Source organism: Phyllobates terribilis, unplaced genomic scaffold, assembly GCF_046119375.1.
Source record: "Phyllobates terribilis strain yellow unplaced genomic scaffold, ASM4611937v1 Scaffold_7__3_contigs__length_470593459, whole genome shotgun sequence".
Lineage (NCBI taxonomy): Eukaryota > Metazoa > Chordata > Amphibia > Anura > Dendrobatidae > Phyllobates > Phyllobates terribilis.
The window spans coordinates 127,934,949-128,079,127 of record NW_027362767.1 but is presented as its reverse complement, the minus strand read 5'-3'; the positions used below and the strand labels follow the sequence as shown (position 1 = coordinate 128,079,127).

At 47.7% G+C, this 144,179-nt stretch overlaps 1 protein-coding gene and 1 long non-coding RNA gene across 2 annotated transcripts; both read right to left on the bottom strand.

Annotated features, from left to right (window-relative positions):
• Positions 1-42,076: 42,076 nt before the first annotated feature.
• Positions 42,077-112,463, bottom strand: LOC141152935 (prolactin-releasing peptide receptor-like). Its single transcript, XM_073637575.1, has 2 exons — positions 112,051-112,463; positions 42,077-43,372 (listed from the first exon to the last, which is right to left on the bottom strand). Exon 2 carries the CDS (start codon positions 43,336-43,338, stop codon positions 42,247-42,249), a length of 1,092 nt encoding a protein of 363 aa, XP_073493676.1. The 5' UTR covers positions 43,339-43,372; positions 112,051-112,463; the 3' UTR covers positions 42,077-42,246.
• Positions 112,464-114,730: 2,267 nt separating this feature from the next.
• LOC141152934 (uncharacterized) lies at positions 114,731-115,300 on the bottom strand. Its single transcript, XR_012247202.1, has 3 exons — positions 115,209-115,300; positions 115,081-115,135; positions 114,731-115,000 (listed from the first exon to the last, which is right to left on the bottom strand). It is a non-coding gene; the product is annotated as an uncharacterized lncRNA (long non-coding RNA).
• Positions 115,301-144,179: the final 28,879 nt, after the last annotated feature.

Genomic DNA, 144,179 nt, shown 5'->3' with positions numbered 1-144,179 from the left:
TTTATGAAAAAAAAAAATTGTATGTTTTGGATGTTTTTTATATCTTACAGCCCGAGGACGTGCTGTGATTTACCAGGGGGGAATGTAGCACCCTGAGGATTCGGCTGCTACAGGGGTATTACACCTCAAGCCAGAGGTGTGATATTCCACTCCCGGGTAAGGATGGAGTGTGGAACTGAGCTCAGTAGGCTGCATGCACTACATACATCCCATTTCCGGGGGACAGACCAATGGTACTCCCACTAGAGAAATGTGCAGGTACGACAGCGTCTGTCCCTGGCTGGAGTGGGAGGGGGGTGGAACATCCCAGTAGTGTAGGGGCAGATAGGGGGAGCAGTCTGGGTAATGCTAGGAGCTCATTGGGTGCTGGTCACCTGAGCTCACACATAGAGGGAGTATATAAGGTGGGAACCATCTTAAGACAGGGTCAGTCTTTTGTAGAGGTTTGGTCCGACAAGCAGAGCAGCTCAGCCAGCTCCAAGGCCAAGAGAGTGAGAGAGAGGAGAGAAGAAGGACCCAGAGGGGGAGAAGAGGGAACTCCAAGAACCCAAAATTAGACCAGAGGGTGAAGAGTTGGCACAAGGGTACCGGATCCCAAGCTGGTGGAGGGCACTAATCCTTAGCCAGAGACCGGAGGTCGTGGGCAGGATCTGCCACGACCACCCACTAAATCCACCCGGAAGGCAAACCAAGAATAGGGTCAGGGAACCCAGAGACAAGGGTTTTACCAACAAGAGGCCCGAGGGAGCCGGACTTAGGTGGATCCCTGGTGGGGAAGGCCAGAGAGAAGGACAAGTCAGAAAGGGAGCTCAGGAACACGCTCCAGAATCACCTGGGGGTTGGCCGAGTCCAGGACCTGGTGGACGCAGCACGGCTCGGGTGGTCACTCAAGGCCGGAGTGACCAACACAAAAGCAGTAAGTAAAAACCCTGAACTGCACAGCCCGACCCTGAGTTTCATTACCATCCTCACTGCACCTCCACAACCACCATCCTCTGCAACTGACCCCCTGAGGCTATACCCCTCCCGTTGGGGGTTATACTACCTGAGCTGCACACACACCACCAGCCTCAGCGGACCCTGCTGCAGCGGCGGCCGTAGTGACCGCAAATCAACGGGTGGCGTAGTCGACACTAAAGAACATCCAGTAACATCTGTAGGACTGCCACACACTGAGCTTGACACCCTGGGCACGGACCGGGTCACCGCCACTCGGAGACTACAACCCCCATCTGATCCGGCTCCGGGTATCCCCCAAACAACACTGGCCCAGGGGGCGCGTCAACTTTGGCGTAGTCGGCAGGATTACGTGCCCGCAACAACCGGGTACTGCGTGCCTGAAGAAAAGTTCACCGTTACCTTAAAAAGAAGTCTCCCGCCGGTTCCGGAGGGTCCCCGCCAACAGACCCCATCACAGGTCGTTTCCCGCCGGTTGTCCGCCATTTGCAGCTTTTTCCCGCCATCCATGGAGTTTCCCGCCACTGGGAGACGATTCCCGCCATTTCCAAAGATTTCCCGCCTTGGAAGAGCGGACGCCATTATGGGCGTGCCAGAGGGTGGCAAGAGGCCACCTCCCATCGTGGGCCAGGTCGAAGAATGGCGCCAAAAGCGGAAACCGCCCCCACCAACAGAGACTGTGATGCTGGAAGTGTCCATCAGCGTGAGAGAACTGCCCCTGGAACTGACAATCACTAAGTTGCCCCGGGACCACCCTCAATGTTGGCGGAGACAGAACAAGAGAGCAAAGATGGGTGTCGCCTGGAGCAGTCTGGAGAGAGCGCACCCGGAGACAAGAAGTCTGGAGAGGAGTCCAGAGAAAGCCTACCGGAAGATGGAGGGAGAGTCAGGCAGCACCGACCCAGTGGTCAGGAGCCTGCTACAAGCCACAACCCCACTAGGCCTAGTGGAGGTCCTGGCACAGCTCCCCCGAGACCGGGAGTGTGCACAGACTGCGCTGGAGGGCCTCGCACGGAGGATGGCCCGGGTGCAGCGAGAGACGTTGGCGGAGTGGAGCCGAGAGATGGCCCAGTGGACCGAAACCCGTCAGCGGAGCACGCCACCCGAGATGAGGAGACAGACCGCCTCTGAGGATGGTGCAGGAGGAGTGAAGGCCGGAGACGGCGCCGAGAAGGGAGCTGAACGAATGGAGGCAGGTAAAGGGGACGTCTCTACCCCGAGCCGGGAAACCGCGTGCCTGCCCCAGCTCCCCGTCGCAGAGCCCGAAATTCCCCCTGCCGTGCCCGTCGCTGCATCGTCACCGCCGCAGACTAGGCCTCAACCGGAAACCGCGGCCGCGACCCCTGTGACGTCACGCGCTTCGACCCTGAGCGCGGCAAAGCAGGAAATACCATCGGCCTGGTCGCAAGGCCTAGTACACCCGGGCGCCGCCATTCCAACAGCGCCCCCTACCTCCGCGGAGCCACCAGCCTGGTCGCAGGGCCGAGTAACCACGGGAACCGCCGTTCTTACGGTGCCCTTTTCCTTTAGCGTGCCCCAAGCCTGGTCGCAAGGCCTGGTCAACCCGGGCGCCGCTACCACCACAGCGCCCATAACACCTAAAGTACCGCACCTGGGTGAGGACCTGTTCGCCCAGCATACGTGCCCGGATGGGCAGCCCTTCATATGGCCCCAGGAGTACTACCAACTGGAACTCCAAAGGGCGAGGCCCCTGTGTGAGCCCCTGATTCCGGCTCCGAAGCCCGTCAGGAGGACCCAGCCCTCGCTAGAGGAGGCACAGTTTGAGTGGGACCCCACCGGAGGAGACCTCATGGGGTTCACTCAGGAGACTCGGGCGGCCGCAGCGGAGCGTGCAGAGTGCTGCCGCCAGCAGCTCGAGGTCTTCGAGAAGGAGCGGAGAGAGAGGCGGGTCCGGGAACAGCAAGCACAGATAAGGAGCGCGGAGCAGAAGAGCCGGACCAGGAGGAACCCCGTGCAGCTCATGGTCCCCGTACCACCGGGACTGTGATTAAATTCAACCTGCAGCATGGGTGGGGCTTCATAAAAGACCATCATACCCCCGGCGACGTCTTTGTCACACGCAGAGACGTAGAAAGCCATCTGCCGGAGGGACACAGAGGTCGTGACCTGTATGTAGGGGACGAGGTCACCTTCACCCGGCACAAGTGTGCCAAAGGACCCTACGCCCTCCATGTACATCGCCTGACGGAGGAGGAGCTGCGGTGTGAGGAGGAGCAGGAGGACCCGGATGGGTCTAAATCCAAAGAAGGAGCAGGAGGACGCCGTCGTTAAAGTACGGTAAAGAGACTGTAAATAGTTACCCATCGGGGTACAGTGAACTGTTGCTGCTTTAAATATGTCCCCGTTGGGACAAGAGTGAACTGTTAACCCGTGTGTCCCTATTCCCATTACCTGGCCGAGGACTGAGAGCGGCCATGTCCCCTTGTATATAGTTGCGCTTCCTAAGGCGCCCCCTACCGGTTTTATAGGAAACTGTTGTTTTTCTTGAAGAGACTGTCGCACTTTTCCCGGTCACAAGTTGCACCGTGGCCGGAGGAGCAAGAGTGTTTACAAGGATGTTATTTATGAAGAGTTTTATATGAAAAGTTTTATTGCTGATAATATATGTGATGTTTTATATGTTTATGTTTATGAAAAAAAAAAATTGTATGTTTTGGATGTTTTTTATATCTTACAGCCCGAGGACGTGCTGTGATTTACCAGGGGGGAATGTAGCACCCTGAGGATTCGGCTGCTACAGGGGTATTACACCTCAAGCCAGAGGTGTGATATTCCACTCCCGGGTAAGGATGGAGTGTGGAACTGAGCTCAGTAGGCTGCATGCACTACATACATCCCATTTCCGGGGGACAGACCAATGGTACTCCCACTAGAGAAATGTGCAGGTACGACAGCGTCTGTCCCTGGCTGGAGTGGGAGGGGGGTGGAACATCCCAGTAGTGTAGGGGCAGATAGGGGGAGCAGTCTGGGTAATGCTAGGAGCTCATTGGGTGCTGGTCACCTGAGCTCACACATAGAGGGAGTATATAAGGTGGGAACCATCTTAAGACAGGGTCAGTCTTTTGTAGAGGTTTGGTCCGACAAGCAGAGCAGCTCAGCCAGCTCCAAGGCCAAGAGAGTGAGAGAGAGGAGAGAAGAAGGACCCAGAGGGGGAGAAGAGGGAACTCCAAGAACCCAAAATTAGACCAGAGGATGAAGAGTTGGCACAAGGGTACCGGATCCCAAGCTGGTGGAGGGCACTAATCCTTAGCCAGAGACCGGAGGTCGTGGGCAGGATCTGCCACGACCACCCACTAAATCCACCCGGAAGGCAAACCAAGAATAGGGTCAGGGAACCCAGAGACAAGGGTTTTACCAACAAGAGGCCCGAGGGAGCCGGACTTAGGTGGATCCCTGGTGGGGAAGGCCAGAGAGAAGGACAAGTCAGAAAGGGAGCTCAGGAACACGCTCCAGAATCACCTGGGGGTTGGCCGAGTCCAGGACCTGGTGGACGCAGCACGGCTCGGGTGGTCACTCAAGGCCGGAGTGACCAACACAAAAGCAGTAAGTAAAAACCCTGAACTGCACAGCCCGACTCTGAGTTTCATTACCATCCTCACTGCACCTCCACAACCACCATCCTCTGCAACTGACCCCCTGAGGCTATACCCCTCCCGTTGGGGGTTATACTACCTGAGCTGCACACACACCACCAGCCTCAGCGGAGCCTGCTGCAGCGGCGGCCGTAGTGACCGCAAATCAACGGGTGGCGTAGTCGACACTAAAGAACATCCAGTAACATCTGTAGGACTGCCACACACTGAGCTTGACACCCTGGGCACGGACCGGGTCACCGCCACTCGGAGACTACAACCCCCATCTGATCCGGCTCCGGGTATCCCCCAAACAACACTGGCCCAGGGGGCGCGTCATAGACATTTTAGTTTGGCTGGAAGATGGTCTTTCTTCTGCAGATGTTACTGTTGCTTTAACACCTACCCCACGGACACAACCTTTTTTCCCCTTCCCAACACGCCTATTCCCCTTTCCACCAGCAGCAGGCCTTTTTCCACTCATTTTGGTGGTTAACTAATTCACAACTCTGGAGTTGTTTGCACAAAAAAACAATGGATGGGAACCGAGCAGAGCTGAGTGGCCAAACTGTGGTATTAGGCCAAAACTATTGGCTGGGTTAGATGCAGAAAAAAATTATATTCAATTTGCAACCTGATGGAGGGCAGTATACATGGACTAATAGAACAAGTCCCACACACAGCTAGAAGCCCAAATATTTTTTCAGAGGTAGATGCAAAAAAAAATTATATTCAGTTTGCAACCTGATGGAGGTCAGTATAGATGGACTAATAGAACAAGTCCCACACACTGCTAGAAGGCCAAATATTTTTTCAGAGCTAGATGCAGAAAAATATTATATTCAATTTGCAACCTGATGGAGGTCAGTATAGATGGACTAATAGACGAAGTCCCACACACTGCTAGAAGCCCAAATATTTTTTCAGAGCTAGATGCAGAAAAAAATTATATTCAGTTTGCAACCTGATGGAGGTCAGTATAGATGGACTAATAGAACAAGTCCCACACACAGCTAGAAGCCCAAATATTTTTTCAGAGGTAGATGCAGAAAAAAATTATATTCAGTTTGCAACCTGATGGAGGTCAGTATAGATGGACTAATAGAACAAGTCCCACACACTGCTAGAAGGCCAAATATTTTTTCAGAGCTAGATGCAGACAAAAAATTATTTTGAATTTGCAATCTGATGGAGGTCAGTATAGATGGACTAGTAGAACAAGTCCCACACACTGCTATAAGGACAAATATTTTTTCAGAGCTAGATGCAGACAAAAAATTATTTTGAATTTGCAACCTGATGGAGGTCAGTATAGATGGACTAGTAGAACAAGTCCCACACACTGCTAGAAGGACTAATATTTTTTCAGAGCTAGATACAGAAAAAAATTATATTCAATTTGCAACCTGATGGAGGTCAGTATAGATGGACTAATAGACCAAGTCCCACACACTGCTAGAAGGCCAAGTATTTTTTCAGAGCTAGATGCAGACAAAAAAATATTTTTAATTTGCAACCTGATGGAGGTCAGTATAGATGGACTAATAGAACAAGTCCCACACACTGCTAGAAGCCCAAATATTTTTTCAGAGGTAGATGCAGAAAAAAATTATATTCAGTTTGCAACCTGATGGAGGTCAGTATAGATGGACTAATAGAACAAGTCCCACACACTGCTAGAAGGCCAAATATTTTTCAGAGCTAGATGCAGATAAAAATTATTTTTAATTTGCAACCTGATGGAGGTCAGTATAGATGGACTAGTAGAACAAGTCCCACACACTGCTAGAAGGACAAATATTTTTTCAGAGCTAGATGCATAAAAAAAATTATTTTGAATTTGCAACCCGATGGAGGTCAGTATAGATGGACTAATAGAACAAGTCCCACACACTGCTAGAAGCCCAAATATTTTTTCAGAGGTAGATGCAGAAAAAAATTATATTCAGTTTGCAACCTGATGGAGGTCAGTATAGATGGACTAATAGAACAAGTCCCACACACTGCTAGAAGGCCAAATATTTTTTCAGAGCTAGATGCAGAAAAATATTATATTCAATTTGCTACCTGATGGAGGTCAGTATAGATGGACTAATAGACGAAGTCCCACACACTGCTAGAAGCCCAAATATTTTTTCAGAGCTAGATGCAGAAAAAAATTATATTCAGTTTGCAACCTGATGGAGGTCAGTATAAATGGACTAATAGAACAAGTCCCACACACTGCTAGAAGCCCAAATATTTTTTCAGAGGTAGATGCAGAAAAAAATTATATTCAGTTTGCAACCTGATGGAGGTCAGTATAGATGGACTAATAGAACAAGTCCCACACACTGCTAGAAGGCCAAATATTTTTTCAGAGCTAGATGCAGACAAAAAATTATTTTGAATTTGCAACCTGATGGAGGTCAGTATAGATGGACTAGTAGAACAAGTCCCACACACTGCTAGAAGGACAAATATTTTTTCAGAGCTAGATGCAGACAAAAAATTATTTTGAATTTGCAACCTGATGGAGGTCAGTATAGATGGACTAGTAGAACAAGTCCCACACACTGCTAGAGGGACAAATATTTTTTCAGAGCTAGATGCAGAAAAAAATTATATTCAAATTGCAACCTGATGGAGGTCAGTATAGATGGACTAATAGACCAAGTCCCACACACTGCTAGAAGGCCAAGTATTTTTTCAGAGCTAGATGCAGACAAAAAAATATTTTTAATTTGCAACCTGATGGAGGTCAGTATAGATGGACTAATAGAACAAGTCCCACACACTGCTAGAAGCCCAAATATTTTTTCAGAGGTAGATGCAGAAAAAAATTATATTCAGTTTGCAACCTGATGGAGGTCAGTATAGATGGACTAATAGAACAAGTCCCACACACTGCTAGAAGGCCAAATATTTTTTCAGAGCTAGATGCAGATAAAAATTATTTTGAATTTGCAACCTGATGGAGGTCAGTATAGATGGACTAGTAGAACAAGTCCCACACACTGCTAGAAGGACAAATATTTTTTCAGAGCTAGATGCAGAAAAAAAATTATTTTGAATTCGCAACCTGATGGAGGTCAGTATAGATGGACTAATAGAACAAGTCCCACACACTGCTAGAAGGCCAAATATTTTTTCAGAGCTAGATGCAGATAAAAATTATTTTGAATTTGCAACCTGATGGAGGTCAGTATAGATAGACTAATAGAACAAGTCCCACACACTGCTAGAAGGCCAAATATTTTTTCAGAGCTAGATGCAGACAAAAAAATATTCTTAATTTGCAACCTGATGGAGGTCAGTATAGATGGACTAAAAGAACAAGTCCCACACACTGCTAGAAGCCCAAATATTTTTTCAGAGCTAGATGCAGACAAAAAATTATTTTGAATTTGCAACCTGATGGAGGTCAGTATAGATGGACTAGTAGAACAAGTCCCACACACTGCTAGAAGGCCAAATATTTTTTCAGAGCTAGATGCAGAAAAAAATTATATTCAATTTGCAACCTTATGGAGGTCAGTATAGATGGACTAATAAAATGATGCTATGCCCAAAAGGTTTTACTTCACTAGGTGCAGTAAAAAAATTGGTATTCTATACACAGGTGGTGTATCTTGCAACACAGATAGGCTACTCCACTGACTAACACACTCTGCAATAGGTCAAAAAGGATTAGCTTTGCTAGATTCAGCCAAATGCTGTGAAAAAAACTTGCACAGCACTGGCACAGACCTGCCTGGCAAAAACTGATAGGAACTGATGTAACTTAGTCCTGAAAAGGACTGCAATTACAATTAGTCTTTACTCCCACAACCTATCTATTTAAGAGCACCGACCAGCCTGATAAAAGTCGTAGGAAATGCTGTAACCTAGTCCTTAAAAGGACTACAATCACAACTATTCCCTACTCCCAAGCTATCTGTAGATTTGTGCGAAAATTGGCTTGAAATTAACAAGGTATAGCGCACACAGCAACAGCGGTGCCGTCTAACACGCAGCTGTAGCAGTGAGAAAATGGTGGCGACGGGGAAAATGGCTGGGTCTTATAGGGCAAGAACATGTGACATACACTGCCAATGACACATGCCCTTGCTTGTGTGAAAAAAAGCACTTCGCTCCGTGTGTGCGCTACTGATAGGCTGACAGATTGCACCTCCCCACTGTAAATGCGGGAAAGAGAAAAAACAATGGAGATCTTCATTATTCCTGCAGAGATCCATCCCCTGCCCCTCCCCCCACCCCGCTGTACACTCAAACTGCGTATTAACATTAATTTTCATCATTACTGAGAAAAAATCCAGTTATGATTTTGGTGCACGAACAGTTATCGAACATAACCTCGAACAGCCGAATTTTTCTCAAATCGTCCGTGTTCGCCGAACGGCTCGAACACCGCCCAAAACAGCTCGAATTTGAGATTGGCGAACAGTTCGAGTCGAACAACGCTCATCTCTAGTAATAATTACAGATATTTCTAGACATATTTCCTTAAAAAGCAATCCAGAGTACACCATTTTTCTGCTAACTGCAGAATAAAGCCAGAACTGTTCCATATTTCAGCGTTAAAAATCCAGAAATTTGAACTGAATGTGAAAAATACAGGCCTCCTTTCCATTCTGTTGCAGTGTGTCGGTGAAGCCATTCACACTAGGTCTCCGTGTAGAATAATATTAGTATATGACAGGCCTACAATTTAAAGGCGTGGTTCTCTGTCAGACATATCACTGACAAGACTTCAAAAATCATACATTTCTTCCATTTTCATTTAGTTGCAGTGTGTCGGTGAAGCTATTCACACTAGGTCTCCGTGTAGAATAATATTAGTAAATTACAGGCCTACAATTTAAAGCTGTGGTTCTCTGTCAGACATATCACCAAAAAGACTTAAAAAATCATACATTTGTTCCATTTTCATTCCGTTGCAGTGTGTTATTGAAGCTATTCACACTAGGTCTCCGTGTAGAATAATATTAGTAAATTACAGGCCTGCTATTTAAAAACGTGGTTCTCTGTTAAATGTGGCACCCCAGGGGTCTGGTTTTCCACAGTAACAGCAATGTTATGTCTGAGAGCAGGTGGGAGGTCTCTTGGTCAGGGATCCTATGCATGCCACACCTCCTGCCCAGTCCTGGGAGGGGAAGAACTTCCCCTATATAAACCTAGGGCTGAGGCAGGGTGAGTAGTAGAGAAGAAGCAGAGAAAAGAAGCAAATATAGGAAGAAACAACAGGAGCTCTGTGGGAGCAGTGTTACAAAGAGTCAGGGGCTGGCAGCTGCAGAGCTCGCCCTGACTGAGAAGTTATCACCGGACCAGGAGTCCGAGGCTGTGGGGACTAACTCCTATCCAGCAGCAGAAACCGACCGGCAGGGGATTGCAGGTCCTCTGGCCCAGAAACCCGAACGCCCCGAGTCACCGGCCATACGGGTGAGCACCACACGGTACACTCAGGGACGTGGGCTACTTATATCCGCCTCTAGCAAGGTAGCCAGAAGAGTACAGTTAGTTTGGGAGGCCTACAACTCCGCCTGGCCAGGGGAGATCCCATCTGCTCAAGGACTGACCAGGCCCCAATCGCTAGCCAGTACTCCGGGAGGGTCTATCTTTGTCACCAGTAAAGACCCTGAACTACACCGCATCGTCTCTGAGTGGTTTCTGCTACCCCCATCATCCACGTCGGCTGCCCTGAGGCCATACCCCTCCCGTTGGGGGTTATACCATCCACGCTGCACCATCCTTCCACCGGCCTCAGCGGTCTGCCCTGCAGCGGCAGCTCCATAGCTGCATTCAACGGGTGGCGTAGTCGTCCATCATCTACCGCTGATACAGCGCCACTTAGTCTGACTCCCTGGGCACGGACCGGATCACCGCCACGAGACTACAACCCTCAAGAGATCCGGCTCCGGGTAAGCTCCCGCGTGCGCAACGCAGCGCGACACAGGCCCAGGGGCGCGTCAACTTTTGGCGTAGTCGGCAGGATCTCGTGCCCGCAACCACCGGGTACTGCGTGCCTGAAAAAGACTGTGAAAACTTACCCGTGGTGAAGATTCCCGCCATCCGGCGCCATCTTCCGCTTTCTTCCCGCCATCGGTGGAGTTTTCCCGCCATCCGGCGTCATCTTCGGCCTTCTTCCCGCCATCCGTGGAGTTTTCCCGCCATTGGACGCCATCTTGAGGACGCCGCGCGGGAAGAAGAGGGGCGTGGACTCCGAAAACGCGCGAGAACTGAAGCCCCGCCTCACGTCCGGACGTTGCGTAAGGTCCTGGAAGGAGCCCAGCAGACGCCGACGTCACAGGAGCGCGACGGAAGGTCCTCAACCCTGACGATCCACTGCGGAGCCGCGGCCTACGGAAGAGGATCATCGCAAGGTAGGCCACGGTCCACTAGGGGGGAGAAGGATGTCGGATACGGAGGAGAGCTTCACCGCTCCAACCCCCGCCAGCGCCACCGCTGTTGCGGTCATGCCTTTCACCATGCCCTATATCCCGGGGGCAGCCTGGCTACCCCAGTACTCAGGGGAGTCACATACCCTGCAGGACTTTAGAGAAAAACTGGATAGCCTCTTCCAGGTGTACCCCCTCACAGAAGAGCAAAAAGTAAGCATCCTGGTGGCCCAATTAACCGGGGCAGCCCAAAGGGAGGTAAAGTCCTGGCCACCTGGGGGGAGGACTGTCGCAGGGATACTAACCTGGCTGAGGACACCTTTGATACCCGCACCTCAGCCGAGATCAAGCTTAGATTATACGGGTGCAAACAGCGGGCACATGAGAGTATAAGGGACTATGCCCTGAACCTACAAGAGGCCCTGAGAGCCATTAAGCAGACCGACCCTGACGGCGTGGGAGACGAGGACAGGCTGTTAACTGAACAATTTATAGAGGGTTTATATTGCAATGCCCACCGAACCCAGTTGCGGGCAATGGCCTTACAGGACCCTCATCTGGGATTTGCACAGTTCAAGGACAGAGCCATCCGGGTGCTCCGAGAACCGGCACCAGGTGGCGTTGTGACCCACAGACGCCCCACTACCACCTACCACCAGGAGGCGGCGCCCTTGTCGGCAGGGCCTGTGGGAGCTGATGCGCAGGCTTTGAACAATGACTCGGCTCCAGACCTGCACCATCAGGTCCAAGAGCTAGCTAAAAGTGTTGCTGCGCTAACCCGAACTGTGCAGTCTTTACAGGTTTCCACTCCAGGGAAGATCCAGCTGGCATCCGGACCGGAGGACATCCCGTGGCGTCGACCAAGGAGGACCCCACCGGCCAGAGGAAGACCCAGCGACCGATACAACGAGGACGGACGACCCATCTGCCGCCGCTGTAATCAACCCGGACATATGGCAAGGTACTGTCCTTTAAACTGGCACAACCTAGGGTAGAGGGCCAACCCCTAGGAAAAAGATCATCAGGCCCATCAAACTGGCGCGACAAATATGTGGGAGGACGTCCAGTCTTGCCTGTGGTACTGGATGGCATTCCTATGAGTGCCCTACTGGACACCGGGTCACAGGTCACCACCATCCCGTACGTGCTCTTCAAGCAGTACTGGAATGACTCGGATATTACCCGCTACCCTGACGACGACTTGAGTATCATCGCCAGCAATGGTCAGCCCGTGCCACAGATCGGATTTAAAGAGGTGACCATTAAAATTGGTAGAGTTGAACTGGCAGCACAGGGACTGATCATTGTAGACATTGACAAACACGAGAGTCACCCAAAGATAACTCTAGGAACTAATGTAATTGAAAATTGTCTTGCAGAGGTGATTTTCCTTTTACAGCAGGTTGCCAAGAACGCCAGCTCCAGCGAGCAGCGAGTGCTCCAAAAAGAGATCCGGGCACTGATGCGACGGCAACAGGTGGAACTCTCCGGCGGTGAGATTGGTAGCGTGAGAATGTGTGACCCTTTCCCTATTGCCATGCCCCCAAAAAGTGAAATGATGATTTGGTGCCGGGCAGCTATTGGTCTGAGAGGTAGAGATTACCAGGCAATGGTAGAACCAGTTTACTCAGACAGTAGGCCCACCATCTTGACAGCACGGGGGGTGGTTAATGTACGCCATGGGAGGGTGCCCGTTCGCATAATCAATATCGGGAAGAGGGAAGTGTACCTGCCCCGGTATGCCACGCTAGCCAAATTATATACCATTAACCAAAATGCTATACAATCTGTGGAACCCTTGCCTCCATCTCACCCGGAGGAAGGTAACGGCTCTAAGAAAACAATGGAGGACTGGTGTCAGCAACTACATTTGGGTACTGACTCCACTCCCTCACATCAGAAACAGGGAGTCTATCGGGTGGTTCAAGAGTACGAGAGAGTGTTTAGTAAACACCCGTTAGACTTCGGGCGAGTCAAGGGGGTAGAACACCACATCCCCACGGGAGACCATCCTCCCATAAAAGAGAGGTATCGACCCGTACCCCCTGCACACTACCAACACGCCAAGGGGATGCTTAGAGACATGAAGGAGGCTGGGGTGATCAGGGATAGCTGTAGCCCCTGGGCAGCTCCACTAGTCTTAGTCAAAAAGAAAGACAACACCATGAGGATGTGTGTAGATTACCGGAAAATCAACCGTATCACACACAAGGATGCGTACCCCTTACCAAGGATAGAGGAGTCTTTGGCTGCTTTAAGATCTGCTAACTTCTTCTCTACCTTGGATCTCACTAGTGGGTACTGGCAGGTTCCTGTAGCAGAGGCGGACCGGGAGAAGACCGCATTCACCACCCCGATGGGACTTAGCGAGTTTACCTGCATGCCGTTCGGACTCTGCAACGCACCAGGAACCTTCCAACGATTAATGGAGTGCTGTCTGGGCCATAGAAACTTCGAGACGGTCCTGTTGTACCTGGACGATGTCATCGTATATTCTAAGACTTATGAGGACCACCTGAAACACCTGGCGGAAGTGTTCGAAGCTCTGGCAAGCTACGGCCTAAAGGTGAAACCCTCCAAGTGTCACCTCCTGAAACCAAAGGTGCAGTACCTGGGACACGTGGTGAGCGCTGACGGAGTGGCTCCCGACCCTGATAAGATCACCGCAATTAAGGAATGGCCAAGTCCCTCCAGTGTAAAGGAAGTGCGGCAGTTCCTCGGGTTGGTAGGCTACTACCGCATGTTCATCCCCGGTTTCACCAAAAAGGCAGCTCCTATGCAGGACCTCCTGATAGGCCAGTCCCGGAAGGCCAAGAACCAGAAGCCGCCCTTCAGATGGGAGAAGTTGGAAGAGGAGTCCTTCCGCCAGCTGAAGATGGCCCTCACGGGGGATGAAATCCTGGCGTACCCGGATTACAGCCAGCCCTTTATCCTCTACACCGACGCAAGTAACATCGGGCTAGGAGCCGTGCTGTCCCAGATCCAGCAGGGGAAAGAACGAGTAATCGCTTACGCCAGCCGAAAACTGCGACCCACCGAGAGAAACCCTGAGAATTACAGCTCATTTAAGCTAGAGTTCCTGGCAGTGGTGTGGGCAGTCACCGAACGCTTTAAGCACTACCTCGCTTCTTCCCGGTTCGTCGTGTACACGGATAACAACCCGTTGACACACCTGGACACAGCAAGACTCGGTGCCCTAGAGCAGAGATGGATGGCCCGTCTGTCCAACTACGAGTTCACAATCAAATACCGGGCAGGACGCTCCAATACCAACGCGGACGCCCTGTCCAGGATGCCAAACCTACCGGACGTAGGAGAAGATCCAGAGGGACTGGAAGAAGTCGAACTCCCTGCGTTCCACCGGCATGGGACTATCCAGTATTCCCACCGGGTAAGGAGTAAGCAAGCCGCTACGTTTAACCCCTTGCCTCACTACAACTGGGAGGAAACGCAAGACAGTGACCCTGCCGTCCGACTGGTGAAGGAGATGCTGACTCGGCCAGAGGCTCGCCTTGACCCAGACGCTCCGGAGGAAGCCAAGCAACTGTGGGCTGAGAAGAGTCGACTGTTCCTTTATAAGGGGAAGTTGTGCCGCAAAATGGTTAACTCCCGGACGCATGAACTAATCTGGCAAGTAGTGGTGCCACGAAGAGACGCAGCCATGGTGATGGAGGCATACCACGACGGGGCTGGACACTTCGGATGGAAGAAGCTGGAGTTCCTGCTGCGCGAGCGGTTCCACTGGGTAGGCATGAGGGGAACCATCGAGAGGTGGTGCAGAGACTGTGGCCCGTGCAACCTAAGGAGGAAGGACCGTGCCAGCCAGAAGACTCCTCTGCAGTCCATCGTCACCCGGCAGCCGTTGGAACTGGTAGCCTTGGATCATGTAAAACTGACCCCAAGCAGAAGTGGCTACGTCTACGCACTAACCATCGTGGATCACTACTCCCGGTTCTTGGTTGTCGTCCCCGTCAAGGACTTAACAGCTCGAACAGCAGCGAGAGCCTTCCAGCAGCATTTCTGCCGTCCACACGGGTACCCGGACCAAGTGTTGACAGACCAGGGACCTGCCTTTGAAGCGGAGGTCTTCCAAGAATTCTGCACTCTGTATGGCTGCCGGAAGATAAGGACGACACCCTATCATCCGCAAACTAATGGACTTTGTGAGAAAATGAACCAGGTGGTAATGGATCTTCTGAAAACGTTGCCCCTGGAAGAACGCAGTCTGTGGCCTGAGAAGCTGCCCGATCTGGTGGACCTATACAACCACATCCCGGTAGGTTCCACCAACTGTACCCCGGCTTACCTAATGAGGGCGAGACCTGGTAAGTTACCTGTTGACCTGGAAATGGGAGTCCTGACACCTGAGGACACTTCACCAGAAGCAGACTGGGACACAGAGAGGCAGCAGCAGTACCGGAGAGTACAGGAGAGCGTGGAGCGAAGTCTCTGTCAGGCTAGGGAAAGACAAGAGAAAACTTACAACCAGTATGCTCCCGCTGTTCCCCTGGTACCCGGAGAGCAGGTCTTGAAGAGAAAAAGACGGCTCCACAAGTTGGACGACCAGTGGGAGAAGGACCCGTACACCGTACTGCCCTCAAGCCACGACAACCCAAAGGTCTGTACCATCAGTAAAGACGGAGGGGAAACCACAACCATTGTATCCCGGGATCACCTTAAGAAGTGTCCCGAACAGCTACGGAACCCTGAAGAGGAACAAGAAGACCCTCGACCCATAGAGGAAAGGGAAGACATGGTTAATACTGTGCTCGGAGACTTCCCTCGGTCTTGGACTCAAGTCAATGGTGCAGTTGTGGTACCCGTACTCACCTTCCTCCAACCAGCATCCCAAGCACCTACGGAGCAACAGGTAGAGCTGGAAGAACAGCCGGTCCAGGAGGCAGAAGACCCCACACCAGCAGACCAGGAGGATCAACCCTCTGCTTGCAGTGAGCCTGCCATATCCCTAGTGAGCCAAAGGGCCCGTAGACCGCTGCCCAGTTTACCCTTAACAGCTCCTACACCCTGTAGTTCAGGGCCAGACAGTCAGCTCCGTAGGTCCACTAGGGCCACTAGGGGCCAGTTACCCGCACGTTGGAGGATTTGAAGTGTATAAATTGTTTTATTTGTGGTTACCTGTTTATTGTTGCTTGTGTATAATTATGTGTTTCTAGTTATTTTTAGGAGTCCTTGGTGGATTTACCGGGAATCCTTTGTACATAGTTGGAGCGTAACCCAGGACGGACTAAAGACTGTTAAGGACTCGGGGCAGGACAGACCCCTACCTGGTTACGTCTCCCTGTTTTGGTGAAATGGACACCTTGCTTTCTTCAAAGACTGCACCCGGTTACGGACATGCCGTGACCACCTTTATGTGTTTCTTTATTGTTATTGTTATATCTTGTTATGTTTTTCTAAAATATGTTTAGTCCCGGAGTACTAAATTTCACTAGGGGGGAATGTGGCACCCCAGGGGTCTGGTTTTCCACAGTAACAGCAATGTTATGTCTGAGAGCAGGTGGGAGGTCTCTTGGTCAGGGATCCTATGCATGCCACACCTCCTGCCCAGTCCTGGGAGGGGAAGAACTTCCCCTATATAAACCTAGGGCTGAGGCAGGGTGAGTAGTAGAGAAGAAGCAGAGAAAAGAAGCAAATATAGGAAGAAACAACAGGAGCTCTGTGGGAGCAGTGTTACAAAGAGTCAGGGGCTGGCAGCTGCAGAGCTCGCCCTGACTGAGAAGTTATCACCGGACCAGGAGTCCGAGGCTGTGGGGACTAACTCCTATCCAGCAGCAGAAACCGACCGGCAGGGGATTGCAGGTCCTCTGGCCCAGAAACCCGAAGGCCCCGAGTCACCGGCCATACGGGTGAGCACCACACGGTACACTCAGGGACGTGGGCTACTTATATCCGCCTCTAGCAAGGTAGCCAGAAGAGTACAGTTAGTTTGGGAGGCCTACAACTCCGTCTGGCCAGGGGAGATCCCATCTGCTCAAGGACTGACCAGGCCCCAATCGCTAGCCAGTACTCCGGGAGGGTCTATCTTTGTCACCAGTAAAGACCCTGAACTACACCGCATCGTCTCTGAGTGGTTCCTGCTACCCCCATCATCCACGTCGGCTGCCCTGAGGCCATACCCCTCCCGTTGGGGGTTATACCATCCACGCTGCACCATCCTTCCACCGGCCTCAGCGGTCTGCCCTGCAGCGGCAGCTCCATAGTTGCATTCAACGGGTGGCGTAGTCGTCCATCATCTACCGCTGATACAGCGCCACTTAGTCTGACTCCCTGGGCACGGACCGGATCACCGCCACGAGACTAAAACCCTCAAGAGATCCGGCTCCGTTTAAGCTCCCGCGTGCGCAACGCAGCGCGACACAGGCCCAGGGGCGCGTCATAGACGTATCACATATAACTGCGTTTCAAAATCAGCCATTTCTCGTGAACGTGGGAAATATTGTCCTCCATTAAAAATGGGCAAAGTGCGTGGCAAGGGACGGGGAAGTGGACGTGATGGTGATGGTGCATGCAGAGGCCGAGGACAAGGCCATGGGCAAGGTGAAATTGTGCCACAACAAACATCCACATCTTGTCGCTCGACCTTCCTGTCCCAATTACTAGGGGACCGCAGAATACCTTTATTGAACACAGAGCCGTGTGAAAAGGTTATTGGTTGGATAGCAGATAATGCTTCCAGTCACTTGGCCACCACCACCTCCACTCTGTCTTCCACATGATCAAGTCTCAGTAGCCGTGAGTCTGAACCGCATATTCCTCACCCTGATCCTCCTTCCTCCCACCATGCTGAGAGCCCGGAGACAACTGATCCTACACTTGGACATTCAGAAAAGCTGTTCACTTTTCCATTTGTATATTCGGGCCTTTTGCCTGGCCAGCTTCAAGCAAGTCAAGAGAAAGCGTGTAGCGATGACCAAATAAATGAGCAGCCATGGTCACACGAAGGCGACGGTGGGAAACTGCAATTACTGTCGTAAGAGGTGGATGATGATGATGAGATACAATTGCCAGAAAGTCAGGAGGAGGACCAGTGTGCGGAAGTGGAAGACGAGGTGGTGGATGATATAGTAACTGATCCAACCTGGCAGGGGGACACACAGAGCGAGGACAGCAGCACACAGGGGGAGGGAGGCATAGCACCACAACAGGCAGGAAGAAGCAGTGAGGTTGTCGCAGGCACAAGGGAAAGCGTTCCCCGTAACGCCAACATGACGGAAGTTGCCATTGCAACTGTTAGGTCTTCCCGAGTCTGGTTATTTTTTAAAGACTCTACAGATAACCCCAAAAAGGCCATTTGCACCACCTGCCAGGCCAGCATCAGCAGGGGTAGCAAAACTAGCAGTCTGATCACCACCAACATGATCAGGAACATGGCAGCAAAGCACCTGACTAAGTGGACCGAACCCCAGGGTCCAGCAGCAGGGTCTGCGGGTGACACCACTGTTTGTTCCGCTGTTGTGCGTGCATGTCAATCCCATGTCCATGGCGCATGCCAAGATGCCTCCCGCCCTGCACCTGTCATTGAACACTCTCAACTAGCACCATCAGCAAGCACGTCCACGTCCTTGTCCCAGCACAGCATTCAGTTGTCCCTACCCCAGTCCTTGGAACGCAAGCGCAAATACGCAGCCAACACCCCACAGGCCACACTACTAAATTCACACATTTCGCGAATGCTTGTGCTCGCAGTGTTGCCTTTTAGGCTCGTGGAGACGATAGCTTTCTGCAACCTGATGGCGGCGGCCGTCTCTCGGTACTCGGTCCCCAGCCGCCACTATTTCTCCCAGTGTGCCGTCCCCGCATTACACGAGCACATGTCCCACAACATTAGACGTGCCCTCAACAACATACACAGAAAGGCCTTCATCTTTTAGAGTCGTGGCGGGAAGACAACTAGAAAATACATAGCTTCTAATGGCCACAAGCCTACTCAATATTAAATATGAATATAACAGGAGAAACAGAGTTTATATAGGCATAAAACCAGTATAGCTTTATTAGATACAAAATAGTAAAAAAGCCACCATAGAGGCGACACAGAGTAAATAACAAATTACAAAATACAGTACATGGTAACATATGTAGAGAGTATATGTGGCAAAACCCCCCCAAAAAAAGGGGAGTGGTAAGCAGAGAGCATATAAAATATACCATAAGTAGAGTATCCGCACAAGTGTGCAGGTATGCATCAAATGTCGAGAAAAATTTAAATGCCGCTTACCAGTCACAAATAAGGGAGGGCCAGCAGAAGAAAGGTGACAGGCAGACCAGGAACAGGATAAACTCAAGGCACCAAGTGACCAGAAGAGAGCCTCGACCCGCGTTTCGCCCCGATACTACTAGCTTTCTCAAGAGGCCCTCAACAACGCAGTTACTGGGAAAATCCACCTAACCACGGACAAGTGCTTGTGTGCAGGAACGGTACATCTCCCTGCACCTCCTCCTCCTCTTCAGCATCCATCTCCAAAATGACCACATCAGTCGCAAGCTGGAAGCACTGCAATATTGCCTCGGCCAAGTGGCAACAGGCTGTGCTGAAGCTGATATGCTTAGGTGACAAACCACACAACGCTGAAGAGTTGTGAACAGCTCTGAAAGAGCAGGCAGACCTATGGCTGACAACGCTGACCCTACAGCCAGGCATGGTCGTGTGTGACAATGGCCGGAATCTGGTCGCGGCTCTGAGGCGAGCTCACACACGTACCATGCCTGGGCCATGAGCTTAAGCTCGTGGTTCAGCGATTTCTCAAAACCTACCCGGATCTGTCGGATCTGCTTGTCAAAGTACGCCGCCTGTGTGCCCATTTTAGAAAGCCAGCTTCAGCTTCCGCCGCCTTTGCCGTGCTTCAGCAGTGTTTGCAGCTTCTAGCTAACCGACTGATCTGTGATGTCTCCACGCATTAGAACTCTACATTGCATATGTTGGGAAGGATTTGTGGTCAGAAGAGGGCAGTTGTTGACTACCAGCATCAACAAGGCCGTCTGTATTCAGGTCAGACTCCACACATAAAACCTCAGGAGTGGACATGGATGTCAGACATCTGTACCATCCTCCAAAATTTTGAGGACTCCTCCAACATGGTGAGTGGCGATGACACCATAATTAGCTTCCCCATTCCGCTTCTCTGTCTTCTGAAATGCTCTCTGCTCGCAATTAAAGAGGATGCATTGCAGGCGGAGCACAATGAGATGGAGCAAGGAACCATACAGGGTGATTACACACAGCCCAGCCTCACCTCATCCCAATGTGGATTGGGTGACAATAAGGAAGAGGAGGAGGAGAAAGAACAGGAGCTAGTTTCCTGCGCTATAGATGGTACTACCTGTACAACTGTCATACCTTCTGTTCAGCGTAGATGTCCTGAGGACAGGGAGAAGGAGGAAGAGAAGGAGGATGCGGAGGAGAGCAAGGTCAGTTGTCCTCTTGGTGAGGACACAGAAGTCTTGACTCTTTGCAGTCTGGCACACATGGCTGAGTTTATGTTACGCTGCCTTTCCCGTTACTCTCGCGTTGTCCAAATTTTGGGTGACAGTTGTAGAGATGAGCGTTGTTCTACTCGAACTGTTCGCCAATCTCAAATTCGAGCTGTTTTGGGCGTTGTTCGAGCCGTTCGGCGAACACGAACAATTTGAGAAAAATTCGGCTGTTCGAGGTTATGTTCGATAACTGTTCGTGCACCAAAATCATAACTGGATTTTTTCTCAGTAATGATGAAAATTAATGTTAATACGCAGTTTGAGTGTACAGCGGGGTGGGGGGAGGGGCAGGGGATGGATCTCTGCAGGAACAATCAAGATCTCCATTTTTTTTTTCTCTTTCCCGCATTTACAGTGGGGAGGTGCAATCTGTCAGCCTATCAGCAGCGCACACACGGAGCGAAGTGCTTTTTTTCACACAAGCAAGGGCATGTGTCATTGGCAGTGTATGTCACATGTCCTTGCCCTATAAGACCAAGCCATTTTCCCCGTCGCCACCATTTTCTCACTGCTGCAGCTGCGTGTTAGACGGCACCGCTGTTGCTGTGTGCGCTATACCTTGTTAATTTCAAGCCAATTTTCGCACAAATCTACAGATAGCTTGGGAGTAGGGAATAGTTGTGATTGCAGTCCTTTTAAGGACTAGGTTACAGCATTTCCTACGACTTTTATCAGGCAGGTCTGTGCTCTTAAATAGATAGATTGTGGGAGTAAAGACTAATTGTAATTGGAGTCCTTTTCAGGACTAGGTTACATCAGTTCCTATCAGTTTTTGCCAGGCAGGTCTGTGCCAGTGCTGTGCAAGTTTTTTTCACAGCATTTGGCTGAATCTAGCAAAGCTAATCCTTTTTGGCCTATTGCAGAGTGTGTTAGTCAGTGGAGTAGCCTATCTGTGTTGCAAGATATACCACCTGTGTATAGAATACCAATTTTTTTACTGCACCTAGTGAAGTAAAATCTTTTGGGCATAGCATCATTCTATTAGTCCATCTATACTGACCTCCATCAGGTTGCAAATTGAATATAATTTTTTTCTGCATATACCTCTGAAAAAATATTGGGCTTCTAGCTGTGTGTGGGACTTGTTGTATTAGTCCATCTATACTGACCTCCATCAGGTTGCAAACTGAATATATTTTTTTCTGCATCTACCTCTGAAAAAATATTGGGCTTCTAGCTGTGTGTGGGACTTGTTGTATTAGTCCATCTATACAGACCTCCATCAGGTTGCAAACTGAATATATTTTTTTCTGCATCTACCTCTGAAAAAATATTGGGCTTCTAGCTGTGTGTGGGACTTGTTGTATTAATCCATCTATACAGACCTCCATCAGGTTGCAAACTGAATATATTTTTTTCTGCATCTACCTCTGAAAAAATATTGGGCTTCTAGCTGTGTGTGGGACTTGTTGTATTAGTCCATCTATACTGACCTCCATCAGGTTGCAAACTGAATATATTTTTTTCTGCATCTACCTCTGAAAAAATATTGGGCTTCTAGCTGTGTGTGGGACTTGTTCTATTAATCCATCTATACAGACCTCCATCAGGTTGCAAACTGAATATATTTTTTTCTGCATCTACCTCTGAAAAAATATTGGGCTTCTAGCTGTGTGTGGGACTTGTTGTATTAATCCATCTATACAGACCTCCATCAGGTTGCAAACTGAATATATTTTTTTCTGCATCTAGCTCTGAAAAAATATTTGGCCTTCTAGCAGTGTGTGGGACTTTCTCTATTAGTCCATCTATACTGACCTCCATCAGGTTGCAAATTGAATATAATTTTTTTCTGCATCTAACCCAGCCAATAGTTTTGGCCTAATACCACAGTTTGGCCACTCAGCTCTGCTCGGTTCCCATCCATTGTTTTTTTGTGCAAACAACTCCAGAGTTGTTAATTAGTTAACCACCAAAATGAGTGGAAAAAGGCCTGCTGCTGGTGGAAAAGGGAATAGGCGTGTTGGGAAGGGGAAAAAAGGTTGTGTCCGTGGGGTAGGTGTTAAAGCAACAGTAACATCTGCAGAAGAAAGACCATCTTCCAGCCAAACTAAAATGTCTACTTCTTTTAGCGGACAATGTGATAAGATCCCTTTCTTACGGCCACGCCAATCGCTACAAATTCCAGATGAGGCACAAAAACAGCAGGTGCTTCAACGGATATCAAGTGCTCCTTTAAGTGGGCTCTCCTCCACATCAACTTCAACATCACAAATACTCCAGTCCTCAAAGGTGTCACCCCAATCGCACTTGCTTCCTCACAGCTCCCAAATCTCCAGCTGCCCGTCTGAGTATGAGGTAGAACAGATGGTTGAGTCTGCAGAGCTGTTTACTCATACTATAGCCTGGGAATCAGAGGTCGACTCCAGCGCTTCTGTGAATCCAGACGAGGAAATGATCTGCACTGATGCCCAGAATCTTTATGAGTCGGATCCAGGACCAGACGCAGAAGGTTCTGACCATAATGTAGACCCTCATTCCCAAACTGTAACTCCTGTTGGTGGAGACAATGAGGAAGACGATGATAAGACTCAAATACCTGATTGGAGCGACAACTTTAGTTTTTTGTCAGGGCAGGAACAGGTTGGCTATGAGGACGACGGGTGTGATAACGCACAGGGTGATGATGATGAGGTTGGAGATCCCACTTACTGTCAACCCACAGTCAGCCAAGAGATGAGGTCAGCAGAGGAGGTGGAGGAAGATGCTAGTGATGACGAGGTCAGGTTGCGCCTTCCTGGACAGAGACGTAGTACTGGAAGCACGTCAACAACTGCATCCTCAAACACAACTCTGCCTCTCACCACAAGTCGTGGTGGCTCTTCAGGTCGCATGGGTGCTAAGCCTTGCATAGCCTGGGCATTTTTTCAGATCGATAAAGATGACCCAACTCGTGTTATCTGTAACATTTGTCAGCAAAAGCTAAGTAGAGGCCAAAAAATACATAGTTTGAGTACTTCATGCATGAACCGGCACATGGACATGAAGCATAAGTTGCAGTGGGAAGCTCAGTGTGCTACAATGCGGCCTAGCCGGCCGGGCCAACCACCGTCTGCCATATCTTGTGCATCCGCGGCCTCTTCATCCTCTTTGACTGGGGGGACAGCAGTCACACCTGTTTTGGGGCGCAGACCTGACACCTCTTTACCCGCAACAGCCAGCGTGATTGGCAGGTCATCATTTTCTTTGGAGGTGGTAACACCAGCTGGTGTTGAGCGCTGTCCGACATCCATAGCACCACCTTTGGATCAAGGCAACCTAACATGTCCGCCTGCATCTTCCTCACAGACCGGCAGTTTGCCGGGGACACCCTTATCAACCCCGTCTAAGCACAATAGCCAGCCCTTGGTCCCTCAGATGTGGACAAGTAAAAGACCATTTCCTCCTAGCCATGAGAAAGCTAAGAGGTTGAATTTCACCATCTGCAAGTTCTTGGCTACAGAAATGCTGCCTTTCCGCCTGGTGGACACAGAGGATTTTCGAGACCTTATGTCCGTCGCAGTGCCCCAGTACCAGATGCCCAGTCGGCACTACTTCTCAAAGAAAGGTGTGCCTGCGCTCCACCAGCATGTCGCACACAACATCACCGCTTCTTTGAGAAACTCTGTGTGTGACAGGGTGCATTTCACCACAGACACTTGGACGAGTAGGCATGGACAGGGGCGTTACATATCGCTGACTGGGCACTGGGTAACTATGGTGACAGCAGGACAAGGGGCTGCTGTCCAAGTCTTGCCGTCCCCACGAGTTGTGCGTCAATCCTCTTTATGTCAAAGTTCCTCCACTGCTTCTGCCTCCTCAACCTCCTCTCGGTCTTCCACCTGCACCCAAAGCCTGTCTGGTCATGCCACAAGCTTTCTAACTGCGCAGAAGGGATCCTGCACACCTCCTTACTATGCTGGCAGTAGGGCTCAACGTCATCAGGCGGTTTTTACATTGAAATGTCTGGGAAATGTGAGTCACACAGCTGAGGAGTTGTGGTCAGCTCTGGAGAACCAATTTCATGAATGGTTGTCTCAACTGGACCTGAAACCAGGGAAGGCCGTGTGCGACAATGCTGCAAACCTGGGTGCGGCCCTTCGCCGGGGCAATGTCACACACGTGCCTTGTATGGCTCACGTGTTGAACCTGGTTGTCCAGCAATTTTTAGCCCACTATCCCAGACTAGATGGCCTTCTGCAGAGGGCACGGTCGCTGTGTGCTCACTTTCGCCGTTCGCATCCCGCAGCTCAGCGACTTACATCTCTACAGAAGTCGTTGGGCCTGCCACTTCACCGGCTAAAATGCGATGTGCCTACCCAGTGGAATTCAACTCTGCACATGTTGCAGCGACTGTGGCAGCACCGACAAGTCCTGGTGCAATACGTTCTGACGTATAGCCTGGGCCAACGAGATCCAGAGGTGGGGCAAATCACGCTGGAGGAGTGGTCTCAGATCAGGGACCTATGCACCCTTCTGCACAGTTTTCAAATGGCGACGAAGATGTTTAGTGCTGACGATGCCATTATCAGCATGACTATTCCGGTGATTTACATGCTGGAGCACATGTTAAACAGAATTCGGAGTCAGGTGGTGGCACAAGAGGAGGTGGAGGAAGTAGAGGAGGAGGAGTTGTATGCGGAAGGGCTAACATCTGCAAGGTCCAGACGGTCGGCAGCACCAAGGCGGCAGGCATGTGAGGGTGGGGGAGATGGTTTTACCAGGGCGCATGGTAGCAGCCAAACTAGTGAGGAAGGTGCAGGAGCCCAGGAAGAAGTGGAGGACGAACTGATGGAAGACTCATCAGATGAGGGAGACCTTGATCACATTTCTGTTGTGCGAGGTTGGGGGGAGAGGACAGAGGAAGGAAGCATGATTGTTACCTCGCCACCAACACAACAGGGACTTGGTGCTCCTGGATGCGCAACACACATGAGTGCCTTCTTGCTGCACTACCTGCAACATGACCCTCGAATTGTGAGAATTAGAAATAATCCTGACTACTGGGTTGCCACACTGTTAGATCCCCGGTACAAAAGTAAATTTGCAGAAATTATTCCTGCCATAGAAAGGGATGCACGCATGCAGGAGTATCAGCAGAGACTGTTGCAGAATCTTACATGTGCTTTTCCACAAAATACCAGTGGTGCACGTAGTGAATCTCACAGTTCCAACTTGCCAACCATGGGACCGTCAAGTGTTCAGCACTCAAACCGTAACAGAACCACAGTATCTGCTGGTAACATCAATTTTGCGGAATCATTTCACCACTTTTTTAGCCCATCCTTTGCAAGGCCACAGGAGACAAGAAGTCTGACACATAGTCAACGCCTAGAGACGATGGTACAGGAGTATCTCCAAGTAAACATTGAAGCCACGACTGTGTCACTGGACCCTTGCTCTTTTTGGGCTTCCAATCTGGATAAATGGCCGGAGCTAGCCACTTACGCCTTGGAGATCTTGTCATGCCCCGCAGCCAGCGTTCTGTCTGAACGTGTGTTCAGCGCTGCTGGTGGTGTGCTGACAGATAAGCGCACGCGGCTCTCCACTGATAATGTAGACAGACTCACGTTCATAAAGATGAGCAAATCATGGATCCGAAACGACTTTTCTACCCCTGTGTCATCCTGGGGAGAGTAAAAGCTTGATGATTGGTTAAAATCACCCTACCAACCGTTTTAAGCTTTCAAATTACTAATCATGTTTATCTGTATCTTGGCTGGAAAATAATTTGGGCTTTGTAGCAGTGTGCAGCACTGATTCTATTAGGCCATCTATAATAAGCTCCACCAGATTTAAAATTACTAATCATGTTTATCTGTATCTTGACTGGAAAATAATTTGGGCTTTGTAGCAGTGTGAAGCACTGATCCTATTAGGCCATCTATACTAAAGCTTCACCAGATTTAAAATTAATAATAATTTTTTGCTGCATCTAGCCCGGAAAATAATTTTGGGGCTCCGAGATGCGCAAGACACATAAGTGCCTTCTTGCTGCACTACCTGCAGCATGACCCTCATATTGTCAGAATTCGAAGTAATCATGACTACTGGGTTGCCACACTCTTAGATCCCCCAAACTTTTCGATCAACCTTTTCATTTTAATAAAGACCAAAAAAATGGTCATTTTTGAAATTATAAGCATTAGCAGGTTGTTAGAAACTGAAATCAAACAGTTTTCAACTCAAAACTTTATTCTAGGTGATGTTACATTTTCACATAGGACCCCTTGTTCGAAAGGAGCTTCTGAACTCTCTCGTCCATTGAATTTGTCAGGTTTTGGATGGTTTCTGCTTCAATTGTTTTGCATGAGGACAGAATACCCTCCCAGAGCTGTTGCTTAGATGTGAACTGCCTCCCGCCATCATAGACACTCCTTTTAATGATGCTCCAAAGGTTCTGAATGGGGTAGAGGTCAGGGGAGCATGGGGGTCACACCATAAGTTTGTCCCCTTTTATGCCCATATCAGCCAGAGATGCAGATGTTTTATGTGCAGCATGAGATGGTGCATTATCATGCAGAAAAATGATCTTGCTGTGAAATACACGGTTCTTCTTCTTGAACCATGGCAGGAAGTGCTGTTTGAGAAAATCCACATACATTATGGAGTTCATCTTTAGCGCCTTCAGGGATCCTAAAGGGGCCGACAATCTCTCTCCCCATGATTCCAGCCCAAAACATTACTCCACCTCCTCCTTGTTGGCGCTGTAGCCGTGTTTGCGTGGGGTGTCCATCAACCAGCCATCCTCCACTCCATCCATCTGGACCATCGAGCGCTGCACGGCACTCATCCGTGAACAAAACAGTTTTGAAATCAGTCTTCATGTAATGTTTGGCCCACTGGAGCCGTTTCTGCTTGTGTGAAGTGGATAGAGGAGGTCGACAGGATGGCGTATGCACAGCTGCAAACCTCTGAAGGACCTTGCATCTTGTTGTTCGGGGGACGTTGGAGGCACAAGCAGCTTCAAAAACTTGTCTGCTGCTATGACAAGGCTTTTTTGCTGCTGCTCTTTCAACCTGACGTAATTGCCTGTAGGAAAGAGTCCTCAATTTGCCCTTATCAGCACGCACACGTGTGTACTGTGAATCAGCTACATACTTCTTGATTGCCAAGACACTTCATCCTGATCATCGCACAATGTTGATTGTAGTCATGCCTTGACCTAAACACTCCACAATTTGTTGCTTCTCAGCAGCCGACACATCCTTTTTCTTTCCCATTTTGGCAGAAAATGTAGGCTGCTTAATAATGTGAGAGAGCCTTCTTAAGTAGTCTTGCCTTTCATTGGACACACCTGCCAAACTAATTAGCACAGGTGTCTGCAATTGCTTACAGTGATATAAAGAGCCCTGACACACATCACCATCAATGAGTTTAACTGACAAACAAACAAATTCTTCCCTTATCACTCCTAAACACTTTTTGCATAATAATTTGGAACACAGTGTACATGTGCTTTTCCACAAAACACCAGTGGTTCACGTAGTGAATCTTACAGTTCTAACTTGCCAACCGTGGTCTGTATGGAGTTGTTCAATAAAGGGCCCAAAATTAAGATAACATAGATGGGAGAGGTCTCTATGAATAGGAATTCCTAAGTATTTGATACCCTGTGAGGGCCAGGCAAAGGGAAAGTTGGACTGGATGGAATCCTATATGGATTTGGGGAGGGAGACATCGAGGGCCTATTTCAGTCATAACAGCATGGATGGATATATGTGATTGAGTGATATATACTAGGACATCATCAGCAAATAGAGAGCACTTGTACTCGGTGCCTCCCACCTCAATCCACCTAATATTGGGGTTATGGCGAATTGATGAGAGCAGGTGCTCCGTCACTAGGATGTATAAGAGAGGGGACAGAGAACATCCCTGCCTTGTCCCATTGGTGATTGTGAAAGGTGATGAAAATGTTCTGACGCGCCCCCTGGGCCTTGGGACACCCGGAGCCGGACCCTTTTTGGTGGATGCTGGTGGTTGTAGTCTCCGTGGCGGCAACCCGGTTCCGTGGCTCAGGGCGGTCAAACCAGTGGCGGAACTATTTATGTGGTTTTGATGTTTAAATGTCCGACTACGCCACCCGTGGATTGCAGTCAGAGTGAACCGCCGCTCCAGGGCAGACCGCTGAGGCTGGTGTTGTGGGTGCAGCAGAGCGTAGCATAACTCCCCACGGGAGGAGTATAGCCTCAGGGCAGTGTATGCGGAGGATGGGGGTGATGGTGCAGGGCAGCAGCAGTAACGACACGGAGTCAGTGATGCAGTCCAGGGCCTTTACTCACAGTTCTTATTATCCAGACCACGTCTGCAGGTAACGGCTGCCCACGTCGTACTGTGCTCACCAGGTGAGGGGCTCAGACAACTCCCAGATAACTTTGGAGTGCTTCACAGGACCCCCTTTGTGTGTCCTTTGTCTGGCCTTTCTTACCAACCCTTCTGTCCGGCTGCCTCGGGCCTCCTCTTGGTAAACTTGGCGCCAGTTTCCCTGACCCTATGTGGTGCCTTCCTAGCGGGTGTAGCGAGGGGCTGCGCCACAAAAAATGTCACAGCCTCCTGTTTCTAGCTGAGGGTCGTTTCCTGCCTCCACTAGTTTCGGGGACCGGTCTCCCCCTTTGGCCTGACCCCTCCACGCAGGTGGATTCGGGCGTGCGGTGGCGACTCGCCCGTCCGCACCCCTGAGATCCCTTTGTTCCTCGTTCCTGGAGCCTTCTCCGCTCCTCTTCCTTCCTTCTCCCTCTTCCAGGCCTGGGCCTCTGTTACTAGGCCCGCCTCCGGAGCAGAGCTCATGCAGAGCCCCTGCTCCCTGCCACTTCTGCTCAGACTTCTCTGCACTGAACTAAGATGGTGCCCACCTTTTATACTCCCTTCTCAATGCACCCAGGAACTGCTTCCTCCCTACTCCTGCACTACAGGGTTCCCCTTCCTCAGTGTTCCCTCCCCCCACTCCAGCCAGGGACAGGACTGTCGTGCCCATCTCAGGGGCATATTGGTCGCCCTGCCCCACGGCAATGTGGTGTAATGCATGCAGGTGTCGGGTCCTGATCCACACTACATCCTTACCTGAGAGTGAGATATCACACCTCTGGGTGAGGTGCAATACCTCTGTAGCAACCGAGCCCTCAGGGTGCTACAGTTCCATTTATCTTCAGCCTAGGTGACGTATTGCGATACAGGGCCGTGATTTTGGCTATAAAAGGGTCCCCTAGACCCCTACCCCAAGCTTTTTAAGAGAATCATATATGGCGTGCCAGGAGACTCTATGGAATGCTTTCTCAGCATCCAACGAGAGTATCTAATTACAAATTTTTAACTGCATCTAGCCCAGTAAATACTTTGTGCCTAGTAGCAGGGTCTGCTAGTCAGTGGATTATCCCGGCTGTTAAGCAAGCTACACCACCTGTAGTTTGGACACTTCATTTTTTCAAAGGAAATGCTTCGGGACCACGGGATACTCAGTGAAGAGCATCAGGAGGCACCCCAAGGCATAGGGGCTCGGACTGGCAGTAGGATGCCTTGCGGTGGACAGCCGAGCTCGATCCTTATAAAAGCTTTTTAACTGCAGCAGCTTTAGTGGACGCTACTGGAGCTGGAATTACGCGGCTGCTGGCATGAGACTTGCCCTCCAATAGATCCTTGTAAATGGATTTAAAGTGTATTTATTCAAATTAGAGAGACAATTTAAATTAAAAAGCTTAGAGCTGCCTCCACCACAGGGGGGCTCGCTCGACCCACCAGCGGACAGGCACCAGTATTGGGAGAGGGGGGCTGGCCGTCAGGGTTCACCGCGGCTCTGGCACAAACCCGGCGACACGGAGGCGGCATGGGCAGGAGCGGACTGAACGTGTCGGCTTCTCACTTTTTGGATTTTAGAAGGGCATGACATGCCTATATCTGTGTCTCCCCCTCCTTTTACTCCTCCACCTCTTTTCTTTTCGCATGACTATATGTACTTGTCACTTTTCCATGTGTTAGTTGTGTCTTCTGAGCAGTTTATCAGCTTTTGGACACCTTTGAAGGTGTTTTCTATGTGTTTCTATGTGTTTTTGTTTGCCTGCCATTGGTTTTAACGGTGTTCGAAGGTGTTCGACGAACAGTTCGACGAACAGTTCGGCGAACACACGGGTGTTCGACGAACCGAACCGAACTCGAACACTACGGGGGTGGCTCAACACTAGACAGTTGTTACTGGTTGATGACGTTTCTAGACCCACGCTACAGGGAGAACTTTCTGTCTCTTATTCCCTTGCAAGACAGGCCTAATAAAATGGTGCAGAACGAGAAGGCTTTTGTTGCGGAATTATTAAAAAATAAACTCGAATACAGTGTTTTTTTTTGGGAGGTCTAACTCTATTTCCTTGCACCTCTGTCTTCACACCCAGACATGGGTATACGCTTCCTGATTTTGCTTATTTGCTCTTGTCCTCCTCCTTCTCCGTATCCTCAGCCTCCACCACCATATCACCACCATATGTATCATATCAACATACCTACGTCTCTTGCAAGGGGCATTGGAGTTCCTCCAAATTTTTGGCAGCCGTTGCTTCACTGCATGGGCAAACAGTATGGGAGACACACTTCCTAATAATGGGAACATTGTTTTCAGGAGGCCCTCCGACCTCTACGTCTGTTGCAAGGGGCATTGGAGTTCCTCCAAATTTTTGGCAGCCGTTGCTTCACTGTATAGGCAAACAGTATGGGAGACACACTTCCTAATAATGGGAACATTGTTTTCAGGAGGCCCTCCGACCTCTATGTCTCTTGGAAGGGGCATTGGAGTTCCTCCAAATTTTTGGCAACCGTTGCTTTCACTGCATACCCTTTAACTGTATAGCAGACCCTCTCATGGGAACATGGCGTTACTGTGACCCAGTTCTATGTGTCTTGAAATTGTTAGTGAGGTTTTTCCCAAAGTTTGGCAGCCCTTGCAGTCAAGGCATGTTCATTACCACTATAGGAGACCCGCTCCTTTATAATGGGAACATTTTTTTTACTGAGACGCTCCTCTATGTCTCTTCAAAGGGGTATTGGGTTACGTCCACATTTTTGGCAGCCCTTGCAGTCACCACATATGCAACAACAGTATAGGAGACCCACTCGTTAAAAATAGGAACAACAAAGCATAGCCAGCTGATGGCTCTCTAACAATAGCGAGGGCTGACTGCTGGACCTTTAAGAATTGTAAGGGCCACCTGATGACCCTATAAAAATAGGCTTTGTGACTTTCAGAGTCCCTCCATCATAAATGAAACAGGATGTGTCTGATGATGTGTCACACACCACATGGCCAGATAACTTTGTAAAATGTTAAAATGACATTTCCCTGTGAATGCATTTGTCTTAAAAAATAACGAAAAAAATATAAAAAAAAATTAAACACAGTAGGTTCTTTGTTTAGTATAAAAACCAGACCCGCCATTGTAACCTCAGTGTAATCACATTGTTCAGCTCCTGTATCTCCTCCTCCAGTTTGGCCTCCATCTCCAAAATGACCACATCAGTCACAATCTTAAAGCACTGGAGCACTGCCTTGGCCAAGCGACAACAGGCTGTGCTGAAGATAACATGCTTAATTCTTAGGTGACAAACCGCCCACCGCTGCAGAGTTGTTGAAAGCTGTAACACAGGAGCCTGATCTGTGGCTCTCACCGCTGAACATACAGCCAGGCATGATCATGTGTGACTATGGGTGGAACCTGGTGGTGACAGAGAAATGACAGCCGGAGTAGATACGGTTTCCCTCTATGCCAGTCCTTTCACCGAGCTAAAGAATATGGCTGTGGTGAAATACAGCTCCCACTGAGAAGCAGTTTCAAACTGAAAAACATTGGGCCCACCAGATGATTTAATTCTGAGGGCTTAACTTTCTCCTCCACTCAAGAGCCGCATAGCTGTTGCAAAGTTTGCGCTATCATGAACTTTCCTGATTGAGAAGCCAGGGCCCACCCAAGGATTCTCTGGTGGGCCAGTCCTACCCTGCCGATAACCAGCCCTGGCTAAGAAACGTGTGTGGGAAGGTTCCCGCACACTCTATGGCTGCTTTTTTAATGTGGATCGGACGTGCTTATGCATGTTGTTATTTCTCAAACCGCATTGCAGATCAGGCCATTGCCCAACTCTGTAGTCATGAAATTAAAGGCGCAAAGAAAGATATTTATGTCGAAGCACCACCGACAAGTGCGAGCTGATGTTGGACGGGCTGCCATTGCTTATGCAACAAGCTGCATTAGAGGACTTCCTGGGAGAAATGACACCCGGAGTAGATACGGTTTTCCTCTATGCCAGTCCTTTCACCAAGCTAAAGAAAATGGCTGTGTTGAAATATAACTGTCACTAAGAAGCAGTGTCAGACTGAAAAACATTGGGCCCACCAGAGGATTTGATTCTGAGGGCCCACCTTTCTCCCCCGCTCAAGAGCTCCATAGCAGCTGCAAAGTTTGCGCCTATCATGAACTCTCCTGATGGAGAAGCCAGGGCCCACCCGAGGAATCTCTAGTGGGCCCGTCCAACTCTGCCGAGAAGCAGCCCTGGCTAAGAAATGTGTTTGAGAAGGTTCCTGGACACTCTATGGCTGCATTTTTAATGTGGACTGGCTCCGTACCATCTCTGGCCACATTCACCTGCCCACATGTTTGTGGATAGGCGGTACTTTCCACGTAAGTGCACTGGGGAGGGCACGGGTAATGTTGTGGGACCCGTGCTTGTGGAAGGTGGAGACCACAACAGGAGAAATAGTAGCGTCTGGGGACCGAGTATGGACACCCAGTCGCCGCCATGAGGTGGTGGAAAGCTTCCGCATCCATGAGCTTAAAAGGCCACATTTCAAGTGCAAGCAGCTGCCCAGAAACCTGGCAGTTTACTATTGCGGCCTGTGGGTGCGTGGCTGGCTGCATACTTGCCCTTGCATTCCAAGTAACAGAAAACTAAGCAGATGGTGGCCTCTATCATCATCATGGCCTCACCTTGGCACTATAAACTCTCCCATTGGAGAAGCCAGGGCCCACGGGAGAAGTCTACGGTTCTCTGGTGGGCCAGTCCAACTTTGCAAACAAGCAGCCCTGGCTAAGAAAAGTGTGGCGGAAGGTTCCCGGACACTCTATGGCTGCTTTTTTAATGTGGATTGGACGTGCTTGCTTATGTATGTTATTTCTCAAACTGCATTGCAGATCAGGCCATTGCCCAACTCTGTAGTCATGAAATTAAAAGCGCAAAGAAAGATGTTTGTGTGTTGAAGCATCACCGACAAGTGCGAGCTGATGTTGGACGGGCTGCCATTGCTTCTGCAACAAGCTGCATTAGAGGACTTCCTGGGAGAAATGACACCCAGAGTAGATACGGTTTTCTTCTATGCCAGTCCTTTCACCGAGCTAAAGAATATAGCTGTGGTGAAATACAACTGTCAATGAGAAGCAGTGTCAGACTGAAAAACATTGGGCCCACCAGAGGATTTGATTCTGAGGGCCAACCTTTCTCCCCCCGCTTAAGAGCCCCATAGCAGCTGCAAAGTTTGCGCCTATCATGAACTCTCCTGATGGAGAAGCCAGGGCCCACCCAAGGATTCTCTGGTGGGACTGTCCAACCCTGCTGAGAAGCAGCCCTTTCTAAGAAATGTGTTTGGGAAGGTTTCCGGACACTCTATGGCTGCATTTTTAATGTGGACTGGCTCCGTACCATCCCTGGCCACATTTACCTGTCCACGTGTTTGTGGTTAGGCGGTCCTTCCCAGTAAGTGCACTGGGGAGGGCACGTGTAATGTTGTGGGACCCGTACTTGTTGAAGGCAGAGATGACACCGGGACAAATAGTGGCGTCTGGGGACCGAGTGTGGACAACTGGCGGCCGCCGCCATGAGATGGCATACAGCTTCTGCCTTCAGGAGTCTAAAAAGCCACATTTCAAGCAAGCAGCTGTCAAAAATTTGGCAGTATAGTATTGCAGCCTGTGGGTTGGTGGGGGCTGGCTGCATACTTGCGCTTGCATTTCAAGGAATGGGGTAGGGACAACTGAACGCTGCGCTGGGTCAAGGACGTGGACGGTGATTGTTGCAAGTCTGCAATGACAGGTGCATGGAGGGAGGCATCTTCGCATAAGCCAAGGATCACTTCTGATGGGCACACTTTTAGGCAGTGACCTAGGAGTCAGAGATGCTTCCAGGGGTCTTACCCATGCTGTTCCTATGTCTTTTTCACACTGTATGCATGTGTCTGATGATGTGTCACACACCACATGGCCAGATAAGGTTGTAAAATGTTAAAATGACATTTCCCAGTGAATGCATTTGTCTTGGTTGAAAGCAATGCAAAAGTGCAAAAATGCATCAAAAATGCTAGGTGTGAACATAGCCCAAGGTGTGGAGGAGCATTTTTGTTTTTGGTTATTTATTTTGTCTTATGTACAAGTCATTACCCTGGAAAGGATGTTCCTTAACATATTTCCCAGGAAAATCCATTTTGGTTTAGTTTTTGCATGTTTTATTGTGAGTCCGTAAAAGTGGCTTAATACCTCTGACAACATTGTTGACAGCAGTAACCTGGGAGCCAGTAATGCTTCAATGGGCTTTCCCCATGCTGTTCCCATGTAATTTGAGCACTGTTCCCATTGATTTGGGCAATTTTTAGGCCCTTGCAGACCACCGTTGGGAGCCGCCTGAAAAATGCTCGAGTTTCCCATAGACTTACATTGGGCTCGTTACTCAGATCGAGCACTCGAGTATTCCAATTTGCTCGACTCAAACAATGAGTACCCAAGAATTTTAGTGCTCGCTCATCATTAGTGGGCATGGATGTCTGACATCTGTGCCATGCTCCAAAACTTTGAGGACTCCACCAAGATGGTGAGAGGCGATGACGCCATGATTAGAGTCCCTATCCCGCTTCTTTGTCTACTGAAACGGTCGTTGCCATAGAGTGTCAGGGAACCTTTTCTTAGCTAGGGCTACTTCTCAGCAGGGTTGGATGGGCCCACCAGAGAACCGGAGACTCTTTCGGTGGGCCCTGGCTTCTCCTTCAGGAGAGTTCAATGCGCAAACTTTACAGGTCGTCATGATGATACAGGCCATCATCCCCTTAGCTCGCTGTTGGTACTTTTGTACTCTGTTGGTACTCTGTGGGAATCAGCTTGCCTCCAACCAGTTTGGAATATTTCCAGTGGTTTGGTATTGGCACCCTACGAGAAATGAAGCCTTCCACAATTTCCTTCTCAGGAATTTTATTTGGTAGGCTGAGTGACTGCCCAAATATATTAGTTTCTCACAAAGGAGCTGAAGATACTGAGTGGCAGTAGGTACAAGTTTCTCCAGCATGTTAGATATCAGAGGGAGAACAGAGAGGGCAGCACAGTGGCTCAGTGGTCATCACTGAAGCCTTGCAGCGCTGGGTTTTTTGGGTTCAAATCCCACCAAGAACAACATCTGCAAGGATTTTGTATGTTCTTCCCGTGTTTGCATGGGTTTCCCCCTCAGTAAAAAAAAAGCAGCCATAGAGTGTCCAGGAACCTTCACACAGACTTTTCTTAGCCAAGGCTGCTTCTCGGCAGGGTTGGAAGGGCCCACCTGAGAATCCTCGGGTAGGCCCTGGCTTCTCCATCAGGAGAGTTCATGATAGCACAAACTTTGCAGCTGCTATGGGGCTCTTGAGCGGGGGGAAAAAGGTGAGCCCTCAGAATCAAATCCTCTGGTGGGCACAATGTTTTTCAGTCTGACACTGCTTCTCGGTGAGAGTTGTATTTCACCACAGCCATATTCTTTAGCTCGGTGAAAGGACTGGCATAGAGAGAAACCGTATCTTCTCCGGCTGTCATTTCTCTGTCACTAGGTTCCGCTCATTGTCACACACGACCATGCCTGGCTGTATGTTCAGCAGTGAGAGCATTAAGCCTATTATCTTTAACACAGCCTGTTGCCACTTGGCCAAGGCAGTGCTGCAGTGCTCCCAGCTTGTGACTGATGTGGTCATTTCAGAGATAGAGGCCAAACAAGAGGAAGAGGAGGTCCAGGAGCTGAACAATGTGATTACATTGAGGTTACATTGGCGACTCTGGTTTTTATACTACAGAAAGATCCTGCTGTGTTGTTTTTTTTTCTACGTCTCTTCAAATGTGTATTGGAGTTCGTCCTAATTTTTGGCAGCCCTTAAAATTGCTGCATATGCAATAACAGTATAGGAGACACACTCCTTAATAATGGGAAGGACAATTCAAATAGATTTTATATTCTAGAATATTAACGGTCTTATCTGAAATTCTTTTACGGGTGAGATATCGGAGTATGGATAGCGTATTATATTGATCCAGCCAGGTATTATTGCCTTATACTGCGTGTTGCTGGTGCCCAAAAAAATTTAAAATATACTCTATTCCCTATCGATAACGCTGTTAGATGCATTTACAATAGGAACAGGTGCTGCTAGGTGGTCTCATCACCAGCTACAGATAAGTGTTCATTCTGGCCACATAAATGTCTTCCACAGTCCATAACTTTATTTTTTTTTATTTGGCCTTATATACAAGTCATTACCCTGGAAAGAATGTTTATTTACATTTTTTTCACTTTAGCTTGCTTTTTGTATGTTTTTTTTTTGTTAGTCCGTAAAAGTGGTGTAATACTCTGACAACATTTTTCACAGATATGCTATTTGTCAGCGGCCAACTGTGAATAGGTTTGAACCCACAACTGCAATACTTTAAATGGAGTGTAATATTTGACACGCTCACAAAAATTGCTGGATTATTAGGGCAGTCATATGGGATAACGTCTGATGGCCACGGTTTCAGGCAGTCGCCTAATAGTATGGTATTTGTCAGAGACCAAGTGTCAATTGGTTCAACAAAACACAGGTGGCTGACTTTAAAAGGAGTTGAATATTTGGCAGGCTCCACAAAATTTCTGTATTATTATGGCAGTCAGATGGATCACATGCGTCTGATCATTGAAAAAAGTTCCTATGCTTCCACAATACAGTAATATGAATAAAACAAACATCTGGCAGTATTCTGCGAACAAGCAAATGGAACTGTAAAATGGTGTACTCTGGATTGCTTTTTAAGCAAATAATCAGGATTAAGATAAAAAAAAATAGCCCTGTCCCCTGACATCTGGGGCTATGTGTACAAAAATCTGTAATAGCTGCAGTCAGAACGTGTAATGGACCCTCTTGTGCTGTATCATGCACTGCAGTCTGTCACATACACTTCCTGCCTGCCTGCCTAACTCCTGCTATCACCACTAAATATATGCAGCTGGATTAGTCCTCAGCATGACTGTTAGTTCAAATGGATATACAGTTATATGAAAAAGTTTGGGCACCCCTATTAATCTTAAGCTTAATGTTTTATAAAAATTGGTGTTTTTGCAACAGCTATTTCAGTTTGATATATGTAATAACTGTTGGACACAGTAATGTTTCTGCCTTGAAATGAGGTTTATTGTACTAACAGAAAATGTGCAATCTGCATTCAAACAAAATTTGACAGGTGCATAAGTATGGGCACCCTTATCATTTTCTTGTTTTAAATACTCCTACCTACTTTTTACTGACTTACTAAAGCCCTTTTTTTGGTTTTGTAACCTCATTGAGGTTTGAACTTCATAGCCAGGTGTATGCAATCATGAGAAAAGCTACTTAAAGTGGCCACTTGCAAGTTGTTCTCCTGTTTGAATCTCCTCTGAAGAGTGGCATCATGGGCTCCTCAAAACAACTGTCAAATGATCTGAAAACAAAGATTATTCAACATAGTTGTTCAGGGGAAGGATACAAAAAGCTGTCTCAGAGATTTAACCTGTCTGTTTCCACTGTGAGGAACATAGTAAGGAAATGGAAGAACACAGGGACAGTTCTTGTTAAGGCCAGAAGTGGCAGGCCAAGAAAAACATCAGAAAGGCAGAGAAGAAGAATGGTGAGATCAGTCAAGGACAATCCTCAGACCACCTCCAGAGAGCTGCAGCATCAACTTGCTGCAGATGGTGTCACTGTGCATCGGTCAACTATACAACGCACTTTGCACAAGGAGAAGCTGTATGGGAGAGTGATGCGAAAGAAGCCCTTTCTGCAAGCACGCCACAAACAGAGTTGGCTGAGGTATGCAAAAGCACATTTGGAGAAGCCAATTTCTTTTTGGAAGAAGGTCCTGTGGACTGATGAAACCAAGATTGAGTTGTTTGGTCATACAAAAAGGCGTTATGCATGGGGCAAAAAAACACAGCATTCCAAGAAAAACACTTGCTACCCACAGTAAAATTTGGTGGAGGTTCCATCATGCTTTGGGGCTGTGTGGCCAATGCCGGCACCGGGAATCTTGTTAAAGTTGAGGGACGCATGGATTACACTCAGTATCAGCAGATTCTTGACAATAATGTCCAAGAATCAGTGACAAAGTTGAAGTTACGCAGGGGATGGATCTTTCAGCAAGACAATGATCCAAAACACCGCTCCAAATCTACTCAGGCATTAATGCAGAGGAACAATTACAATGTTCTGGAATGGCCATCCCAGTCCCCAGACCTGAATATCATTGAACATCTGTGGGATCATTTGAAGAGGGCTGTCCATGCTCGGCAACCATCAAACTTAACTGAACTGGAATTGTTTTGTAAAGAGGAATGGTCAAAAATACCTTCATCCAGGATCCAGGAAATCATTAAAAGCTGCAGGAAGCGACTAGAGGCTGTTATTTTTGCAAAAGGAGGATCTACTAAATATTAATGTCACTTTTCTGGTGAGGTGCCCATACTTATGCACCTGTCAAATTTTGTTTGAATGCAGATTGCACATTTTCTGTTAGTAAAATAAACCTCATTTCAAGGCAGAAACATTACTGTGTCCAACAGTTATTACATATATCAAACTGAAATAGCTGTTGCAAAAACACCAATTTTTATAAAACATTAAGCTTAAGATTAATAGGGGTGCCCAAACTTTTTCATATAACTGTATACAGTATATATGTTGTGGAATACCTATACTAATTATAAACAATCAAATCTCTCCCAGACTCAGCAGCATCTCTCCCTACTCTGCCTGTTTCCGGGGTCCACTGTGACAAGCATAGCGGCACCAGGTCTTATATACACCTGATGAGCTTGTGGAGCACAATGATGCTCGGGCGAGTACCGAGTAGTGGCGAGCACGTTCGCTCATCACTAGTTGTGAGTAGTGTATATATTGAACTGAGATAGAAACTAGAATCAGGAGATGTCAGTGCATGTGAGTTGGCTAAAAACAGTGATATGAGTAACGACATTAGGAACATAAAGTTTCAGGGTTTCTTAATGATGTTTGGGTAAATATTCATTAAATGTTGTTATATTGTGTCATCCTCTTCTTTGTTCTAAAATGCACGTTCTCATCTGCAGTATGAGGTTATCAGGTATACACCCTTTCGTTTCCATGTGCTTTCTTTGTCTAACTTTGTATAAAAAGTTCCTGATACTGTTGTTTAGGACCACATCATCGCCACAGCACGGTCAGGCCATGCTATTGCCAGTCTACATCATGGCCAGACCACCGCCAGATATCCCAATGCTATGTTGCTGATCTGGACACCTGCAAGTGCCAGTGTATTTTCTCTGCCTGCATTCTGAACTGTTCTGCCTCATATCTCTGAATAAACTTCACTCTCTGCTTTTAAAGAATAGTCTACACTGCTTTCCCGGCTCTCCCAGCTCTCAGTAATGACTTTCTTACAATGATGATAGGAAAGGAGGGGGTCAAATTTTATGGAAAAGCTTAGGGATTATGGTCGATTTTGCCGATCATTGCATAATTTTGGCTACTTCTCCCGGAAGTCCGTTTTAATGTCTACAGTTCCGGGAGAACTGTGTTGGAGAAAGTGAGAAAGACCCCTATCCCTTACAATGACCATTTTACAGCACCAAAATTCGAGTCCCCATTGACTTCTATGGGGTTCCGGTACAAGTTCGGATAGAGTTCTGATACCCGAACTGGAGGTTGAACTTGACGAACCCGAACATCCACGGGTCCACTCATCCCTAGTCTTGATAAAAAAAAATTCTGTATAACAACTACATAAAGAAAAGCAATACAACATAGCATTTAAGAGTTTATATAAGTATATTTTGTATACACAAAACAGAACAAAACTACTTCCTAGAAACAAACAGCAATAATCTCAGTTTTCGGAAAGACGTATACATATTCATATTAGGATTGTACGAGCAGAACAATATACAGTCGCTTAATGAACTACAAAACTATGCAAAAAAATCAAAATAACATTACTAATTTAAGAGAAGTGTTGACCCACAAATATCATATTTAATATACATACACCAAAATAATTCTTAATCAATGGAATTTCATATTATAATATTGTAGGTCCCTGAGAAAAATCCATTGGTTAAAAATAATTGCACATCTTGATTCAAAAATGCTAATTTTGAGAATATAACTCAATAACTCCGCACAATGGATTGAAACTGTTGGGTCTGCACACACAAATTACCAATAATGTTCTTCTCACTGATATCTCGTTTGACATCTCATTGATATCCTACTGTGAAATGTAATATCGTTTTCTTGACCCTTTACACTTACCTGATTTCCGTTTCACACTGTGCATGTACACTTCCGGTTACGCTTTCCTTTTCGTTCTAGGCTGACACGCACATTGACGTCACTTCCCTTGGATACACTTGCATGTGTTCCAAGGTGACAGGCATGCAGATGCCTCTTCCCCGTGGGTGGATCGCGCTCCTAGGAAACATGTCTGCCCTGAGGGGAAGTGACACCGAACTCACCATGCATGGTGTTTCATCGACAGCTGGCGGCATTACATTTGTTTGCATACAAACCTTTCCTCTGGGTTCTCAGCCATTTAAATACCATGTTCCTTGACTCTCTTCCATATCCTCGTCAACGCACACAGCGAAACGTGCGTCAGATGAGCACAAGCACTTTGGGGTCAGTATCAATATTATATTGTTTACTCATTCACATGTATATAGGTTCTGACCTTATGGCACTATTTGGTCTTAAGACCTGTGGCATTAGACATTTCTCTATTACAACCCCCTTTGTTCTGTCATGAACACATTGATGTGTCACATTGTGATCATATTAGTTATCTATAACTGATGTTTGCACTAAGCACTTTATATTATTGGAACTGACTAGTGATGAGCGAGCATGCTCATTACGTGAGATTTACGAGCATGCTCGGGTGCTCACCAAGTATTTTCAGAGTGCTCGGGTGTTATGTTTTAGTCGCTCCGTGCTCATGATTTGTGACTGTTTGACAGCTTTAATACATGTGCGGAATGCCTGTTTCTTAGGCATTTCTCACATGTAGTAAAGCTGTCAAACAGTCACAAATCATGAGCAAGGAGTGACTAAAACATAACACCGAGCACTCTGAAGATACTTGGTGAGCACCCGAGCATGCTCGCCGAAAGGGTTACCAAAACATACTCGCTCATTACTAGAACTGACCATTTATATGATCTTGCTATCTAATACATTTGGGTTGTTTTGTGTATTTCTTGCTACATGTACCTTATGTGTTTTCTCCCACATACACTGGTTCTATTATTGATATATGAGCCTAATATGATTTTGCATGTTTGATACCCCTGTGCTATTGTACTTGGGTATTTCTTTCCCTTTGAATTTTACTTTTTGTATATTTTAAAAGCAATAATAAATGTAATATATTTTAGCACATCTTGTATATGTGTCATGTTTATAGGTTGAGATTTTTGATGGACACATAATATAAACATATTGTTTGGCTTTTCTGCTGATCTGTACACACACAGCAAATTGCACACAATAAAGAACATTTTATACCAATGCACAGATGAATGATAAAGACAAAACTAGGCTTCTAGTTGTTCTAGTTGAAAGAGAATCTTCCTTGAAAGGTTATCTTGTCAGACAGGACCATGGGAACATCGGCTAACGTAGAGCAAGTGTTGAGTCTGGAGTTCTTGCTGGACATCATGCTAGCTCTCTTCTTATGGTGGTAGAAGTAATTTCGAAGATGAAAACGGAATTTGTCATGCAAAGAAGCGTAAATGAAAGGGTTGTAGCATGCGGAGCTCATTGCAATAAGATGGCAGGTGACCTGAATCACATTAATATAATTCTTATCTAAAATAGTAAACTCTTCGTCAATATCCCGGATGAGGTTGACCACCTGAAGAGGCAGCCAACATATGGCAAAGGCCATAACTGAAATGATGAGCATCCGAAACGTTTTCTGCTTCTTTTTAGACCATTTGTCTTGATTATGGGTGGCTGCCCCTGGAACATTCCTCTTCCTAAGGTGGTAGGCAATGGCACAATAAGAAATGGTGACGGCAGAAAGTGGAAGCATGTAAGACAACAGCAACATAGTGCATGAGTATAGAAGTCTTTGTTTTTCTTGGTGCTTCCAAAACTCTTCACAAATGATCATGTTATGGCCAACATTTTTGAGATCCAAGTAATGAGTATGCATGGAAGTTGGTAGGGAGACCCCAATGGAAACTATCCAGATGACTGTTACAATATAAATGCACGATTTACAGCCAATTCTTCTTCGGATAGGATAGACCACCACCACGTACCGGTCTACTGCAATAGCAGTTAGTGATAAGACAGACACAAAGACAGTTGCAGCTTGCATTAAAGTGACGAAGTGGCACATAAATTCCCCAAACAGCCATCCTCGGACTTCAAAAGCATAAGAGGCTGTCAATGGTACACAGAAAATGCACATGACCAGATCTGCTGCTGCCAGGTTCCCGATGAGAAAATTGGTGGTGTTGTGAAGCTTTTTGGTAAAGGCGATGAGAAGGATCAGAACACTGTTTCCTAAGCAAGCCACAGTCACCAACAAGGCATACAAAGGAATAAACAGAGGCTTCATGTCAAATAGGAGATCCAGACCTGAGAACGACTGCGACGCATTCTTTATAGATTCATTGGATAGCTGTACGGACATTATTTTCAAGCTTGTGCGAGTTCTTGACGCATTTCTGAAATGATTAAGATAAGAGTTTTAGCACCTAAGGAATTTTATTTCACAATGGGACATTTTTCCATTAAATTAAATCTATATTTGTGGGGGGAGTCCAAGCCAACCTCTGCATTACTGTAATGGTAGCCTAGCCTTAAAAAGCTATTTGCTTATATACATTACATCCACTATGTGTTGGCACACTGCGATTAATGAAAACATGAGTTCCACTATTGCTGCACATGTAAAAGATGTGAGGCGCCGAGTTACCATTTCTTTTTAATCAAAAAGTGTATAAGCCATCCATTAGTGACAAGGTGACATCAAAGGATGGGAGTATATAGGATTGGGCATAGCTCTTATTAAAACCTGTCTGGGAAAGATGCATGGAGAAGGGTACATTGTCCTAAAAAAACTACATATTTGTCTAGAGCTGCTGTTAATGCAAAGTGCATGAACAGGGCCTGCTCTGAACAAACAGTGTAGCATCGTAACGTCGGTAATGGTTGCTACATTTCTAGGTTGACATTTCCTGTTTTCTGTAGCTTACTTGTCTGCTATGCTGTGTAGCCTGGGAAAGGATAAACAGAGTCATCTCTATTATCAGAGGGTAGATGAGTTATTAACAGCTCTACTGTAATCCTCTAGATGCAGAATCAAAGTCAATCTATAAAACTCTTTATGCATCTTTCCTGTCATCCCTTGCTCTTAAAAGAGGGCCTGGCACTTGCTCCATAAAATTAAGTGAAATATTTTTACAAAATCTCCAATATCTCCAAATTATGTGCTGTGTTGCTACGTTGCAGAGATATTCACCTTTGCTTCTTCTGTAGTGCAGTATGCGAAATCTCTCGGCTTCTAGTCCAACTGGGAGTTTCTTTGAGTCTTCTTGGGGGTCAGGCACTTTCATCCCACCCTCCCAGACACTACCAATCAAAAACATAGGGAGGGAGGAAAGTGCATGCTCCCTGAAATGCTCACTTGGTCTGCAAGCAGAGATTTCACATACTGCGCTCCAAATGCAACAAACGTGAATATCTCTGCAATGGAGAGACACAACACAAATTGGAAAAGAGCGGCAGAATCAGGGAGCTGAGGGTTTTTACAAGATACATAAATCAATTTTTTAGCAAGTGCCAAGTCCTCTTTAAGGGGGTTGGGGGGTACTCCACCTATTCCTGGAGGCTGTGAAAATCTCTAACATGTACCTGGTATTGACGTTATTCATGCACAAAGCAATTACACTTTGCTCCACTGTATATACAGACAACACAGAGGAAGCGGGACCCGAGAAGACATGGTCTGTAAATCGCTGGCTTGAACTTTAGTGAAGTAACTCAACAGTGCCTCTGTAGGACTACATGGCCTCTTTATGGTGCTGATATTGGTCTTTGTTAAGTGGGTTTAGTTCAGTAACAGTATGGTGGTATTATTTATTTATTTTGCTTAATACTTGATCTCACAGTATTTATGTCAGTATAACGCAATCTCATCTAGAAAAACAAAATGAATGGAAGCAGAAAATACAAAATGTATACATACATATCACGTAGGGTGTGGAAAAGACTAAGTGTAACACAGAGGGAAAAGGGAAAGGGAGCCCAGACACTAGTGAAAAGGGGGAGTGGAGACCTCCTAGTCTGGTCTAGTGTCACCCTGTCTCAACTAACGTCCATATATTGGCTCTTCACCAATCGCCGCATGCGTGCTTCGCCCTGACTTTCCCTGGTGTATGTGTGCCGCCCCGGCCAGGCCGCTGCGGTCACGGTACCGGTGCACTGCGGTCCGAGTGCTGGCATGGTCTGACTGGGGGCACGCGCCAGTCTTCATCAATTGTAGAGGTTAATAATAAAAAGGGTTCGTGACGCCAGTTGGGATGTTCAGCCTGGTATGGCCGGGCACTGATTAAGGCCCCTGGGAGTTAGGTGATGAGCAGTGCCAGATGATTAACCCTTCCCAACCACGGCTGGCTCCCAAGGGAGTTGGAGCAGGAATGGCGCAGTAGGGAATAATCAGCTTGAGACAGGGTAATAACCAGTTTGAACCTTTTACTGGAGTTTTTGCAAACAGTTCCAGAAGCTTCTCTGCAATTCACATACAGGGTTTTGGTCAGGCCCACATGGTGGGGGTTCAGATTTTCTGCTGTGAGGTTGTTTAGCCTTCCTGCTGCTAATTACACCTCTGGTAGACAATTCCTTGGATCCTCGGGGATCCAAGGTAAACAGTTACTGGATTCGTGATCTCTTCCAGCGAGCAGGCAGCTTGAATCCTGTGGAAAACATCTACTTTCTCCTGTAGTAGTGTTCCTGATTCTATGCACCGCTGAGCCCCTAGGAAAAAGCACTTTTCTGCCAGTCATAAATACTGAGCAGTCTTTCAGTTTAACATGAACCCTGGAAGTCTCTGTGCTCTCGGGACTGAAACCCGGCCTTGTGCAGCTTGTCCTTGCGAAGGGAGCACGCTTCTCTCCCTTGCACAGAGTCCATGATGCACCTTCCTCACACTACATCTAGAACTGAAGCATCTCCTCCCCTCTCTGAGGGATCATGCAAAACTTCCTGGTTTGGACAAAAGTGCACAATCCTACAGTAAGGGATCGGGTAACAATATGTGTAATGAAAACAGCAGAGAACTTATCCCTCACCTTTGCTGGCAAATACAGATTAACCACATTACACATGCAGGCATTTTGTGGCGCTATAGACACAGGCGCCACATTCCCTCCTAGTGAAGAGTAGCACGTCCTTGGGCTACTAGTCCATAATAAAACAAAATAACATTAACGTGAACATATATAAGCATATATAAAACCACTCCTGATCGTCCCCAAGTGCATCTGCGGGGCACACAGACCATAATATAGAATTCACTGCACTGGCCGTTTTGGATGTCTCCTTCACAAAGGCATGATGTACCGAGCTCCTTTCAGTTCAAAAGTCCTTACAAGAGTTATTGTAGTAAAACAAAGTATAATGGTTGCTGAAATCTCACATTAGTCCATGTGGGCACATCATTTTTTCATTAACATTACATAAAGCATAGTTCAACATACTGTAAATACAAATCAAATCTACTTATTGGTCTTCCTTGCACTGTGAATCAGTCCTATAGCTCTGACACACCCGTGACAAGACATTTACCCTACCCCAAAGGAAAAAAAAAGTTTTTTAAACCATATTTTTTCATATTCGCTAAGTCTACATACAACAGCTATCCATATAACTGTAGGGGGGCAGCTCTGCGGTGGTGACATGTGATCATGCTGTGGCGGTATTATTGGCAATGCTGGTCTTTATGGAGGACATCATATGTTAAAAAAATGCTCTTACTGAGATACATATAGTGAAACCTCTTTAAGCCAACCACCCAAAATTGCATAAAAGTGGTTTTCCAGGTGGGGCTGATCTTCTCAATGTAGATGGTTAGGAAATTTGATCTGGATAAGGGATGGTCTTATTAAAAAGGCAGTCTTGTGAAAAGTTTTAGCTGTAATTTTTAAGTAGAGGATTACAAAACATTTGCCTTTGAGCTTGTGTCCTTTTGAGAAGATTCAAACACTCTTGACCGGTTGGAAAACTGTGGGCTCAATTCATAATCTGCGTTTTTGTTTTTTTCTACTTACTTTTAGAATTTTGTTTTGTGGTATTTGGTGACCTTTTTCCTGCCTGTGAGGAGCTGGTCTTGTTCTAAAGACTATTGGACCAATGCACGTAGAGCAGAGTCCGTGGTTCCAAGGGATGCAGACTTTTTTCAGCATGGAGCACTGGTTACGCCGATCTTATTGTTGTGTTTTATTAGGGATTTGCTTGCTGTGTTTTATTAGAGATTTGCTTGCTTGTCAATTCAGCCTCAGGAATCAATGTTTCCATTCAGTGACAGTAACCAGAGGAAGACATGCAGGCTGGATCTTATGCATATATAAAGCCAGACACAAGATTAGTGATCAATGAAATCAATCAAGCCATTATACTCCCAGCCACTAGTCCCATTGTGTGGATGGGGATAGTTGGCCCAGAGGAGCTGTCACATGAAGTCCCATGTGATGGACTTCTGGAATCTTTTTCATACTTTGAATTAAGAGTACATGTTTAAGGGGGAGGGTGTGAACACTTCTGCCCCTCCAGGGGACTGATCCCAGGAGAGAGAGGATAATTAAGTCACATGTTAATGAGAGTTGGTGGAGTGATGTCAAGGGGCTAGGATCAATTTGCTGAGGTCCTGGAGCCCATGGATGGATGGCCTATGGAGTTATGGAGATTGGATGCCGGCTGGGCTGGTTTCCTCTGCTATGGTTGAGGGATCTGTCATCTGTATTTTAGGAACTTTCTTAAGGACTGTTGCTGCTGGATACATGGGCTTCGGTTGTGTTATCTGTCATCTGGAGGAGGGTGGACTGTGACTGTAGACTATACTGGCGGGAGATACGAAATCTGTGGGTCAAGCAAAAGTTGGGAGACAGTGAGTATCGCCTGGTACAGGGGCAGTGGGACTACCTGCCCCTGGGAAGGGGATCTTGGGGACTAGAGGGATATGTATTTTGGCCATATACCCGGAGTTGTTGTAAAACCATGGTCGTAAAGAATAAAAATTTGTTTCATCATTAACCTGCCTAGGTGATTATTGGTAACGTTTCTCCTTGTGGAGAGTGAAATACCGGCTCTGGCATGTCAAGGTAAGGAGGCTTATTCGCCTTTCAATGCTCCTCTGGGAAATTTAATATGCAAATTACCTCTTCAGATAAAAAGAGAACTTGAACTCTATAGCACCACCCATTGGAAGCAGCAATCCTACAAGTCATAATCAACCCTTTAGTGAGTCGTGCAATATGACTTAGAATAAAAGCTAAATCAGAATCTCAATTTACAGACATGGTGTTTCGGGCTGTTGGCCCTTATCAGTGCAAAGTATGAGAACTGATTTGGCTAGATGAGAGGCTCTGGACTGAGGTCTAAGGGGTAATGTTTCTCTAAGTGGAGAGTGACATACAGGGTCTGGCACGTCAAGGTAAGGAGGCTTATTCACCGTGCAATGCTCCTCTGGGAAATTTACTATGCAAATTGCCTCTTCAGAGAAAAAGAGGACTTGAACTCTATAGCACCACCACCTGGGTGCTATAGAGTTCAAGTCCTCTTTTTCTCTGAAGAGGCAATTTGCATAGGTGATTATTACAACCCACAACCTCAGATCTTCACACAGCAAAAAGGTTGAAGACATTTTTAACATTTTGGCAACTTTTTAGAAGAAAGAGGTGCATGTTCTGCAAAAATTTGAGGGAAAAAAACATTCAAGTGTACAGAAAAAAGAGTACTGGAACACAATTGTGAAAACACTGAGCGACATCTCTAAAGCTCGCAATCCATGAAGCAGCGTAAACCATGCTCACAATAGTAATAAAAAAAAAACTCAACCATCGAACATATTTTATACAGACTTCATAAGAGGCACAAGTTAAAAGAAGAATTTGGCACAGATTAAAAAAACAGCTTAAAACACCAAAAAGTTTACCCAAAAAAATCCAAATGCAATTACAGCTCTGGCAAAAATTAAGAGACCACTGCAGAGTTTTCTCTACACGTCTGACAGCCATTCCATTCCAGCGTCTGTTGAATTCCAACCACTGTCCACCTCATTCTACTTAATGTGCTTCTGATTAGGTGATCACCTGAACCAAATCTTATGTAACGAGGGAAAGTATAAAAAACACTGCTGTGGTCGTCACAATCCTCTTGCAATAGGACAAGCTGGATGGCAAAACAAGTGCTAGGAATAGCCCAAAAGTAATTTGAATGAAAAAATAACTTTTAACCAAGCCAAAGGAGTTGAAAAGAAAAGTCTTGAGTGAGGAAAAGAAGAGCTCAATTCTGGCTTCACTAGCAGAGGGATATAGTGAGCGTCATGTTGCCTCCATCCTTAAAATTTCGAAGACGGCAGTCCACTACAACAAGGTCAAGCAGCAGACACTGGGGACAACAAAGCTACAGACCAGCAGAAGGCGAAAGCGACTCTCCACTGACCGGGATGACCGTCATCTTATTTGAATGTCACTCAGCAACCGCAGGATGACATCAAGTGACCTACAAAAGGAATGGCAAATGGCAGCTGGGGTGAAGTGCACGACAGGAACAGTTGGTAACAGGCTCCTAGAGGCCTCAAGTCATGTAAAGCTAGAAAAAAGACTTTCATCAATGAGAAGCAAAGGAGAGCCAGGCTGAAGTTTGCCAAAGACCATAAGGATTGGACCATAGAGGACTGGAGTAAGGTAATCTTCTCTGATGAGTCTAATTTTCAGCTTTGCCCAACACCTGGTCGTCTAATGGTTAGACGGAGATCTAGAGTAACATACAAGCCACAGGGTCTTGCACCCACTGTGAAATTTGGTGGAGGATCGGTGATGATCTGGGGATGCTTCAGCAAGGCTGGAAGTGGGCAGGTTAATCATTGCGAAGGACGTATGAATCAAGCCTCATGCAAGGTTATCCTTGAAAAACACTTGCTTCCTTCTGCTCAGACAATGTTCCCCAACTCTGAGGACTGGTTTTTCCAGCAGGACAATGCCCCATGCCACACAGCTAGGTCAATCAATGTGTGGATGAAGGAGCACCACATCAAGACCCTGTCATGGCCAGCCCAATCTCCAGACCTGAACCCCATTGAAAACCTCTGGAATGTAATCAAGAGGAAGATGGATAGTCACAAGCCATCAAACAAAGAAGAACTGCTTACATGTTTGTGCCAGGAGCGGCATAAGGTCACCCAAAAGCAGGGTGAAAGACTGGTGGAAAGAAGCCAAGACGCATGAAAGCTGGGATTAAAAATCCTGGTTATTCCACCAAATATTGATTTCTGAACTCTTCCTGAGTTAAAACATGAGTATTGTTGTTTCTAAATAAATAAGAACTTGTTTTCTTTGCATTATTTGAGGTCTGAAAGCGCTGTTTCTCTGTTTCTCTGTTTCTTTTTTATTATTTTGACGATTTCTCATTTGCTACAAATAAATGCAACATTTTTAGCTTTGAATTTCGGAGACAAGTTGTCAGTAGTTTATAGAATAAAACAACAATGTACATTTTACTCAAAAATACACATATAAAGAGAAAAATCAGAGATAATGAAAATTTTGCAGTGGTCTCTTAATTTTTGCCAGAGCTGTATATAAGTTTTGCACTTTTCAAAAGATTTCACAAAATCATGTTGCATAATATAGAGATAAGTTTTAAACCCTTAAAGTCTGATATAAAAAATGTGATAAAAATCAAGTAGTTTAGTTTTTGCATATTAAATACAAGTGAAGAATGGAATTATATCTTAATAAATCCATTGATAGTAATAGGAATTATTTTCATATTTAGAGATAATTTAGTCTGGTCTATTCTTATGTAATTATATCATTCATTGGAAATTTTAATTGTCAGGACAGAAACCTGCATATCCCTATGATCCTTAAATATGACAATTGAAGTAATAATTGAGTAGGATTTATTTTTGCACTAATCAGGACTAAGCGACTCCCCATAGACAACATCAAGGGATAATAAAACACTATGGGCCATCCCTGAGTGAGAATATAATTTGTATATAAATGAGTGGTAATGAATAATGTTGAGCGAGCACTAAAATGCTCGGGTGCTCAAAGCTCGGGCCGAGCTCACCGTGATACTCGGGTGCTCGACCCAAGCAACGAGCCCAATGTTAGTCTATGGGAGACCCGAGCATTTTTGCGGCGGCACCCCCGGCAGTCTGTAGAAAGCGTAATAAGCGCCCAAAACGATAGTGACGGTGCTCAAAAGACATGGGGACAGCATGGGCATCGCCCCAGGAAGCATTTCAGACCCCCAGGTCACTGCTGTCAACAACGTGGTCAGAGGTATTAAGCCACTTTTACGGGCTCACAATAAAAAGTTCAAAAACGAAACTGAAACGGTTTTCCTGTGAAATATGTTAAGGAATTTCCTTTCCAGGGTAAAGACTTGTGTATAAGGTAAAATAAATAACCAAAAACAAAAATACTCCTCCACATCTTGGGCTGTGTTCACAAGTAGCATTTTTTATGCGTTTTTGCATTTTTGTATTGCTTTCAACAGTGACAAATGCATTCACCGGGAAATGTCATTTTAACATTTTACAACCTTATCTGGCCATGTGCTGTGTGACACATGCATATGTAGCACCCTGAGGATTCGGCTGCTACAGGGGTATTGCACCTCAACCAGAGGTGTGATATTCCACTCCCGGGTAAGGAAGGAGTGTGGAACTGAGCTCAGATAGACTGCATGCACTACATACATCCCATTCCAGAGGAGCAGGCCGACGGTACTCCCACTTAGAAATGTGCAGGTACAACCGAGCCTGTTCCTGGCTGGAGTGGGAGGGGGGTGGTACATCCCATGTAGTGTAGGGGCAGATAGGGGGAGCAGTCTGGGTAGTGATAGGAGCTCATTGGGTGCTGGTCACCTGAGCTCACACATAGAGGGATATATAAGGAGGGCACCAACTTAGATCAGGGTCAGACGCAGAGGAGCCGGTCAGACGCTGAGAACAAGTCAGTTGGAGAGGAGAGAGAAGGAAACAGCAGCCCTGGAGAGAGAGAGAGGAGAAAGAAAGAGAAAGACCCAGAGGGGGAAGACTGAAGGGACCCAAGAACCCAAATTAGAGCACCGGGTGAGGAGTCAGCAAGAGGGTACCGGAACCCAAGCTGGTGGGGGCAAAGACATTCCCCAGCCAGAGACCGGGGACCGTGGGCAGTGTCTGTCACGGTCACCCACCACATTCACCCTGAAGGCACACCACATGAAGGGTCAGGGAACCCAGGGCCAAGGGTGTCCCAAAAGAAGGCCCGAGGGAGCTGGACCTAGGTGAATCACTGGTGGGGACGGCTGAAGAAAGGACAGAGGGAGAGCTCAGGGCCACGCTCCGGACTTGTTTGGGGGTTGGCCGGATCCAGGACCTGGTGGACGCAGCACGGCTCGGGTGGTCACTAGCAGCTGGAGTGACCGAAACATCAGCAGTAAGTAAACTCCCTTAACTGCACAACCCGAGTCTGTCTTCATTGCCGGCTGCACCGCACCACCACAACCCCCATCCTCTGCGCCTGTCCCCTCTGAGGCTATACCCCTCCCGTTGGGGGTTATCCCACCAAGCTGCACATCCATCATCAGCCTCAGCGGACCCTGCTGCAGCGGCGGCCACAGTGACCGCATCACAACGGGTGGCGTAGTCGACACAAAAGAACTCTTATAACATCAGTAAGGACTGCCACATAACACTTAGCTTGACGCCCTGGGCACGGGACCGGGTCACAGCCGCTCGGAGACTACAACCCCCCATCTGATCCGGTGCCGGGTATTCCCCTCAAAAAGGAATATGTCCCAGGGGGCGCGTCAACTTTGGCGTAGTCGGCAGGATTACGTGCCCGCAACACCCGGGTACTGCGTGCCTGAAGAAAAGTGCAAGTTTACCTCAGAAAGAAGTCTCCCGCCGGTTCCGGAGGGTCCACGCCATCGGACTCCATCACCAGTCGTTTCCCGCCGATTGTCCGCCATTTCCAGCTTGTTCCCGCCATCTGCCGAGTTTCCCGCCACTGGGAAGCGATTCCCGCCAAAACCGCAGATTTCCCGCCTTGGAAGAGCAGCGGACGCCATTATAGGCGTGCCAAAGGAGGGCAGGAGGCCACCTCCCATCGTGGGCCAGGACAGAAAATGGCGCCAAAAGTGGAAACCGCCCCCACCAACAGAGACTGTGATGCTGGAGGTGTCTGTCAGCGTGAAAGAACTCCCCCTGGAGCTGACAGTCACCGAGTTGCCCCGGGACCGCCCTCGAAGTGGGAGGAGACGAAAGAAAAGAAAAAAGATGGGTGTCGCTTGGAGGAGTCTGGAGCGAGCGCACCCGGAGGCAAGAGGTCTAACAAGGAGCAGCGGAGGAGCTCACCCGGAGATGGAAAGAAAGCAGAACAGCACCGGCCCGCTGGCCAGGAGTCTGCTAGAGACCGAGGAAGGAGGGCAGAGCAGCACCGGCCCGCTGGCCAGGAGCCTGCCGGAAGCAGAGCAGAGCAGCACCGACCCGATGGTCAGGAGCCTGCTAGAGTCCACAACCCCGCTAGGTCTAGCGGAGATCCTAGCGCAGCTCCCCCGAGACCGGGAGTGTGCACAAACTGCCCTGGAGGGCCTCGCACGGAGGATGGCCCGGGTACAGCGCGAGATATTGGCGGAATGGAGCCGGGAGATGGCCCAGCAAGCTGAAACCAAGACGCAAGCTGAAACCAAGACCCGGAGCACGCCAGCCGAGATGAGGAAGGAGACCGCCTCTGAGGATGGCGCGGGAGGACCCAAGGCCGGAGACGGCGCTGAGGAGGGAGCCGAACGCATGGAGGCAGGTAAAGGGGACGCCTATACCCCAAGCCGTGACACCGCTTACCTGCCCCAGCTCCCCGTCGCAGAGCCCGAAAGTCCCCCTGCTGTGCCCGAAAACGCCATGTCACCGACGCAGACTAGGCCCCAACCGGAAGCCGCCGCCGCGACCCCTGTGACGTCACACGCCTCGACCCCGAGCGTGACCAAGCAGGAAGTACCACCAGCCTGGTCGCAGGGCCTAGAATTCCCGGGCGTCGCATCACCAACAGCGCCCCCTACCTCCGCGGAGCCTCCGGCCTGGCCGCAAGGCCAGGTAGCCCAGGGCGCCGCCGTATTAACGGTGCCCTTCACCTTCCAGGTGCCTCAGGCCTGGCCGCAAGGCCTGGGCAACCCGGGCGCCACCACCACCGCGCCCGCGCCCGTAATACCAAGAGTGCCGCATCTGGGAGGAGTCAGAGGACCCGGACGGGTCTGAAGAAACATCATATCAAGAAAGAGCAGGAGGAAGACGCCGTTGAGTGCGGCAGAGAAGGAGCTGTAAATAGTTACCCAATCGGGGTATAAAGGAACTGAAACTGGAACTGTTGCTGCTGCTAAAATAGTCCCCGTTGGGACCAGTGAACTGTGTTACCCGTTAACCCCTTCATCCTACAGGCTGAGGACTGTGAGCAGCCATTCCCTTCCCTCTACCTGGCCGAGGACTGAGAGCGGCCAACTTTCCCTGTATATAGTTGCGCGTCCTAAAGCGCCCCCTACCGGTTTTATAAGAAAACCAGTATTTTCTAAGAGACTGTCGCACTTTTCCCGGACACAAGTTGCACAGTGTCCGGAGGAGGAACCAGAGACAAGAGAAGTCTACGAGAATGTTTATATAAAAAGTTATATATATATATAATGTTTATATGTTTATATGAAAATTTTGTATGTTTTGGTGTTTTATGTCTTACAGCCCGGGGACGTGCTGTGATTTACCAGGGGGGAATGTAGCACCCTGAGGATTCGGCTGCTACAGGGGTATTGCACCTCAACCAGAGGTGTGATATTCCACTCCCGGGTAAGGAAGGAGTGTGGAACTGAGCTCAGATAGACTGCATGCACTACATACATCCCATTCCAGAGGAGCAGGCCGACGGTACTCCCACTTAGAAATGTGCAGGTACAACCGAGCCTGTTCCTGGCTGGAGTGGGAGGGGGGTGGTACATCCCATGTAGTGTAGGGGCAGATAGGGGGAGCAGTCTGGGTAGTGATAGGAGCTCATTGGGTGCTGGTCACCTGAGCTCACACATAGAGGGATATATAAGGAGGGCACCAACTTAGATCAGGGTCAGACGCAGAGGAGCCGGTCAGACGCTGAGAACAAGTCAGTTGGAGAGGAGAGAGAAGGAAACAGCAGCCCTGGAGAGAGAGAGAGGAGAAAGAAAGAGAAAGACCCAGAGGGGGAAGACTGAAGGGACCCAAGAACCCAAATTAGAGCACCGGGTGAGGAGTCAGCAAGAGGGTACCGGAACCCAAGCTGGTGGGGGCAAAGACATTCCCCAGCCAGAGACCGGGGACCGTGGGCAGTGTCTGTCACGGTCACCCACCACATTCACCCTGAAGGCACACCACATGAAGGGTCAGGGAACCCAGGGCCAAGGGTGTCCCAAAAGAAGGCCCGAGGGAGCTGGACCTAGGTGAATCACTGGTGGGGACGGCTGAAGAAAGGACAGAGGGAGAGCTCAGGGCCACGCTCCGGACTTGTTTGGGGGTTGGCCGGATCCAGGACCTGGTGGACGCAGCACGGCTCGGGTGGTCACTAGCAGCTGGAGTGACCGAAACATCAGCAGTAAGTAAACTCCCTTAACTGCACAACCCGAGTCTGTCTTCATTGCCGGCTGCACCGCACCACCACAACCCCCATCCTCTGCGCCTGTCCCCTCTGAGGCTATACCCCTCCCGTTGGGGGTTATCCCACCAAGCTGCACATCCATCATCAGCCTCAGCGGACCCTGCTGCAGCGGCGGCCACAGTGACCGCATCACAACGGGTGGCGTAGTCGACACAAAAGAACTCTTATAACATCAGTAAGGACTGCCACATAACACTTAGCTTGACGCCCTGGGCACGGGACCGGGTCACAGCCGCTCGGAGACTACAACCCCCCATCTGATCCGGTGCCGGGTATTCCCCTCAAAAAGGAATATGTCCCAGGGGGCGCGTCACATACAGTGCTGAAAAGAAAAGGGAACAGCATGGGGAAGACCCCTGGAAGCATCTCTGACACCCAGGTCACTGCCTAAAAGTGTGCCCATCAGAAGTGATCCTTGCCACATCAGAAGATACAGACTTGCAACTATCCCTGTGGAAGTCCTTGTCCCAGGGCAGTGTTCAATTGTACCTCCCCCATTCCTTGCATTGCAAGCGCAAGTATGCAGCCTGCCACCCACTCACCCCCACGCTGCAATACCATACTGCTTGCTTGCACTTGAAATTGGGCCTTTTAGGCATGTGGAGGCGGAATCTGGCCACCACGTCATGGCTGCGTCGGCGGCCTGGTATCCATACTCAGTCCCCAGCCGCCCGTCGGCCGGGTGTCCACACTCGGTCCCCAGCCGCCCCTATTTGTCCCAGTAACCTTCCCCACACTTTTCTTAGCCTGGCCTGCTTTAGGGCAGCATTGGCCGAGCCCACCAGACAACCAGACTCCTCCGGTGGGCCCTGGCTTCTACATCAGGGGAGTTGAGAGTGCCAAGGTGAGGAGCATGATGATGATAGAAGTTAGCATCTGCTTTGTTTTCTTGGAATGCAAGTGTAAGTGTGCAGCCTGCCACCCACCTACCCCCAGGCTGCAATACCATACTGCTAGCTTGCTTGCACTTGAAATGAGGCCTTTTAGGCTTGTGGAGGCAGACGCCGGCCACCATGTCATGGCTGAGTCGGCGGCCTGGTATCCATACTCAGTCCCCAGCCGCCCAGTGGCCTGGTGCCCACACACGGTCCCCAGCCGCCTGGGGGCAGCCGGGTGTCCATAAACGGTCCCCAGCCGCCCCTATTTGTCCCAGTGCACCTTATACACAAGCGCGCATACAAAAACATTACCTGTGCCCTCCTCAGTGCATTTAGTGGGAAGGACAGTATAACCACAAACACGTGGACAAGTGAATGTGTCCAGGGATGGTCCATCTCACTGACGCCTTCACACTGGGTTAATATTGTGGAAGCCGGGACACAGTTGGACACTGGGATGCAACACGTCCTCCAAGCATAGAGGATTGCGGGTCCTGGATCAATCATGCTTCAACACAAAGTTCAGTAGGTAGATAGCAGCAGTGGTCGGCCTCCTACACAACGAGTAAATTATTCATGATCATGAGGCCATCCATCTCCTTAGCTTTCTGTTCCTTGGAATGCAAGCGCATGTATGTAGTAGCGGCTAGGCCTGAGATGGTCAGCGTTTTGGCGCATATTCTACCTCCTCGGAGGATTGCTGGATGTTTTCCTGCTACTATCCCAGTTCTATGACTCCCGTTAAAATAAAGCTTCAGGTGATGAATGATGGATGAGGTGGTCGCAAAGAAGAAAGAGCAGGAGGAACAGGGACCATTCACATCAATATCAAGCCAGTCAACCACACATATCTTGTAGGATATGTTTCTGTACCAAAAGGAGCGGTTCGGCTACACAGTTATAGGGCATACAGTGAGTGCAATGCCTACCAAAAATTTCGAAGCACTCCAATGCCCCTTGGAAGTGACATGGAGGTCAGAGGGCCTTAACTAAAACGTTTTTTCCATTTATAGCAACTGGGTCTCCTGTACACTGTTGGCCTAAGCAGTGAATAGAAGGCTTTCCAAAAATTATGAGGAATTGCAATGCCCTTTGAAACAGACGTGGATTACAGCGTACTAAAAACCTTCTACCCATTATTGGGGAGTGGGTCTCCCTTAGTGTTTGCCTATGCATTGAAAAGAAAAAGCTGACTAAAATTAGGAGGAAATGCAATGCCCGTTGGAAGAGCTGTGGAGTTCAGAGTGGTTTAACAAGACGGTTTTAATGCCCCTTGGAAGAGACGTGGAGGTCCCAGTGGAATAAAAAGACAATATCAATGCCCCGTGGAAGAGACGTGGAGGTCACAGTAGCTTAATGAGACGGTTTTAATACCCCTAGGAAGAGTGGTGGAGGTCGCAGTGAAAAAAAAAGACAATATCAATGCCCCTTGGAAGAGTGGTGGAGGTCGCAGTGGAATAAAAAGACAATATCAATGCCCCGTGGAAGAGACGTGGAGGTCACAGTATCATAACAAGACGATTTTAATGCCCCTTGGAAGAGTGGTGGAGGTCGCAGTGGAATAAAAAAACAATATCAATGCCCTTTGGAAGAGTGGTGGAGGTCGCAGTGGAATAAAAAACAATATTAATGCCCCTTGGAAGAGTGGTGGAAGTCGCAGTGGAATAAAAAACAATATTAATGCCGCTTGGAAGAGACATGGAGGTCACAGTAGCTTAACAAGACGGTTTTAATGCCCCTTGGGAGAGTGGTGGAGGTCGCAGTGGAAAAAAAAGACAATATCAATGCCCCTTGGAAGAGACGTGGCGGTCACAGTAGCTTAACAAGACGGTTTTAATGCCCCTTGGAAGAGTGGTGGAGGTCGCAGTGGAATAAAAAGACAATATCAATGCCCCTTGGAAGAGTGGTGGAGGTCGCAGTGGAATAAAAAGACAATATCAATGCCCCGTGGAAGAGATGTGGAGGTCACAGTAGCTTAACAAGATGATTTTAATGCCCCTTGGAAGAGTGGTGGAGGTCATAGTGGAATAAAAATATAATATCAATGGCCCTTGGAAGAGTGGTGGGGGTCGCAGTGGAATAAAAAGACAATATCAATGCCCCGTGGAACAGACGTGGCGGTCACAGTAGCTTAACAAGATGGTTTTAATGCCCCTTGGAAGAGTGGTGGAGGTCGCAGTGGAATAAAAAGACAATATCAATGCCCCTTGGAAGAGTGGTGGAGGTCGCAGTGGAAAAAAAAGACAATATCAATGCCCCATGGAAGAGAAATGGCGGTCATAGTAGCTTAACAGGATGGTTTTAATGCCCCTTGGAAGAGTGGTGGAGGTCGCAGTGGAATAAAAAGACAATATCAATGCCCCTTGGAAGAGTGGTGGAGGTCACAGTAGCTTAACAAGACGATTTTAATGCCCCTTGGAAGAGTGGTGGAGGTGACGCGCCCCTGGGCCTGTGCTGAGTAGTGTTGCGCACGCGGGGGCCTACCTGGAGCCGGATCTGAGAGGGGTAGTAGTTTCATGGCGGTGACCCGGTCCGTGCCCAGGGAGTCAAACTGAGCGGCAGTATTTAGCAGTAGATGTTAGAATGTTCGACTACGCCACCCGTTGAATGTGGTCATGAGACCGCCGCTGCAGGGCAGACCGCTGAGGCCGGTGATACGGTTGTGCAGCGGGGATGGTATAACCCCCAACAGGAGGGGTATGGCCTCAGGGCAGCGGACGTGGATGATGAAACACTCGGAGACGGTGCGGTGTAGTTCAGGGTCTTTACTGGTGGCAAAGGTAGACCCTCCCGGAGTACTGGCTAGCGATCGGGGCCTGGTCAGTCCGCGAGCAGATGGGATCTCCCCTGGCCAGGCGGAGTTGTAGGCCTCCCCAACTAATCGTACTCTTCTGGCTACCTTGCTAGAGGCTGGTAAAAGTAGCCCACGTCCCTGAGTGTACCGTGTGGTGCTCACCCGTATGGCCGGTGACTCGGGGCCTTTTGGTAGCTTCCGCTCCACGTCGCGGTGCTGGTCCCTTGCGTGTGACCGTGCCTTCGGGTTTCTTGGCCAGAGGACCTGAAATCCCCTGCCGGGCGGTTTCTGCTGCGGGGTAAGGATTAGTCCCCACAGCCTCGGACTCCGGGTCCGGTAAGAACTCTTCAATCAGGGCGAGCTCTACAGCTTCCAGCCCCTGATCTCTTTTTAGCACTGCTCCCACTGAGCTCCTGATCTTTCTTTTTCCTAAAGCTGCTCCACTCCAGACCAGACTGTGTCTCTGTCTGTGTTCTCTGCTCTTTCTCTCTAACCCTGCCTCAGCCCCAGCTTTATATAGGGGAAGTTCTTCCCCTCCCAGGACTGGGCAGGAGGTGTGGCATGCATAGGATGTCTGACCAGGAAACCTCCCACCTGCTCACAGACGTAATATTGCTATTACGGTGGGAACCAGACCCCTGGGGTGCCACATTCCCCCCTAGTGAAATTTAGTACTCCGGGACTAAACATATTTTTGTAAAACATAACAAGTAAAAAACAGAAACAGTACAATAAAGAAAAACACATTAGGATGGTCACGGCATGTCCGCAACCGGGTGCAGTCTTTGAAGAAAACAAAGGTGTCCATTTCACCAAGAGACAGGGAGCCGTAACCAGGTAGGGGTCTGTCCTGCCCCGAGTCCTTAACAGTCTTTAGTCCATTCCTGGGTTACGCTCCAAACATATGTACAAAGGATTCCGGATAATCCATAAACGACACCTATAAACTAACTAGAAATACACAATTATTTACAAGTAACAGAAAACAGGTAAATACAAATAAACAGTCTAAACACTTAGATCCTCCAACGTACGGGTAACTGGCCTCTAGTGGCTCTAGTGGACCTACGGAGCTGACTGACTGGTCCTGAGCTACGGGGTGTAGGAGCTGTCAAAGATAAACTGGGCAGCTGTCTACGGGCTCTTTGGCTCACTAGGGGTACGGCAGGCTCACTATAAGCAGAGGGTTGATCCTCCTGGTCTGCTTGTGTGGGGTCTCCTGCCTCCTGGACCGGCTGCTCTTCCAGCTCTACCTGTTTCTCCGTAGGTACTTGAGATGCTGGTTGGAGGAAGGTGAGGACGGGTACCACAACTGCGCCATTGACTTGAGTCCAAGACCGAGGGAAGTCTCCGAGCACAGTACTAACCATATCTTCCCTTTCCTCTGCGGGTCGAGGGTCTTCTTGTTCTTCTTCAGGGCTTCATAGCTGTTCGGGACACTTCTTCAGGTGATCTCGGGATACAATGGCTGTGGTTTCTCCTCCATCCTTACTGATTATGCAGACTTTCGGGTTCTCATGGCTTGAGGGCAGTATGGTGTACGGGTCCTTCTCCCACTGGTCGTCCAACTTGTGGAGGCGTCTCTTCCTCTTCAAGACTAGAGATGAGCGTTGTTCTACTCGAACTGTTCGCCAATCTCAAATTCGAGCTGTTTTGGGCGGTGTTCGAGCCGGTCGGCGAACACGAACAATTTGAGAAAAATTCGGCTGTTCGAGGTTATGTTCGATAACTGTTCGTGCACCAAAATCATAACTGGATTTTTTCTCAGTAATGATGAAAATTAATGTTAATACGCAGTTTGAGTGTACAGCGGGGCGGGGGGAGGGGCAGGGGATGGATCTCTGCAGGAACAATGAAGATCTCCATTTTTTTTTCTCTTTCCCGCATTTGCAGTGGGGAGGTGCAATCTGACCTGCCACCTCTTTACCCGCAACAGCCAGCGTGATTGGCAGGTCATCATTTTCTTTGGAGGTGGTAACACCAGCTGGTCTTGAGCGCTGTCCGACATCGATAGCACCACCTTTGGATCAAGGCAACCTAACATGTCCGCCTGCATCTTCCTCACAGACCGGCAGTTTGCCGGGGACACCCTTATCAACCCCGTCTAAGCACAATAGCCAGCCCTCGGTCCCTCAGATGTGGACAAGTAAAAGACCATTTCCTCCTAGCCATGAGAAAGCTAAGAGGTTGAATTTCACCATCTGCAAGCTCTTGGCTACAGAAATGCTGCCTTTCCGCCTGGTGGACACAGAGGACTTTCCTCTGCGGGTCGAGGGTCTTCTTGTTCTTCTTCAGGGCTTCATAGCTGTTCGGGACACTTCTTCAGGTGATCTCGGGATACAATGGCTGTGGTTTCTCCTCCATCCTTACTGATTATGCAGACTTTCGGGTTCTCATGGCTTGAGGGCAGTATGGTGTACGGGTCCTTCTCCCACTGGTCGTCCAACTTGTGGAGGCGTCTCTTCCTCTTCAAGACTAGAGATGAGCGTTGTTCTACTCGAACTGTTCGCCAATCTCAAATTCGAGCTGTTTTGGGCGGTGTTCGAGCCGGTCGGCGAACACGAACAATTTGAGAAAAATTCGGCTGTTCGAGGTTATGTTCGATAACTGTTCGTGCACCAAAATCATAACTGGATTTTTTCTCAGTAATGATGAAAATTAATGTTAATATGCAGTTTGAGTGTACAGCGGGGTGGGGGGAGGGGCAGGGGATGGATCTCTGCAGGAACAATGAAGATCTCCATTTTTTTTTCTCTTTCCCGCATTTGCAGTGGGGAGGTGCAATCTGTCAGCCTATCAGCAGCGCACACACGGAGCGAAGTGCTTTTTTTCACACAAGCAAGGGCATGTGTGATTGGCAGTGTATGTCACATGTCCTTGCCCTATAAGACCAAGCCATTTTCCCCGTTGCCACCATTTTCTCACTGCTGCAGCTGCGTGTTAGACGGCACCGCTGTTGCTGTGTGCGCTATACCTTGTTAATTTCAAGCCAATTTTCGCACAAATATACAGATAGCTTGGGAGTAGGGAATAGTTGTGATTGCAGTCCTTTTAAGGACTAGGTTACAGCATTTCCTACGACTTTTATCAAGCAGGTCTGTGCTCTTAAATAGATAGATTGTGGGAGTAAAGACTAATTGTAATTGGAGTCCTTTTCAGGACTAGGTTACATCAGTTCCTATCAGTTTTTGCCAGGCAGGTCTGTGCCAGTGCTGTGCAAGTTTTTTTCACAGCATTTGGCTGAATCTAGCAAAGCTAATCCTTTTTGGCCTATTGCAGAGTGTGTTAGTCAGTGGAGTAGCCTATCTGTGTTGGAAGATATAACACCTGTGTATAGAATACCAATTTTTTTACTGCACCTAGTGAAGTAAAATCTTTTGGGCATAGCATCAATCTATTAGTCCATCTATACTGACCTCCATCAGGTTGCAAACTGAATATAATTTTTTTCTGCATCTAGCTCTGAAAAAATATTTGGGCTTCTAGCAGTGTGTGGGACTTGGTCTATTAGTCCATCTATACTGACCTCCATCAGGTTGCAAATTAAAAATAATTTTTTTCTTCATTTATCTCTGAAAAAATATTTGGGCTTCTAGCAGCGTGTGGGACTTGTTCTATTAGTCCATCTATACTGACCTCCATCAGGTTGCAAATTAAAAATAATTTTTTTCTGCATCTAGCTCTGAAAAAATATTTGGGCTTCTAGCAGTGTGTGGGACTTGGTCTATTAGTCCATCTATACTGACCTCCATCAGGTTGCAAATTAAAAATAATTTTTTTCTGCATCTAGCTCTGAAAAAATATTTGGGCTTCTAGCAGTGTGTGGGACTTGGTCTATTAGTCCATCTATACTGACCTCCATCAGGTTGCAAATTGAATAAAAAAATTTTCTGCATCTAGCTCTGAAAAAATATTTGGGCTTCTAGCGGTGTGTGGGACTTGGTCTATTAGTCCATCTATACTGACCTCCATCAGGTTGCAAATTAAAAATAATTTTTTTCTGCATCTAGCTCTGAAAAAATATTTGGGCTTCTAGCAGTGTGTGGGACTTGGTCTATTAGTCCATCTATACTGACCTCCATCAGGTTGCAAATTAAAAATAATTTTTTTCTTCATTTAGCTCTGAAAAAATATTTGGGCTTCTAGCAGTGTGTGGGACTTGTTCTATTAGTCCTTCTATACTGACCTCCAGCAGGTTGCAAATTGAATATAATTGTTTTCTGCATCTAGCTCTGAAAAAATATTTGGGCTTCTAGCGGTGTGTGGGACTTGGTCTATTAGTCCATCTATACTGACCTCCATCAGGTTGCAAATTAAAAATAATTTTTTTCTGCATCTAGCTCTGAAAAAATTTTTGGGCTTCTAGCAGTGTGTGGGACTTGGTCTATTAGTCCATCTATACTGACCTCCATCAGGTTGCAAATTAAAAATAATTTTTTTCTTCATTTATCTCTGAAAAAATATTTGGGCTTCTAGCAGCGTGTGGGACTTGTTCTATTAGTCCATCTATACTGACCTCCATCAGGTTGCAAATTAAACATAATTTTTTTCTGCATCTAGCTCTGAAAAAATATTTGGGCTTCTAGCAGTGTGTGGGACTTGGTCTATTAGTCCATCTATACTGACCTCCATCAGGTTGCAAATTAAAAATAATTTTTTTCTGCATCTAGCTCTGAAAAAATATTTGGGCTTCTAGCAGTGTGTGGGACTTGGTCTATTAGTCCATCTATACTGACCTCCATCAGGTTGCAAATTAAAAATAATTTTTTTCTTCATTTATCTCTGAAAAAATATTTGGGCTTCTAGCAGCGTGTGGGACTTGTTCTATTAGTCCATCTATACTGACCTCCATCAGGTTGCAAATTAAAAATAATTTTTTTCTGCATCTAGCTCTGAAAAAATATTTGGGCTTCTAGCAGCGTTTGGGACTTGTTCTATTAGTCCATCTATACTGACCTCCATCAGGTTGCAAATTAAAAATATTTTTTTTCTGCATCTAGCTCTGAAAAAATATTTGGGCTTCTAGCAGTGTGTGGGACTTGGTCTATTAGTCCATCTATACTGACCTCCATCAGGTTGCAAATTAAAAATAATTTTTTTCTTCATTTAGCTCTGAAAAAATATTTGGGCTTCTAGCGGTGTGTGGGACTTGGTCTATTAGTCCATCTATACTGACCTCCATCAGGTTGCAAATTAAAAATAATTTTTTTCTGCATCTAACCCAGCCAATAGTTTTGGCCTAATACCACAGTTTGGCCACTCAGCTCTGCTCGGTTACCATCCATTGTTTTTTTGTGCAAACAACTCCAGAGTTGTGAATTAGTTAACCACCAAAATGAGTGGAAAAAGGCCTGCTGCTGGTGGAAAGGGGAATAGGCGTGTTGGGAAGGGGAAAAAAGGTTGTGTCCGTGGGGTAGGTGCAGAAGAAAGACCATCTTCCAGCCAAACTAAAATGTCTACTTCTTTTAGCGGACAATGTGATAAGATCCCTTTCTTACGGCCACGCCAATCGCTACAAATTCCAGATGAGGCACAAAAATAGCAGGTGCTTCAACGGATATCAAGTGCTCCTTTAAGTGGGCTCTCCTCCACATCAACTTCAACATCACAAATACTCCAGTCCTCAAAGGTGTCACCCAAATCGCACTTGCTTCCTCACAGCTCCCAAATCTCCAGCTGCCCGTCTGAGTATGAGGTAGAACAGATGGTTGAGTCTGCAGAGCTGTTTACTCATACTATAGCCTGGGAATCAGAGGTCGACTCCAGCGCTTCTGTGAATCCAGACGAGGAAATGATCTGCACTGATGCCCAGAATCTTTATGAGTCGGATCCAGGACCAGACGCAGAAGGTTCTGACCATAATGTAGACCCTCATTCCCAAACTGTAACTCCTGTTGGTGGAGACAATGAGGAAGACGATGATAAGACTCAAATACCTGATTGGAGCGACAACTTTAGTTTTTTGTCAGGGCAGGAACAGGTTGGCTCTGAGGACGACGGGTGTGATAACGCACAGGGTGATGATGATGAGGTCGGAGATCCCACTTACTGTCAACCCACAGTCAGCCAAGAGATGAGGTCAGCAGAGGAGGTGGAGGAAGATGCTAGTGACGACGAGGTCAGGTTGCGCCTTCCTGGACAGAGACGTAGTACTGGAAGCACGTCAACAACTGCATCCTCAAACACAACTCTGCCTCTCACTACAAGTCGTGGTGGCTCTTCAGGTCGCATGGGTGCTAAGCCTTGTATAGCCTGGGCATTTTTTCAGATCGATAAAGATGACCCAACTCGTGATATCTGTAACATTTGTCAGCAAAAGCTAAGTAGAGGCCAAAAAATACATAGTTTGAGTACTTCATGCATGAACCGGCACATGGACATGAAGCATAAGTTGCAGTGGGAAGCTCAGTGTGCTACAATGCGGCCTAGCCGGCCGGGCCAACCACCGTCTGCCATATCTTGTGCATCCGCGGCCTCTTCATCCTCTGTGACTGGGGGGACAGCAGTCACACCTGTTTTGGGGCGCAGACCTGCCACCTCTTTACCCGCAACAGCCAGCGTGATTGGCAGGTCATCATTTTCTTTGGAGGTGGTAACACCAGCTGGTCTTGAGCGCTGTCCGACATCGATAGCACCACCTTTGGATCAAGGCAACCTAACATGTCCGCCTGCATCTTCCTCACAGACCGGCAGTTTGCCGGGGACACCCTTATCAACCCCGTCTAAGCACAATAGCCAGCCCTCGGTCCCTCAGATGTGGACAAGTAAAAGACCATTTCCTCCTAGCCATGAGAAAGCTAAGAGGTTGAATTTCACCATCTGCAAGCTCTTGGCTACAGAAATGCTGCCTTTCCGCCTGGTGGACACAGAGGATTTTCGAGACCTTATGTCCGTCGCAGTGCCCCAGTACCAGATGCCCAGTCGGCACTACTTCTCAAAGAAAGGTGTGCCTGCGCTCCACCAGCATGTCGCACACAACATCACCGCTTCTTTGAGAAACTCTGTGTGTGACAGGGTGCATTTCACCACAGACACTTGGACGAGTAGGCATGGACAGGGGCGTTACATGTCGCTGACTGGGCACAGGGTAACTATGGTGACAGCAGGACAAGGGGCTGCTGTCCAAGTCTTGCCGTCCCCACGAGTTGTGCGTCAATCCTCTTTATGTCAAAGTTCCTCCACTGCTTCTGCCTCCTCAACCTCCTCTCGGTCTTCCACCTGCACCCAAAGCCTGTCTGGTCATGCCACAAGCTTTCTAACGGCGCAGAAGGGATCCTGCACACCTCCTTACTATGCTGGCAGTAGGGCTCAACGTCATCAGGCGGTTTTTACATTGAAATGTCTGGGAAATGTGAGTCACACAGCTGAGGAGTTGTGATCAGCTCTGGAGAACCAATTTCATGAATGGTTGTCTCCACTGGACCTGAAACCAGGGAAGGCCGTGTGCGACAATGCTGCAAACCTGGGTGCGGCCCTTCGCCGGGGCAATGTCACACACGTGCCTTGTATGGCTCACGTGTTGAACCTGGTTGTCCAGCAATTTTTAGCCCACTATCCCAGACTAGATGGCCTTCTGCAGAGGGCACGGTCACTGTGTGCTCACTTCCGCCGTTCGCATCCCGCAGCTCAGCGACTTACATCTCTACAGAAGTCGTTGGGCCTGCCACTTCACCGGCTAAAATGCGATGTGCCTACCCGGTGGAATTCAACTCTGCACATGTTGCAGCGACTGTGGCAGCACCGACAAGCCCTGGTGCAATACGTTCTGACGTATAGCCTGGGCCAACGAGATTCAGAGGTGGGGCAAATCACGCTGGAGGAGTGGTCTCAGATCAGGGACCTATGCACCCTTCTGCACAGTTTTGAAATGGCGACGAAGATGTTTAGTGCTGACGATGCCATTATCAGCATGACTATTCCGGTGATTTACATGCTGGAGCACATGTTAAACAGAATTCGGAGTCAGGTGGTGGCACAAGAGGAGGTGGAGGAAGTAGAGGAGGAGGAGTTGTATGCGGAAGGGCTAACATCTGCAAGGTCCAGACGGTCGGCAGCACCAAGGCGGCAGGCATGTGAGGGTCTGGGAGATGATTTTACCAGGGCGCATGGTAGCAGCCAAACTAGTGAGGAAGGTGCAGGAGCCCAGGAAGAAGTGGAGGACGAACTGATGGAAGACTCATCAGATGAGGGAGACCTTGATCACATTTCTGTTGTGCGAGGTTGGGGGGAGAGGACAGAGGAAGGAAGCATGATTGTTACCTCGCCACCAACACAACAGGGACTTGGTGCTCCTGGATGCGCAACACACATGAGTGCCTTCTTGCTGCACTACCTGCAACATGACCCTCGAATTGTGAGAATTAGAAATAATCCTGACTACTGGGTTGCCACACTGTTAGATCCCCGGTACAAAAGTAAATTTGCAGAAATTATTCCTGCCATAGAAAGGGATGCACGCATGCAGGAGTATCAGCAGAGACTGTTGCAGAATCTTACATGTGCTTTTCCACAAAATACCAGTGGTGCACGTAGTGAATCTCACAGTTCCAACTTGCCAACCGTGGGACCGTCAAGTGTTCAGCACTCAAACCGTAACAGAACCACAGTATCTGCTGGTAACATCAATTTTGCGGAATCATTTCACCACTTTTTTAGCCCATCCTTTGCAAGGCCACAGGAGACAAGAAGTCTGACACATAGTCAACGCCTAGAGACGATGGTACAGGAGTATCTCCAAGTAAACATTGAAGCCACGACTGTGTCACTGGACCCTTGCTCTTTTTGGGCTTCCAATCTGGATAAATGGCCGGAGCTAGCCACTTACGCCTTGGAGATCTTGTCATGCCCCGCAGCCAGCGTTCTGTCTGAACGTGTGTTCAGCGCTGCTGGTGGTGTGCTGACAGATAAGCGCACGCGGCTCTCCACTGATAATGTAGACAGACTCACGTTCATAAAGATGAACAAATCATGGATCCGAAACGACTTTTCTACCCCTGTGTCATCCTGGGGAGAGTAAAAGCTTGATGATTGGTTAAAATCACCCTACCAACCGTTTTAAGCTTTCAAATTACTAATCATGTTTATCTGTATCTTGACTGGAAAATAATTTGGGCTTTGTAGCAGTGTGCAGCACTGATCCTATTAGGCCATCTATAATAAGCTTCACCAGATTTAAAATTAAAAATAATTTTTAGCTGCATCTAGCCCGGAAAATAATTTTGGGGCTCCGAGATGCGCAAGACACATAAGTGCCTTCTTGCTGCACTACCTGCAGCATGACCCTCATATTGTCAGAATTCGAAGTAATCATGACTACTGGGTTGCCACACTCTTAGATCCCCCAAACTTTTCGATCAACCTTTTCATTTTAATAAAGACCAAAAAAATGGTAATTTTTGAAATTATAAGCATTAGCAGGTTGTTAGAAACTGAAATCAAACAGTTTTCAACTCAAAACTTTATTCTAGGTGATGTTACATTTTCACATAGGACCCCTTGTTCGAAAGGAGCTTCTGAACTCTCTCGTCCATTGAATTTGTCAGGTTTTGGATGGTTTCTGCTTCAATTGTTTTGCATGAGGACAGAATACCCTCCCAGAGCTGTTGCTTAGATGTGAACTGCCTCCCGCCATCATAGACACTCCTTTTAATGATGCTCCAAAGGTTCTGAATGGGGTAGAGGTCAGGGGAGCATGGGGGTCACACCATAAGTTTGTCCCCTTTTATGCCCATATCAGCCAGAGATGCAGATGTTTTATGTGCAGCATGAGATGGTGCATTATCATGCAGAAAAATGATCTTGCTGTGAAATACACGGTTCTTCTTCTTGAACCATGGCAGGAAGTGCTGTTTGAGAAAATCCACATACATTATGGAGTTCATCTTTAGCGCCTTCAGGGATCCTAAAGGGGCCGACAATCTCTCTCCCCATGATTCCAGCCCAAAACATTACTCCACCTCCTCCTTGTTGGCGCTGTAGCCGTGTTTGCGTGGGGTGTCCATCAACCAGCCATCCTCCACTCCATTCATCTGGACCATCGAGCGCTGCACGGCACTCATCCGTGAACAAAACAGTTTTGAAATCAGTCTTCATGTAATGTTTGGCCCACTGGAGCCGTTTCTGCTTGTGTGAAGTGGATAGAGGAGGTCGACAGGATGGCGTATGCACAGCTGCAAACCTCTGAAGGACCCTGCATCTTGTTGTTCGGGGGACGTTGGAGGCACAAGCAGCTTCAAAAACTTGTCTGCTGCTATGACAAGGCTTTTTTGCCGCTGCTCTTTCAACCTGACGTAATTGCCTGTAGGAAAGAGTCCTCAATTTGCCCTTATCAGCACGCACACGTGTGTACTGTGAATCAGCTACATACTTCTTGATTGCCAAGACACTTCATCCTGATCATCGCACAATGTTGATTGTAGTCATGCCTTGACCTAAACACTCCACAATTTGTTGCTTCTCAGCAGCCGACACATCCTTTTTCTTTCCCATTTTGGCAGAAAATGTAGGCTGCTTAATAATGTGAGAGAGCCTTCTTAAGTAGTCTTGCCTTTCATTGGACACACCTGCCAAACTAATTAGCACAGGTGTCTGCAATTGCTTACAGTGATATAAAGAGCCCTGACACACATCACCATCAATGAGTTTAACTGACAAACAAACAAATTCTTCCCTTATCACTCCTAAACACTTTTTGCATAATAATTTGGAACGCGGTGTACATGTGCTTTTCCACAAAACACCAGTGGTTCACGTAGTGAATCTTACAGTTCTAACTTGCCAACCGTGGTCTGTATGGAATTGTTCAATAAAGGGCCCAAAATTAAGATAACATAGATGGGAGAGGTCTCTATGAATAGGAATTCCTAAGTATTTGATACCCTGTGAGGGCCAGGCAAAGGGAAAGTTGGACTGGATGGAATCCTATATGGATTTAGGGAGGGAGACATCGAGGGCCTCAGACTTCGCTGCATTGATTTTAAAATTTTACCATGTAACAAAGTGATCTATTTCAGCCATAACAGCAGGGATGGATATATGTGATTGAGTGATATATACTAGGACATCATCAGCAAATAGAGAGCACTTGTACTCGGTGCCTCCCACCTCAATCCACCTAATATTGGGGTTATGGCGATTTGATGAGAGCAGATGCTCCGTCACTAGGATGTATAAGAGAGGGGACAGAGGACATCCCTGCCTTGTCCCATTGGTGATTGTGAAAGGTGATGAAAATGTTCTGACGCACCCCCTGGGCCTTGGGACACCCGGAGCCGGACCCTTTTTGGTGGATGCTGGTGGTTGTAGTCTTCGTGGCGGCGACCCGGTTCCGTGGCTCAGGGCGGTCAAACCAGTGGCGGAACTATTTATGTGGTTTTGATGTTTAAATGTCCGACTACGCCACCCGTGGATTGCGGTCAGAGTGAACCGCCGCTACAGGGCAGACCGCTAAGGCTGGTGTTGTGGGTGCAGCAGAGCGTAGCATAACTCCCCACGGGAGGAGTATAGCCTCAGGGCAGTGTATGCGGAGGATGGGGGTGATGGTGCAGGGCAGCAGCAGTAACGACACGGAGTCAGTGATGCAGTTCAGGGCCTTTACTCACAGTTCTTATTATCCAGACCACGTCTGCAGGTAACGGCTGCCCACGTCGTACTGTGCTCACCAGGTGAGGGGCTCAGACAACTCCCAGATAACTTTGGAGCGCTTCACAGGACCCCCTTTGTGTGTCCTTTGTCTGGCCTTTCTTACCAACACTTCTGTCCGGCTGCCTCGGGCCTCCTCTTGGTAAACTTGGCGCCAGTTTCCCTGACCCTATGTGGTGCCTTCCTAGCGGGTGGAGCAAGGGGCTGCGCCACATAAAATGTCAGAGCCTCCGGTTTCTAGCTGAGGGTCGTTTCCTGCCTCCACTAGTTCGGGGACCGGTCTCCCCCTTTGGCCTGACCCCTCCACGCAGGTGGATTCGGGCGTGCGGTGGCGTCTCGCCCGTCCGCACCCCTGGGATCCCTTCATTCCTCGTTCCTGGAGCCTTCTCCGCTCCTCTTCCTTCCTTCTCCCTCTTCCAGGCCTGGGCCTCTGTTACTAGGCCCGCCTCCGGAGCAGAGCTCATGCAGAGCCCCTGCTCCCTGCCACTTCTGCTCAGACTTCTCTGCACTGAACTAAGATGGTGCCCACCTTTTATACTCCCTTCTCAATGCACCCAGGAACTGCTTCCTCCCTGCTCCTGCACTGCAGGGTTCCTCTTCCTCAGTGTTCCCTCCCCCCACTCCAGCCAGGGACAGGGACTGTCGTGCCCATCTCAGGGGCATATTGGTCGCCCTGCCCCACGGCAATGTGGTGTAATGCATGCAGGTGTCGGGTCCTGATCCACACTCCATCCTTATCTGAGAGTGAGATATCACACCTCTGGGTGAGGTGCAATACGTCTGTAGCAACCGAGCCCTCGGTGCTACAGTTCCATTTATCTTCAGCCTAGGTGACGTATTGTGATACAGGGCCGTGATTTTGGCTATAAAAGGGTCCCCTAGACCCCTACCCCAAGCTTTTTAAGAGAATCATATATGGCGTGCCAGGAGACTCTATGGAATGCTTTCTCAGCATCCAACGAGAGTATCTACTTACAAATTTTTAACTGCATCTAGCCCAGGAAATACTTTGTGCCTAGTAGCAGTGTCTGCTAGTCAGCGGATTATCCCGGCTGTTAAGCAAGCTACACCACCTGTAGTTTGGACACTTAATTTTTTCAAAGGAAATGCTTCGGGACCACGGGATACTCAGTGAAGAGCATCAGGAGGCACCCCAAGGCATAGGGGCTGGGACTGGCACTAGGATGCCTTGCGGTGGACAGCCGAGCTCGATCCTTATAAAAGCTTTTTAACTGCAGCAGCTTTAGTGGACGCTACTGGAGCTGGAATTACGCGGCTGCTGGCATGAGACTTGCCCTCCAATAGATCCTTGTAAATGGATTTAAAGTGTATTCATTCAAATTAGAGGGACAATTTAAATTAAAAAGCTTACAGCTGCCTCCACCACAGGGGGGCTCTCTCGACCCACCAGCGGACAGGCACCAGTATTGGGAGAGGGGGGCTGGCCGTCAGGGTTCACCGCGGCTCTGGCACAAACCCGGCGACACGGAGGTGGCACGGGCAGGAGCGGACTGGCCGTCTCGGCTTCTCACTTTTTGGATTTTAGAAGGGCATGACATGCCTATATCTGTGTCTCCCCCTCCTTTTACTCCTCCACCTCTTTTCTTTTCGCATGACTATATGTACTTGTCACTTTTCCATGTGTTAGTTGTGTCTTCTGAGCAGTTTGTCAGCTTTTGGACACCTTTGAAGGTGTTTTCTATGTGTTTCTATGTGTTTTTGTTTGCCTGCCATTGGTTTTAACGGTGTTCGACGAACAGTTCGACGAACAGTTCGGCGAACACACTGGTGTTCGACGAACCGAACCGAACTCGAACACTACGGGGGTGGCTCAACACTATTCAAGACCTGCTCTCCAGGTACCAGGGGAACAGCGGGAGCTTACTGGTTGTAAGTCTTCTCCTGTCTTTCTCTAGCTTGACAGAGACTTCGCTCCACGCTCTCCTGTACTTTCCGGTACTGCTGCTGCCTTTCTGTGTCCCAGTCTGCTTCTGGTGAAGTGTCCTCGGGTGTCAGGACTCCCATCTCCAGATCAACAGGAAGCTTACCAGGTCTTGCTCTCATTAGGTAAGCCGGGGTACAGTTGGTAGAACCTACCGGGATGTGGTTGTATAGGTCCACCAGATCAGGCAGTTTCTCAGGCCACAGACTGCGTTCCTCCAGGGGCAATGTTTTCAGAAGATCTATCACCACCTGGTTCATTTTCTCGCAGAGCCCATTGGTTTGCGGATGATAGGGTGTTGTTCTTATCTTCCGGCAGCCATACAGAGTACAGAACTCCTGGAAGACTTCCGCTTCAAAGGCAGGTCCCTGGTCCGTCAGCACCTGCTCCGGGTATCCGTGTGGACGGCAGAAGTGCTGCTGGAAGGCTCTAGCTGCTGTTTGAGCCGTTAAGTCCTTGACCGGGACCACCACCAGGAACCGGGAGTAATGATCTACGATTGTGAGGGCGTAGACATACCCAGATCTGCTTGGAGCCAGTTTCACATGGTCCAGGGCTACCAGTTCCAGTGGCTGTCGGGTGATGATGGGCTGCAAGGGAGTCTTCTGGCTGGCACGGTCCTTCCTTTTTAGGTGGCACGGTCCACAGTCTCTGCACCACCTCTCGATGGTTCCCCTCATGCCTACCCAGTGGAACCGCCCACGCAGCAGGAACTCCAGCTTCTTCCACCCGAAGTGCCCAGCTCCGTCGTGGTATGCCTCCAGTACCATAGCCGCGTCTCTTCTTGGCACCACTACTTGCCAGATCAGTTCATGCGTCCGGGAGTTAACCATTCTGCGGCACAACTTCCCCTTGTAAAGGAACAGTCGACTCTTCTCAGCCCACAGTTGCTTGGTCTCTTCCGGAGCGTCTGGGTCAAGGCGGGCATCTGGCTGAGTCAGCATCTCCTTCACCAGTCGGACGGCGGGGTCACTGTCTTGCGTTTCCGCCCAGTTGTAATGAGGTAAGGGGTTGAACGTAGCGGATTGCTTACCCCTTACAAGGTGGGAATACTGGATAGTCCCATGACGGTGGAACGCGGGGAGTTCAACTTCTTCCAATTCCTCTGGATCTTCCCCTACGTCCGGTAGGTTTGGCATTCTGGACAGGGCATCCGCGTTGGTATTGGAGCGTCCTGCCCGGTATTTGATTGTGAACTCAAAGTTGGACAGGCGGGCCATCCATCTCTGCTCCAGGGCACCGAGTCTTGCCGTATCCAGGTGTGTCAACGGGTTGTTATCCGTGTACACGGTGAACCGGGAAGAGGCGAGGTAGTGCTTAAAGCGTTCGGTGACTGCCCACACCACTGCCAGGAATTCTAACTTGAATGAGCTGTAATTCTCAGGGTTTCTTTCGGTGGGTCGCAGTTTTCGGCTGGCGTAAGCAATTACCCGTTCTTTCCCCTGCTGGATCTGGGACAGTACGGCTCCTAGCCCGATGTTACTTGCGTCGGTGTAGAGGATAAAGGGCTGGCTGTAATCCGGGTACGCCAGGATTTCATCCCCCGTGAGGGCCATCTTCAGCTGGCGGAAGGACTCTTCTTCCAGCTTCTCCCATCTGAAGGGTGGCTTCTGGTTCTTGGCCTTCCTGGACTGGCCTATCAGGAGGTCCTGCATAGGAGCTGCCTTTTTGGTGAAACCGGGAATGAATCTTCGGTAGTAGCCTACCAACTCGAGGAACTGCCGCACTTCCTTTACGCTGGAGGGGCTTGGCCATTCCTTAATTGCGGTGATCTTGTCAGGGTCGGGAGCCACTCCGTCAGCACTCACCACGTGTCCCAGGTACTGCACCTTTGGTTTCAGGAGGTGACACTTGGAGGGTTTCACCTTTAGGCCGTAGTTTGGCAGGGCTTCGAACACTTCTGCCAGGTGTTTCAGGTGGTCCTCGTAGGTCTTGGAGTAGACGATGACATCGTCCAGGTATAACAGGACCGTCTCGAAGTTTCGGTGTCCCAGACAGCATTCCATCAACCGTTGGAAGGTTCCTGGTGCGTTGCAGAGTCCGAACGGCATGCAGGTAAACTCGCTAAGTCCCATCGGGGTGGTGAATGCGGTCTTCTCCCGGTCCGCCTCTGCTACAGGAACCTGCCAGTACCCGCTAGTGAGATCCAAAGTAGAGAAGAAGTTAGCAGATTTTAAAGCAGCCAAAGACTCCTCTATCCTTGGTAAGGGGTACGCATCTTTGTGTGTGATACGGTTGATTTTCCGGTAATCTACACACATTCTCATAGTGTTGTCTTTCTTTTTAACCAAGACTAGTGGAGCTGCCCAGGGGCTACAGCTATCCCTGATTACCCCAGCCTCCTTCATGTCTCTAAGCATCCCCTTGGCGTGTTGGTAGTGTGCAGGGGGTACGGGTCGGTATCTCTCCTTTATGGGAGGATGGTCTCCCGTGGGGATGTGGTGTTCTACCCCCTTTACTCGCCCGAAGTCTAACAGGTGTTTACTAAACACTCTCTCGTACTCTTGAACCACCCGATAGACTCCCTGTTTCTGGTGTGAGGGAGTGGAGTCAGTACCCAAATGTAGTTGCTGACACCAGTCCTCTATTGTTTTCTTAGAGCCGTTACCTTCCTCTGGTTGAGATGGAGGCAAGGGTTCCACGACCTGTACAGAATTCTGGTTTATGGTGAACAATTTAGCTAGCGTGGCATACCGGGGCAGGTGTACTTCTCTCTTCCCGATGTTTATTATGCGAACGGGCACCCTCCCATGGCGTACATCAACCACCCCCCGTGCTGTCAAAATGGTGGGCCTACTGTCTGAGTAGACGGGTTCTACCATTGCTTGGTAGTCTCTACCTCTTAGACCAATAGCTGCCCGGCACCAAATCATCATTTCACTTTTTGGGGGCATGGCAATAGGGAAAGGGTCACACATTCTCACGCTTCCAATCTCACCACCGGAGAGTTCCACCTGTTGCCGTCGCATCAGTGCCCGGATCTCTTTTTGGAGCACTCGCTGCTGGCCGGAGCTGGCGTTCTTGGCAACCTGCTGTAAAATGAAAATCACCTCTGCAAGACAATTTTCAATCACATTAGTTCCTAGCGTTATCTTTGGGTGACTCTCGCGCTTGTCAATGTCTACAATGATCAGTCCCTGTGCTGCCAGTTCGACTCTACCGATTTTAATGGTCATCTCTTTGAATCCGATCTGTGGCACGGGTTGACCATTGCTGGCGATGATACTCAAGTCGTCGTCAGGGTAGCGGGTTATATCCGAGTCATTCCAGTACTGCTTGAAGAGCACGTACGGGATGGTGGTGACCTGTGACCCGGTGTCAAGTAGGGCACTCATAGGAATGCCATCCAGTACCACAGGCAAGACTGGACGTCCTCCCACATATTTGTCACGCCAGTTTGATGGGCCTGGTGATCTTATTCCTAGGGGTCGGCCCTCTACCCCAGGTTGTGCCAGTTTAAAGGACAGTACCTTGCCATATGTCCGGGTTGATTGCAGCGACGGCAGATGGGTTGTCCGTCCTCGTTGTATCGGTCGCTGGGTCTTCCTCTAGCCGGTGGGGTCCTCCTTGGTTGACGCCACGGGATGTCCTCCGGTCCGGATGCCAGCTGGATCTTCCCTGGAGCAGAAACCTGTAATGACTGCACAGTTCGGGTTAGCGCAGCAACGCTTTTAGCTAGCTCTTGGACCTGATGGTGCAGGTCTGGAGCCGGGTCATTGTTCAAAGCCTGCGCATCAGCCCCCACAGGCCCTGCCGACAAGGGCGCCGCCTCCTGGTGGTAAGCGGTAGTAGGGCGCCTGTGGGTCACAACGCCACCCGGTGCCGGTTCTCGGAGCACCCGGATGGCTCTGTCCTTGAACTGTGCAAAGTCCAGATGAGGATCCTGTAAGGCCATTGCCCGCAACTGGGTTCGGTGGGCATTGCAATATAGTCCCTCTATAAATTGTTCGGTCAACAGCCTGTCCTCGTTTCCCACGCCGTCAGGGTCGGTCTGCTTAATGGCTCTCAGGGCCTCTTGTAGGTTTAGTGCATAGTCCCTTATATTCTCATGTGCTCGCTGTTTGCACCCGTAGAATCTAAGCTTAATCTCAGCTGAGGTGCGGGTATCAAAGGTGTCCTTCAGCCGGGTTACTATCCCTGCGACAGTCCTCCTCCCAGGTGGCCAGGACTTTACCTCCCTTTGGGCTGCCCCGGTTAGTTGGGCCACCAAGATGCTCACTTTTTGCTCTTCTGTGAGGGGGTACACCTGGAAGAGGCTATCCAGCTTTTCTCTAAAGTCATTCAGGGTATGTGACTCCCCTGAGTACTGGGGTAGCCAGGCTGCCCCCGGGATATAGGGCATAGTGAAAGGCATGACCGCAGCAGCGGTGGCGCTGGCGGTGGCTGCGGCAGTGAAGCTCTCCTCCGTATCCGACATCTTCCTCCCCCCTAGTGGACCGTGGCCTACCTTGCGATGATCCTCTTCCGTAGGCCGCGGCTCCGCAGTGGATCGTCAGGGTCGAGGACCTTCCGTCGCGCTCCTATGACGTCGGCGTCTGCTGGGCTCCTTCCAGGACCTTACGCAACGTCCGGACGTGAGGCGGGGCTTCAGTTCTCGCGGGCTTTTCGGAGTCCACGCCCCTCTTCTTCCCGCGCGGCGTCTTCAAGATGGCGTCCAACGGCGGGAAAACTCCACGGATGGCGGGAAGAAGGCAGAAGATGGCGTTGGATGGCGGGAATCTTCACCACAGGTAAGTTGAAAAGTCTCTTTTTCAGGCACGCAGTACCCGGTGGTTGCGGGCACGAAATCCTGCCGACTACGCCAAAGTTGACGCGCCCCTGGGCCTGTGCTGAGTAGCGTTGCGCACGCGGGGGCCTACCCGGAGCCGGATCTGAGAGGGGTAGTAGTTTCGTGGCGGTGACCCGGTCCGTGCCCAGGGAGTCAAACTGAGCGGCAGTATTTAGCAGTAGATGTTAGAATGTTCGACTACGCCACCCGTTGAATGTGGTCATGAGACCGCCGCTGCAGGGCAGACCGCTGAGGCCGGTGATACGGTTGTGCAGCGGGGATGGTATAACCCCCAACGGGAGGGGTATGGCCTCAGGGCAGCGGACGTGGATGATGAAACACTCGGAGACGGTGCGGTGTAGTTCAGGGTCTTTACTGGTGGCAAAGGTAGACCCTCCCGGAGTACTGGCTAGCGATCGGGGCCTGGTCAGTCCGCGAGCAGATGGGATCTCCCCTGGCCAGGCGGAGTTGTAGGCCTCCCCAACTAATCGTACTCTTCTGGCTACCTTGCTAGAGGCTGGTAAAAGTAGCCCACGTCCCTGAGTGTACCGTGTGGTGCTCACCCGTATGGCCGGTGACTCGGGGCCTTTGGGTAGCTTCCGCTCCACGTCGCGGTGCTGGTCCCTTGCGTGTGACCGTGCCTTCGGGTTTCTTGGCCAGAGGACCTGAAATCCCCTGCCGGGCGGTTTCTGCTGCGGGGTAAGGATTAGTCCCCACAGCCTCGGACTCCGGGTCCGGTAAGAACTCTTCAATCAGGGCGAGCTCTACAGCTTCCAGCCCCTGATCTCTTTTTAGCACTGCTCCCACTGAGCTCCTGATCTTTCTTTTTCCTAAAGCTGCTCCACTCCAGACCAGACTGTGTCTCTGTCTGTGTTCTCTGCTCTTTCTCTCTAACCCTGCCTCAGCCCCAGCTTTATATAGGGGAAGTTCTTCCCCTCCCAGGACTGGGCAGGAGGTGTGGCATGCATAGGATGTCTGACCAGGAAACCTCCCACCAGCTCACAGACGTAATATTGCTATTACTGTGGGAACCAGACCCCTGGGGTGCCACAGAGGTCACAGTGGAATAAAAATATAATATCAATGCCCCTTGGAAGAGTGGTGGAGGTCGCAGTGGAATAAAAAGACAATATCAATGCCCCGTGGAAGAGACGTGGTGGTCACAATAGCTAAACAAGACGGTTTTAATGCCCCTTGGAAGAGTGGTGGAGGTCGCAGTGGAATAAAAAGACAATATCAATGCCCCTTGGAAGAGTGGTAAAGGTAGCAGTGGAAAAAAGAGACAATATCAATGCCCCTTGGAAAAGACGTGGCGGTCACAGTAACTTAACAAGACAGTTTTAATGCCCCTTGGAAGAGTGGTGGAGGTCGCAGTGGAATAAAAAGACAATATCAATGCCCCTTGGAAGAGTGGTGGAGGTCGCAGTGGAATAAAAAGACAATATCAATGCCCCGTGGAAGAGATGTGGAGGTCACAGTAGCTTAACAAGACGATTTTAATGCCCCTTGGAAGAGTGGTGGAGGTCGCAGTGGAATAAAAATATAATATCAATGACCCTTGGAAGAGTGGTGGAGGTCGCAGTGGAATAAAAAGACAATATCAATGCCCCGTGGAAGAGACGTGGAGGTCACAGTAGCTTAACAAGATGGTTTTAATGCCCCTTGGAAGAGTGGTGGAGGTCGCAGTGGAATAAAAAGACAATGTCAATGCCCCTTGGAAGAGTGGTGGAGATCGCAGTGGAATAAAAAGACAATATCAATGCCCCTTGGAAGAGTGGTGGAGGTCGCAGTGGAATAAAAAGACAATATCAATGCCCCGTGGAAGAGACGTGGAGGTCACAGTAGATTAACAAGACGGTTTTAATGTCCCTTGGAAGAGTGGTGGAGGTCGCAGTGGAATAAAAAGACAATATCAATGCCCTTTGGAAGAGTGGTGGAGGTCGCAGTGGAATAAAAAGACAATATCAATGCCCCGTGGAAGAGACGTGGAGGTCACAGTAGCTTAACAAGACGATTTTAATGCCCCTTGGAAGAGTGGTGGAGGTCGCAGTGGAATAAAAAGACAATATAAATGCCTCTTGGAAGAGTGGTGGAGGTCGCAGTGGAATAAAAAAAATATCAATGCCTCGTGGTAGAGACGTGGAGGTCACAGTAGCTTAACAAGATGGTTTTAATGCCCCTTGGAAGAGTGGTGGAGGTCACAGTGGAATAAAAAGACAATATCAATGCCCATTGGAAGAGTGGTAGAGGTCGCAGTGGAATAAAAAGACAATATCCATGCCCCTTGGAAGAGTGGTGGAGGTCGCAGTGGAATAAAAAGACAATATCAATGCCCTGTGGAAGAGACGTGGAGGTCACAGTAGCTTAACAAGACGATTTTAATGCCCCTTACAAGAGCCATGTAGTACAGCATATTAAAAACATTATTCCCATTATGGGGGAGTGGGTCTCCCATAGTCTTTGCCTATGCCTTCCAAGCAAAAGCTGCCAAAAATTAGGATGGAGGAACTTGAAATGCTGGCAACACGGACCATGGTCACCCTGGTGGTATAGTGGTGGTGGAGGCTGAGGATAAGGAGAAGAGCAAAAAACAGCCAAAATGAGGAAGCGTATAACCATGTGTGCATGTGAAGAGGTGCATGGGAATACACCTCCCGAAACAACACAGTGGATTTGACTTTATGTCACTCTGCTGTCATTTGGTGGTGATGAGAAGTCTGGCCCAATCCAGCCCTTGTTCATTTTGATAAGGGTCAGCTTGTCAGCATTGTCAGTTGACAGGCGAGTGCACTTATCAGTTATAATTCCCCCGGTAGCACTAAAAACACGCTCCGATAACACGCTAGCGGCAGGGCAGGCCAGGACCTCCAAGGCATACAGAGCGAGTTCATTCCAAGTGTCCAGCTTGGATACCCAATAATTAAAAGGCACAGAGTAATCACGGAGGAAGCTGGTACGGTCGGAAAGGTACTCCCTCACCATCTTTTGAAACTTTCCACTCCTTGTGAGAGTACCTCGCGCCTCAGGGCCTGTAAGCTGGGCGGGTTTCAGAGAAAACTGTCCCAGAACGTTGACAGTGTTCCCCTGCCTCTGCTGGATTGGAGTTGCATCTCTCTCGCCTGTACGCCTTGGTTGGGCAACGAACTGTGACCTCTGCCGCTAGCGTGTTCAGATGGGAATTTTTTTTAACAGTTCTGCAGCAAGGGCCTTCTGGTACTGCCCCATTTTTGTAGACCTCTCCACCTCAGGAATAAGAGAGTGAAAGTTATCCTTGTAGCGGGGGTCTAACAGTGTCACAAACCAGTAATGACTGTCACCCAACATTTTGACAACGCAAGAGTCATGGTTAAGGCAGCATAACAAAGTCAGCCATGCGTGCCAGGACTGGTAATGGGCAAGATTTCCGTGTCCTCACCAAGATGACGACTGACCATGCTCTCCTCCTCCTCCCCCTCCTCCTCCTCCCCTTGTCCTCAGGCCACCCACGCTGAACCGACGGTATGACAGTTGTACAGGTACTACCGTCTACAGCGCATGATACCAGCTCCTGTTCTTCCTCCTCCTCCTCTCCCTCGTTGTCCCCCAATGCACGTTGGGATGAGATGAGACTGCGCTATGTGTAATCGCCCGCTACGGCTTCTTGATCCATCTCATCATACTCTGGCTTCAATGCCTCCTCTTTAATTCTCTGCAAAGAGCATTGCGAAAGACAGAAAAGTGGGATGCTGACGCTAATGATGGCGTCATCGCCATTCACCATCTTGGTGGCCTCCTCAAAGTTTGTCAGGATGGTACATATGTCAGACATCCAGGTCCACTCCTGACGTCTTATGTGTGGAGTCTGACCTGAACATCGATGGCCTTGTTGCAGCTGGTACTCCACAACTGCTCTCTTCTGCTCACAAATCCTTTGCAACATGTGGAGAGTAGAGTTCCAACGTGTGGGGACATCACACACCTGTCGTTGTGCCGGAAGCTGAAAACGCTGCTGCAACACAGCAAGGGCGGCGGAAGCTGTAGCCGACTTCCGAAAATGAGCTGACAGGCAGCGTACTTTGACGAGCAGATCTGGCAACTCGAGGTACGATTTAATAAACCGCTGAACCACGAGGTTAAGCACATGAGCCAGGCATGTTACGTGTGTGATCTTGCCTCGCCTCAGAGCCGCCACCAGGTTACGGCCATTGTCACACACGACCATGCCTGGATGTAGGTTAAGTGGTCTCAGCCACAGATCTGCCTGCTCTTTCACAGCTGTCCACAACTCACAAGCAGTGTGAGGTTTATCACCTAAGCTTATGAGTTTCAGCACAGCCTGTTGCCACTTGGCTGACGCAGTACTGCAGTGCTTCCAGCTTGTAACTGATGTGGTGATATCTGAGATGGAGGCTGAACATGAGGAGGAGGAGGAGGATGATGCGCAGGAGCTGTACACTGTGGGGGCAACTCTGACTGACATAGGGCACGCAATCCTCGGTGTGGGAAGGATGTGTTCCTTTCCAAGGTCCGACTGGGTCCCGGCTTCCACTATGTTTACCCAGTGTGCCGTCAGGGAGATGTACCGTCCCTGGCCACAAGCACTTGTCCACGTGTCCGTTGTCAGGTGGACTCTCACAGTAACTGCATTGTTGAGGGCACGGCCGATGTTTTGGGACACGTGCTTTTGTAGTGCGGGGTTGGCACACCGGGCAAAATAGTGTCGGCTGGGGACCGAGTACCGAGGGACGGCCACTGCCATAAGGTTGCGGAAGGATTCCGTCTCCACCATCCTAAAAGGCAGCATTTCCAACGCAAGCAGTTGTGAAATGTGCGAACTTAGGACTAGAGATGAGCGGTGTTCGACTAGAACTGTTCGCCAATCTCAAATTCGAGCTGTTTTGGGCGGTGTTCGAGTTGTTCGACGAACCCGAACGATTTGCAAAAAATTCGGCTGTTCGAGGTTATGTTCGATAACTGTTCGTGCACCAAAAGCTGTCCTGCATCTCTGGCGCTATTTAGAGCACCAATCATGCAGGGATTGTCTGCCACTCACTGTAATGCCACAGCCATGGTGGTTGTGGCATTACAGTGATTGCCCAAATCGATGGGAACAGTGCCAACAGTGAAACATGAAAAGCCGGCAATTCAGCAGAGGCATACACCGGTACCCGACAATTTAGAACCGAAAGAATAGAGCTTCACACATAGATTAGATAGATATAAACATGTCAGCCACATATATATGAAGTACAGTGACAGTGTTGCTTACTGTACTTGTCATTTAGCGTAAAGGATTTATCAAAAAAAATAATAGTGTTTTCATGCACCATCTCTTTAAAAAAGCCGGCCGGCAATTCAGCAGCGGTACCCGACAATTTAGAATAGAAGGAATAGAGAATCACACATAGATTAGATAGATAGAAACATGTCAGCCACATATATATGAAGTACAGTGACAGTGTTGCTTACTGTACTTGTCATTTAGCGTAAAGGATTTATCAAAAAAAATAATAGTGTTTTCATGCACCATCTCTTTAAAAAAGCCGGCCGGCAATTCAGCAGCGGTACCCGACAATTTATAACAGACAGAATAGAGCTTCACACATAGATTAGATAGATAGAAACATGTCAGTCACATATATATGAAGTACAGTGATAGTGTTGGTTACTGTACTTGTCATTTAGTATTAAAATAAAGGATTTATTATTAAAAAAATTGGCGTGGGGTTCCCCTTAATTTTAGGCTCTAGCGGAGGTTAAGCGGACGTCTGGGGCAGATGTTTGAAGCCTGGGAAGGGGGTAATACCCACGGAGCTTCCCAGGCTACTAATATCAGCCCCCAGCTGAATACATAGCCTTTACTAGCTATTAAAATGGGGGACCCCCCAAAAAAAATGACGTGGGGTCCCCCCTAATTTAATAGCTAGCAAAGGCTAGGCAGACAGCTGGGGGCTGATATTAATAGCCCAGGAAGGGAGCCATGAATATTGGCCCCCTCCCAGGCTAGAAACACCAGCCGTCAGCCGCCCCAGAAATGGCGCATTCATAGGATGCGCCAATTCTGGCACTTAGCCTCGCTCTTCCACGCTGCCCTGGTGCGGTGGCAGGGGGTAATAGGGTTGGGGTTGATGTCAGCTTATAATGCCAGCTGACATCAAGCCCAGGTTAGTAATGGAGAGGCGTCTATAAGACACCCCCATTATTAACCCCATAGTCAAAGTTAAAAAAAACACAAACACCCAGAATAAAGTCCTTTAATTGAAATAAAGACACAATCCTTTATTGTTCTAAATTAAACCATACTTACCATCACGCCCATTCCAGCTGAAGCCAACGATCTCCTGCAATAAAAGAAAAATAATAAAGCAACCTCATCCTTACCTTTCCATGGTTCCCACGACAGCTTCAGCTCTGCTACATCGAGATGACAGGCTGGACCGCAGCAGAACGCTGCCATCCAGCCTCTCATCCCGCAGACACTGAGAAGCGCAGGCTTGCTTGCGCTGCTCAGCGTCTCTCTGTGACGACATCCAGATGAGCCGAGTTCATGTCCAATGAACTCGGCTCACCTCATGCACGTCACTGACAGCGTGGGAAAATTCTCACGCTGAAGCGGTGAGTGCAGGAGAATTCTCCCACGCTGTCAGTGACGTGCATAAGGTGAGCTCATGTCCAATGAACTCAGCTCACCTCCTGCACGTCACTGACAGCGTGGGAGAATTCTCCTGCACTCAGCACTTCAGCGTGAGAATTCTCCCGCTGAAGCGCTGAGTGCAGGAGAATTTTCCCACGCTGTCAGTGACGTGCATAAGGTGAGCTCATGTCCAATGAACTCAGCTCACCTCCTGCACATCACTGACAGCGTGGGAGAATTCTCCTGCACTCAGCGCTTCAGTGTGAGAATTCTCCCACGCTGAAGCGCTGAGTGCAGGAGAATTTTCCCACGCTGTCAGTGACGTGCATGAGGTGAGCCGAGTTCATTGGACATGACCTCGGCTCATCTGGATGCCGTCACAGCCAGACACTGAGGAGCGCAAGCATGCCTGCGCTTCTCAGTGTCTGCGGGATGACAGACTGGATGGCAGCGTTCTGCTGCGGTCCAGCCTGTCATCTCGATGTAGCAGAGCTGAAGCTGTCGTGGGAACCATGGAAAGGTAAGGATGAGGTTGGTTTATTATTTTTCTTTTATTGCAGGAGATCGTTGGCTTCAGCTGGAATGGGTGTGATGGTAAGTATGGTTTAATTTAGAACAATAAAGAATTGTGTGTTTATTTCAATTAAAGGACTTTATTCTGGGTGTTGTGTTTTTTTTAAATACTTTACTAGAAATTCATGGCGGTCTTGTCTAATACTGGCGTGACCCCATGAATTTTGGGCTTGGGGCCAGCTGATAATACCAAGCTGGCCCTAACCCCTTTATTACCCAGTGAGCCACCGCACCAGGGCCCTGGATGAGTTGGGTACAGCGCCAGAAGATGGCGCTTCTATGAACGCGCCATTTTCCGGGGTAGCTGCGGACTTCAATTTGCAGCGGGGGTGGCCCAGAAAGCTTGGGCCTCCCTGCGCTGCGGATTCCAGCCCCCAGCTGCCTAGTTGTACCTGGCTGGACACAAAAACAGGGCGAAGCCCCACGTCAATTTTTCACCAGAATCTTTTAAACAGATACATTGGTGTCTGAACAGTCAGCGAGACACTGAAAATGTTTTTTTTTTATGGAAAAAAGACAAAAAAGTGGATAATACAGAGATTGGAACTGCAAAACCACAGTTGTAATTTCCTGGTGTATACCAGACTTGTTAAAATAGATATACTTGTGTCTGAACAGTCAGCAAATCACTCAAACTGTTTTTTTTATGGAAAAAAGGCAAGCAGGTTGATAACACCCAGATTTGAACCGTGGAAGAGGAAAAACACTTTTCTAGTTATCTGGCCTACACCAGACTCTTTTAAACAGATATATTTGTGTCTGAACACTCACAGACACACTCAATTTTTTTTTTTTTTGGGAGGGGGGGGGGGATACCAAAAGGTAATAAGACGCGTATTTGTACAGTCTGACTGAGGAAAAAAAAAAAAAAAACAGGATTTAGATGAAAAAAAAAGGATTTTTCCTGGCCCCTGAGACCTGAGGATAAGTCTAGCAATTTGACCAGCAGGAGCACACAGGACTGTACTGCAGTGTTTGTTGGTATAACCACTGCGTCTCCTATACAGCTAGCCTGCCTGCCTGCCTGATATCTGGGATGAATATTAGTCCTGAGAAGGACTGTTTGTTTGATTTGGCAGGCTTTACAGCCCCTACACTAACTATTTCGCAGTATAAATCTCTCCCTAGCTCAGCAGCACTCTCCCTACACTGTCTGATCCAGAGCGACTGTGTCCAAGATGGCGCCCGGTTTTAAATACTCGAGGTGACGCTGTGCGGCCAGCCAATCACTGTAATGCCCACAAACAACATGGCTGTGGCATTACAGTGACTGGCTGGCAATCCCTGCATGTTCATTGGCTCTGTAAAGAGCGCCAAACGTGCAGGGCGGAGACCCGAGCTCCCGCCCGAGTAACCCGGAAATGCTCGGTGCTCGCCGAACATCCCGAGTAGTGAGATGCTCGGGCGAGCACCGAGCAGTGTCGAGCATGCTCACTCAACACTAGTAATGAATATAAAAGAGTGGCAAAATTTGTCACAAGTCACTCCGTCCCTGGAGTAATTTTTAGTGATAAGCGAGCATACTCACAAGTACTCGGTACTCGTCTGAGCATCTCAGTACTTGAGATGCTCGGAGTTCGCTGAGTATTTCCGAGATGCTCGGGTGGATGCTCGGGTCCCCTCCCTGCATATTTTGCACTGTCGTTGCACACTCTCAAATAGCACCATCAGCAAGCACGTCCTTGTCCCAGCGCAGCGTTCAGTTGTCCCTACCTCAGTCCTTGGAACTCAAGCGCAAATGCGCAGCCAACGCCACACAGGCCACACTACTAAATTCACACATTTCACGACTGCTTGAGCTTGAAACGTTGCCTTTTAGGCTTGTGGAGACGAAAGCTTTCCGCAACCTTATGGCGGCGGCCGTCCCTCGGTACTCGGTTCCAGCCGCCACTATATCTCCCGGTGTGCCGTCTCCGCATTACACAAGCACGTGTCCCACTACATTAGCCGTGCCCTCAACAATGCAGTTACTGGGAAAGTCAACCTAACCACGGACACGTGTATAAGTGCTTGTGGGCAGGGATGGTACATCTCGCTGACGGCACACTGGGTTAACATAGTGGAAGCCGGGACCCAGTCGGACCTTGGGATGGAACACGTCCTCCCGACGCCAAGGATTGCGGGCCCTAGGTCAATCAGGGTTGCCCCCACAGTCTACAGCTCCTGCACCTCATCCTCCTCAGCCTCCTCCTCCTATTCAGCCTCCATGTCCGAAATGACCACATCAGTCACAAGCTGGACGCACTGCAGCACTGCCTCAGCCAAGCGGCAACAGGCTGTACAGAAGCTAATATGCTTATGTGACAAACCGCACAATTAGGGTTATGGACAGCTCTGAAAGAGCAGGCAGATCTGTGGCTGACACCGCTGAACCTACAGCCGGGCATGATCGTGTGTGACAATGGTCGGAACCTGGTGGCGGCTCTGAGGCGAACTCACACATGTGACATGACTGGCCCATGTGCTTAACCTCGTGGTTCAGCGGTTTCTCAAGCCCTATCCGGAGCTGCCGGATGTGCTTGCCAAAGTATGCCACCTGTGTGCCCATTTTAGAAAGTCAGATACAGCTTCCGCCGCCCTTGCCGTGCTTCAGCAGCGTTTGCAGCTTCCGGCTCACCGACTGGTGTGTGATGTCCCCACGTGTTGGAACTCTACACTGCAGATGTTAAGAAGCATTTGTGAGCAGAAGAGGGCAGTTTTTGAGTGCCAGCATCAACAAGGCCATTGGTATTCAGTTCAGACTCCACACATAAAACCTCAGGAGTGGACATGGATGTCAGACATATGTACCATCCTCCAAAACTTTGAGGACTCCACCAAGATGGTGAGCGGCGATGACGTCATAATTAGCATCACCATCCCGCTTCTCTGTCTTCTGAAACGCTATCTGCTCACAATCAAAGAGGATGCATTGCAAGAGGAATTCAATGAGATGGAACCATACAGGGTGATTACACACAGCCCAGCCTCATCTCATCCCAACGTGGATTGGGTGACAATGAGGCAGAGGAGGAGGAGGAAGAGCAGGACCTAGTTTCCTGCACTATAGACGGTACTACCTGCACAACTGTCATACCGTCTGTTCAGCGTGGATGGCCTGAGGACAAGGAGAAGGAGGAGGAGGAGAGCATGGTCAGTCGTCCTCTTGGTGAGGACACGGAAGTCTTGCCTGTTAGTAGTCTGGCACGCATGTGTGAGGTTATGTTATGCTGCCTTTCCCGTGACCCTTACATTCTCAAAATTTTGGGTTATAGTAATTACTGGTTGGTGACACTTCTAGACCCATGCTACAAGGAGAACTTTTGTATCTCTTATTCCTGAGGTGGACAGGTCTACAAAAATGGGGCAATACCAGAAGGCCCTTGTTGCGGAACTATTAAAAAAATTCCCATCTGAAAATGGGGGCAGAGGTCACAGTTCGTTGGACAGCCAAGGACTACAGGCGAGAGAGACACAACTCCAATCCCGCACAGGCAGGGGAACACTGTCAAAGTTCTGGGAGAGTTTTCTCAGCCCTTCCCATCGCACAGGCCCTGGGGCGCGGGGTACTCTCACAAGGAGTGCAAAGTTTGGGAAGATGCTGAGGGAGTACCAACGTCCTCTGTGATTCCTCTGTGACTTATAATTATTGGGTATCCAAGCTGGACACGTGGAATGAACTGGCTCTCTACGCCTTGGAGGTCCTGGCCTGCCCTGCCACTAGCGTTTTATCAGAGCGGGTTTTTAGTGCCGCTGGTGAAATTATAACGGATAAGCGCATCCGCTTGTCAACTGAAAATGGCAGGCTGACTCTTATAAAAATGAATAAGGGCTGGATTGGGCCAGACTTCTCAACACCACCGAATGATAGTAGTGTAACATAAACTCAAATCTAAGGTCTTTTTTTGGGAGGTGTATTCCCATGCACCTTTTCACACATGGGTATACACTTCCTGATTTTGGCTATTTGCTCTTGTCCTCCTCCTTCTTCTCATCCTCATCCTCCACCACCATATCACCAGGGTGACCGTGGTTCGTGATGCAAAACCCACATAATTTTTTAAAGGGTGTTTATGATGCCCATAAAAAAAATTTTTTACACAGTATGTTCATGTATACCCCCCAGGGGTAAATGTCTGTCAGCCCATACACTTAGTGCATGGGCATTACAAGTATAGGAGACCTGCTCATTTCTAATGGGAATATTTTTTTCATGAGGCCCTCATCCACGTCTTTTCCAAGGGGCATTGGAGTGCCTCCCAATTTTTGGCAGCCCTTGCACTCACTGCATAGGCCAACACTATGGGACACCCACTTCCTAATAATGGGAACATTGTTTTCAGGAGGCCCTCCTCTAAGTCTCTTCAAAGGAGTATTGGGGTGCGCCCAAAATTTAGGAAGCCCTGCCACTCACTGCATAAGCAATAACAGTATAGGAGACCCACTCTTTTGTAATGGGAACAACAAAGCATACCCGGCTGATGGCTCTCTAAAAATAGTGAGGGCCGACTGCTAGCCCTCTAAGAATAGTAAAGGCCACCTGATGGCCCTATAAAATAGGCTTTGTGACTTTCAGAGTCCCTCCTTCATTAATGAAACAGGATGTGTCTGATGATGTCTCACACACCACAGGGCCAGATAAGGTTGTAAAATGTTAAAATTACATTTCCTGGTGAATGCATTTGCCACGGTTGAAAGCAATGCAAAAGTGCAAAAACACATCAAAAATGCTATGTGTGAACATAGCCCAAGGTGTGGAGGAGTATTTTGGTTTTTGGTTATTTATTTTGCCTTATATACAATCATTACCCTGGAAAGGAAATTCCTTAACATATTTCCCAGGAAAATCCATTTTGGTTTTGTTTTTGTATGTTTTATTGTGAGTCCGTAAAAGTGGCGTAATACCTTTGACAACGTTGTTGACAGAAGTGACCTGGGAGTCAGAAATTCTTCCAGGAGTCTTCCCCATGCTGTTCCCATTCCATTTGTTCCCATCGATTTGGGCAATTTTTAGGCCCTCTGCAGACCACAGGGGGGAGCTGCTGAAAATTGCTCGAGTTTCCCATAGACTTACATTGGGCTCGTTGCTCGGGTCGAGCACCCGAGTATTCCAATGTGCTACTGGCGCAATATTTGCAATTTTTACATTTTGCGAAATAAGTGGCTTTTTGTGTTAAAAGTTGCAAAAAAAAAGTAATAGACAAAGAGCGTTTTTATTCATGAACTACGTGCTGCATTTTGAAGTATTTGGTACAAAAAACGATAAAGATTACCAAAAGACAAAAAAAGTGACAAAGGTAATAGAATAAATAGTCTAGTGACTAAGAATAACAGCACCTAGGCCCCAGTTCACCTTTGCATTTCTTAAGTAGTTTACTTGCAATAAATTGTCAAGTGTGCTTATTAGTAGAATAATTCCATCAACTAATACTAATAAGACTTTATATCAGGAAACCAGTCATAAAATAGTAAATCAATAGTCCTTGCTTTGTGAGCATCTCGTCTAGTTTTAGGTGCCTGTTATTTGGCCACGATGGTCAGACACAGCAGTGGACCCTGAGGATCAGGTAGAAGTGGTTTACAGCCACTTCTGTCTCTTGTTTTCCAAGAATTCCACATTTGGAAGTGTAAAAGAAAAATGTTCTTGTGCAGATATAATCCTGTACATGTGTCCCTGCTATGGTCTTGTCTTATTTCCTGTGTCCAACCATAGAGAGCTGCTCCAGTTCATGGTCTGCACATACTACAGCTGCTAGTTTGGGGAGGAATCATGAGAAACTTATGATAACTGAGTATACAGATTAGGGGTTCACAGCTGATGCTTTCTGAAGTAGCACATTTCCCTTCCTGTTTTATCACAGGAGCGTTTGTTTGGCGAGCACTGATGTAATTTGTCAATGACTTGATTTATGATAAGCTAAGAGGGCTGGTGACACATAGAATAGAATCATAGAATGATAGAAGTTAGAGTTGGAGTAGACCTCCAGGGTCATCTGGTCCAACCCTCTGCTCAATGCAGGATTCACTAAACCATCTCAGACAGATGTCTGTCCAGCCTCTGTTTGAAGACTTCCATTGAAGGAGAACTCACCACCTCTCATGGCAGCCTGTTACACTCGTTAATCACCCTCACTGTCAAATAGATTTTTCTAATATCTAATCTGTATCTTCTCTCATTTCAGTCTCTTCCCATTGCTTCTAGTCTTTCTTTGTGCAAATGAGAATAAAGCTGATCCCTGTACACTGTGACATCCCTTCAGATATTTGTAGACAGCTATTAAGTCTCCTCTCAGTCTTCTCTTTTGCAATCTAAACATTTCCAAATCCTCTAACCATTCCTCATAGGACATTGTTTGCAGACCGGTAACCATTTTGGTTGCTCTTCTCTGAACTTACTCCAGTTTTTTCACGTCTTTTTTTAAGATGTGGTACCCAGATCTGGACACAGTATTCCAGATGAAGTCTGACCAAAGATGAGTAGAGGGGGATAATTACTTCACGTGATCTAGATGTGACATGCAGAAGTAGTGCTTTTGCTTTAAAAGCATTCAGCAACTATTAGAAGTAACACAAGCACATGAGACAGGATGTGTTGTACTCCAGAAACATCCAGCAATTAGAGGGGTTAACACAGTCACAGGAGAAGGGGAGTGTTTTAGCAGAGCCCCAGGGGGATTATGGGGAAGTTGTTTACTGTTTGGCTGGAGCCAAAGAGAAAGGTGGTGTGTGTGTTCTGCATCTGACAGAAGCGCCCTTGCAAGTGAAAAGGATTCAAGTCAAGAGTGAAGCTAAGCACAAGTCAGGTACAGTTCCTGAACTGGCAGTGCAGAGTATTGTCAGGCAGAAAGATAAGGACTGGAAGAAATTGTGTCACAGGGATCATCCCCCTCAGCAAACCCTCCCCCCTCCTCCATCTCACTATGCTGTAAAGAATGCTGTGTTCATAAATGTGCCTTTGCATTAGAACTGTGCTGTCCTGTACTACTGGGAAGACTGTGAACTGCTGTGCTGCTAAGGAAACTGTACTGTTTCTCACTCGAGCCTGTTGCTCATAAGAATTAACTTGCACTGGTTGTGCAGCTTCTTATTAAACGCTACTGTTCTACCGTTTATGAGGACTCTTGTCAAGTGTGTCTGGTCAGCAAGTGAAACAACCTATGTGTCTGTGTCTGAGGGGCAATACCCCTGTGTGCCTGAGAGAAGCTGCAGCACATGGTCCATGGTCGCCCTAAGTAACGGTTCCCCGAGGATTCCAAAGAATTCAAGTAACCTGTCTAGCCCCTATCTGAACCTAGCGGAGTGCGTGTAACATAGACTCTATGCTTGTTATGATCTGCAACTACGATGTAGCGGGCTGCCTGTTCCTAGTGAACAGACCCGCCTTAGTCCTCGGCTAGTCTGAACGAAAACCTATAAAATTAAGGGAGGGGTCCCTAAAAGAAATAAGGACTGGGATAAAAATGGGACACTTCCTAAACAGAGAAGTTGTTGCAGAACACAAAAAGACAAACTGACAAAAAGGTACTAGAGGTCCCAGAGGACCAACCGAACTAGACAGAGAAAGGCACCGAAGCACCAGGCTAGAGAAACAGTCAAACACTGAAGTCTAGCACAGCCACAAGGGCGGGGCTGGAATATAAAGGCAGATGGTCACGTGACCGCAAAACACAAGATAGAAAAAACAAACAGGAGGGTTCTAAAAGTACCCCCTCTTCTATGAGGATCCTCCGGATCCTCTAGACCCAGGCCTATCCGGAAACCTCCTGTGGAAAGCTTTAACAAGCCTAGGAGCAGAGACATCATCCGTCCTTACCCAGGAGTTGTCTTCGGGACCGAAACCCTTCCAGGAGACAAGATACCGTAATCTCCCTCTATGCCATCCAGAATTCAAGATACGAGAAATTTCATATTTGCCGTCTTCCACAACAGGAGGAACTGTGACAGTGACGTCCCTATCAGATACATCAGCCTTTTTCAACAAGGAAACATGAAACACAGGATTAATCTTCCAGGAAGTAGGGACATCCAACCTAACAGCAGACGGGTTAACAACCTGAAGCACTTTAAATGGACCCACAAACTTAGGACCCAGTTTTTTAGAGGGAATCCTCAACCGCAGGTTCTTCGAGGACAACCAAACCATGTCACCCACAGTAAACAAAACCTCCTTACGTTTCCTGTCAAAATACTTCTTGGACTTCTGGTTAGCCTCTTGAAGGTTGCAACGTACATTAGTCCAAACTCTCTCCAAATCACCGGAAAAATTTTCCTCCTCCGGCACCGCCGACCTCAATTTGGAGAACGAACCAAAATACGGATGTCTCCCAGTACAACAAAAAAAAGGAGAACACCCAGCAGAGGAGGATGTATGATTGTTAAGAGCAAATTCTGCGAGAGGCAGAAACTCAGACCACACCTCTTGATTGTCCGCCACAAAACAACGCAAAAACTGTTCAACATCCTGGTTCTTTCTTTCAGTCTGTCCATTAGACTCAGGATGATAACCAGACGAAAATGACAAATGGACTCCCAACCTGTCACAAAAAGCACGCCAAAAGCGAGCCACAAACTGAGGTCCTCTATCAGAAACAATATCTGTGGGAACGCCATGGAGCTTGACAATCTCCTTAACAAACGCCTTAGGGAGTGTCTTGGCGCAGAGCAACTTAATGAATGGAACCAAATGACACATCTTACTAAAACGGTCCACGACCACCCAGATGACAGTAAAACCCTCGGACACAGGAAGATCAGTAATAAAATCCATTGTGAGATGCGTCCAAGGCGCACTAGGAACCTCCAGAGGGCAAAGCAACCCCGCAGCAGGAGTATGTGAAGCCTTTGACCTAGCACACACAGTACACTGAAGCACCCACTTGATGACTTCTTTCTGCCATCCAGGCCACCAAAAACTGCGACTGATAAGTCTCTTAGTCTCCGAAATTCCTGGATGACCTGCCAACCGAGACTCATGACACTCCACAAACAAATCTCTCCTAAAGGCTCTAGGCACGAACAACCTCCCATGGGGAGTGTTAGATGGAGCGTCATCTTGAGCTTTCAGAATCCCATTCTCCAAAACGGAGTCCAAAGCCGCCACCACAACTCCTTTCTATAAAATGCTCTCCTCCTCCTCGACACCGACCGTAGGAGAGAAGCTGCGAGATAAAGCATCGGCTTTAACATTCTTAGTACCAGGGATATAGGTAACAGAAAAATGAAATCGAGAAAAAAAAAAGTGCCCACCTAGCTTGACGGGCATTCAAGCGCTTGGCAGCATCCAGATAGATCAAATTCTTATGATCTGTGAAAACCTGAATAGGAAATCTAGCGCCTTCCAAAAAATGACGCCAATGTTCAAATGCAAGTTTAATAGCCAGCAACTCCCGATTTCCAACATCATAATTCAGTTCGGTTTCCGAAAATTTTTTCGAAAAGAAGGCACAAGGATGTACTCCACCCTTGTTCTCCTGAGACAAAACTGCTCCGACCCCCACCGATGAAGCATCGACCTCAACCAAAAAAGTCTTGGTCTCATCAGGCTGTATAAGGATAGGGGCAGAACTGAACCTCTCTTTGAGATACTCAAATGCTTCAATGGCCTCAGTAGTCCACTGGGCCGTATTCGCACCTTTCCTGGTGAGATCGGTTAGAGGTTTAACAATTGCATAAAAATTCTTAATGAATTTCCTGTAATAATTGGCAAAACCCAAAAATCTCTGTATAGATTTCAAACCAATAGGCCTAGGCCATTCCTGCACAGCCTGAACCTTCACCGGGTCCATCTCAAAGCCCTCGCTGGAGACAATGTAGCCCAAAAAACTAATTTTCTGCACAGCGAACTCACATTTCTCCAGCTTAGCAAAGAGTGAATTATCACTCAATAACTGCAAAACTTCACGTACACTCTGCCAATGGGACTCTAGATCTGGTGAATAAATCAAAATGTCATCCAAATACACAACCACATTCTTACCAATCAAAGGTCTCAGGATGTTCTGAAAAAAATGCAGGCGCATTGATAAGACTAAAAGGCATCACCAGATTCTCAAAATGACCTACCGGAGTGTTAAAAGCAGTTTTCTATTCATCACCCTTTTTCACTCGTAACAAATTGTATGCCCCCCGGAGATCAATTTTAGAGAACCACTTGGCCCCCACCAACTGGTTAAACAAGTCAAGAATTAACGGCAATGGGTAGGAATTGCGTACGGTAATCTTATTAATTTCACGAAAATCCAGACATGGACGTAAACCGCCGTCATTTTTTTTAACAAAGAAGAATCCAACTGCCACAGGCGACTTAGAAGGTCTAATGTGACCAGCAGCCAGGCTAGTCTGTATGTACTCCTCCAAGGCCTTTCTTTCAGGGATAGTCAGATTAAACAAGCGACTTTTGAGAAGAGTAGCACCCGGAACAAACTCAATGGCGCAATCATAATCCCTATGAGGAGGTAAAACTTGCGACTCCTCCTCCGAAAAAACCCTCCAAAAATCTTGAATAGGTACCGGTTATTCCCCTTTTTCCACAGCCACAATGCGACCATTACATTTATCATAGCACTTCTGACTCCAAGACTTAATCACATTAGTAGACCAGTCCAATAAAGGATTGTGCAGTTTTAACCAAGGCAATCCTAGAACAACTGGGGAGGGCAAATTATCCAAAACAACCAAGTCCAAAATTTCTTGGTGAACTCCATTGATAGTGAGAGGAAATGCAGCAACCTTGTGAGTAATACATTTCAAAGGAGTGTTATCAATTGCAATCACAGAAATAGGGGATGACAAAGGTTTGGATTTCAATTTAAGGTTTCCCAAAAACCCTTTATCAATCACATTAAGTGTTGAACCACAATCCACAAATACCTGAAATTCAATCAAATCTCCCTGCAAAGTAGTACTCCCAGAAAGAAATACTCCTGCAGAGCGTAAACAAGCTATACGGGCGTAACTGACCTTTTTTTTTTCTTTACTTAAACGACGCTCACAATACTTAATCAAATGGTCAGCTTTACCACAATAAAGACACAATCCCTCGGCGAACCTCCGGTCTCTTTCCTGAGAGCGGAGTAACATCGCCCCAACCTCCATCGGTTCTCCGCCGTCTGAGCAGATTTTCTGGGGACTAGGAACTGACATTACACTAGTCTTTACCTCACTGAGCCTGCACCTCAGTCTCCTGTCTATACGAACAGCTAACTGCATGGCATCCTGCAGGGTCTCAGGTGAAGGGAATGCAATTAGCAAATCCTTAACCCTTTCACTCAGACCAGCAAGAAATAAACATCTCAGCGCAGGATCATTCCACTTAACTTCTGAAGCCCATCTCCTGAAGTGTGTGCAATAATTTTCAACATCATCTGACCCCTGATTCAAATGCCTGAGTTCTGATTCAGCAGATAAGATTCGATCAGGATCGTCATATAATAGCCCCATAGCAGAAAAAAATTCAACAGACCTTAAACAAGGATCATTAGGCTGGAGAGAAAAGGCCCACCCCTGTGTTTCATTGCGCAAAAGTGACATAATAAAACCAATGCGCTGTGATTCATTCCCAGAGGACCTTGGTCTCAAACGAAAATATAACAAACAAGCATTTTTAAAGGGAAAAAAATCTTGCTGTTTACCATAAAAAACATCAGGCAGTCCTACCTTGGGTTCAACAAAATGCGCTCCAGAACAGCTACTCAAGTGTTGCTGGAGCTTGGCCACCTCCAGAGACAACCCCTGCAGGTGTTAAGCCAAATCCTGGACGGAAACCATACTGATCCCCGAATTTCTTTCCTTTTAGTTTTTTGGACTGGACTTACTGTTATGATCTGCAACATGTACTAAGGAAAGATAGGGGAAAGCTGTCCCTACAGTAAGACTAAGCTGAATCCCTACGATATAGCGGGCTACCTGTTCCTAGTGAACAGACCCGCCTTAGTCCTCGGCTAGTCTGAACGAAGACCTATAGAATTAAGAGAGGGGTCCCTAAAAGTAATAAGGACTGGGACAAAAATGGAACACCTCCTAAACAGAGAAGTTGTTGCAGAACACAAAAAGATAAACTGACAAAAATGTACTAGAGGTCCCAGAGGACCAAGCGAACTAGACAGAGAAAGGCACCGAAGCACCAGGCTAGAGAAACAGTCAAACACTGAAGTCCAGCACAGCCACAAGGGCGGAGCTGGAATATAAAGGCAGATGGTCACGTGACCGCAAAACACAAGATAGCAAAAACAAACAGGAGGATTCTAACAATGCTTCTGTTAATGCATCCCAGAACTGTATTTGCCATTTTTTTGCTCCTGCATCACACTGTTGACTCATGTGCAGTCTGTGATATATTAGTATACCCAAGTCTTTTTCACACATGCTGTTGCTTAGCCCTATTCCTCCCATTCTGTATATGCTTTATTCATTTTTCTTGCCCAGATGTAGGACTTTGCACTTCTCCTTGTTAAAAACCATTCTGTTAGTTGCTGCCCACAGTTCCAGTTTGTTTAGATCTTTTTGAATCCTCTCTCTCTTCTCTTGTATTAGCTATCCCTCCTAGCTTTGTGTCATCAGCAAATTTAATCAGTTTACCCTCAATTCCTTTACCTAAATCATTGATAAAGATGTTGAACATCACAGGGCCCAGGACAGAGTCTTGTACTACCCCACTTGAGACATTCATCCAACTGGATGTGCAACCATTTATGACCACTCTTTGGGTCTGATCACCAAGCCAGTTAGGAATCCACCTAACAGTTGCCTTGTCCATTCCATAGTTGGTCATTTTTTCAAAAAGAATAGTATGAGATACTTTGTTAAATGCTTTGCTGAAGTCAAGATATACTATATCTACTGCGGTTCCCTGATCCACCCAGTCAGTGATTCTGTCACACATTCAAAACAAAAGCGCCTGGGATAAAACAGGCATGAAATGTGTCACCTGGGAGCTGGGAGCCCTTGCTGTGTCATCTTGTATACCCTATTATCCTCCCCTGGCCTGGAAATGTGGTATGTGCTGACAATGTACTGGAGCAGCTCTGCACGTTCTGACACCACAAGTAAGAGAGTACACAGCAGGGGCACATTTAAGATTTTCACCAGCACAGGAACATTTTTTTAACACATCACTTGTGGAACTTATTATTCCAAGATCTATTAATTGTATAACTCTTTCATCTGTTTTACTCTTTTTTTCTTGATACGTATGGGATTTATTTGTATGTCATTTTTATATCCCTTTTTTTTGCTGGTATCGGGGAAAAATGTAATCTGCTAAATTTTTTACATTTTTCATTTATTTATTTTTTTTATGACCACAAGTGACGGCTAAAAACATTTAAAACTGTCTGATGTAAATGCGATGAATTAACTTACAATTGTATATTTAATAAACCTTTAATATTGTTTATTTTTAAGACCAACTGAAGTCCCTCATTGATTGGTTTGGAGAAAAAAAAATTGGGGGCTAGCCGGGGTGAGAATTTTTACCTCCTGGCATTCCCAGCTCTTCTTTTGGCTCCATGTTGTGTGCGTCACACCACAAACATAAAGTCATGCCAGACCGGCTAATTAAAAGAAGAGCCAGGAATGCCGGGAGGGAAGGAGATTCACAAACCTCCCGTTCAGTGGTCACAGATCACAGACCTGGCCGTTGGATCGGAGTCCTGCGAATCTGATATGTTATATAAAATGAATGACAAAAATGTATTCAATACTTTTGTAATAGGGATCAAAAATTTAAAATAAAAATAATTAAATCAACATATATTTGGACAAAGATGGGCACAGGGAACAACATGCAGAGAGATGAAAAGTACATACATTGCAACGTTTTCCTGATGGAAAGCAGATGATTATTTTTTTAAAGTGGTCATCTGTATATTCATAGGAATAAAATGTTCATGGCTTAGGTATAAAGGTATATGTTTTTCATTGCTGGGTAACAATAGATGGCATTAGAGACTTGTTTTATTGATCTATGTATGTTGTATACTGATGCCACTATTGGAAGGTTACTCTATTGATGGGTAAATGGTATTGATATCTATTTAAAGTGCCCCTGTCAGCAGGATTGTGCTCAGTAAACTGCATACACTGTCAGGTGGGCGACATTACACTGATTAATATGATACCTTTGTTGATGAAATCCATCCTGTGGTTCTTCTGTAATCTTTATTTTCAGTTCTGCCATAATGATATGCATGTGCTCTGGTGCTCTCATTATGTATTCATGTATTCCTATTGCCTACTGTTTTAAATATTACCTGTGTAATTTCTGTTCAATACTGAAAATTTACATCCCCCAATATGGCCTCCAACGCCCTCACATGTGCAGTAGCGTCTTTTGGTTGCCAAGAGATGCTACTGCACAAGTGCCGGGGCCATATTGCTGTAGGCAAATTTATTTTTTCTCTAGCAAAATGGCGCCCGCGCATGTGCTGTAGCATCGGCAAGTGATAGATGCTACTGTGCATGTGCGGGCGCCGGAGGCCATATTGGGGGATGTAAATTTTCAGTTTTGAACAGAAATTACACAGGCAATATTTACAACAGTAGGCAGGTGACTGAAAGCACAATGACCTGTCACAAGGCACAGATAGGAATACATGAATACATAATGAGAGCACCAGAGCACATGTATATCATTATGGCAGAACTGAAAATAAAGATTACAGGAGAACCACTGGACTGATTTCATCATCAAAGGTATCATTTTACTCAGTGTAATGGCACCCACCTGACAGTGTATGTAGATTAATAAGCACAATCCTGCTGACAGGTGCGCTTTAAGTGGCATGAATAGTATTTGAGTGCCAGTATAGGAGGCTTTATTGAAGCATAGATGTGTCCGTCATATTTCCTCTTGGCTCAACATGACCCAAAGGTAGAGATGAGTGAACCCGAAGTTAAATGTTCAGCATTCGTACCGGACAGTTAGTGTCCGGTGACAAACGCCGAAAACGGACTTCTCCCCAAAGTCCATTGCAATGTTTGGAGTTCCAGGGAAAGTCTTTTGCAGAGAGAGAGATAATTTTCCAGCCAAAAGTTCGGGTTCTCTTTGTTTTCAATGGGGTTGGGGTTTTTGTTCAAGTTTGGGTACAGTTCTGGCACATGAACCGAACTTTGGAATAAAGTTCGGGTTGGGTTCCAGAACCTGAACTTCCACGGGTCTGCTTATCCCTACCCAAAGGGTATGGTGCGCGATGACCAGCTTTTTTTAAAAAAAAACAAAACATAATTTTGAGGCACACTACCATAAGACGTCTATACTAAAGATCTTTTTGGAGTGTTGCCTGTTTTCTTATACAATATATTGTGACAGTCACTGATATGATATATGAGGGGAGGTATGTGTCACGCAGGTTGGTAGCCTGTGTGAACTGAAACCAATAAACTTCCTGCCAGCATGTTATATGCTGGGGGTTGACTCTTTTAAAGGGTGTGGTTTGATGGGAATGACAGAGATGGGAGGGAAGTCATTCCCCATATCTCCACCTCACGGTTTGGCTTAGCAACGTTTAAATGTTCAGTCCTGGTTTTTTTTCTGTTGTTGAGTTTGGAGAGGCAAAGACTCCAGACTGGAATGCTTCAGCTCAGAGAGGAACTGAAAGCCGGGACTACAACCCGTGTGGGTGAAACCCACACTGCTATGGACTGTGCTATCGTTTATCTTTTGTTTTCTTGTTTTGCCAGTAAGGCTGTGATTATTTTTGCTGGAGCTTCAGGGCTATATGCCACATAATAAAACCTGCAGAGAAAACACGGTTCCTGAGTCTACTTCCCGAAGCGGCCGAGTGAGGTGTCTTACCACAATATATATAACAACGAGATAGTTGTTTGGGAGGCTTTGCACCCATTTTTTACCAACTTGGTGCTGTTCCGGTATTTTTCAATATATACTATAGACCAGATATATAAAAAAACAAAAACATAATTTTGAGAACCTCCGTCATAAGACGTCTTTACAAGTGTTGAGCGAACATGCTCGACACTGCTTGGTACTCGCCCGAGCATCAAACTACTCAGGATGTTCAGCGAGCACCGAGCATTTCCGGGTTACTCGGGCGGGAGCTTGGTCTCCGCCCTGCATGTTTGGCGCTCTTTACAGAGCCAATGAATATGCAGGGATTGCCAGCCAGTCACTGTAATGCTGCAGCCATGTTGGTTGTGGGCATTACAGTGATTGGCTGGCCGCACAGCATCATCTCGAGTATTTAAAACCGGGTGCCGCCATCTTGGACACAGTCGCTCCGGATCAGACAGTGTAGGGAGAGTGCTGCTGAGCTAGGGAGAGATTTATACTGCAAAATAGGTAGTGTAGGGTCTCTAAAGCCTGCAAAATCAAACAAACAGTCCTTCTGAGGACTAATATCCATCCCAGATATCAGGCAGGCAGGCTGTATAGGAGACGCAGTTGTTATACCAGCAAATGCTGCATTACAGTCCTGTGTGCTGCTGCTGCTCAAATTGCTAGACTTAGCCCCAGGTCTCAGGGGCCAGGAAAAATCCTTTTTTTTTCATCTAAATCCTGTTTGTTTGTTTTTTTCCTCAGTCAGACTGTACAAATACCAATCTTATTTACCTTTTGGTATTCCCCCCTCCCAAAAAAATTGAGTGTGTCTGTGAGTGTTCAGACACAAATATATCTGTTTAAAAGAGTCTGGTTTCGGCCAGGTAACTAGAACTGTGGTTTTGCAGTTCCACGGTTCAAATCTCTGTATTATCCACCTTTCTGCCTTTTTTACATAAAAAAAAACAGTTTGAGTGTCTCGCTGACTGTTCAGACACAAATATATCTGTTTAAAAGATTCTGGTGTAGGCCAGAGAACTAGAACTGTGGTTTTCCTCTTCCACGGTTCTAATCTCCTTTTTATTACCCTTTTTCCATTGATAGTGCGAGTGTAAGCTATTTTACTTCATTTACAATGGGCAAGGCGCGTGGCAAGGGACGTGGAACTGAACGTTCTGGTGATGGTGCGTGCAGAGGATGGGGCCGTGGCCAAGATGAAAATATGCCACAACCAACAGCCACATCTTCTCGCTCTCAGTTCTTGACCAAATTACTAGGGAAGCACACAACAACACCACTATTGCGAACTGATCAGTGTGAACAGGTTATTAATTGGATAGCAGATAATACTTCCAGTCACCTGGGCACCACCACCTCCTGTCTGTCTTCCACGCGGTCAAGTCTTAGTAGCCGTGAGTCTCGACCGCATATTCCTCCTCACCCTGATGCTCCTTCCTCCCACCATGCCGAGTGTCATCAGACAGCAACTGATCCCACAGTTGGACACTCTGAAGAGCTGTTCACTGGTCCATTTCCATATTTGGGCCCCTCGCCTGCTCCGCTTGAAGTGGTGGAAGAGGAGATCCCATGTAGCTATGGCCAAATATTTGAACAGCCACGGCCACAGGAGGGCGACGCTGGCAATTTATCACAAGAGGTGGACGATGACGAGACAAAATTGCCACGAAGTGAGGAGGAGGATCATGGTGCGCAAGTGGAAGAGGAGGAGGTGGTGGATGATCTAGTAACTGACCCAACGTGGCAGGAGGACACGCAGAGCGAGGCCAGCAGCACACAGGGGGAGGGAGGCAGAGTACCCCAACAGGCAGGAAGAAGCAGTGTGGTGGCCGCACACAGAAGGCGGGCAACCGTTCCCCGTAACACCAACACGAGGGACATTGCCAGTACAACCGGTAGGTCTTCCAGAGTCTGGAATATTTTTAAAGACTCTGCTGATAACCCCAAAAAGGCCATTTGTACCACCTGCCAGGCCAGCATCAGCAGGGGTGACAAAACTACCAGCCTGACCCCCACCAGCATGATCAGGCACATGGCAGCAAAGCACCCGACTTTGTGGGGTGAACCCCAGGTTCCACGACCAGTGTCAGCGGGTGTCACCACTGCTCCTTCTGCTGTTGTGCGTGTAAGAGAACCCCCTGTTGTGCGTGCAAGGCTCGAAAATGCTCGAGTCTCCCATAGACTAACATTGGGCTCGTTGCTCGGTTCGAGCACCCGAGTATCACGGTGAGCTCGGCCCGAGCTTCGAGCACCCGAGCATTTTAGTGCTCGCTCATCTCTAGTCTTTACTATATGGGTCTATTTGGACCATTCAGTGGTTGTGATCTGAACTGCAGCAAGGCTTCTGCTAGCATGTGATGATACTGCGTAGAATTTATATGATGAGAAACTGGAGTTCTTAACTGTCAAGCTGCCTGAATCGTGGGCAGCATGAATCCAAGCCTGTGTGATTTCAGCTGAGTATGATTTACTCTGAAATGTCACGGCATTTCAAAGAATACATACCTTGAAAAGTCTGGTGGGGAGAATATAGAGAGACCTGATTAGTCCGATGTGTTCCCCGGAAATCTTCTTCCCGCATTGCTCCAGGTGATTGACAGTTTTCTCCCTGTTTACACACATGGATTGGGAGAAGCCAGACTAGACAGGTCTCTCGCTAAAGTCCCCGGACAGTATTTCAGACTGTTTTCTCCTCTACATTTCAGAGTATAACATTCCCTGCTGTAATCGCGCAGCCAGGTTCAGATTCACATTCTCCCGCCAATCGAATCTTGATTGTTTTAAAAAAGACTTCGATGCTTTTCAGAAGAAAATAACATAATGATAGAAATGTGTAAAGTTCTTTTCTGAATGTTTAGTCCAGAGGATGGACACTTAGGATCAAGAGGGAAAGATTAGCTGTTTTAGGGTAGACGGATCATGCATTGTGGTTGTACATATACCCCTTCCCTGTATCCGTTCTCTTCCCATGGATCAACTGGATGGACATTTGTCTTTTTTCAACAGTATTAACTATGTAACTATATGAATCTAGTGACAGTTTCCCCATAACAAAATTCAGCAAGAGGTAAAGGTGGACAGTGGACACATCTGGATATAGTACACAAATGCAAGGTCTGGAAGGTTATTTAACTAATGTGCACAAAGCAGAATACAGATGCAATGTCTGATGGGTTATTTTACTAGTGTGCACACAATAATATACCAATGTTAGCTCTGGAAGGATATTTTACTACTGTGCACACAGTAGTATACAGATGCAATGTCTGGAAGGTTATTTAACTAATGTGCACAAAGTAGAATACAGATGCAATGTCTGATGGGTTATTTTACTAGTGTGCACACAGTAATATACAAATGTTAGCTCTGGAGGGATATTTTACTACTGTGCACACAGTAGTATACAGATGCAAGGTCTGGAAGGTTATTTTACTAATGTGCACTCAGTAGTGAACAGTAGCAAGGTCTGGAGGGTAATTTCACTAATATGCACACAGTAGTTTACAAGTGAAAGGTCTGGAGGGTTATTTTACCAGCGTGCACACAGTAGTATACAGATGGAAGGTCTGGAGGGCAATTTGACTAATGTGCACACAGTAGTATACAGATGCAAGGTCTGGAGAGTTATTTCACTAATGTGCACACAGTAGTAAACAGCAGCAAGGTCTGGAGGGTAATTTCACTAATATGCACACAGTAGTTTACAAGTGAAAGGTCTGGAGGGTTATTTTACCAGCGTGCACACAGTAGTATACAGATGGAAGGTCTGGAGGGCAATTTGACTAATGTGCACACAGTAGTATACAGATGCAAGGTCTGGAGAGATATTTCACTAATGTGCACATAGTATTTAGAGATGCAAGGCCTGGAGGGTTATTTCACTAATGTGCACACAGTAGTATACAGTAACAAGGCCTGGAGGGTTATTTTTACTAGTGTATACAAAACAGTATAAAGTAGCAAGGTCTGGAGGGTTATTTTACTAGTGTATACAAAGTAGTATACAGATGCAAGGTCCGGAGGGTTATATTACCAGTGTGCACACAGTAGTATACAGATGCAAGGTCTGGAGGTTTATTTTACCAGTGTGCACACAGTAGTATACAGTAGCAACATCTGGAGGGTTATTTCACTAATGTGCACACAGTAGAATACAGTAGCATACAGTAGCAAGGTCTGGAGGCTATTTTACTAGCGTGTACACAGTAGTATACAGATGCAAGGTCTGGAGGTTTATTTTACCAGTGTGCACACAGTAGTATACAGTAGCAACATCTGGAGGGTTATTTTACTAATGTGCACACAGTAGTGAACAGTAGCAAGGTCTGGAGGGTAAATTCACTAATGTGCAAACAGTAGTATACAGATGAAAGGTCTGGAGAGTTATTTCACTAATGTGCACACAGTAGTATACAGGTGCAAGGTCTGGAGGGTTATTTTACCAGCGTGTACACAGTAATACACAGATGCAAGGTCTGGAGGGTTATTTTACTAATGTGCACTCAGTAGTTTACAAGTGAAAGGTCTGGAGGGTTATTTTACCAGCGTGCACACAGTAGTATACAGATGGAAGGTCTGGAGGGCAATTTCACGAATGTGCACACAGTAGTATACAGATGCAAGGTCTGGAGAGATATTTCACTAATGTGCACATAGTATTTAGAGATGCAAGGCCTGGAGGGTTATTTCACTAATGTGCACACAGTAGTATACAGATGCAAGGTCTCAAGGGTTATTTTACCAGTGTGAACACAGTAGTATACAGTAGGAAGGTCTGGAGGGTTATTTAACTAGAGTGTACACAGTAATACACAGATGCAAGGTTTGGAGGGTTATTTTACTAAAAGGCACACAGTAGTATACAGTAGCAAGGTCTGGAGGGTAATTTCACTAATGTGCACATAGTATTTACAGATGCAAGGCCTGGAGGGTTATTTTATCAGTGTGCACACAGTAGTATACAGTAGCAAGGTCTAAATGGTTATTATACCAGTGTGCACACAGTAGTATACAGTAGCCAGATCTGAAGGGTTATTTTACCAATGTGCATACAGTAGTATACAGCTGAAAGGTCTGGAGGGTTATTTTACTAGCATATACAAAGTAATATACAGATGCCAGGTCTGGAGGGTTATTTCACTAATGTGCACACAGTAGTATAAAGATACAAGGTCTGGAGGGTTATTTTACCAGTGTGCACACAGTAGTATACAGATGCAAGGTCTGGAGGGTTATTTCACTAATGTGCACACAGTAATATACAGATGCAAGGTCTGGAGGGTTATTTTACAAGTGTGCACACAGTAGTATACAGATTCAAGGTCTGAAGGGTTATTTTACTAGCGTATACAAAGTAGTATACAGATGCAAGGTCTGGAGGGTTATTTTACAAAAGTGCACACAGTAGTACATAGATGTAAGGTCTGGAGGGTTATTTTACCAGTGTGCACACAGTATTATACAGTAGAAAAGTCTGGAGGGTTATTTCACTAATGTGCACACAGTAGTATACAGATGTAAGGTCTGGAGGGTTATTTTACCACTGTGCACACAGTAGTATACAGATGCAAGGTCTGGAGGTTTATTTTACCAGTGTGCACACAGTAGTATACAGATTCAAGGTCTGGAGGGTTATTTTACTAGCGTATACAAAGTAGTATACAGATGCCAGGTCTGGAGGGTTATTTCACAAAAGTGCACACAGTAGTATATAGATGTAAGGTCTGGAGGGTTATTTTACCACTGTGCACACAGTAGTATACAGATGCAAGGTCTGGAAGGTTATTGTACCTGTGTGCACACAGTAGTATACAGATTCAAGGTCTGGAGGGTTATTTTACTAGCATATGCAAAGTAGTATACAGATGCCAGGTCTGGAGGGTTATTTCACAAAAGTGCACACAGTAGTATATAGATGTAAAGTCTGGAGGGTTATTTTACCAGTGTGCACACAGTAGTATACAGATGCAAGGTCTAGAGGGTTATTTTACCAGTGTGCACACAGTAGTATACAGATTTAAGGTCTGGAGGGTTATTTTACTAGCGTATAGAAAGTCGTATGCAGATGCCAGGCCTTGAGGGTTATTTCACTAATGTGCACACAGTAGTATACAGATGCAAGTTCTGGAGGGTTATTTTACCAGTGTGCACACAGTAGTATACCGATGCAAGGTCTGGAGGGTTAATTTACCAATGTGCACACAGTAGTATACAGATGCAAGGTCTGGAGGGTTATTTTACCAGTGTGCACACAGTAGTATACAGATTCAAGGTCAGGAGGGTTATTTTACTAGCGTATGCAAAGTAGTATACAGATGCCAGGTCTGGAGGGTTATTTCACAAAAGTGCACACAGTAGTATATAGATGTAAGGTCTGGAGGGTTATTTTACCACTGTGCACACAGTAGTATACAGATGCAAGGTCTGGAGGGTTATTTTACCAGTGTGCACACAGTAGTATACAGATTCAAGGTCTGGAGGGTTATTTTACTAGCGTATACAAAGTAGTATACAGATGCCAGGTCTGGAGGGTTATTTCACAAAAGTGCACACAGTAGTATATAGATGTAAAGTCTGGAGGGTTATTTTACCAGTGTACACACAGTAGTATACAGATGCAAGGTCGGGAGGGTTATTTTACCAGTGTGCACACAGTAGTATACAGATTTAAGGTCTGGAGGGTTATTTTACTAGCGTATACAGATTCAAGGTCTGGAGGGTTATTTTACTAGCGTATACAAAGTAGTATACAGATGCCAGGCCTTGGGGGTTATTTCACTAATGTGCACACAGTAGTATACAGATGCTAGGTCTGGAGGGTTATTTTACCAGTGTGCACACAGTAGTATACAGATTCAAGGTCTGGAGGGTTATTTTACCAGTGTGCACACAGTAGTATACAGTAGAAAAGTCTGGAGTGTTATTTCACTAATGTGCACACAGTAGTATACAGATGTAAGGTCTGAAGGGTTATTTTACCACTGTGCACACAGTAGTATACAGATGCAAGGTCGGGAGGGTTATTTTACCAGTGTGAACACAGTAGTATACAGATTCAAGGTCTGGAGGGTTATTTTACTAGCGTATACAAAGTAGTATACAGATGCCAGGTCTGGAGGGTTATTTCACAAAAGTGCACACAGTAGTATATAGATGCAAAGTCTGGAGGGTTATTTTACCAGTGTGCACACAGTAGTATACAGATGCAAGGTCTGGAGGGTTATTTTACCAGTGTGCACACAGTAGTATACAGATGCAAGGTCTGGAGGGTTATTTTACCAGTGTGCACACAGTAGTATACAGATTTAAGGTCTGGAGGGTTATTTTACTAGCGTATACAAAGTAGTATGCAGATGCCAGGCCTTGAGGGTTATTTCACTAATGTGCACACAGTAGTATACAGATGCAAGTTCTGGAGGGTTATTTTACCAGTTTGCACACAGTAGTATACCGATGCAAGGTCTGGAGGGTTAATTTACCAATGTGCACACAGTAGTATACAGATGCAAGGTCTGGAGGGTTATTTTACCAGTGTGCACACAGTAGTATACAGATTCAAGGTCAGGAGGGTTATTTTACTAGCGTATGCAAAGTAGTATACAGATGCCAGCTCTGGAGGGTTATTTCACAAAAGTGCACACAGTAGTATATAAATGTAAGGTCTGGAGGGTTATTTTACCAGTGTGCACACAGTAGTATACAGATGCAAGGTCGGGAGGGTTATTTTACCAGTGTGCACACAGTAGTATACAGATTTAAGGTCTGGAGGGTTATTTTACTAGCGTATACAAAGTAGTATACAGATTCAAGGTCTGGAGGGTTATTTTACTAGCGCATACAAAGTAGTATACAGATGCCAGGCCTTGAGGGTTATTTCACTAATGTGCACACAGTAGTATACAGATTCAAGGTCTGGAGGGTTATTTTACCAGCATGTACATAGTAGTATACAGAATCCGGTATTCAAGTGCTTACTCATATTTTACTTCCATATACAGTACAGACCAAAAGTTTGGACACACCTTCTCATTTAAAGATTTTTCTGTATTCTCATAGCTATGAAAATTGTACATTCACATTGAAGGCATCAAAACTATGAATTAACACATGTGGAATTATATACTTAACAAAAAAGTGTGAAACAACTGAAAATATGTCTTATATTCTAGGTTCTTCAAAGTAGCCACCTTTTGCTTTGATGACTGCTTTGCACACTCTTGGCATTCTCTTGATGAGCTTCAAGAGGTAGTCACCGGAAATGGTCTTCCAACAATCTTGAAGGAGTTCCCAGAGATGCTTAGCACTTGTTGGCCCTTTTGCCTTCACTCTGCGGTCCAGCTCACCCCAAACCATCTCGATTGGGTTCAGGTCTGGTGACTGTGGAAGCCAGGTCATCTGGCGTAGCACCCCATCACTCTCCTTCTTGGTAAAATAGCCCTTAAGCAGCATGGAGGTGTGTTTGGGGTCATTGTCCTGTTGAAAAATAAATGATGGTCCAACTAAACACAAACCGGATGGAATAGCATGCCATTGCAAGATGCTGTGGTAGCCATGCTGGTTCAGTATGCCTTCAATTTTGAATAAATCCCCAACAGTGTCACCAGCAAAGCACCCCCACACCATCACACCTCCTCCTCCATGCTTCACGGTGGGAACCAGGCATGTAGAGTCCATCCGTTCACCTTTTCTGCGTCGCACAAAGACACGGTGGTTGGAACCAAAGATCTCAAATTTGGACTCATCAGACCAAAGCACAAATTTCCACTGGTCTAATGTCCATTCCTTGTGTTCTTTAGCCCAAACAAGTCTCTTCTGCTTGTTGCCTGTCCTTAGCAGTGGTTTCCTAGCAGCTATTTCACCATGAAGGCCTGGTGCACAAAGTCTCCTCTTAACAGTTGTTGAAGAGATGTGTCTGCTGCTAGAACTCTGTGTGGCATTGACCTGGTCTCTAATCTGAGCTGCTGTTAACGTGCGATTTCTGAGGCTGGTGACTCGGAAAAACTTATCCTCAGAAGCAGAGGTGACTCTTGGTCTTCCTTTCCTGGGGCGGTCCTCATGTGTGCCAGTTTCTTTGTAGCTCTTGATGGTTTTTGCAACTGCACTTGGGGGCACTTTCAAAGTTTTCCCAATTTTTCATACTGACTGATCTTCATTTCATTTTTCTATACTTAGCTGCTTTTTTCTTGCCAAAATACAAATTCTAACAGTCTATTCAGTAGGACTATCAGCTGTGTATCCACCTGACTTCTGCACAACACAACTGATGGTCCCAACCCCATTTATAAGGCAAGAAATCCCACTTATTAAACCTGACAGGGCACACCTGTGAAGTGAAAACCATTTCCGGTGACTACCTCTTGAAGCTCATCAAGAGAATGCCAAGAGTGTGCAAAGCGGTCATCAAAGCAAAAGGTGGCTACTTTGAAGAACCTAGAAAATGTGACATATTTTCAGTTGTTTCACATTTTTTTGTTAAGTATATAATTCCACATGTGTTAATTCATAGTTTTGATGCCTTCAGTGTGAATGTACAATTTTCATAGTCATGAAAATACAGAAAAATCTTTAAATGAGAAGGTGTGTCCAAACTTTTGGTCTGTACTGTATATATATATACACACACCTGTACTGGGCGCTTACCTTACTGGTGTGGAGTAAGCAGAGTGGTCGGATCTCGGAGGCGCTGTTTGATTAGCAGTGTATACCGCCTCTCCCCGGAATACTGTCTTGCTTCCATTATTTCCCCACTACTTAGAGTCAGGGTCGGGGGCTGTGAATAATGAGCGTTATGGGGGCTTACACCACATCCAGTGACTTCAGAAGAGACTGATGCACTATTCACACCTCTCCGACCTCCGGATTACATATACATCACTCCAATGAGGGCTCTTAAGGGACGAAACCCTATCAAGTTCGGATTACCTGTTAAAGGTCACAATCATTTATTTTCTCTACAGGAAAGGTCAATTAATCATCGATGTGACCCTGCAATTAACACTCAAAGCTAACACACATTTACATCAGAACTCCAGGCTGCATCATTATTATCAATCTAGATTATTACTGTAGATTTCTATCATTTATTACAGCAATTATCAAGCACATCGTCAATGATTGCATCAGTAATTCTGAAAAGAAATCACGTAAGACCCTTCCATATTGTCTCATTCAAGTTTCCCATTGTTCTTGTAGTGCTTACTTGGGCTTCCTCATGGGAAGATGTTGGCATGTCTGATCCTAATCCATTCAGATCTATTGTAGGTTGTGGAGCTCTTTAGCTGGAGGCTAAATCTACAGCTTTGTGGATAATCAGTCAATAGAAATCTTTCCTGTGGCATTTTATCTGTCACAAGCCGCCTGATGGAGATAAAACAAGTGGCCATACATCCGCAATCTGATTAAGCCCTGTGTCATTACAGAGCCAGGAGACCCCGGTATTATTAGTGATAGACTGGAGACCGACAGGAGGAAGACTGTATAGATGGGAATAGATTAGGTATACATGGGATACATATTTGAAAATTGAGATATATTTATATATATGAGATACATATTAGAGTGATAAACACATAAAGAGACCGATAAGGACTGTCAATCATAAAAATATTAATCTATAACTATCAATAGGTAAGAGGGATATAGAAGAGATAACGCTACAGATGACAGATAAAAATGAGTAGACAGGTGAGCAGATAAGATGGATATAATATATAAAGAAGGTGAGCAGGACTCCAAATAGATGGTGCAAAAAAGTGGGGTACTTCATTGACCAATCTCACATAGATAGATAGATATGGGATAGATACAGTAGATAGATAGATAGATAGATAGATAGATAGATAGATAGATAGATAGACAGATAGATAGATATGGGATAGATAGATAGACAGATAGATAATGGATAGATAGGTAGATAGATAGATAGACAGATATGGGATAGATAGATAGATAGATAGATAGATATGGGATAGATAGATAGATAGATAGATAGATAGATAGATAGATAGATAATGGATAGATAGATAGATAGATAGATAGATAGATAGATAGATAGATAGAGATAGATAAAGAGAGATAGATAGATTGATAATGGATAGATAGTGATAAATAAATACATATGGAATAAATAGATAGATGATAGATAGATAGATAGATAATAGCTAGATAGATAGTATATACTGTAGATAAATAGATATATGGATAGATCACAGATAGATAGTAGATAGATGATAGATAGATAGATAGATATGAGACAGATGGATAGATCGATAGACAATAGATAGATAGACAATAGATAGATAGATAGATAGATAGATAGATAGATAGATAGATAGATAACACATATATGGCTTTCCATCCTATATATATATATATATATATAAAAGATGAAACCATAGAAAAGTGAAATGAAGCCTGAGTCTCCCCCTATGGTAGCAGTGCCCACCACACAGCACACTGTACAGACCTGTTGCTCCATACTTACATGGGGAGAGGATCGATGTGCTGTGAAGGCTTTGTGCTCTTCCCAGGCTGCAGACTCCAGCAGACCCAGGTAGTAAAGCTGCAGTTGATCACTTGGAGCCTGATCAGGGTCTTACTGTGACATCAATCACGGATTCTGGAGCTGCTTCCTACAAGGACCTCCTGTCACTGGAGATCTCTAGATGGAAAGGAAAGCCACAGGTTCTTCTCTTACAGAACAATCATTTTTCTGTGAGACTTGTCTGTCAATTCCTGGCAGCATATAGTGCGATCAGGGAATAGCCCAGCCCTGAGCCAGTGATGTATGTAGCAGAAAGCAAGGTACAAGAAGACCCCGTGCACAGCCCCCCCTGCACACACTGGGAGTACGAGGAGCTGTCCACTGCCCAGGTGCTGAACTCATTCTTCTTATCCTTTCACAAAAATTGTATTCTAGTAAACTTTTAGTTTTCTTCCTTCTTAAATTAGAAATGTGATTTGAACACATTTTATCAGTAGTGTTGATATCCTATTTTGCTACCTTCATTAAGAAAGTAGGTGCTAAAGTGCGTTTTACAAAGTACATGGATCCGTACTCCATATCTGGAGTACAGGTCGCCCAACTATGGGTATGGGGGCGGCAGAGTCTTCATACCGTGTGCACAGTCTCTTTGTATATAGCAAATATCAAAAGACTGACCATCACTTGCAAACAGAATTCTTGTCTGAACAGGTGCTTACTAAGAGTAGCCATCTCCATACATAACTAAGTTGCACTCTCCAGCTCTATAGTATGTAAACATGAAATATATGATATTAAAATTGCATTACTGCTCTAGAAAATAGGTTCCCAGCAAAAGAAGATCGCCTTGCTGCGGTGCTGAGCATGCATGAATTGGCCAAATTATGTGCTAAGTATATTCGATTTTTCCTATTTTCTAGCACAGTAATGCAATTCATATGTGATGTATTTCATGTTTTCATTCTATAGCGCTACAGAATGCAACTTTATTTGTTAGTTATGTATGGAGATGGCTACTCTTAGTATGCACCTGTTCAGACCAGTATTCTGTTTGGAAGTGACGGTCAGTCTTTTGATATTTGTATACATAGGCTTTCTGATTGAGCACTCAACCCATCAACCCATGGCGGTGTATATTACAGCAGGATCCTACCTACCCATAAATGTAGGCTTCAGCCCAGGACAGGAATCACATTAGGATAGGTTCTTATCAAAAGAAGTCCGCCTTGACGTGGCCTCTTGGCATGCATGAATTGGCCAAATTATGCGCCAAGAACCTTTGCTTTTTCCTGTTTTCTAGAGCAGTAATGCATTTCAAATACCACATATTTCATGTTTACACCTATTTGTTAGTCTTTGTGTATAACAGACACAGTTATGCTCATTAATGATGAGCGAGCATGTTTGCCACTGCTCTATACTCGACAGAGCATCGAGATGCTCAAGTATGCTCGTTACTCGCATTTGCTCGAGCACTAATCACAGGATGTTTCGTGCCTGTTAGACAGCTAATGAACATGCAGGGATTGCCCGCCATAAACTGTAATGCCGTAGCTGTCCCAATTTGCTGGAGGGCACAGGACACCACTCTTGAAGTCAGAACATTGCAAACAGGTGATCTGGTGGATGGTAATGCTTCCAGTATATTTACCAGCACCACCTTGTCTTCCACACAGTCCAGTCTCACTAGCCAAGAGTCTGGACTGCATAATCCTCACCCTGATCCTCCTTCCTCCCACCAATAGCGAGTCCCAGGAGACAAGTGATCCCACACTCGGACACTCCAAGGAGCTCTTTACATTTCCATTTATTGATTCTGGCCTCTCGCCCTGCATGTTTCAAAAGGGACATGAGGAGATCGCGTGTAGTGATACTCAAATATTTGAGCAGTCACGGTCAGAAAAAGATGACTGTGGGGAATGGCAATTAGTGTCTCAAGAGGTAGTTGATGAGACACAGTTACCAACAAGTGATGTTGTTAAGACAACAAGTCAGGAAGACCAGAGTACGGAAGTGGAAGACGAGGTGGTGGATGATGAAATCACTGACCCAACCTGGGAAGGTGCCATGCAGTGTGAGGACAGACGCACAGGGGGGGAGGGATCCGCAGCACCACAACAGTCAGGAAGAGGCAGTGTGGTGGCCAGAGTGAGTAGGTGGGCAACTGTTACCCAGAGCACCCACATGCGGCATGTTCCCTGACCAGGGGTTAGGTGTTCCCTAGTCTGGTGCTTTTTTAAAGAAAGTTTGGAAGATAAAAGAATGGTCATTTGCTATACCAAGATAAGCAGGGGCTTAACCACCACCAGCATGTTCAGGCACATGTCCTCAAAGCACTCAAGTAGTTGGGCCGAACGCCTGGGTCTACAATCAGTATCTGCGCATGACACCACTGCCTCTTGCCCTTTGGTACATGCTTCCAATCCCCTGTCTAGGACTCAGGCACAAATGCCTCCCGTCCTGCACCTGTCGTTGCACATTCGCAAGCACCATCAGCAACTACATTGAATTCTTTGTCTCAACGCAACTACAGCGTCCCTACCCCAGTCCTTGGAATGCAAAAAGAAATATCCTGGATAAAAAACTAGATTAATTTGCGCTGCCCTGTGGGCCAAAGTAATTAGATCTCAGGTGTTAGCAGGTATATAAAAGCGGCTGAATAACAACCTAAATAGATTGGTAAATTAAAATAACAATTTAATGGTAAAGTTTAAAAGGACAATGACAATTTAATATAGAAATTTAAAAGTACAACGAATATAAAATATTAAAATGGCTAGAGGTAATGACAATGATTGAGATAAATGGTGGGTATCGGCGTGGAATAAAAGGTGCAAGTGAAGTCCTTGTCAGATCCTGGTTAGTCAGCTGGTTAGCAGTTCGTAAGAGTCCGCTTGTATAATAGTAGGAAGCGGGGGCCAAAGTATGGGTGACAGTCCAGTTGCTGGGTCTAGAAAAAACGGAGGAGGGGGAAATTAATATAGGGAAGGTAACTGATGTAATAGCTGAATAGAGATGAATGGTAGTTACCTAAGGTACTAGGTTTGGTGTAAGTACTCAAGTGGCGGGAGGCCTTGTGAAGACACTGTGAAAGGTATAAACATGAAAAATCAGTATAATGCTAGCAAATAAATAAGTGGAGTGTAAATGGTAGTTACCAGTAAAGATGGATGTGAGCCTTGTTAGGTAGGATGAAGAGTGAGCCCACTAATAGATGTTAAAAGGTTCTTTGGAGACCTGTGTAGATGGGAGAATACAAGGTGAAAATAGGGATGAGGTTGATTGTTGATTCTAAATGATGGAGGTAGAGGTTATTACTTGCTTGAATGGGGAACGTGTGTGGTCCCAAAAATAGGGGCACGCTCCTAGGTGATAAAAGGACCGATGTTCTGGCTGGGAGGGGGGGGGGTGGGTATGACCTCCAAAGTCCAATTGGCTGTTATGATCAATAGGATGATGCTTGGATCACTTAGGTGATCTGAGGAGGGAATAAGAATGGAGGTTAAAAAAAAAAAAAAAAATGGCACTGAATGGTAGTTCACTTAATGTACTGAGGGACTTGGAACAAATAGGGTGAAATCTGGGGGAGGGAAAAGAGAGTGCCGACTATATTGGTTGTTTATGGTAGGCTAGAGCGTCGGAGGTTTTGCAGCCTACCTCCTTGGTAGAAGAGATCTTTGCTGTAGTGGTCAGTGCGCGTTTCTTGAATGATAATGATGAAGCTTGATGGTAGGAGGTTTTGGGGCTTACCTTCGGGATGTTGAAGGTGGAAGCCTGCGTCTTCGAGTGTCCGTCTGAGCGGAGATGAAAGGGCGGTTCTTACCTCCGTTTCTATGGTGGAGTCCCCCGGGTGGGTAGCTGGAGAGAAGGATGGGTGGGGGATGCAGGAGCAGAGTCCCGGCCGGCGACTACTGCTCTGTACCTTACCGCACGTGTAATTGTGGAACTGGTGCAGGACCTAGGAGGACCTGATGTGACGTCACAGTCACGTGTAGATCACGTGATTCAATGGAAGACGGTGTGGCAGAAGGACCAATTCCTACTAGTTTCGAAAGCTCCGGCTTTCTTCATCAGGGATCACCTACTAGCGCTACCGACTGATGCTCAAAAAGAAATATCCAGCCACTCACACACAGGCCCAAATACTAAACGGGCACATTTTCAAACTTCTTGCCCTGGATATGTTGCCATTTAGGCTTGTGAACACTGAGGTTTTCCACAACTGCATGGTGGCTGGCCCTTGGTACTTGGTCGCCAGCTGCCACTATTTTTTCCCAGTGTGCCGTCCCCGCATTACAGAAGCACGTGTCCCATAACATCACCCGTGCCATGACCCACACAGTTACTGGGAAGGTCCACTTAACGACAGACATGTGTACAAGTGCTTGCGGCCAGGGACTCTACATTTCCCTGACGGCACACTGCATGAACCTCAAGGAGGCCGAGACCAAGTCAGACCCTGGGAGAGTACAAGTGATACTGACACTGAGGATTGCGGTGCCTATTTACCTCAGGTTATCACGGGTGTGTCAGAAGTGACAGACAGTCGCCCTGCAGTTGGTTGCAGGAGATCTCTACGTTTGGCATTACAGACACCTTCTTAGAGGCTGTGTATCTAAGACACAGCAGCTACCTTCCTCTGGCTAATTAACACCCTGGCCTGGGTGTATAAATACCTGCTGTCTGCTGGAGGAAGGTGCCGGCGATACTCACATTACTGTTTGTGAAGGCTCAGAGCAAGTGCATTACTTCATCCTCTCTGGAGCTATGAGGAAGGGTGTTAATCTCTCTGAAGTCGACTAAAAGCTAAGCTATCTTCGCTTGTTTGTTCCAGGTTACTCGGGCGGGAGCTCGGGTCTCCGCCCTGCATGTTTGGCGCTCTTTACAGAGCCAATGAACATGCAGGGATTGCCAGCCAGTCACTGTAATGCCACAGCCATGTTGTTTGTGGGCATTACAGTGATTGGCTGGCCGCACAGCGTCACCTCGAGTATTTAAAACCGGGCGCCGCCATCTTGGACACAGTCGCTCTGGATCAGACAGTGTAGGGAGAGTGCTGCTGAGCTAGGGAGAGATTTATACTGCAAAATAGGTAGTGTAGGGTCTCTAAAGCCTGCCAAATCAAACAAACAGTCCTTCTCAGGACTAATATCCATCCCAGATATCAGGCAGGCAGGCAGGCAGTATAGGAGATGCAGTGGTTATACCAACAAACACTGCATTATAGTCCTGTGTGCTCCTGCTGGTCAAATTGCTAGACTTAGCTCCAGGTCTCAAGGGCCAGGAAAAATCCTTTTTTTTTCATCTAAATCTTGTTTTGTTTTTTTCCTCAGTCAGACTGCACAAATACCCGTCTTATTTACCTTTTGGTATTCCCCCCCCCCCCCCCCCCAAAAAAAAAAAAAATTGAGTGTGTCTGTGAGTGTTCAGACACAAATATATCTGTTTAAAAGAGTCTGATGTAGGCCAGAGAACTAGAACTGTGTTTTTCCTCTTCCACAGTTCAAATCTGGGTGTTATCAACCTGCTTGCCTTTTCTCAAAAAAAAAAAACTGTTTGAGTGTGTCGCTGACTGTTCAGACACAAGTATATCTATTTTAACAAGTCAGGTATACACCAAGAAATTATAACTGTGGTTTTGCAGTTCCACGGTTCAAATCTCTGTATTATCCACTTTTTTGTCTTTTTCCATAAAAAAAAAACATTTTCAGTGTCTCGTATGTCTGTTCAGACACAAATATATCAGTTTAAAAGATTCTGGTGTAGGCCAGATAACTAGAACTGTGGTTTTCCTCTTCCACTGTTCTAATCTCCTTTTTATTACCCTTTTTCCATTGATAGTGCGAGTGTAAGCTATTTTACTTAATTTACAATGGGCAAGGCGCGTGGCAAGGGACGTGGAACTGGACGTTCTGGTGATGGTGCGTGCAGAGGACGGGGCCGTGGCCAAGGTGAAAATGTGCCACAACCAACAGCCACATCTTCTCGCTCCCAGTTCTTGACCGAATTACTTGGGAAGCGCACAACAGCATCACTATTGCGAACTGATCAGTGTGAACAGGTTATTAATTGGATAGCAGATAATACTTCCAGTTACCTGGGCACCACCACCTTCGTTCTGTCTTCCACACGGTCAAGGGTTAGTAGCCGTGAGTCTCGACCGCAAACTCCTCCTCACCCTGATGCTCCTTCCTCCCACCATGCCGAGTTTCGTCAGAGAGCAACTGATCCCACACTTGGACACTCTGAAGAGCTGTTCACTGGTCCATTTCCATATTTGGGCCCCTCGCCTGCTCCGCTTGAAGTGGTGGAAGAGGAGATCCCATGTAGCCATGGCCAAATATTTGAACAGCCATAGCCACAGGAGGGCGACGCAGGTGACTCACCCCCTGGGCCGTTGGGCACCCGGAACCGGGCTTCGGTGCAATGTTGGGGGTAGTAGTGGCAACCCGATCCCTTGGCTCAGGGTGGTCAGACCAAATGCTGTGGCAGTCTATTTGTAGGGTTTTGAATGTCCGACTACGCCACCCGTGGATTGCGGTCGGGGATGACAGCCGCTTCAAGGCAGACCGCTGAGGCTGATGTTGATATGCAGCACAGGGATAGGATAACTCCCCACGGGAAGAGTGTAGCCTCAGGGCAGTGTAATAGGATGCTGGGGGTGATGGTGCAGGCCGCAATAATAAGGGTTCAGAGTCTGCTTCAAACAGTCCAGGGTCTTTATTGTAGTTAGTACTAATGACCCAAAAGGAGTAAAGGGTAGGAATGGGCCTGGGTGTCTGAGAGCATTCGGGCGAGCCCCATTGATTAGGGTGAGTGGGTAGGCCTACCGTTCTCTCTCTGCCCTTGCTGACTATCCCCCTTTTCGTGGTGTGATAGCCCACGTCCCTGAGCTGGCCGTGTACTATGCCCGTATGGCTTGCGACTCGGGCCTTAGGTACCTGTTGCTTCTCTGTGCTGTACCGGTCCCTCTGTGTGGCGGAGCCTCCAGGCTTCTCAGGCCAAGGGACCTGAAATCCCTCGCGGGTTGGTTATCTGCTGCCGGGCTTGCAACCCTGACAGCCTCGGACCCCAGTGTCCGGTTGTGTAGTTCTCTCTCAGCCAGGACCGACTCTCATCGCCTCTGTCCCTGGCTGCCTCCCGGACTCCACAGCTGCTGCTGACCTGTCCCTTTCCTCTGGGAACCCCTCTGGATGCTTCAGAAGTGGGTCCTGGTCTTTGGTCTCTGGTCTCTCTAATCCTGCCCTCAGTTCCAGCTTTTATAGGGGCAGCCTGCTCCCCCTACTGGCCTGGGACAGGAGGTGCTGCATGCTAATTGTCCCTGACCAGGGAACCTCCCTCCTGCTCTCAGACACAGCCTTTAATATTTGTGGCATTCAGGCCTAAGGTGACACACTGGCAATTTGTCACAAGAGGTGGACGATGACGAGACACAATTGCCGCGAAGTGAGGAGGAGGACCGTGGTGCGGAAGCGGAAGAGGAGGAGGTGGTGGATGATCTAGTAACTGACCCAACATGGCAGGAGTACACGCAGAGCAAGGCCAGCAGCACACAGGGGGAGGGAGGCAGAGTACCCCAACAGGCAGGAAGAAGCAGTGTGGTGCCCGCATACTGAAGGCCGGCAACCGTTCCCCGTAACACCAACACGAGGGACGTTGCCAGTACAACCTGTAGGTCTTCCAGAGTCTGGAATTTTTTTAAAGACTCTGCTGATAACCCCAAAGAGGCCATTTGTACCACCTGCCAGGCCAACATCAGCAGGGGTGACAAAACTACCAGCCTGACCAACACCAGCATGATCAGGCACATGTCAGCAAAGCTCCCGACTTTGTGGGGCGAACCCCAGGGTCCACGACCAGTGTCAGCGGGTGTCACCACTGCTTCTTCCACTGTTGTGCGTGTAAGAGAACCCCCTGTTGGGCATGCAAGGCAATCCCCTGTCCATACTGCATGCAAAGATGCCTCCTCCTCTCAGTCTTCACTTGTTATGGCAGTTTCTCAAGAAACAGAATTAATGTCCACGTCCACGTCCCAACGCAGCATTCAATTGTCCATATCCCAGACCTTTGAACGAAAGTGCAAATTCGCAGCCAACGCCCCACAGGCCACAGTCCTCAGTCCTAAATTCGCACATTTCACGACTGCTTCCAACCACACGTTGGAACTCTACCCTCCACATGTTGCAAAGGATTTGTGAGCAGAAGAGAGCAGTTGTGGAGTACCAGCTGTAACAAGGCCGTCGATATTCAGGTCAGACTCCACACATAAGACCTCAGGAGTGCACCTGGATGTCTGACATATGTACCATCCTGACAAATTTTGAGGAGTCCACCAAGATGGTGAGTGGCAATGACGCTATCATTAACGTTAGCATCCCACTTGTCTGTCTTTTGCAACTCTCTCTGCAGAGAATTAAAGTGGAGGCATTGCAGCCAGAGTATGATGAGATGGATCAAGAAGCCAGAGCGGGCGATTACACACAGCCCAGCCTCATCTCATCCCAATGTGCATTGGGGGACAATGAGGGACAGGAGGAGGAGGAGGAGGAAGAAAAGGAGCTGGTATCATGCGCTGTAGACGGTAGTACCTGTACAACTGTCATACCGTCAGTTCAGCGTGGGTGGCCTGAGGACAGGGGGGAGGAGGAGGAGGATGAGGAGGAGGAGGAGAGCATGGTCAGTCGTCATGTTGGTGAGGACATGGAAGTCTTGCCCGTTACCAGTCTGGCACGCATGGCTGACTTTATGTTACGCTGCCTTAACCATGACCCTCGCGTTGTCAAAATGTTGGGTGACAGTCATTACTGGTTGGTGACACTTTTAGACCCCCGCTACAAGGATAACTTTCACTCTGTTATTCCTGAGGTGGAGAGGTCTACAAAAATGGTGCAGTACCAGAAGGCCCTTGCTGCAGAACTGTTAAAAAAATTCCCATCAGAACACGCTAGCGGCAGAGGTCACAGTTCGTTGCCCAATCAAGGCGTACAGGCGAGAGAGATGCAACTCCAGTCCAGCAGAGGCAGAGGAACACTGTCAAAGTTCTGGGACAGTTTTCTGAGACCCCCCCCCCAGCTTACAGGCCCTGAGGCAAAGCGTACTCTCACAAGTAATGGAAACTTTCAAAAGATGGTGAAGGAGTACCTTGCCGACCATATCAGCGTCCTCCGTGATTCCTCTGTCCCTTTTAATTATTGGGTATCCAAGCTGGACACTTGGAATGAACTTGCTCTGTACGCCTTGGAGGTCCTGGCCTGCCCTGCCGCTAACGTGTTATCGGAGCGTGTTTTTAGTGCCGTTGGGAAAATTATAACTGATAAGCGCACTCGCCTGTCAACTGACAATGCTGACAAGCTGACCCTTATCAAAATGAACAAGGGCTGGATTGGGCCAGACTTCTCATCACCACCAAATGACAGCAGAGTAACATAAAGTTAAATCCACTGTGTTATTTCGGGAGTTGTATTCCCATGCACCGCTTCACACCCCCACATGGGTATACCCTTCCTAATTTCGGCTGTTTTTTGCTCTTCCCCTTATCCTCAGCCTCCACCAACACTATACAACCAGGGTGACCGTGGTCCGTGTTGCCAGCATTGCAAGTTCCTCCGTCCTAATTTTTGGCAGCTTTTGCTTGGAAGGCATAGTCAAAGACTATGGTAGACCCACTCCCCAATAATGGGAATAATGTTTTTAATATGCTGTACTGCATGGCTCTCGTCTTGTTAAGCTACTGTGACCTCCACGTCTCTTCCAAGGGGCATTAAAACCGTCTTGTTAAACCACTCTGAACTCCACGTCTCTTTCAAGGGGCATTAAAACCGTCTTGTTAAGCTACTGTGACCTCCACGTCTCTTCCAAGGGGTATTAAAACCGTCTTGATAAACCACTCTAACCTCCACGTCTCTTCCAGAGGGCATTAAAACCGTCTTGTTATGCTACTGTGACCTCCATGTCTCTTCTAAGGGGCATTAAAACCGTCTTGTTAAACCACTCTGAACTCCACGTCTCTTCCAAGGGGCATTGATATTGTCTTTTTTATACCACTGCGACCTCCACCACTCTTCCAAGGGGCATTGATATTGTCTTTTTATTCCACTGCGACCTCCACCACTCTTCCAAGGGGCATTAAAACCGTCTTGTTAAGCTACTGTGACCACCACGGCTCTTCCACGGGGCATTGATATTGTCTTTTTATTCCACTGCGACCTCCACCACTCTTCCAAGGGGCATTAAAACCGTCTTGTTAAGCTACTGTGACCTCCACGTCTCTTTCACGGGGCATTGATATTGTCTTTTTATTCTACTGCGACCTCCACCACTCTTCCAAGGGGCATTAAAATGGTCTTGTTAAGCTACTGTGACCTCCACGTCTCTTTCACGGGGCATTGATATTGTCTTTTTATTCTACTGCGACCTCCACCACTCTTCCAAGGGGCATTAAAATGGTCTTGTTAAGCTACTGTGACCTCCACGTCTCTTCCAAGGGGCATTAAAACTGTCTTGTTAAACCACTCTGAACTCCACAGCTCTTCCAAGGGGCATTGAAATGTTGTTTTCAATTACCTCTAACCTCCACGACTCTTCCAATGGGCATTGCATTTTCTCCTAATTTTAGTGAGCTTTTTCTTTTCAATGCATAGGCGAACACTAAGGGAGACCCACTCCCCAATAATGGGTAGAAGGTTTTTAGTACGCTGTAATCCACGTCTGTTTCAAGGGGCATTTCAGTTCCTCATAATTTTTGGAAAGCCTTCCATTCACTGCTTAGGCCAACAGTGTACAGGAGACCCAGTTGCTATAAATGGAAAAAACAGTTTAGTTAAGGGCCCCTCTGACCTCCATGTCACTTCCAAGGGGCATTGGAGTGTTTCGAAATTTTTGGTAGGCATTGCACTCACTGTATTCCCTATAACTGTGTAGCCGAACCGCTCCTTTTGGTAAAGAAACATATCCTACAAGACATGTGTGGTTGACTGGCCTGATATTGATGTGAATGGTCCCTGTTCCTCCTGCTCTTTCTCCTTTGCCACCACCTCATCCATCATTCATCACCTGAAGCTTTGTTTTAACGGGAGTCATAGAACTGGGATAGTAGCAGGAAAACATCCAGCAATCCTCGGAGGAGGTAGGATATGCACCAAAACGCTGACCACCTCAGGCCTAGCTGCTACTACATACATGGGCTTGCATTCCAAGAAACAGAAAGCTAAGGAGATAGATGGCCTCATGATCATGAATAATTTACTCGTTGTCTAAGAGGCCGACCACTTCTGCTGTCTACCTTCTGAACTTTGTGTTGAAGCCTGATTGACCCAGGACCCGCAATCCTCTATGTCTGGAGGAAGTGTTGCATCCCAGTGTCCAACTGTGTCCCGGCTTCCACAATATTAACCCAGTGTGAAGGCGTCAGTGAGATGGACCATCCCCGGCCACATTCACTTGTCCACGTGTTTGTGGTTAGGCTGTCCTTCCCACTAAATGCACTGGGGAGGGCACAGGTAATGCTTTGGTGTGTGTGCTTGTGTATAAGGCACACCGGGACAAATAGGGGTGGCTGGGGACAATTTATTGACACCCGGCCGCCCCCAGGCGACTGGGGACCGTGTATGGGCACAAGGCCGTGGGGCGGCTGGGGACCGAGTATGGACACCCGGCCGCCCCCCCCTGGCGGCTGGGGACCGAGTGTGGACACCCGGCCGCTGGGCGGCTAGGGACTGAGTATGGATACCAGGCCGCCGACGCAGCCATGACATGGTGGCCGGGGTCAGCCTCCACAAGCCTAAAAGGCCTCATTTCAGGTGCAAGCAAGCTAGCAGTATGGTATTGCAGCCTGAGGTGGGTGGGTGGCAGGCTGCACACTTAGCTTGCATTCCAAGAAAACAAAGCAGATGCTAACTTCTATCATCATCATCATGCTCCTTACCTTGGCACTCTCAACTCCCCTGATGGAGAAGCCAGGGCCCACCGGAGGAGTCTGGTTCTCTGGTGGGCTCGTCCAATGCTGCCATAAAGCAGGTCAGGCTAAGAAAAGTGTGGGGAAGGTTACCGGGACAAATAGGGGCAGCTGGGGACCGAGTATGTACACCCGGCCGCCCCCTGGCGGCTGGGGACCAAGCGTGGACACCAGGCCGCCGACGCAGCCATGACGTGGTGGCCAGATTCCTAAAAGGCCCAATTTCAAGTGCAAGCAAGCAGTATGGTATTGCAGCCTGGGGGTGGGTGGGTGGCAGGCTGCATACTTGCGCTTGCATTGCAAGGAATGGGGCAGGTACAATTGAACACTGCCCTGGGACAAGGACTCGCACGGGGATAGTTGCAAGTCTGCATCTTCTGATGCGGCAAGGATCACTTCTGATGGGCATGTGGCACCCCAGGGGTCTGGTTGCCACAGTAATAGAAATATTATGTCTGAGAGCAAGTGGGAGGTGGCTCTGGTCAGGAGCCCTAAGCATGCAACACTGCCCACCCAGCCCTGGGAGGGGAGGAATCTGCCCTTATAAACTGGGTCTGGGGCGGGATTAGGAGAGTCAAAGCTTGGAGAGGGAAAGATACAGCAGGAGCTCTGTAGGAGCAGGAGTGAGAGCCAGAGGCTGGAAGCTAGATAGCTCGCCTTGGCTGAAGACACTAAACCCGGACACAGAGTCCGAGGCTGTGGGGGCATCCAGGTCCAGCAGCAGAATCCAACCGGCAGGTGATTCCAGGTCCTCTGGCCTTAGAAGCCCGGAGGCACGGTCACAAGCAAGGGACCAGCACCGCCGTCGTGGAGCGGAGGCTAACAGAAGGCCCCAAGTCACCGGCCATACGGGTGAGCACCACACGGTATACTCTGCGACGTGGGCTACTTCTACCCGCATAGAGCAAGGTAGCCAGGAAAGAGTGCAGATAGACGGGGAGGCCTACAACTCCACCTGGCCAGGGGGAGATCCTGCTTGCTCAAAGACTGACCAGGCCTCTACTGCTAACCAGTACTCCCGGGAGGGTCTGCTTTATACCATCAGTAAAGACCCTGAACTGCACCACACGTCTCTGTGTTTCATCGCCGCACCGGCACCATTAGTACTGGGACGCTCACACCATCACTCCCATCATCCACACTAGCTGCCCTGAGGCAATACTTCTCCCGTGGGGAGTTATTTCATACTTGGCTGCGCTTACAACATCAGCCTCAGCGGCCTGCAGCGCAGCGGCGGTCCCCACTGACCGCAATCCACGGGTGGCGTAGTCGGACATTTGTTATTACACTAAGACTGCCACTGGTTTGACCACCCTGAGCCACGGACCGGGTCGCCGCCACACTGAGACTACCACCCCCAGCATCCCACCAGAGGCCCGGTTCCGGGTTCCCCACGCGGCCCAGGGGGCGAGTCAACTTTGGCGTAGTCGGCAGGATTTCGTGCCCAAAACCACCGGGTACTGCGTGCCTGAAAAAGACTTTTGTACTTACTTGTGGCGAAGTTTCCTGCCGTCCGGAGTCGTTTCCCGCCATCGGACGCCATCTTGGGTAGTTTCCCGCCATCTTCTGCCGTCTTCCCGCCATCCGCAGCCGCTTCCCGCCATCAGACGCCATCTTCGGGACGCCGCACGGGAAGAAGAGGGGCGTGGACGCCGAAAGCGCGCGAGATCCGAAGCTCCGCCCCACGCACTGACGCTGCGCAAGGTCCTGGAAGGGAAGAAGAGCGACGCTGACGTCATCGGAGCGCGACGCCAGGTCCTCTACCCCGACGATTGACTGCGGAGCCGCGGCCTACGGAAGAAGAGCATCGCAAGGTAGGCCACGGTCCACTAGGGGGTAGAAGGATGTCGGATACCGAGGGGAGCTCCACCACCACACCGGCCGCCAGCGCAACCGCTGCAGCGGTCATGCCATTCACCATGCCCTATATCCCGGGGGCAACCTGGCTACCCCAGTACTCAGGGGAGTCACATACCCTAAGTGACTTTAGGGAAAGATTGGATAGCCTCTTCCAGGTATACCCCCTCACGGAAGAGCAAAAAGTAAGCATCCTGGTGGCCCAGTTAATCGGGGCAGCCCAAAGGGAGGTAAAGTCCTGGTCACCTGGGAAGAAGAGGACTGTCAGAGAAATACTAGCCCGGCTGAAAGACACATTTCATACCCGAACCTCAGCCGAAATAAAGCTCAGATTTTACGGGTGCAAACAACGGGCACATGAAAGTATAAGAGACTATGCTCTAAACCTACAAGAGGCCCTGAGAGCCATTAAGCAGGCAGACCCTGACAGCGTGGGAAATGAAGACAAGCTGTTGACCGAACAATTTATTGAGGGTCTACTGTGCAATGCCCACCGAACCCAGTTGCGGGCAATGGCCTTACAGGACCCTGACCTGGACTTTGCACAGTTCAAGGACAGAGCCATCCGGGTGCTCCGAGAACAGGCACCAGGTGGCGCTGTGACCCACAGGTGCCCTGCTATCACTTATCACCAGGACGCGGCGCCCTTGTCTGCAGGGCCTGTGGGAGCTGATGCGCAGGCTTTGAACATTAACCCGGCTACAGACCTGCACCATCAGGTCCAAGAGCTGACTAAGAGCGTTGCCACGCTAACCAGAACTGTGCAGTCTTTACAGGTCTCTTCTCCAGGAAAGATCCAGCTGGCATCCGGACCGGAGGACATCCCGTGGTGCCGACTGAGGAGGACCTCACCGGCCAGAGGGAGACCCAGCGACAGGTACAACGCGGACGGACGACCCATCTGCCGCTGCTGCAATCAACCCGGACATATGGCAAGGTACTGTCATTTAAAAGGGCACAACCTGGGGTAGAGGGCCAACCCCCAGGCCTAAGATCATCAGGCCCATCAAACTGGCGTGACAAGTACGTAGGGGGACGTACGGTCTTGCCTGTGGTACTGGACGGCATTCCTATGAGTGCCCTACTAGGCACCGGGTCACAGGTCACCACCATCCCGTACGTGCTCTTCAAGCGGTACTGGAATGACTCGGACATAACCCGCTACCCAGATGACGACCTGGGCATTATCCCCAGCAATGGTCAGCCCGTGCCACCGATAGGATTTAAAGAAGTGACCATCAAGGTCGGTAAAGGTGAACTGCCGGCACAAGGACTGATCATTGTGGACATTGACCGTCGCGAGAGTCACCCAAAAATAACCCTAGGTACTAACGTAATTGAAAACTGTCTTGCAGAGGTGATTCTTATTTTGCAGCAGGTTGCCAAGAATGCCAGTTCCAGCCAGCAGCGTGTGCTCCAAAAAGAGATCCGGGCACTGATGAAGCGGCAACAAGTGGAACTATCTGGTGGTGAGATAGGTAGCGTGAGAATGTGTGACCCGTTCCCTATTGCCATGCCCCCAAAAAGTGAGATGATGATTTGGTGCCGGGCAGCTATTGGTCTAAGAGGTAGAGACTACCAAGCAATGGTAGAACCCGTCTACTCAGACAGTAGGCCCACCATTTTGACAGCACGGGGGGTGGTCGATGTACGTCATGGGAGGGTGCCCGTCCGCATCATAAATATCGGGGAGAGAGAAGTATACCTGCCCCGGTATGCCACGCTAGCCAAATTGTTCACCATAAACCAGAACTCTGTACAGGCCGTGGAACCCTTGCCTCCATGTCAACCAGAGGAAGGTAACGGCTCTAAGAAACCATTGGAGGACTGGTGTCAGCAACTGCATTTAGGTACTGACTCCACTCCCTCACACCAAAAACAGGGAGTCTATCGGGTGGTTCAAGAGTACGAGAGAGTGTTTAGTAAACACCCGCTGGACTTCGGGCGAGTAAAGGGGGTAGAACATCACATCCCCACGGGAGACCATCCTCCCATAAAGGAGAGATACTGACCCGTACCCCCTGCACACTATCAACACGCCAAGGGGATGCTAAAAGACATGAAGGAGGCTGGGGTAATTAGGGACAGCTGTGTGATCTGTCCTGAAAACTGCCTTGTATCTCCATGCAATGCTCTGCAGCCTATCAATTTCTGGTATATATTTTTCACTGCTTGTGTGATCTGTCCTGAAAACTGCCTTGTATCTCCATGCAATGCTCTGCAGCCTATCAATTTCTGGTATATATTTTTTCACTCCTCTACCTGTTTTATTCCATGATACTTAAAGGTCATCACACTTACTTTAAGAGTTTATGATCCATGCCGAGTTTGCTAGTCTGTTTTTTTTTTTTTTTTCCCTGCACTTTATGGTCTCCTGTTGTCTTTTAAGCTAGTGATTGATTATTAATGAGTTACATCTGTGCAGATCTAAGCAGATACAGTCATATGAAAAAGTTTGGGCACCCCTATTAATCTTAAGCTTAATGTTTTATAAAAATTGGTGTTTTTGCAACAGCTATTTCAGTTTGATATATGTAATAACTGTTGGACACAGTAATGTTTCTGCCTTGAAATGAGGTTTATTGTACTAACAGAAAATGTGCAATCTGCATTCAAACAAAATTTGACAGGTGCATAAGTATGGGCACCTCACCAGAAAAGTGACATTAATATTTAGTAGATCCTCCTTTTGCAACAATAACAGCCTCTAGTCGCTTCCTGTAGCTTTTAATGAGTTCCTGGATCCTGGATGAAGGTATTTTTGACCATTCCTCTTTACAAAACAATTCCAGTTCAGTAAAGTTTGATGGTCGCCGAGCATGGACAGCCCTCTTCAAATGATCCCACAGATGTTCAATGATATTCAGGTCTGGGGACTGGGATGGCCATTCCAGAACATTGTAATTGTTCCTCTGCATGAATGCCTGAGTAGATTTGGAGCGGTGTTTTGGATCATTGTCTTGCTGAAAGATCCATCCCCTGCGTAACTTCAACTTTGTCACTGATTCTTGAACATTATTGTCAAGAATCTGCTGATACTGAGTGGAATCCACGTGTCCCTCAACTTTAACAAGATTCCCGGTGCCGGCATTGGCCACACAGCCCCAAAGCATGATGGAACCTCCACCAAATTTTACTGTGGGTAGCAAGTGTTTTTCTTGGAATGTTGTGTTTTTTTGCTGCCATGCATAACGCCTTTTTGTATGACCAAACAACTCAATCTTGGTTTCATCAGTCCACAGGACCTTCTTCCAAAAAGAAATTGGCTTCTCCAAATGTGCTTTTGCATACCTCAGCCGACTCTGTTTGTGGCGTGCTTGCAGAAATGGCTTCTTTCGCATCACTCTCCCATACAGCTTCTCCTTGTGCAAAGTGCGTTGTATAGTTGACTGATGCACAGTGACACCATCTGCAGCAAGTTGATGCTGCAGCTCTCTGGAGGTGGTCTGAGGATTGTCCTTGACTGATCTCACCATTCTTCTTCTCTGCCTTTCTGATGTTTTTCTTGGCCTGCCACTTCTGGCCTTAACAAGAACTGTCCCTGTGTTCTTCCATTTCCTTACTATGTTCCTCACAGTGGAAACTGACAGGTTAAATCTCTGAGACAGCTTTTTGTATCCTTCCCCTGAACAACTATGTTGAATAATCTTTGTTTTCAGATCATTTGACAGTTGTTTTGAGGAGCCCATCATGCCACTCTTCAGAGGAGATTCAAACAGGAGAACAACTTGCAAGTGGCCACTTTAAGTAGCTTTTCTCATGATTGCATATACCTGGCTATGAAGTTCAAAGCTCAATGAGGTTACAAAACCAAAAAAAGTGCTTTAGTAAGTCAGTAAAAAGTAGGTAGGAGTATTTAAAACAAGAAAATGATAAGGGTGCCCATACTTATGCACCTGTCAAATTTTGTTTGAATGCAGATTGCACATTTTCTGTTAGTACAATAAACCTCATTTCAAGGCAGAAACATTACTGTGTCCAACAGTTATTACATATATCAAACTGAAATAGCTGTTGCAAAAACACCAATTTTTATAAAACATTAAGGTTAAGATTAATAGGGGTGCCCAAACTTTTTCATATGACTGTACGTCCCTATATATTGAGACTTAGTTAAGGGGCAGCATTTATGCGGGGGCATTTATGGATATAGCATATAGCATTTATGCATACTTTATCGAAGTGCCATAATTTAGCAAAGTGCCCTGGCAGTTAGAAAATGGCAGTTGGACAGGGCAGGAGACAGGTAAGACATGCAAGACAAACCAACAAACTTGCTTCCAGGTCATCTTTTTGGCAAACAGTATTCACCATTTGTATCTGTGCCATTTATTTTCTGGTTGCTACAATCATCCACATTCACCGTTCTCCCACAAATGCGGCACACTTCATCCATATTAATCCCTCACTCCTCTCTTCTCCTATGTACAGTTGTCATGCTCTCTTCAGAATGTTATACCACGCAGATCCATTCATTCCCACCATACAACGCAGGAAACGCTCTCACAAATCACTCAATCATCTGCTCACTCTCTGTATCTTCCTTCTATTAGTCGCAGGTGATATTTCTCCCAACCCAGGACCCTCCAGTAATAATAACACTAACTCTTTCCCTGTTACATTCAGAAACCCTGCTAATCTCATTAATATTCCCTGCATATCTTCTGTCTCATTCAACTGTGCCTTTTGGAATGCACGCTCAGCTTGTAATAAACTCTCTTACATCCATGACTTTTTCCTCTCTAATTCCCTCAACCTTCTGGCTCTCACTGAAACCTGGATCCAGCAGTCGGACACCACCGCCGCTGCAGCTCTCTCCTATGGTGGCCTACATTTCTCTCATACCCCGCGACCTGACAACAGATCAGGTGGAGGTGTTGGTCTGATTCTTTCAACAAAATGTACTTTTCAGGTTATCCCCCCTGTACCCTCCCTTATCTTCCCGTCCTTTGAGGCCCACACAGTCAGACTCTACCGGCCCTTCTCCCTGCGAGTGGCGGTTGTCTATCGCCCCCCAGGTCCCCCCCGTCAATTCCTGGATCACTTTGCTGCCTGGCTTACAAATTTTCTATCCTGCGACATCCCCACGATAATCATGGGAGACTTTAACATCCCAATTGGCGATCCTCTTTCCCCATCTGCCACGCATCTTTTATCATTAACCTCCTCCTTCGGCCTTTCACAGCTCGCTAATTCTCCTACACATGAGGACGGGAACACATTGGACCTGATCTTCTCCCGGCTTTGCTCAGTACATGACTTTACTAACTCTCCCCTTCCACTTTCTGACCATAATCTTCTTTCATTCTCTGTCAAGAACTGTGACTCTACTCAAGACACTCCCACCGTCCACACTTATAGAAATTTACGCACCATTAACACCCAGAAATTTATAAAAAGGTTGCAATCATCATTGGCCCCAATCTCCTCCCTCTCATGTCCCGACTCTGCATTGAAGCATTATAACAAAATAATGCTATGCGCCCTGGATGAAGCCGCACCTCCTACACAAAGAACAATTCGGCATAGACGGCGACAACCCTGGCACACGCCTCAAACACGTCTTCTCCAGAGGTACTCCAGGTGCGCTGAACGGCTGTGGAGAAAATCAAATCTGCCCGAAGATTTCCTCCACTATAAATTTATGCTGAAAACATATAACTCTGCCCTTCACCTCTCCAAACAAACCTACTTTAACAACCTCATAATCTCACTTTCCAATAATCCTAAACGACTCTTTGACACGTTTCATTCTCTCCTCAATCAAACAGCACAGGCCCCGACCACCGACCTCAGCGCTGACGATCTGGCTAACTATTTCAAAGAAAAAATTGACCATATCCGACAGGAAATTTTCTCCCAATCCCCAAATGTTATGCATGCTCCCCCCCGCCACATTGTATCTTGCTCATTTTCTGACTTCGAACCAGTCACGGAAGATGAAGTGATCAGGCTCCTTGCATCTTCTCGCCCTACCACCTGCACCAGCGACCCTATTCCCTCACATCTCCTTCAGTCCCTTGCTCCAGCTGTCACCTCCCACCTAACTAAAATTTTCAACCTTTCCCTCTCATCTGGTATCTTTCCCTCTTCTTTTAAACACGCCAGCATACAACCATTACTTAAAAAACCATCCCTCGACCAGAACTGCAAGGCCAACTACAGTCCTGTTTCCAATCTTCCCTTTATCTCTAAACTCCTGGAACGCCTGGTCCACTCCCATCTAATCCGCTATCTCTCAGACAACTCTCTTCTTGACCCTTTACAATCTGGTTTCCGCTCTTTACATTCTACTGAAACTGCCCTCACTAAAGTCTCTAATGATCTACTAACAGCTAAATCTAATGGTCACTACTCCCTGCTGATTCTCCTGGATCTCTCTGCAGCATTCGACACTGTGGATCATCAGCTCCTCCTCACTATGCTCCGCACTATTGGCCTCAAGGACACGGTTCTCTCCTGGTTCTCCTCTTATCTCTCTGACCGCTCCTTCTCTGTGTCTTTTGCCGGCTCCTCCTTCTCCCTACTTTCTCTTACTGTCGGGGTTCCTCAAGGATCAGTCCTAGGCCCCCTTCTTTTCTCCTTATACACCGCTCCTATTGGACAAACAATCAGTAGATTCGGTTTTCAGTACCATCTCTATGCTGATGACACCCAATTATACACCTCTGCTCCGGACATCACCCCTGCATTACTACAAAAGACCAGTGATTGTCTTTCTGCTGTGTCTAACATTATGTCCTCCCTCTACCTAAAACTGAATCTGTCAAAAACTGAACTACTCGTCTTTCCTCCCTCCATTAATCTACCTGTGCCCGATATTGCCATCTCCGTTTGTGGCTCAACCATTACTCCCCAGCTACAAGCCCGCTGTCTTGGGGTCATTTTTGATTCAGATCTTTCTTTCACTCCTCACATCAAATCACTCGCTCGTTCATGTCATCTACACCTCAAAAACATCTCAATAATCAGGACTTTTCTCACCTTTGACTCGGCAAAAACTCTTACTGTCGCTCTTATTCATTCTCGTCTTGACTATTGCAACGCTCTACTAATCGGTCTCCCTTTACTAAACTCTCCCCTCTCCAATCCGTCCTGAACGCAGCAGCCAGGATCATATTCCTCGCCAACCGCTACTCAGATGCCTCTTCCCTGTGCCAGTCATTGCATTGGTTGCCCATCCAATATAGAGTTCATTTTAAACTTATCACGCTTACCCACAAAGCGCTCCATGCTTCAGTACCCCCCTACATCTCCTCCCTTGTCTCAGTCTACCACCCTACACGTGCCCTCCGTTCTGCAAATGACTTGAAACTAAAATCCTCCATAATCCGAACTTCCCACTCCCGTCTCCAAGATTTCTTGCGTGCTGCGCCAATTCTCTGGAATGCACTACCCAGGACAGTTCAATTAATTCCCAATACCCACAGTTTCAAGCGAACCCTAAAAACACATTTCTTTAGACTGGCGTATCACCTAAACACACTCTGTCCATCCCAGCTTTCCCCCATATTAAAATCTTCTTCAACTTCGGGTTCAAACCAACCATGCACATAAAAGCCTCTGTCAGGACTGCACACATACTGGCTGGCGACCAGTCCATGTATTATTATTTATCCTATTCAGTATATCAAGGCTGCATTATACAATATATGTACTTTTTACCTTTTGTGTCTCCCCCATTTCCTCATAGACTGTAAGCTCGCGAGCAGGGCCCTCACTCCTTTCGATATGAGATATGCTTATTCTGTATTGTCTGTATAAGTCCCCCCTAAAATTTGTAAAGTGCTGCGGAATTTGTTGGCGCTATAAAAATAAACTATTATTATTATATTATTATAGTAGCCCCTGGGCTGCTCCACTAGTCTTAGTGAAAAAGAAAGACAACACCATGAGAATGTGTGTAGACTACAGGAAGGTCAACCGTATCACACACAAAGATGCGTACCCGTTACCAAGGATAGAAGAGTCCTTAGCTGCATTAAAATCTGCTAACTTCTTCTCTACTTTGGACCTCACTAGCGGGTACTGGCAGGTTCCTGTAGCAGAGGCGGACCGGGAGAAGACCGCATTCACCACCCCGATGGGTCTCAGCGAATTTAACTGTATGCCGTTCGGGCTCTGCAACGCACCAGGAACCTTCCAACGGTTGATGGAATGCTGTCTGGGACACCAGAATTTCGAGACGGTCCTGTTATACCTGGACGATGTCATCGTTTATTCCAAGACTTACGAGGACCTCCTGAAACACCTGGCAGAAGTGTTTGACGCCCTGGCAAGCTACGGCCTAAAGGTGAAACCCTCCAAGTGTCCTCTCCTGAAACCAAAGGTGCCATACCTGGGACACGTGGTGAGTGCTGACGGAGTGGCTCCCGACCCCGATAAGATCACCGTGATTAAAGACTGGCCAAGACCCTCCAGCATAAAGGAAGTGCGGCAGTTCCTCGGGTTGGTAGGCTACTACCGAAGATTCATTCCCGGTTTCACCAAAATGGCAGCCCCTATGCAGGACCTCCTGATAGGTCAATCTCGGAAAGCTAAAAACCAGAAGCCGCCCTTCAGGTGGGAAAAGCTGGAAGAGGAGTCCTTCTGCCAGCTGAAGATGGCCCTCACGGGGGATGAAATCCTGGCGTACCCTGATTACAGCCAGCCCTTTATCCTCCACACGGACGCAAGCAACATCGGGCTAGGAGCCGTACTGTCCCAGATCCAGCAGGGGAAAGAACGGGTAATCGCTTACGCCAGCCGAAAGCTATGGCCCACGGAGAGGAACCCTGAGAATTATAGCTCATTCAAGCTGGAGTTCCTGGCAGTGGTGTGGGCAGTGACCGAACGTTTCAAGCATTACCTTGCCTCTTCCAAGTTCACCGTGTACAAGGATAACAACCCGTTGACACACCTGGACACTGCAAGGCTCGGTGCCCTGGAGCAGAGATGGATGGCCCGCCTGTCCAACTATGAATTCACCATCAAATACTGGGCGGGACGCTCAAATGCCAACGCGGATGCCCTGTCGAGAATGCCAAACTTACCGGATGTAGGGGAAGATCCAGAAGATCTGGAAGAAGTCGAGCTCCCTGCGTTCCACCGTCATGGGATTACCCTGTATTCCCACCGTGTGAAGGACAGGTGCTCTGTGACGTTCAATCCCTTGCCCCACTACAGCTGGGCGGAAACGCAAGACAGTGATCCCGCAGTCCGTCTGGTGAAGGAAATGCTGACACAGGCCGATGCCCGTCTTGACCCAGACGCTCCGGAGGAGACCAAGCAACTGTGGAAGGAGAAAAGTAAACTGTTTCTCTACAGGGAGAAGCTGTGCCGGAGAATGGTTAACTCTCGAACACATGAGTTGACCTGGCAGGTAGTGGTCCCAAGACGAGACGCGGCTATGGTTCTGGAGGCATACCACAACGGAGCAGGACATTTTGGATGGAAGAAGCTGGAGTACTTGTTGCGTGAACGGTTCTACTGGGTAGGCATGAGAGGAGCCATCGAGAGGTGGTGCAGAGACTGTGGCCCGTGCAGCCTAAGAAGAAAGGACCGTGCCAGCCAGAAGACTCCCCTGCAGCCCATCATCACCAGACAGCCACTGGAACTGGTAGCCCTGGACCATGTGAAACTGGCTCCGAGCAGATCTGGGTATGTCTACGCCCTCACAATCGTAGATCACTACTCCCGGTTCCTGGTGGTGGTTCCTGTCAAGGACTTAACGGCTCAAACAGCAGCTAGAGCCTTCCAGCAGCACTTCTGCCGTCCACACGGGTACCCGGAGCAAGTGTTGACAGACCAAGGACCAGCCTTCGAAGCAGAGGTCTCCAGGAGTTCTGCAACCTGTATGGCTGCAAGAAGATAAGAACAACGCCCTATCACCCGCAGACCAACGGACTCTGCGAAAAGATGAACCAGGTGGTGATAGATCTGCTAAAAACATTGCCCCTGGAAGAACGCAGCCTGTGGCCTGAGAAACTGCCCGATCTGGTGGACCTGTACAACCACATCCCGGTAGGTTCCACCAACTGTACCCCGGCTTACCTAATGAGAGCAAGACCTGGTAAGCTGCCTATTGACCTGGATATGGGAGTCCTGACGCCTGAGGACACCTCGCCAGAGGCAGACTGGGATAAGAACGGCAGCAGCAGTACTGGAAAGTACAGGAGAGCGTCGAGCGAAGTCTCTGTCAATCAAGAGAAAGGCAGGAGAGGACTTATAACCAACATGCTCCCGCTGTTCCCCTGGTACCTGGAGAGCAGGTCTTGAAAAGAAAAAGGCGGCTCCATAAGTTGGACGACCAGTGGGAAAAGGACCCGTACACCGTACTGCCCTCAAGCCACAATAATCCAAAGGTGTACGTCATCAGCAAGGATGGAGGAGAGACCACAGCCACTGTCTCCAGAGACCACCTGAAAAAGTGCCCCGAGAAGTTATGTCTGAGAGCAAGTGGGAGGTTTCTCTGGTCAGGAGCCCTAAGCATGCAACACTGCCCGCCCAGACCTGGGAGGGGAGGAATCTTCCCTTATAAACTGGGTCTGGGGCGGGATTAGGAGAGTCAGAGCTTGGAGAGGGAAAGATACAGCAGGAGCTCTGTAGGAGCAGGAGTGAGAGCCAGAGGCTGGAAGCTAGATAGCTCGCCTTGGCTGAAGACACTAAACCCGGACACGGAGTCCGAGGCTGTGGGGACATCCAGGTCCAGCAGCAGAATCCCACCGGCAGGGGATTCCAGGTCCTCTGGCCTTAGAAGCCCGGAGGCACGGTTACAAGCAAGGGACCAGCACCGCCGTCGTGGAGCGGAGGCTAACAGAAGGCCCCAAGTCACCGGCCATACGGGTGAGCACCACACGGTATACTCAGGGACGTGGGCTACTTCTACCCGCATAGAGCAAGGTAGCCAGGAAAGAGTGCAGATAGACGGGGAGGCCTACAACTCCACCTGGCCAGGGGGAGATCCTACTTGCTCACAGACTGACCAGGCCTCTACTGCTAACCAGTACTCCCGGGAGGGTCTGCTTTATACCATCAGTAAAGTCCCTGAACTGCACCACACGTCTCTGTGTTTCATCGCCGCACCGGCACCATTAGTACTGGGACGCTCACACCATCACTCCCATCATCCACACTAGCTGCCCTGAGGCAATACTTCTCCCGTGGGGAGTTATCCCATACTTGGCTGCGCTTACAACATCAGCCTCAGCGGCCTGCAGTGCAGCGGCGGTCCCCACTGACCGCAATCCACGGGTGGCGTAGTCGGACATTTGTTATTACACTAAGACTGCCACTGGTTTGACCACCCTGAGCCACGGACCGGGTCACCACCACACTGAGAGTACCACCCCCAGCATCCCACCAGAGGCCCGGTTCCGGGTTCCCCACGCGGCCCAGGGGGCGAGTCAGGCACACTTTTATGTAGTGACCTGGGCGTCAGAGATTCTTCCAGGGGTCTTCCCCATGCTGTTCCCATGTCTTTTCAGCACTGTATGTGACGCGCCCCCTGGGCCATATTCTTTAGGGGAATATCCGGAGCCGGATCAGATGGGGGGTTGTAGTCTTCCGAGTGGCTGTGACCCGGTCCGTGCCCAGGGTGTCAAACTCAGTTGTATGTGGCAGTCCTACAGATGTTATTAAGTTCTTAATGTCGACTACGCCACCCGTTGTATTGCGGTCACTATGGCCGCCGCTGCAGCAGGGTCCGCTGAGGCTGATGGTGTAGGTGCAGCTTTTGATGGTATAACCCCCAACGGGTGGGGTATAGCCTCAGGGGGATCAGGTGCAGAGGATGGGAGTTGTGGTGATGCAGTGTAGACGGCAATCAGAGACAGAGTCGGGTTATGCAGTTTAGGATGTTTACTCACTGCTGATGTTCTGGTCACTCCAGCTTCGAGTGACCTCCCGAGCCGTGCTGCGTCCACCAGGTTCTGGATCCAGCCAACCCCCAAATAAGTCCGGAGCGTGACCCTGAGCTCTCCTTCTGTCCTTTCTCTGGCCGTCCCCACTATTGATCCACCCAGGTCCAGCTCCCTCGGGCCTTCTGTTGGGAGACCCTTGGCCTTGGGTTCCCTGACCCTCCACGTGGTATGCCTTCGTGGTGGATGTGGTGGGTGGCCGTGGCAAACGCTGCCCACGGCGTCCGGTCTCTGGCTGGGGTGTGTTTTTGCCCCCACCAGCTTGGGTTCCGGTACCCTGTGCCGACTCTTCACCCGGGGATTTAATTTGGGTTCTTAGAGTCCTCTTCTTCTGTTTCCCCCTCTGGGTCTCTCTTTCTCCTCTCTCACTCTGGGTCTCTCTTCTCCTCTGCTCGCTGACTTTCTCTCTGCAACTGACTCTGTTCTTAGTTGGTGCCCACCTTATATACACCCTCTATGTGTGAGCTCAGGTGACCAGCACCCAATGAGCTCCTATCTTTACCCAGGCTGCTCCCCCTATCTGCCCCTACACTACTTGGGATGTACCACCCCCCTCCCACTCCAGCCAGGAACAGACTCGGTCGTACCTGCACATTTCTAAGTGGGAGTACCGTCGGTCTGCTCCTCGGAAATGGGATGTGTGTAGTGCATGCAGCCTACCGAGCTCAGTTCCACACTCCTTCCTTACCCGGGAGTGGAATATCACACCTCTGGGTTGAGGTGCAATACCCCTGTAGCAGCCGAATCCTCAGGGTGCTACATATGCATGTGTCACACAGCACATGGCCAGATAAGGTTGTAAAATGTTAAAATTACATTTCCCGGTGAATGCATTTGTCACAGTTGAAAGCAATACAAAACTGCAAAAACGCATAAAAAATGCTACTTGTGAACATAGCCCAAGCTGTGGAGTAGTATTTTTGTTTTTGGTTATTTATTTAACCTTATACACAAGTCTTTACCCTGGAAAGGATGTTCCTTAACATATTTCACAGGAAAGCAGTTTCAATTTCGTTTTTGAACGTTTTATTGTGAGCCTGTAAAAGTGGCTTAATACCTCTGACCACGTTGTTGACAGCTGTGACCTGGGGGTCAGAAATGCTTCCTGGGGCGATCCCCATGCTGTTCCCATGTCATTTGAGCACTGTCACTATCGTTTTGGGCACTTTTTAGGCTTTCTACAGACTGCCGGGGGTGCCGCCGCAAAAATGCTCAGGTCTTCCTTAGACTAACATTGGGCTCGTTGCTCGGGTCAAGCACCCGAGTATCACGGTGAGCTCGGCCCGAGCTTCGAGCACCCGAGCATTTTAGTGCTCGCTCAACACTAGTAATGACCACTCCAAAACATTGACTTAGTTATCCTTAAGCCACTTTGTTACCATTTTGGCGGTATGCTTCGGGTCATTGTCCATTTGGAAGACCCATTTCCGTCCAAGTTTTAACTTCCTGGCTGATGTCTTGAGATGTTGTTTCAGTATTGCCACATAATCTTCTTTTCTCATGATGCCATGTATTTTGTGAAGTTCACCAGTCCCTCCTGCAGCAAAACAAGCACACAGCATGATGGTGCCACCACCGTGTTCTTAGTCTTCCAAGCTTCTCCCTTTTTCCTCCAAATGTAACAATGGTCATTATGCCCAATAAAGTTCAATTTCATCAGACTACAGGACATGTCTCCAAAAATTACGGTCTTTGTACCTGTGTGCATTTGCAAACTTTAATCTGGCTTTTTTATGTTTCTTTTGGAGCAATGGCTTCTTCCTGGCAGAGTGGCCTTTCAGCCCATGTTGATACAGTACTCGTTTCACTGTGGTTATTGACGCAATCTTACCAGCTTCCACCATCATCTTCACAAGGTATTTTGCTTTTGTCCTTGGGTTGATATGCACATGTCGGACCAAAGCACGTTCATCTCTGGAACACAGAACCTGTCTCTTTCCTGAGCAGTATGATGTCTGGACATTACCATCTTGTTTGTACTTGTGTATAATTGTTTGTACAGATGAACGAGGCAACTTCAGGTATCTTGAAATTGTACCCAAGGATGAACTAGACTCCACAAATTCTCTTCCTGATATCTTAGCTGATTTCTTTAGACTTTCCCATGATGCTACACAAAAAAGCAGTGAGTTTCAGATGTGCATTAAAATACATCCACAGGTGTGTCTCTAATTCCGTCAGATGTTGCCAAAAAAGCCAGAAGCTTCCAAGCACATGACATCATCATATGGGCAGTCCAGAATTGTTTAAAGGCATAGTAATCTTAGTGTATGTAAATTTTTGACTAGGCAGTAAGTAATAAAAATCCCTTAAAACATTCCAAAAATTTGGACGCACCCCAATACCCCTTTGAATACACATAGAGGAGGGCCTCAGTAACAAAAATGTTCCCATTATACAGGAGCGGGTTTCCTATACTGTTATTGCGTATGCAGTGACTGCAAGGTCTGCCAAAAAATTTGGACGCACCCCAATACCCTTTTGAAGACACATACAGGAGGGCATCAGTAAAAAAAATGTTCCCATTATAAAGGAGCGGGTCTCCTATATTGTTATTGCGTATGTTGTGACTGCAAGGGCTGCCAAAAATTTGGACTCACTCCAATACCCTTTTGAAGAGACACAGAGGAGGGCCTCATTAAAAAAAATGTTCCCATCATTAAGGAGATGGTCTCCTACAGTGGTAAAGCCCATGCACTCAGTGCATGGGCGGAAAAACTTTTACCCCTGGTGGGTATACATGAACATACTGTATAACATACAGAATGTTAGAGGTAGGCCTCTAAAAAAAAAATTCCAACGGGCATCATAAACACCTTTAAAAAAAATTATGTGGGTGTTGCATCATGGTCACCCTGGTGATATGGTGGTGGAGGATAAGGAGAAGAAGGAGGACAACAGAAAAAAGACAAAATCAGGAAGCGTATACCCATGTCTGGGTGTCAAGAGGTGCATGGGAATAGACCCCCCAAAAAAATAACCACTGTGTTTGACTTTATGTTCCGCTGCTATCATCCGGTGGTGTCGAAAAGTCTGGCCCAATCAAGCCCTTGTTCATTTTGATAAGAGTCAGCCTGTCAGCATTTTCAGTTGACAGGCGGATGCGCCTATCAGTTATAATGCCCCCGGCGGAACTAAAAACCCACTTTGACAAAACGCTAGCAGCAGGGCAGGTCAGGACCTCCATGGCGTAGAGAGCCAGTTCATGCCACATTTCCAACTTGGATACCCAATAGATATTAGGAACAGAGGAATCACAGATGACGTTGGTACAGTTGGCAAGGTACTCCTTCAGCATCTTCCAAAACTTTTCCCTCCTTGTCAGAATGTAAGGGTGTGTGGACGCCTGCACACGCACTGCATCTCTTCCTGATAAAACAGATACATGTGTAACGCGTAATATGTACATTATGGTGAAATATTGAAAGTGTGTGTTAGTATACTGTAACAAGAAAATATAGGGAATGAGTAGTGTATAAGTAGTGATGAGCGAACAAGCTCGCAACTGCTAGGTACTCGCCCGAGCATCACTGTGCTCGTCGAGCTCGGAGAGTATTTCCGGGTTGCTCGGGCAGGAACTGGGGTCCCCTCCCTGCATGTTTGGCGCTCTTTAGAGACCCAATGAACATGAAGGGATTGCTTGCCACGCACTGTAATGCCGTAGCCATGTTGGTTGTGGGCATTACAGTGATTGGCTGGCTGTACAGCATCATCAGATCTATATAAGACCTGGGGCCGCTATGCTTGTCACAGTCTACCCTGGAATCAGGCAGAGAAGGGAGAGCTGCTGCTGCATCAGGGAGAGGTTTGCTTCTTTATAGTTAGTATAGGTATTCCACAACATATATACAGTATATATTCATCTGAACTAACAGTCCTTCTGAGGACTAATTCAGCTGCATATGTTCTGTGGTGATAGCAGGAGTTAGGCAGTCAGGCTGTGTATGTGGCAGACTGCAGTGCAGTGAAGTGCATGATAATGCACAAGGGGGTCCATTGAACATCCTGTTAGTGAAGGTATTCCACAACATACAGTATAGACCAAAAGTTTGGACACATCTTCTCATTTAAAGATTTTCCTGTATTTTCATGACTTTGAAAATTGTACATTCACACTGAAGGCATCAAAACTATGAATTAACACATGTGGAATTATATACTTAACAAAAAACTGTGAAACAACTGAAAATATGTCTTATATTCTAGGTTCTTCAAAGTAGCCACCTTTTGCTTTGATGACTGCTTTGCACACTCTTGGCATTCTCTTGATGAGCTTCAAGAGGTAGTCACAGGAAATGGTTTTCACTTCACAGGTTTGCCCTGTCAGGTTTAATAAGTGGGATTTCTTGCCTTAAAAATGGGGTTGAGACCATCAGTTGTGTTGTGCAGAAGTCAGGTGGATACACAGCTGATAGTCCTACTGAATAGACTGTTAGAATTTGTATTATGGCAAGAAAAAAGCAGCTAAGTAAAGAAAAACGAGTGGCCATCATTACTTTAAGAAATGAAGGTCAGTCAGTCCGAAAAATTGGGCAAACTTTGAAAGTGTCCCCAAGTGCAGTTGCAAAAACCATCAAGCGCTACAAGGAAACTGGCTCACATGAGGACCGCCCCAGGAAAGGAAGACCAAGAGTCACCTCTGCTTCTGAGGATGAGTTTATCCGAGTCACCAGCCTCAGAAATCGCAGGTTAACAGCAGCTCAGATTAGAGACCAGGACAATGCCACACAGAGTTCTAGCAGCAGACACATCTCTTCAACAACTGTTAAGAGGAGACTTTGTGCAGCAGGCCTTCATGGTAAAATAGCTGCTAGGAAACTACTGCTAAGGACAGGCAACAAGCAGAAGAGACTTGTTTGGGCTAAAGAACACAAGGAATGGACATTAGACCAGTGGAAATCTGTGCTTTGGTCTGATGAGTCCAAATTTGAGATCTTTGGTTCCAACCACCGTGTCTTTGTGCGACGCAGAAAAGGTGAACGGATGGACTCTACATGCCTCGTTCCCACCGTGAAGCATGGAGGAGGAGGTGTGATGGTGTGGGGGTGCTTTGCTGGTGACACTGTTGGGGATTTATTCAAAATTGAAGGCATACTGAACCAGCATGGCAACCACAGCATCTTGCAGCGGCATGCTATTCCATCCGGTTTGCCTTTAGTTGGACCATCATTTATTTTTCAACAGGACAATGACCCCAAACACACCTCCAGGCTGTGTAATGGCTATTTGACCAAGAAGGAGAGTGATGGGGTGCTACGCCAGATGACCTGGCCTCCACAGTCACCAGACCTGAACCCAATCGAGATGGTTTGAGGTGAGCTGGACCGCAGAGTGAAGGCAAAAGGGCCAACAAGTGCTAAGCATCTCTGGGAACTCCTTCAAGATTGTTGGAAGACCATTTCCGGTGACTACCTCTTGAAGCTCATCAAGAGAATGCCAAGAGTGTGCAAAGCAGTCATCAAAGCAAAAGTTGGCTACTTTGAAGAACCTAGAATATAAGACATATTTGCAGTTGTTTCTAGTGTTGAGCCACCCCCGTAGTGTTCGAGTTCGGTTCGGTTCGTCGAACACCCGTGTGTTCGCCGAACTGTTCGTCGAACTGTTCGTCGAACACCTTCGAACACCGTTAAAACCAATGGCAGGCAAACAAAAACACATAGAAACACATAGAAAACACCTTCAAAGGTGTCCAAAAGCTGATAAACTGCTCAGAAGACACAACTAACACATGGAAAAGTGACAAGTACATATAGTCATGCGAAAAGAAAAGAGGTGGAGGAGTAAAAGGAGGGGGAGACACAAATATAGGCATGTCATGCCCTTCTAAAATCCAAAAAGTGAGAAGCCGACACGTTCAGTCCGCTCCTGCCCGTGCCACCTCCGTGTCGCCGGGTTTGTGCCAGAGCCGCGGTGAACCCTGACGGCCAGCCCCCCTCTCCCAATACTGGTGCCTGTCCGCTGGTGGGTCGAGCGAGCCCCCCTGTGGTGGAGGCAGCTCTAAGCTTTTTAATTTAAATTGTCTCTCTAATTTGAATGAATACACTTTAAATCCATTTACAAGGATCTATTGGAGGGCAAGTCTCATGCCAGCAGCCGCGTAATTCCAGCTCCAGTAGCGTCCACTAAAGCTGCTGCAGTTAAAAAGCTTTTATAAGGATCGAGCTCAGCTGTCCACCGCAAGGCATCCTACTGCCAGTCCCAGCCCCTATGCCTTGGGGTGCCTCCTGATGCTCTTCACTGAGTATCCCGTGGTCCCGAACCATTTCCTTTGAAAAAATTAAGTGTCCAAACTACAGGTGGTGTAGCTTGCTTAACAGCCGGGATAATCCGCTGACTAGCAGACACTGCTACTAGGCACAAAGTATTTCCTGGGCTAGATGCAGTTAAAAATTTGTAATTAGATACTCTCGTTGGATGCTGAG

Excerpts from the sequence above, each read along its gene's own strand:
- LOC141152935 (XM_073637575.1), bottom strand. The coding sequence starts at position 43,338 with ATGTCCGTACAGCTATCCAATGAATCTATAAAGAATGCGTCGCAGTCG.